General features: G+C 49.7%; 1 protein-coding gene across 1 annotated transcript; it reads right to left on the bottom strand.

Annotated features, from left to right (window-relative positions):
* Nucleotides 1–20,464: 20,464 nt before the first annotated feature.
* Nucleotides 20,465–63,430, bottom strand: LOC144732340 (voltage-gated potassium channel regulatory subunit KCNG2-like). The gene is made up of 5 exons (XM_078613818.1): nucleotides 62,651–63,430; nucleotides 47,168–48,552; nucleotides 44,149–44,562; nucleotides 35,386–35,586; nucleotides 20,465–21,614 (listed from the first exon to the last, which is right to left on the bottom strand). Exons 2-5 carry the CDS (start codon nucleotides 47,354–47,356, stop codon nucleotides 20,742–20,744), a joined length of 1,677 nt encoding a protein of 558 aa, XP_078469944.1. The 5' UTR covers nucleotides 47,357–48,552; nucleotides 62,651–63,430; the 3' UTR covers nucleotides 20,465–20,741.
* Between the last annotated feature and the right edge of the window lie 58,466 nt (nucleotides 63,431–121,896).

Below are 121,896 nucleotides of genomic sequence, written 5' to 3'. Positions count from 1 at the left end.
TTCATAGACTCAACACTGCCCATAAACTCAACACTGCCCATAGACTCAACACTTCCCATAGACTCAACACCACCCATAGACTCAGCACTGCCCATAGACTCAGCACTGCCCATATACTCAACACTACCCAATAGACTCAACACTGCACCATAGACTCAACACTGCCCATAGACTCAACACTGCCCATAGACTCAACACTGCCCATAGACTCAGCACTGCCCATAGACTCAACACTGCCCATAGACTCAGCACTGCCCATAGACTCAACACTACCCATAGACTCAACACTGCACCATAGACTCAACACTGTCCATAGACTCAACACTGCCCATAGACTCAACACTGCCCATAGACTCAGCACTGCCCATAGACTCAACACTACCCATAGACTCAGCACTCCCCATAGACTCAACACTGCCCATAGACTCAACACTGCTCATAGACTCAGCACTGCCCATAGACTCAACACTGCCCATAGACTCAGCACTGCCCATAGACTCAACACTACCCATAGACTCAACACTGCACCATAGACTCAACACTGTCCATAGACTCAACACTGCCCATAGACTCAACACTGCCCATAGACTCAGCACTGCCCATAGACTCAACACTACCCATAGACTCAGCACTCCCCATAGACTCAACACTGCCCATAGACTCAACACTGCTCATAGACTCAACACTGCACATAGACGCAGCACTGCCCACAGACTCAACACCCACAGACTCAACACTGCCCATATGCAGATGTATTCATTCATTTTTTGTAGTTTACAATTTAAACTAACCATGTAATTATATGCACCCGCAAATTCCTCATGTGAGGGACAAAGCGAACCTCTGCACCCCCCCCCTCCCCCAAATATAGAAGTCAAACCCTGCCTATACCGCGGCCAGCGTCGAAACGTCGCCAGTGTCCCTCGATGGCTTCAAATGATGCTCGAGGCGTCACGTGGTGAGACGGATACACCGCCTGTGAATCTTGCAGAGCCGCGCGTCACCACGCGTTCGAGGAGGGCCTGCGGAAGAAGATATCGACAAACTACCACAGAGATCACTCCAAGTGACCTCTCATCCCACACCTTCCCACCCGCCGTGCTTCTTTTAGAGAATTTCGTCAAAGCGAAATATTTGAATTCTCACATCTCAGACTTCATCAAAAATGTTGTGAGAGAAACAAAAAACCTATTAGTTGTTGTTGTTGTTGTTGATGCAGTCATTGGTGACGAGGCTGAGATCCATTGCCTGGCTACACATGGAAGTTTGCTTTAATCACAGACGGCTGAAACCCAATATTTCAACCCAGGCTGTTGGCAGTGCCGACTCTTTGCTCTGACATGTTTGAACCACATGGCTACCTCCCTACGTGGGTTATCATAGCGAGCATCATCATCGCAAATGGAAATGAAGTTGTCGATAGTCAACACTTAAATGTAAAGATCTCCCTCCGTGCCGTGATGCGCACGTCCCAACCCTTCGTCAATTCACTGCTGAAGGCCGATGGGAATTGTTCGACCATACTTCACCACCCTGGTCAGTGCGGGTAAGAAACGAGGGGGGCCCGTTGAGATGCCACACTCCGTTGATGTGGGCCTTGGCCGTGAATCGAACTCAGGTTGCCGGGTTCTGAGTGCGGTGCGCGAAACACTCCACCACCGCTCTGCAGCGTTCAATGGAATTACAGTTCATGGTCAGCTGTTTGTCAATCCACTGCTGGATTAAGGCCTCCCCATGACATGCCGGTCATGGGGTTATTGGAAGATTTTTCACCACGCCACGTAAATACAAGGTGTATTCTCTCAACGAGACGGGCATAACAGTTAACGCGCGGAACACACGCCCTCATTGTGCCCAATCCTGAAACCGTGGGTCCCATCCAACCCTTACAATGTGGGTAAACGCCGGATGGGAATGGCTTTCATAATGGTCTAATTTGGACCAAAGCGTGGCGAAATATGGTCATTTACATAATCGGCTTCATTTAAATGCATTGTAAATTATTTAGAGTGAATGTATCTTTTACCCGCTATATAATGAGGCTCTGATGTATAATGTTACTTAACGCATTACCCATTCCGTGTGGCTGCTCCTTTAGTAACCAGCCGGCACGTGACCTCGTGCATATTAATCTCGCCACTGTGCTAAAGGGATAATCCGGTTGATGGAGACGATCATGATTCCGTACGCGAGAAACAAGCCACATTTCACAGCGTGACTTTTACGCTTTGATATGCAGCCTAGATCGTCAGAGATGCTGGCGTTGTATGAACGTTCCCGATCTATTCCCTGTCCCTCCCTGTGCCCAATCCCGTGTTCGATCTTTCTCCATCCCTCCTTGCACCTCTCCACTGGAAACAACTTCACCTGTACATTGAGTAGCACTGCACCATAGACGCAACACTGCCCATAGACTCATCACTGCCCATAGACTCAGCACTGCCCATAGACTCAGCACTGCCCATAGACTCAATACTCCGCACAGACTCAACACTGCCCATAGACTCAGCACTGTCCATAGATTCAACACTGTTCTTAGACTCAACACTGCCCATAGACTCAACACTGCACGATAGACTCAACACTGCCCATAGACTCAATACTGCCCATGGACTCAACACTGCCTATAGACTCAACACTGCCCATGGACTCAACACTGCCCATAGACTCAACACTGCACCATAGACTCAACACTGCCCATAGACTCGCACTGCCCATAGACTCAACACTGCCTGGTAGACTCAACACTGCGCCATAGACTCAACACTGCACCATAGACTCAACACTACCCATATACTCAATACTCTCCACAGACTCAACACTGCCCATAGACTCAGCACTGCACATAGACTCAACACTGCCCACAGACTCAGCACTACCCATAGACTCAACACTGCACATTGACACAGCACTGCCCATAGACTCAACACTGCACATAGACTCAACACTGCCCATAGACTCAACACTGCACATAGACTCAACACTGTCCACAGACTCAGCACTACCCATAGACTCAACACTGCCCATAGACTCAGCACTGCCCACAGACTCAGCACTACCCATAGACTCAACACTGCCCATAGACTCAACACTGCCCCATAGACCCAGCACTACCCATAGACTCAACACTGCACATTGACACAGCACTGCCCATAGACTCAACACTCCCCATAGACTCAACACTGCCCAAAGACTCAACACTGCCCATAGACTCAACACTGCCCATAGACTCAACACTCCCCACAGACTCAACACTGCCCGGTAGACTCAGCACTGCACATAGACTCAACACTGCCCATAGACTCAGCACTACCCATAGACTCAACACTGCACATAGACACAGCACTGCCCACAGACTCAGCACTACCCATAGACCCAGCACTGCCCATAGAGTCAACACTGCTCATAGACCCAGCACTGCCCATAGACTCAACACTGCCCATAGACACAGCACTCCCCACAGACTCAACATTTCCCCTGTACATTGAGCAGTTCCCCCACCTTCAATGCATTTCGTTCCTCTCTCAAAGCCTCGCCTCTTCTCCATCGCCAATTCCCTTCCTCCTCCCTCCCCTCGCCCGTCCACCCCTTCCCGTCCCTCCCCTCCACGGTCGTGACCCCCGTGTCCTCTCTGCTACGGTCACTCATTCATCGATCGATCCTTACACTGCCCCTGCCATCAACATCACTCTGTTTTTGTACCGCTTTTTTAAACTCTGTTAAAGAGTGCCTTGAGCTGAGGGACTCTATAAATAGGGCGAGATCAGGTTCGGGGCCGTCCCATAAATTACGTCACGCACCTGGGGGGGGGGGGGGGTCAGACATTTGTGACGATGGGAGGGGGGGGTTTAGAAATATGACGTCACATCAAAATGCGCAACTTTGATTAAATATAGACAACACGTTCTACTTAATTAAATATACTTTTTTTATAAATATTTTCTCCTACAACATCAGAGTGCAGCGGCACATTAAATACGCACTACAATGACAATAGTTTAAAGCGATTTGAAGCATGTTTTATTTTGGGGGGGGCAGAGCTTTGTGACGTCATATTTGAGGGGGGGGGGGTCTGACTTTTTCTGACACAGTGTGACGAAGGGGGGGGGGGGTCAAAAATCGTCAAAAATCGCGTGACGTCATTTATGGACGGCCCCTTAGCGCACGGGATTTTAATGGCCCCAGAGGTCGCCTGTTTGATTCGATCTCCCAAGCACAGTAGTGTAAACAATGGAAACGTTTATCAAACGAACCCCAGCGCATCTACCCATCGAGCAGTTGTGTAAATGGGTAACAACCCACAATTATTTGATCAGCAAATTCGCGCGTGGTGGGGTAAAGTGTGAGTACTCCTACCTCTTCCAAGATGTCTAACCAACGGGAAAGAGCGGCCTATGTAGCCTCTAGGACAGTGCTTCTTCTTAACCTGGGGTGCACCACCCGCATGGGGGTGCGAGGTGCCCTTTGTGGGGGTTCGAGACGAACAGTACAAAGGCAACGCGGACATCAGAGTAATCATAGCTGGGGTTGAGCAGTTATATCTGTGGGAACTTTTGGTGTTTGAACATCTTAACGCCTGTTTTATTCTAAGAGAGGTGGTGAAGCCTATTCCTATTTTTTCATCATTTTGATACTGGCAAAAAAAAGTGTCCCGTAAAATATAACTGCTGTTTCTTGTTTGGGTGAAGAGTGGGTTGGTGAGGAGTGGGGTGGTGAGGAGTGGGTGGTGAGGCGTGGAGTGGTGAGGCCTGGGGTGGTGAGGATTGGGGTGGTGAGGAGTGGGGTGGTGAGGCGTGGGGTGGTGAGGAGTGGGGTGGTGAGGCGTGGGGTGGTGAGGAGTGGGGTGGTGAGGCGTGGGGTGGTGAGGAGTGGGGTGGTGAGGAGTGGGGTGGTGAGGAGTGGGGTGGTGAGGAGTGGGGTGGTGAGGAGTGGGGTGGTGAGGCGTGGGGTGGTGAGGAGTGGGGTGGTGAGGAGTGGGGTGGTGAGGCGTGGGGTGGTGAGGAGTGGGGTGGTGAGGAGTGGGTTGGTGAGGAGTGGGGTGGTGAGGAGTGGGTCGGTGAGGAGTGGGGTGGTGAGGCGTGGGGTGGTGAGGAGTGGGGTGGTGAGGAGTGGGGTGGTGAGGAGTGGGGTGGTGAGGCGTGGGGTGGTGAGGAGTGGGGTGGTGAGGAGTGGGGTGGTGAGGCGTGGGGTGGTGAGGAGTGCGGTGGTGAGGCGTGGGGTGGTGAGGAGTGGGGTGGTGAGGAGTGGGGTGGTGAGGCGTGGGTTGGTGAGGAGTGGGGTGGTGAGGAGTGGGGTGGTGAGGCGTGGGTTGGTGAGGAGTGGGGTGGTGAGGAGTGGGGTGGTGAGGCGTGGGGTGGTGAGGAATGGGGTGGTGAGGCGTGTGTTGGTGAGGAGTGGGGTGGTGAGGAGTGGGGTGGTGAGGGGTGGGGTGGTGAGGAGTGGGGTGGTGAGGAGTGGGGTGGAGAGGGGTGGGGTGGTGAGGAGTGGGGTGGTGAGGAGTGGGTGGTGAGGGGTAGGTGGTGAGGAGTGGGGTGGTGAGGAATGGGGTGGTGAGGCGTGGGGTGGTGAGGCGTGGGGTGGTGAGGAGTGAGTTGGTGAGGAGTGGAGTGGTGAGGAGTGGGGTGGTGAGGGGTAGGTGGTGAGGAGTGGGGTGGTGAGGAATGGGGTGGTGAGGCGTGGGGTGGTGAGGCGTGGGGTGGTGAGGAGTGGGGTGGTGAGGGGTGGGTTGGTGAGGCGTGGGGTGGTGAGGAATGGGGTGGTGAGGGGTGGGGTGGTGAGGCGTGGGGTGGTGAGGGGTGGGGTGGTGAGGAGTGGGGTGGTGAGGAGTGGGGTGGTGAGGAGTGGGGTGGTGAGGAGTGGGTGGTGAGGGGTGGGGTGGTGAGGCGTGGGTTGGTGAGGAGTGGGGTGGTGAGGAGTGGGGTGGTGAGGAGTGGGGTGGTGAGGAGTGGGGTGGTGAGGAGTGGGGTGGTGAGGCGTGGGGTGGTGAGGAGTGGGGTGGTGAGGCGTGGGGTGGTGAGGAGTGGGGTGGTGAGGAGTGGGGTGGTGAGGCGTGGGTTGGTGAGGAGTGGGGTGGTGAGGAGTGGAGTGGTGAGGCGTGGGTTGGTGAGGAGTGGGGTGGTGAGGAGTGGGGTGGTGAGGCGTGGGGTGGTGAGGAATGGGGTGGTGAGGCGTGTGTTGGTGAGGAGTGGGGTGGTGAGGAGTGGGGTGGTGAGGGGTGGGGGGGTGAGGAGTGGGGTGGTGAGGAGTGGGGTGGTGAGGGGTGGGGTGGTGAGGAGTGGGGTGGTGAGGAGTGGGGTGGTGAGGAGTGGGGTGGTGAGGAGTGGGTGGTGAGGGGTAGGTGGTGAGGAGTGGGGTGGTGAGGAATGGGGTGCTGAGGCGTGGGGTGGTGAGGCGTGGGGTGGTGAGGAGTGAGTTGGTGAGGAGTGGAGTGGTGAGGAGTGGGGTGGTGAGGGGTAGGTGGTGAGGAGTGGGGTGGTGAGGAATGGGGTGGTGAGGCGTGGGGTGGTGAGGCGTGGGGTGGTGAGGAGTGGGGTGGTGAGGGGTGGGTTGGTGAGGCGTGGGGTGGTGAGGAATGGGGTGGTGAGGGGTGGGGTGGTGAGGCGTGGGGTGGTGAGGGGTGGGGTGGTGAGGAGTGGGGTGGTGAGGAGTGGGGTGGTGAGGAGTGGGGTGGTGAGGAGTGGGGTGGTGAGGAGTGGGTGGTGAGGAGTGGGGTGGTGAGGAGTGGGGTGGTGAGGAGTGGGGTGGTGAGGAGTGGGTGGTGAGGAGTGGGGTGGTGAGGAGTGGGGTGGTGAGGAGTGGGGTGGTGAGGAGTGGGGTGGTGAGGAGTGGGTGGTGAGGAGTGGGTTGGTGAGGGGTGGTGAGGAGTGGGTGGTGAGGAGTGGGTTGGTGAGGAGTGGGGTGGTGAGGAGTGGGGTGGTGAGGCGTGGGTTGGTGATGGGTGGGGTGGTGAGGAGTGGGGTGGTGAGGAGTGGGGTGGTGAGGGGTGGTGAGGGGTGGGGTGGTGAGGGGTGGGTTGGTGAGGCGTGGGGTGGTGAGGAATGGGGTGGTGAGGAGTGGGGTGGTGAGGAGTGGGGTGGTGAGGGGTGGGTGGTGAGGAGTGGGGTGGTGAGGGGTGGGGTGGTGAGGGGTGGGTTGGTGAGGCGTGGTGTGGTGAGGAATGGGGTGGTGAGGAGTGGGGTGGTGAGGAGTGGGGTGGTGAGGAGTGGGGTGGTGAGGAGTGGGGTGGTGAGGCGTGGGGTGGTGAGGCGTGGATTGGTGAGGAGTGGGTTGGTGAAGTGTACACCTGGGACCGGTTCTGATGTCACTCGCCAGGTTGTGCTTAAAAACACAAGCAAGTGTTTATTTGAACACCTCAGAGATGTGACACTGTTTCCTTAAAGTCGTGTTGTGCAATAACGTATTTATTAAAATTGCCCATGCCTGTAAAAGTAAGGGTTTCTTCCCGTCACTGGTTGTTTCCGGCGCCACCTCAAATTCATTTTCGCAAATTTTATTCGAAAAACAACTTCCAAGGAAAGTAATCGCCGGTTTCCGAAATGTGTCAGACTGAACTTGCAAGTTAAGATACGGTAATGGGTACCAGGTGCACCCCTGAAATTGTTTTTCTCACACCACTGCTGCCAGGAGGACCTCCAGCAAGTGGCAGCCGTAGAGATCCCCTTCTTGTGAATCTTGGGTCGACTTTCTCACACTGGCCAGACGCCTCGGAAGGAGTGGAAGCCCCCACACTTTACCCCACCACACACGCACACTGCCAATCGACGGACTGTAAGTCAGCCGGCAATGTCACAATTCACAATATAAACAGTGACTAAGTGCCATAAATCATGTACACTGCACAGCCCTTCGTGAATCCGCTGTTGTATGAAGGCCTTCCCATGCCGCTTTGACCACAGGGATGGTTTGACCATACTTCACCATGATAGCAACACATTTCCCAAGTACGTTAAGCAGTCGCCCTTCCTGAACCTCCTTTCGTTCCACGATCAAAGCCCCCACCACCTCTTCTCCATCCACTCCTTCCCGTTCCGTCCCTGTAGCCTGCCCCTGTCATCTAAGTCACTCTATATAGTACACATCTTGGCGTCCTCTGGTCTAACACCGTTTGAGACGAGACTAAAAGAAAACCTGTCTCTGGTGTGGAACAATCAGTTTAAAATACAATGCATATATTATCAGAGTATGATTTTTGTTTGCATTCTGACCGCAAGCATTGTGGTTAATGCAAACATGATTCCTTGTAAAAGGTTTCAGTTTGGTGTTTTAACATCTTAACACCTGTTTTGTTGCATTATCTTATGGAATAAGATAAAATAATATAAGATAGCCAGCGCAGGTTTGTGAAAGGGCAAACTCAGGTCCCAGGGTTAACTCAAGTCCCAAGAGGTGCCGTGGTGGTTAGATGTTAACTACCTCGCCTGGTATACAGGGGATCGTGGGTTCGATCCCGACCGTGACGCCTGCTGTATATTTGGAGTTTGCGTGTCTCTCTCTCTCTCATCATCATCATCACGGTGGCTAGGAGATGTTAACTACCTCGCCTGATATACATGAGATCGTGGGTTCGATCCCGACCCCGACACCGGCTGTATATTTGGAGTTTGCGTGTCTCTCTCTCTCTCATCATCATCATCACGGTGGCTAGGAGATGTTAACTACCTCGCCTGATATACATGAGATCGTGGGTTCGATCCCGACCCCGACACCTGCTGTATATTTGGAGTTTGCGTGTCTCTCTCTCTCTCATCATCATCATCACGGTGGCTAGTAGATGTTAACTACCTCGCCTGGTATACAGGGTATCGTGGGTTCGATCCCGACCCTGACGCAGTGTGCACACGTTGTTTTCAGCTTGCGCAATTTACCCGCCCCCTCCCCCGGCAGCATAACAAAAGGCTGCTTAATCTTAGCTTCCTTATCTACTTCCGCCCCCGGCATCACAAAGCTTCAGTTTGAACTCCGTACGTTGCGCCCACCCCGTTCTTCACATCGTTGCCCCCCAGTCCACAGCCCGCCCACACACTCACCATGCCTCCCCCTCCCTCCATCCCCCGCGACTATATAACTCCTCGTCACAGCCATCTCTGATACACACTTAAGCGTTTGCGCTTTCGCTACGTTGTCCCCACCTGAAGAAGGACGCTTGTGTTGCGCCTGAAACGTCGTGATTTAATTTAGTTGTTTTCATTTATTTTATTTTATTATTTTTTACCTACGTGACTTTACCGAAAAAAACAAAGAAAAAACCATCTGAGTGTTGCTATCGTGGCGGGGGTTAAAATAAATGTAATTTTAACTTTAGCGAGGTACCTGCTAAATTAATAAAGAGACGTGAGCGATGTAAACCAATAAGCTGAGGTTTGAAACTAACGTTCGCAGAGGAACAGTGGTAATGAAAACTCGGAGAGTATTCAAGTCAAACACTGCTCCGCGTATATCACATTTCAATGTGGCTTCCCCCAGAATCGACATAATAATTATGATGGTGCTTTCGTTGAAGAATTAAATATCGTGCCACGTCCATTAGCATAACCTTTGGCTGCGGTTTAAACTTCTCGCAGCCATCGTGAACGTGATGCGACTTTTGAGCCGATGCATCAGGCGCGTAATTTGATCAATTTACATTTGCCAGTTCTGACCTCATGAACTGCGGTGATACTTCGTAGGCCATTGGCAATTATTATATTTCGCACGCGATCGCAGGGCAGCAATTTGTTTCGCTGTCACATTAACGCAGTTGTGCTGCAGTGGCATAACAACGAATACAATAAACCCAATGCCCTTCAAATGCGACCACCCGTGTCCAATTTGTCGGGCCCCCAAGCTTGATGAACAATTATTCAAGTGCCACATTTGATTCAAATTTACACATTTGCTTTTACAAATGCGAGCCAGCTGCGTTGCACGTATTTACATTGGCTCCAAGTGCTGTGCATCGAACCAGACTTGCCCAATACAGTGCCTACATCGAGCCAAAGTACGTACCATAATATATACCGAGGCTGACAACACCACACAAAGCAGGGTGGTGGTATGGAGAGCACCACACCTGGCCGTCTTTGTCTTCCCAGTGTTGGCGTTGAGGCCGAGTGGACCGAGGGGGGGGGGGTCTAAGGCATCGTCTCGACACAAATTGCCGTTGGTGTTGATGTGCGCCGTGGTCAGGAATTGAACTCAAGTGGGTTTCCGAGATGACAACCCCAGCATGCCAACCGTGACACCACCATCATGCGCAATCACCATCTCACATTGTAAGGTGTACATTGTACAAACTGTCACAATGCATTCACGCACAGAGGGTACGGTACACAATTGTTACACAATAAGTGTAACAATTGTGTGCCGTACAATAAGTGTAACAATTCTTCCTTATTGTGATTTAATTAATCATCGCCATTCAGGGGACGTAACTCGATTCAAGAATCAATTCGATGTTGTTTAACATTGTGGTGAACGTGGCGGTCTTTCGTGGCTGCATGGGGTCACGTGAACCCAGCACATAACGCACACACACACGTGTAGAAAACATTGGTGATTACAAAGATCCCCGTGTAGCCTTTAACATGCTATTGTGGCAAGTGCCCTATAGCGAACACACCTATAAAGGCCAGCACACTCGGTCGCCTTTGTCTCCCCAAGGCTGATTGATGTTGACACACTGCATCAGGAACTAATTTAAGGCTGGGCCGACCTAGGGGACTCCCCGGAGCGTTCAGATATTCGTCACGTCTTATTGGCCGTGGGCGGAAATCGAACTAGGCTCGGCAGGTTCGTAGCGCAGTGCGCTAACCACTACACTACCGCGCGCGCCAAATTGATCGCTACAGACACACCCACGCGTGATTCAATATGTGCATCGTGAACCCAGGAATCGATATGAAACTATGAAGCCCCCGTTCCACCCACAATGCAGCAACACAATGCATCGCATACCCACTTCAATTCACACAGTCCGTGCGTGCATAATGTACAAACACCCAATTACATATTTAGACACGCAGGGCCAGATTGAGTTTGAGAGTAGCCCAGGGGCTGCTATCGTTTTGGAGGGTGGCGACTCTTTGTCCGTTTAATTCCCTCCCCAGCGGGCGCTTCACCACCACCCAATTGCCAATGCCAGGCGGCCCCTTCGCTTCTCCACCATCGTAATTATAAACAACAATGATTACGGTGCTGCGGCAGACGATGATGATGGATGAATGATGACGACGACGGCTGATTGATCACAGCTTCATTTATAAATGTCACAATTGTGAGGATAAAAGAAGAGTTCAAAATGAACGAAACTATACTCCTTGGTTCTTTCGGTAAAGTCACGTAGGTATAAAATCAAACAAATCACGACGTCAAGGGCGCAACACAAGCGTCCATCATCAGGTGGGAAAGCATGGTCTGCTGCTGCGTGTCTGTGCGTAACTTCTGGATGTTCCACGGTACCGTATGTCCATCGTTAAACACACGCTGTGTGTGTGTGTGATCTGGTGTGTGTGTGATCTGGTATGTGTGTGTGTGTGATCTGGTGTGTGTGTGTGTGTGTGTGATCTGGTATGTGTGTGTGTGTGTGATCTGGTGTGTGTGTGTGTGTGTGTGTGATCTGGTATGTGTGTGTGTGTGATCTGGTGTGTGTGTGTGTGATCTGGTGTGTGTGTGTGTGTGATCTGGTGTGTGTGTGTGTGATCTGGTATGTGTGTGTGTGATCTGGTGTGTGTGTGTGTGTGATCTGGTGTGTGTGTGTGTGTGTGATCTGGTATGTGTGTGTGTGTGTGATCTGGTGTGTGTGTGTGTGTGATCTGGTGTGTGTGTGTGTGTGTGTGTGATCTGGTGTGTGTGTGTGTGATCTGGTGTGTGTGTGTGTGATCTGGTATGTGTGTGTGTGTGATCTGGTATGTGTGTGTGTGTGTGTGATCTGGTGTGTGTGTGTGTGATCTGGTATGTGTGTGTGTGTGATCTGGTGTGTGTGTGTGATCTGGTATGTGTGTGTGTGTGATCTGGTGTGTGTGTGTGTGATCTGGTGTGTGTGTGTGATCTGGTATGTGTGTGTGTGTGATCTGGTGTGTGTGTGTGTGATCTGGTATGTGTGTGTGTGTGATCTGGTGTGTGTGTGTGTGTGTGATCTGGTGTGTGTGTGTGATCTGGTGTGTGTGTGTGTGATCTGGTATGTGTGTGTGTGTGTGTGATCTGGTGTGTGTGTGTGTGTGATCTGGTGTGTGTGTGTGTGTGATCTGGTGTGTGTGTGTGTGTGTGATCTGGTGTGTGTGTGTGTGATCTGGTGTGTGTGTGTGTGATCTGGTATGTGTGTGTGTGTGATCTGGTATGTGTGTGTGTGTGTGTGATCTGGTGTGTGTGTGTGTGATCTGGTATGTGTGTGTGTGTGATCTGGTGTGTGTGTGTGATCTGGTATGTGTGTGTGTGTGATCTGGTGTGTGTGTGTGTGATCTGGTGTGTGTGTGTGATCTGGTATGTGTGTGTGTGTGATCTGGTGTGTGTGTGTGTGATCTGGTATGTGTGTGTGTGTGATCTGGTGTGTGTGTGTGTGTGATCTGGTGTGTGTGTGTGATCTGGTATGTGTGTGTGTGTGATCTGGTATGTGTGTGTGTGTGTGTGTGATCTGGTGTGTGTGTGTGTGTGTGATCTGGTATGTGTGTGTGTGTGTGTGTGTGATCTGGTATGTGTGTGTGTGATCTGGTGTGTGTGTGTGTGTGATCTGGTGTGTGTGTGTGTGATCTGGTGTGTGTGTGTGTGTGTGATCTGGTATGTGTGTGTGTGTGTGTGATCTGGTGTGTGTGTGTGTGTGATCTGGTGTGTGTGTGTGTGATCTGGTGTGTGTGTGTGTGTGATCTGGTGTGTGTGTGTGTGTGATCTGGTGTGTGTGTGTGTGTGATCTGGTGTGTGTGTGTGTGATCTGGTGTGTGTGTGTGTGTGTGATCTGGTGTGTGTGTGTGTGTGTGTGATCTGGTATGTGTGTGTGTGTGATCTGGTATGTGTGTGTGTGTGATCTGGTGTGTGTGTGTGTGATCTGGTGTGTGTGTGTGTGATCTGGTGTGTGTGTGATCTGGTGTGTGTGTGTGTGTGATCTGGTGTGTGTGTGATCTGGTATGTGTGTGTGTGTGTGTGTGATCTGGTGTGTGTGTGTGTGTGTGATCTGGTGTGTGTGTGTGTGTGTGATCTGGTGTGTGTGTGTGTGTGTGATCTGGTGTGTGTGTGTGTGTGATCTGGTGTGTGTGTGTGTGTGATCTGGTGTGTGTGTGTGTGATCTGGTGTGTGTGTGTGTGATCTGGTGTGCGTGTGTGTGATCTGGTGTGTGTGTGTGTGATCTGGTGTGTGTGTGTGATCTGGTGTGTGTGTGTGTGATCTGGTGTGTGTGTGTGTGTGTGAAATCAAAAGCAAAAGTACATTCTCACCAGCGCGGCAAATATGAAATCGTATGGCACGTTATCTGTCAAAGCAGTCCACCATGGGGTGAGTGCTGGAGGGACAAGCACCTGGTGGTACAAAGTGTCGCAACAATTCTCTTGTCTGTCTTCCCAGCCCACTCTGTTCCCCCGGGTGTCATGTATGCATTATGTATTTATTTATATTTAGTGACTTGCTCATCTTTCTCTCGATGTTGCACTCCGATCGGATTTTTGTTTCGCGTGATGTTGCCGTGGTAACTCGCTGACCCTCGTGCCCATACTGGACATCTGTGAAAAAGAGCTTCATAGCTCATCGGATTCCCCCTGAAAGTCAAAATAAACATCGTGATTGTGTCATATCACAAGACGATGAAACTATGTGGAAATCTCACAGGGGCGAGGAATCACCCCCCCCCCCTGCACCCCATGCAACAGATAATCGCTACCGAAGATTTATTTTCGCAGCATGACACAAACACGTCCTCCTTCCAGTGGCCCTTTCATGCCTTCGAACTCAGGTTGAAAGCTGTCGGTCCGTTTGTACGACGAGGGGATACGATAACACTCGTAAAATATCATCCGATAGATATATGAACTTACATTTTGATAAAAAAAAAAATCTGGTTTGCTCTTCTGGACGTAGGCGACTTGCAAATTCTGTAAATGGCGTGAAAAATCCACGACAGCAGGGAAATTGTCATGAACACACAAGATGGTTGTTGGCATTAGCGAGGCTAACGGGCCGCATAGACTCCAAAGTGGACGGATGCCAGGGGCAGACTCTGCAGCAGTGAGCGTTGGTGACCGTACTGTACTGATGAGTCCTAGTGAGGACGAAACCAGTCCACAGTTGGACATCTCTGCCTGTGAACAAGTCGGTTCACCATTGGAACCTCATTTGCCAGTAAAAAATATGATAATTGTTTTTTTACCCTTTTATCTGGCAACAAAACTAATACCTTTTTTACAAGGAGTCATGTTTGCATAGACCACAATACCTGCAGTCATAATGCAAACAAAAAACATAACTCTGATAATGTGCGCCTTTTGGCGTCATATGGTCCAACACCATGTGAGACTAGGCTCTAAGAAAAGCTGTCTCGGGTGTGGACCAATCAACTTCAAGGACAGTGCATACATTATCAGAGTTATGTTTTTGTTTGCATTATGACTGCAGGTATTGTGGCCTATGCAAACATGACTCCTTGTAAAAAAGGTGTCAGTTTTGTTGCCAGATATAAGGGTAAAAAAACAATTATCAAGTCGGTTCACATTTGTTCCAATTCAGTTGGATGGCCACCTAACACAAGAGCACCACAATGCAGTCGGCCTTTGTGCCGAACGCACAAAGGCCGAGTGCGTTTCATTCATTTTTGTTGTGTGATAGCATCAACCAAAGGCTTCCCCGAATCGAACGATAATGGCCAAGCCTTTTCTGGAACACGTCGGTTTTCGTGACCGGCATCAAGATTCACATCTTTTTATTGGTTTCTTTTTGGGCCAGATGTCATACGTCGTCGTCAAACCCTCCTCCACCACCCGACACGACCAAATGAATAAAGTTGTTCACGCGATGAACATTGGCGACTGGGCTGAGACCATCAACTCACTGAGCTTGAGGACTCAGCTTAATCGCAACTTGGTCTGTGTGAGTGTAGGTCTCTATGCGTCGTTCACAGAGTGAGTGTATGGGTGAGTCTATGGGTCACTATGTGAGTCTGTAGTTCACAGAGTGAGTGTATGGGTGAGTCTAAGGATCACTATTTGAGTCTGTAGTTCACAGAGTGAGTGTATGGGTCTCTCTGTGAGTCTATGGGTCACTATGTGAGTCTGTAGTTTACTAAGCGAGAGTATTGGTCACTATATGATTATATGGGTCTCTATGTAAGTCTATAGGTATCTATGTGAGTCTATGGGTCACTATGTGAGTCTGTAGTTCACAAAGTGAGTGTATGTGGCCCTATCTGAGTCTGTAGTTCACAGAGTGAGTGTATGGGTCTCTATGTGAGTCTATGGGTCACTATGTGACTCTGTAGTTCACAAAGTGAGTGTATGTGGCTCTATCTGAGTCTGTAGTTCACTAAGCGAGAGTATGGGTTACTAGATTATTCTATGGGTCTCTATGTAAGTCTATAGGTATCTATGTGAGTCTATGGGTCTCCATGTCAAGTCAGCGGTTTAATCATGGGCGGCTGGAACCCGGATTCGAACCCAGGACTTCAGCGTTAATGGCTCAGAGTGCTCGATGTCAAAGCAAACTAAACTAAAGAAACGACAGAATGTGCGCACATAATGTAAATACACAATGTACGTACATAATGTGCATGCGTGATGTGCATAAATGTTTTATGTTAATTAACTGTGAATAACCAAAGCAATAACAAATATCCATTGCAATTTATATCAATACCTTAACCAACCCACAGGGCATCGCACCTTATTGGGTCACAAGTGACGACATCACCTTTATCTCCCTCCCCCCTCTGTTTAAGAAAAAAACAGGAGGAGGATATCTACTCAATTCTGGCTGTCGCCTGATGATGCTGGTTGTAATTACCGGCTGGACAGCACAGAACGCGAATAATAAGTGTCGTGGGTTTACTCTCCAACACGCCGGTGTGCTGAAGTAGTAACTCATTGGCGCGTTTTGTTTACGTGACAAATCCCTGACTAATTGTTTATGTCGGGTGGTGGTGGGTTTAACGACACATTTATATGTACATGATATAATCACAAAAAAATATTTTATGGAAACTAAACAAAACTGAATCTATTTTTCTTTTACCAGGTGAGGCCCACTGAGCTGTGCGTGTACATCTCTCTTTCAAAAGCGACCCGGCCACACATGATAGTGAGAGCTCAAGGAAGTGGTGTATCATCATGTGGACATTTACTGCAGCCAAAGACTCTCAACGCCTGACGTTGATTACAAATGTGGAGTGAAAAGCAGGAGGACCCGGAGAAAAATCTACGCGACCAAGGGGAGAGAGATACACACACACGTAAATTCCAAATATACAGCAGGGATCGTCAGGCTCGAGATCGAACCCACGACCTCCTGTATACCGGGCGAAGTAGTTGACATCTCCTAGCCACCGTGATGATGATGAGAGAGAGACACGCAAACTCCAAATATACAGCAGTGACCGTCGGGCTCGGGATCGAACCCACGACCTCCTGTATACCGGGCGAAGTAGTTGACATCTCCTAGCCACCGTGATGATGATGAGAGAGAGACACGCAAACTCCAAATATACAGCAGTGACCGTCGGGCTCGGGATCGAACCCACGACCTCCTCTATACCAGGCGAGGTAGTTGACATCTCCTAGCCACCGTGATGATGATGAGAGAGAGACACGCAACTCCAAATATACAGCAGTGACCGTCGGGCTCGGGATCGAACCCACGACCTCCTCTATACCAGGCGAGGTAGTTGAGATCTCCTAGCCACCGTGATGATGATGAGAGAGAGACACGCAAACTCCAAATATACAGCAGCAGGGATCGCCGGGCTCGGGATCGAACCCACGACCTCCTGTATACCGGGCGAGGGAGTCAACATCCCGCCGACGCGAGGTAATGTGTCGCGGCACCCTTCCACGCGTGTTTCTTTATTTGTTTGTCCCCTCTCCCGCGAGCGTCTGGGAGGTTCGCACGAGACATCTCACCGACCCACGCTGCACGCCTGCCTCTGCATCTGTATATATATACAGTCCGCGAGCGTGTACATTGTGTAAGTATATACAGGGCACAAAGCGAAGGCAAAGGTTTCCCCGTTCAGCCTTTAAGGGGACAGATTATCATCAGGTCAAATGCCTTAAATTTCGATTTAAAGCTTTCGTGACTGCAGGGATTCATCTTCTTTGTTTTTTCGGTAAAGTCACGTAGAAGGGAAATAATAAAATAATAAAAATAAAACATAATAAAATTCCTCTTGATATGCAAATTATGTTGTCAAGGCGCTCTTCTCCCCCCCTCCAACCCAGCTTAAATAAACGCTCCAAGCTTGGTGGTGTTTCATTCTTCACCTGAGGACGGCTGCTTGCGTTGTGGCCGAAACGTCGTGAGAATTATTTTATTATGTTTTATTTTTATTATTTTATTACTTCCCTTCTACGTGACTTTACCGAAATAACCAAGAAGGTCAAATGCCTTGTTAGCGAGCACCTATTAAGGCCCGCACGGCACACGAGGGGGCGGTGTGTCCATGAACGCCACATTCAGCCGCCCCGGCCTCGACCGGCACTGATGTTGTTGTTTAACGCACCATACTAAGCGCCCATTTAAGGCTGAGTCGACCTAGGGGAGGCCAGGAAACTGGTTCTAGTATCGGCGATGTTGGCCGTGATCGCGAGTGGAGCCCAAGTCGCCGGTTTCGCCGAGTAGCGCGCTGACCGCTGCACCGCCACTCCCGCGCCCCTATGTACACACCGAGATGTCTGTACAAACACGCGCAAAACCACTTTCCCACATACGTGCAGCGTATTTACAATATGTGCAATGATTTGCGTATAAAACAAAGTCATGGCCTCACAAAAAGTACAGGAATGCCTCGATATGCGTAAATTCGATAAACGGAGTCTCGGTATTACGCACATTGGATGTATTACTTTGAACAGAAAGCTGAAAAGAAGTAAAATAATAAACGCGTACACTAAAATGAATAAATAATACATTTATCGATCTACAGCATTATGTAAGTAAAAATACAATTATTATAAGATATAGATTGTTGAGCTTTCTGCATTGCGAAGTTTGTCAATGTTTGTTAAATACTGTACAGTATAAAATATGATATTATTTTCAATATAAATAGTCTTTGTTTACAATATGAATGGTAAGTTATGAAGCGTTTACATGATCTAAAACAGTGATTCATGAAGGCAGGGAACGCATCCTCACAGTACTGATGTGAAAAGCGATTCCATATACGAAGTTTCAATATACGATAGAAAGCCCCGGGAACGCGCCTAATTCGTATATCGAGGTATTCCTGTATTTGTTATTTTAAGAGTCTGCACGCTTTATGAGACGTTACAATCGGCCCTCTTGCAGAGAACCGTCGCCATGCGGCACGGAAGGTCAAAGGTTATCTAATCGCTCGTGCCAGGACATGAACTCGTGGGCCAGATCGAGACTCACTGTCACAAAATCCATAAGATCCACGGATTTTGTGTGTTTGTTTTGTTCTTAGTCGACGGATGTCCAGGGCAAAGTCTCGTCTCCGGAGTCTCATTGTACGTACGTGTGTTGCATTTCTTCCGCACCCTACGTAACCAACCGTGCTGATTGGAGGTGCGGAGGAAGGGCAGCAAACTAAACACACAACGCGGTTGGTGTTTAATGTTCTCATCATTGGAGTCCATGCAATGGCAGGTGCCAAACAGCTATTTAATCCAGTGACCACAATTTTTCAAAATAAGTTTTATAGCTTGCCAACACGCCAAAATTGTTGTTTTACACAGAAATAAAGTTCTGTTTTTTCAGCGTATAATTTCTCGTGAATTTTCCTGAATGTTTCGTGTCACAATGGCTGTAGGTATTTCGCCTCTGCGCCGACAAGAGGTGTCGTGGCCAGAAACATCGGGCAACATCACGCAGACGTCTCAAACTGTAAGGCGCAGTCTGTTTACAACGGCGACTATGGCGCAAAGTACTTTCATTGAAAGTGAAAACCTGGTACTTCTCTTGAAGGGCTTTCCGAGGTTGCCACAGTCAAAGACGTGCTATCAGTCACCTCCAAACTACACTCGAACATCCCAGAGCATTAGCAGCAGCTGCGGCTGTTCTTCATGATCATCATCATCATCAGAAGCAACATCAACAGCAGAGGTTCATCATCACGGAAGTTTAATTTCTCACCGGATATTTCCCAGGATCGCCGGTAGACTGGAGTGTCGGCACGTGACGAGTGGCCACGAAAAGTGTACTGGGTGTGGTGTGCTGGGCTAACCCATCTAGACAAACCCCGGATGAATTTAAACCACGCTTATATGCGTATCGCGCGGTCCCTCGAAACTCGTATATCTTTCTAGATGTGAAGCTTTCGTGACTGCAAGGATTAATATTCTTAGGTTTTTTCGGTAAAGTCACGTAGGTAAAACATTAAAATTAATAAAAGTAAAATAAAATAAAAATTACGACGTTTCGGAGGCAACACAAGCTTCCGTCTTCAGGTGGAACCGTCACAGCCACGACAGCTGTATCAATGACGGTTCCACCTGAAGACGGAAGCTTGTGTTGCCTCCGAAACGTCGTGATTTTTATCTTCGTATATCATGAATACGTCGTGATAATAAGTGAATACGTCGTGATAATAATTCTAGATTTATCTTCGTATATCATGAATACGTCGTGATAATAAGTGAATACGTCGTGATAATAATTCTAGATTTGAAGTTTTCATGACTGCAAGGATCCATACTCTTTGGTTCTTTCGGTAAAGTCACGGAGGTGAAAAAAATAATAATAACTACATTAAATCACGACGTTTCGAGGCAACACAAGCTTCCGTCATCAGGCGGGACAGCCACAGCAAAAAACTGAATTACTGTAGTGGGCAGAGAGAGCTATTTGTGACAAGCGATTATATAGGGTAAGGGGGGGGAGGAGCCAGGGAGGAGGGATGCAGGGGGGGGGGTAAAGTCACGTGACTTTACCGAAAGAACCAAAGTGATAGCCTCTTTGCGAATCCACTCCTACATGAAGACTTTCCTACGCCGTGTCGGTTGTGAAATTATTTGACCGTAATTAGCCACCCTGGTCATTGCAGATTATTGCAAAGGGAGCCTGGGACTGGTTGAGAAGTCACCAATGTTTGCCATGGCCGGGATTCAAACCCAGGTCACCGGGTTCATCGTGCAATGCAGTGTGATAACCACGACACCACCGTCCCACTCCACCAGACGTCACATTTCCTGCATGTGAGAACATGCCCCTATGTCCTCTAAGGTTACACGGGGGATCTGTGTCTTGCATATCTTTGCGTATTGATGGGCATGCCAGATCAAAATTAATCTCTAATAATCACCATCATCATTCATCATCATCGGTCGCAGAATCATCATCATCAGCAGCTGTTATTCATTATCAAGAACAGCAGCAACACGTTTTAATGATCATAATCAACATCATACAGCAGTTGCGCAGCATCAGCAATAGCAAATGTTCATAATTGACAACATCATTAATCATCAGCTGCAGCTGGAGCGTCTTTGTCATCATTATTAGCAAGGACCGTTCATCGCCACCGTCGTCATCAATCACCACCATCATCAGCAGCAGCATCATCATCAACAGCAGCAGCAAACTGTTCACCATCGCTGTCGTCAGCGGCGTGATGCCGCTCATCCGCTGGGGATGAGGCCGCCGCGCTGTCCGAGGGGCTCCGAGTACTGGGAGCTGTCGAGCGACGGCGACGTCGCCTGCGCCTTGAGCAGCGCCACGCGGTGCTTCAGGTGGAGGTTGCGCAATTGGCCCTCCTTGAGCTCCACGTAGGAGCGCGAGAAGGTGTGGAAGATGGAGGTGACGGGGAACGCCATGAGTAAGATTCCGCTCAGGATGCTGCTGAGGGCCACGACCTGGCCTGCGACGCTGCGCGGCACCATGTCCCCGTAGCCCACCGTGGTCATGGAGATGATGGCCCACCAGTAGCAGGCGGGGATGCTCGTGAATTCGTGGGCGCGGCTGCCTCCTCCTCCGATGCCGGAATCCTCGCTGGGTGGCGCTTCGGATGCTCGAGACGCACCGCCGCCACCGCCGCCACCGCCGCCGCTCCCCATGACCAGCTCGTTCTCCGCCAAGTAGACCATGGGGGCGAAGAGCGCCATGGCGACGCACAGGAAGAGGAGGAGGAGGCCAAGCTCCCGCGTGCACCGCCGGATCGTGAGCCCCAGCGTCTGCAGGCCGAGCGAGTGCCGCGCGAGACGCATCACGTAGAGGATGCGCAGCGCGCGCAGCACGCGAAGCACGAGCCCCACCTTCTCCAGGTAGATGTTGGTGCTGCCCATGGAGGGCGGGCGGCCGTCGGACACCGAGTCGACGACGAGCGTCACGTAGTAGGGCAGGATGGCCGCCACGTCGATTAAGTTGAGCGGGTCTCGCAGGAAGCGCCACTTGCTGCGAGACTGGATGAGCCGCAGGAGGAACTCGAAGGAGAACCAGCCGACGCACACCGTCTCCACCACGAAGATGTCGTGGCACTTTTGCGAGCACTCGCCCTGCGTGTCGCCCCCCCCACGCACGCCCCGCCAGCATCACCACGAGAGAGGTGCACGCGCACACACACGTACACACGTACACGTTAACGTACACACACACGTACACACACACACGTACACACGTACAAACACGTACACACACACGTGCACACACATACACACACGTACACGTTAACGTACACACACACGTACACACACACACGCACACACGTACACACACACATACGCGTACGTACACACACACGTACACACACGTACACACACACGTACACGCACGTACACACACACACACGTGCACACACACATACACGTACGTACACACACAGAGATACACAGCAGCAGCGGCGGTGGAGGGTCAGGTGTTCGTCAAGGTCAAGTCGACCAATGGAATGGCCCGGAAAGAACTCGCAACGCGCGCGGACACAATGCCAAACAATATACTTTTTGTGTCTGTGTGTGTGTGTTGAACTTCTTTCGCGCCGTACTTAATCAACCGTGCTAATCAGAAGAAGGACAACAAACTGAACGCAACAAAAGTCGCTCTAAAGAAATGCGTTTTCAGTGTAGGTTTGGCCTCGGACGGTTCGGGAATTGGCATCTGGTACCGGTGTCGCTGTGATGTTATTACAGGGACACTGCCCCAAGGTGTTAACCATAGTAACTCAATTGAATCAGTTGTATTTTATTTAACCGGGTAAGGCCCACTGAGCTATACAGCTCTCTTATAGAAGCGACCTGCTCACAAGTGATGGCTCGATCAAGTGGCTTATCACGTGGACATCTAGAGCAGCCAGATATTCTAAACGCGTGGTGATGTTGACTCGAAATGCGGAGGGAAAAACCGGAGGACCCGCAGGAAAATCCACACGACCACGGGGAGAGAGAGAGACACGCAAACTCCAAATATACAGGCGGGCGTCAGGGTCGGGATTGAATCCACGACCTCCTGTATACCAGGCGAATTTGCTAACATCTACTAGCCACCGTGCAACTGGTGGCTACGTTGAGCAACCCACCCATCGGGTGGAGAGGCGACAAGGAACTCTGCTCTGCACCCCCCTCCCCACACACAACCCCCCACGCACCACCCCATGCACCCATGGCCCCGCCCCCACACAACACCCTCACGCCCCCATGACCCCGCTCCCATGACCCCGCCCCCGCGGTTTGATGAATTGTCACGATTTGGAGTTGTGATTCAATTCAAGAATCAATCTTTTCGCCGTGCATTGTGCCAAAAGCAGCACGCTCTCGTGGATGCAAAGGTCACTGAACCCACGACATGCAATTCCTTTACATAGCGTACATAACACAAAGCAATCATGGGCGTCGTTGTGCAGAACATAATCAACAAAATAAAAACTAAATCAAACAATGCACCCCTTCCCATGTTTGTCTCTCCAGATAATTCTAGATTTGAAACTTTCGTGACTGCAAGGATTCATATTCTCTTATTTGATACAGCAGTCGTGCTGTGACGGTTCCACCTGAAGACGGAAGCTTGTGTTGCCTCCGAAACGTCGTGATTTTTATTTTATTTGTATTTTACTTTTATTAATTAAAAATTGTAATTTTTTTACCTACGTGACTTTACCAAAAGAACCTAAGAATATGTCTCCAGATAATGTTTCTATTTTTTTAACACATCACGTCAGGCACACAGTGCCTTCTGGGAGTGATCTTTGTGGTTGTTTTCTCAGCGGCATTGGTTTCGCACCACAAGTTAACAGGCACGATTCACGAGCACACGATGCGATTACACGTAAATGCGCAATGCGATTAAACATTTATAATATCAACGTGTAACGGGCCGCCGGCGGGCCGTGTCCGCTCGTAGCTCTCGGAGAGAGAGAGAGAGAACGACTCGGAGCCGCGAGGAGGAACCGCAGAAGGACGGCAAGTCAGCAGCCACCCGATGAGCTGAAGCCAAATCCGCCACCGCCAAGCTCTGCTGTTCTCTAGGTATGCTAAGATGTTTTCAGCCAGTGAATGAGTGTTCATTTGTTTCACGTGGGAGAAAACCGGAGCAAGACCGGAGATAAAACTCACACGCGCAAGGGGGAAACGCTGTATCCCGTGACATCAGTGCACACTCTACCCGTACTGGATTTGTGCTGGCGAGCCAGCGGCAAGGCTCCTCCTTGATGCCCACAAGAAAGGAGTGATTTTTGTCATTTGTGCGGTGATCAACCAAACCCACCGCTGCTGGACTGTAGTCCAGCAGCGTGCTAAGCTAAACTATAAACTAAACTAAACTTTTTATTTTATTTTACCAGGCAAGACCCACTGAGCTATTCAGAAGTGACCTGGCCACAAACGGTCGCTCAACGAAGTGGCTTATCAAGTGGAAATGTAAAGCAGCCAAATACTCTAAACGCGTGTAGATTCTAAATATGGAGGGGAAAAAAACCTCCGGGAGGACGCGGAGAAAATTCCACGCAATCACGGGGAGAGAGACACCGCAAACTCCAAATACACAGCAGCAGGCGTCAGGGTCGGGATCGAACCCACGACCTCCTGCATACCAGGCGAGGTAGTTAACATCTCCTAGCCACCGTGACAATGATGATGAGAGAGAGACACCGCAAATTCCAAATATACGGCAGGCGTCAGGGTCGGGATCGAACCCACGACCTCCTGCATATCAGGCGAGACAGTTAACATCTCCTAGCCACCTTGGCACCTCTCACACGCAGGGAGCTCCGAGCAGATTATATCGGGGAGGGGTAGGCAATGACGAGGCCGCATTTGACAACGGAGTGGCCACGTGCCAACAGGTGCGCTACCTAAACCAGAGCAATGAATTATTCTCATGTCCTCTCGTCAATGTGGCGTGTCGTGATTGAGCACCACCCAGGGCTGCTGTCCTAGCTGCTGCTGAGACCGGGGGGGGGAGGGGGGCCGGGGGGACGTCAGCTTCGGCACTCAGACACTGCTCGTTCGCGCCCCTTCCTTCGCAAGCGCTGCGTCGCTCCACAAATGTCGTGCCCGAGTTTGCGTGGCGGGCGCGAGAACGGCCGCGTCGGCCGCCAGCCGGGTCGATTCACTGCCGCGACGGACGTCGCCTTTCGGCGAAGCAAAACAAAGTAAAAGAAACGATGAACGTCAAGTGACACGGCACTTCACGCCGGGCGGCCGTGCTGGCTGAGCACGTGGCTGCCTGTCACCGGGCACCGTGGAGGGAGCGACAGCGATGGGTTTTGTGGATCACAGCACAAATGACAAAAAACTAAAATATTTCGTCCGGGGGTGGGGGGGGCATCGAGGAAGAGGTGGCCTACCCCTGGCTCGCCGGCAGAAATGGAGTAGAACAAGGCGTGGACCGACAAAGCCTGTCCCGTTCCGTATGGGATAGAGCGTTGCCCCCTCGCACACGCGTAGGGTTTCCAACGGCTGCTCCGGTTTCCTCCCACCTGTATAAACACTCACGAACTGGCTAAAAACATCGTCATATTTAGAGCACTGCAGAGCAATTGTCGGCGCACGATTGCCGCCTGGCAGCCTTCCAGGTCGTCTGTGGTTCCGCAGTGATTGCGAGCTGCAATTTGCATGAACGATGACGCTGTATAGCACTGATGAGTAAGATCTGTTTGTTTGTTTCTTTCCTTTCAGTTACTCAATTGAGCATCCTTTCCTCGGCTTCTCACTTCCCCCGTAAACTCCGGATGACGGTGAATCATCGCGACGCTGATGATCTCACGGCCGGTGCGCTCATCTCCTGCACAGGTGGAGGATAGACACGGATCCGGCCGCTCGGACTGCGGAGGAGAATCAATGACGGAGCGCGTGGCTAAACCTACATCGAAATCTTACTTCTCTAAAAGCACTGCTTTTTTGTGTTTAGTTTGTTGTCCTTCCCCCGTCACCTCCGATTAGCACGGTTTGGTTACGTACGCTGCGGAAGAAGTTCAACATACATAGATACGACAGCTGCCATTGTCGATGATGATGATGATGAAACGTGCTGTCTAAAGAAAACACCTTTTTTTTTACGTAAAAATACCGCAGTTTAAACTTGGTTCATTTGGCATGAATATTTCACGTGCAAGACTATCAATTAAAATGTCCGCCCCTTCGCAATAATGTTAAACTTTGTTTTATTAAAATAGAGATAATTGCTACCTAGATAACTACATGCAAATATCATTTGAGTTGTTTTAGGCATCGGAAGTAATTTGTTTGTTTAAAGTTCGTTAATTTATTTTTAGATGTTACGTCTTGTATTCAGCACATTAAATAATAAAATGCAAATTTAGTTTCTAACGCGTTGGATTTGCAATCCAGTCAGCGTCATCATTATCCGACAATAGCGAGCTCCGGGATGAAACATCTTACAATGAAAATAAAATCTCACAGTGCTCAACAATGAATACGTCTTCTTGGTTCTTTCGGTAAAGTCACGTAGAAGGGAAATAATACAATAATAAAAATTAAACATAATAAAATAATTCTCACGACGTTTCGGCCACAACGCAAGCAGCCATCCTCAGGTGAAGAACAGGTCTGTCGGAACGACAGTGTCTGAATGAACAGACCTGTTCTTCACCTGAGGACGGCTGCTTGCGTTGTGGCCGAAACGTCGTGAGAATTATTTTATTATGTTTAATTTTTATTATTGTATTATTTCCCTTCTACGTGACTGTACCGAAAGAACCAAGAAGATGAATCCCTGCAGTCACGAAAGCTTTAAATCGAAATAAAAATGAATACGTCCTTATGATTAGCACGGTGTTTCGTTGATGCGATTCTCTGCACAGGTGTCCATCGACAGGCGTACCGGGCAGGCAACCAAAATGCCACAGTCAGCACGCGTGCCTTGCAATCCGGAGATTCGCCAGTTCGATTCTATTTCCCGGTGCGGTGGTTCAAACAGCAACGGTGCAATTGTCCGAATGCTTACCTGATGTTGTTTCTGTGTATTTACAAAGCGTTTTAAAGCACAGTTTTAAAATTAAGTTTCAAACTTAGAGTGTTTTAGATACGAGGCTGCACCTACACTTCATAATCACGTGAATATGCGAAGAGCATTCGTGGCAATATGCATTGTCACACGGTCACGGTGCATCCGTTCATCCAATCGTCGGTGTGATGCGAATCAGATGCTCGTGTTACATTTTGGCGGATAGTAAGAAACAAAAATAATGCAAATGAGACGGAAAACAATGACACAGGGTGCACATGTGGTGACACAACATTAGACGCAATAAAATAGTTTGACGCTTGACTTCAATTACAATCCCGAATTGTGTCACCCTGTTGAATTGTGTGACTGTTTTAATTGTGTCACTGTTTTGTGTCAATTATTTGAATTGTGCCACTGTGTTGAATTGTGTCAATGTGTCCAATTGTGCATTTGTGTAAACTTGTGTCACTGTGTAAAATTGTGGAAATGCGTTGAATTGTGTCACTGTGAAAAATTGTGTTACTGTGAAAAATTGTGTCAATGTGTTGCATTTTATTAATGCGTTGGGAGTGACACATTATAACCCGAATTTTTGGAGATATTAAGACGAGCTCAGCTCTCCGGCGTTGGTCGGCAACGATGTCCGACGCTTCAGTCCACGTGTCGGGAACTTTCTTCAGGAGCAGTTCAGAATAACTTCTGATCAATCCCCCCAGGGCGAAACGGCGGCCATCGTTTTGCCGAACCATGCAGCAGAACAGCTGTGAACATTTAAATCCTACCGGGGGTTGGGGAGTGGGGGGGTATGTATCTAGTTTGTGGATTCAGAAGTTAAAGCAAGCATTGACCCATGCCCGTAAAAAAAGTTGGAAGGCAGCTGGGTTTGTTTGAGCCGTGAGAGAATTAGTGTTTCCTAAGAGGTCAACGCCGGATTATCTCAAAGGGCTCTCAATCTCTCTCCGTTTTCGATGCTGGACGAACGTAAATGTCATTTATTTATATCCGGCGAAACATCGCCCGCTGAAGATCAACGCTCGTTCACAGCGGGGTAGTGCTGCCTGCACCGCGGTTTTTCGGCCAAACTCGGTGAGCGAGCGTCTGGCTTCGTGCGGGAGGGAGACTGGGGAGCCAGGAGAAAACGCCACCGCACATTCCACTCAGGGACAACACTCAGAGCTCCAGACGCAACTCGCCGGTCGAAATGACCTCCTGCTCGATCGAGCATCGAAGCGGTGCTCACCTACCGTGTACAGCCAGTGCTGGAAATTCCACATTCCTATGGCCGGGGAGAGTTTTTACATCAGACTTTTTTTGTTCCTTTACAGTACTTTTGTTCGTAAAGAAAGTGGTCATGATTTTCAGATATATTTACGTTTTACACCGGTTCCCTCCTGCTGTAACGTATGAAGCACCCTTCCGATAATCGCCGTTTGTATCGTGACCTACGCAACCACAATTGCAACCAAGACCTGTACACCGCACAACATCAGGACCATCGCAGCCCGCCCACCCCATACACCCCATAGCACAGTGGTTCTTCGCCAATGTTCGGAGGGGGGCCCACTTTCGCTGATAAGACATCGTCAGTGTCCGCCACACATTTGAAACCATTGTTGGGTTTGACAGCAGCACGACGATGATGGGCGGTGTTGTCATTTTCTGTATTGTCCTGGGACGCACGTCAGGGCCGCACTCAAGGCCACCAGGGGCCGTCAGGGGCCTCGCAACAAAAGAACACCGCTCCGACAGCAGCTAATTGGGCCCTTCCTGCTGCTATAAATGCAATCTTCTTTTCTTAATCTATCGAACAAAAGTCTCACCACTCTTGATTTCGTCACAAAGCGTGTTGCTCATTGCATCGACTCCGATGGGTTAGGGCTTCATGGTCAACCCCCCCCCACCCAACGGGGATTTAAACTCGGCGCTGCCACTCTACTGTCGACGGCGAAGCGGCGAGCCATCGCCGGCGCGGGAGGGAAGCCTCACGGAAATTCGCACTCCAATTCAAGTAGCAGCGGGGAGGGCACTCTGATTTATTACTCCAAAGGTTTTTTTGAGCCGTGCGTCAAAATCAAAGGCCTCCTCTCGAGGTGGCAAGGCTTGAAAGCACGACGAGGGAGGAAATGAGAGCAAGATGTGCCGGGACATTTATTTAGTTATTTACGTGTTCGCCTGCGTGGAGAAATTATGATGGGAAAAAAAAATGAAATAAAAATAAAAAGGCAACGCGGAATGTTAATGTAGTTTAAAGTGTTCCCTCCAGACGGAAGTGAAGGTCAGAGCGGTCGTGACTTGAAACATTGATTTTTTTGTTTGTTTGTACAAAATGACCTGTGGGTGAGAGACTGCCGAATGAGAATGCTGCCAAGAAAAGGTCAACGGGGCCTCAAATGGGATGGGGAGAGGTTGGGGGGTGAATAAAGCAAGACAAATAAATTAATGAATACCAAAATGAATCACTCGCAATTATTCAAACGATTGTCTCTCATTGAGCTCATTCGATTGTTAAATCCCGACGAGAATGTAGCCCGCGAGTCCATATTCTGTTGAGGAGAGCAATGGGGTTTTTTTTGCGGGTTTTTTTTCACTGTTGGAGAAATCCCACGAGGTCATTTGGGATAAAGAATCCCGCTAATGTCGCTGAGGAACGAACGTTGATTATTTGTTCATGGCGCCTAAGAGGGCTTGCTATGTGAACGGTGGCCACAACAGTTTTCTACAGTTTTTTATTTCTCCACTATGGGCTCTAAAGTAACTTACGAGCGACAGAACACTTTAACAGCAATAATAAATTGTTTTTACAAGCGCTTTTCTAGCAGCTACTTAAGGCACCGTACATCACACGAAATGAAAAAAAACCTTAAACAGAGACCAACGTGACTTCAACGAAAGAAACAAGAATATAAAAATGACTAAGCAGACATGGAGGAGTCAATTTGTGAGAACCGAAGGAATAAACCACGTGGCGATCGCCTCCGAATCACCAACAACACTGGGCAGGGAGCTGGCTCCATAGCCAGGCAGCAGCACAACACTGGGCAGGGAGCTGACTCCATAGCCAGGGTGCAGCACAACACTGGGCAGGGAGCTGACTCCATAGCCAGGGTGCAGCACAACACTGGGCAGGGAGCTGGCTCCATAGCCAGGGTGCAGCACAACACTGGGCAGGGAGCTGACTCCATAGCCAGGGAGCAGCACAACACTGGGCAGGGAGCTGACTCCATAGCCAGGCAGCAGCACAACACTGGGCAGGGAGCTGACTCCATAGCCAGGGAGCAGCACAACACTGGGCAGGGAGCTGACTCCATATCCAGGGAGCAGCACAACACTGGGCAGGGAGCTGACTCCATATCCAGGGAGCAGCACAACACTGGGCAGGGAGCTGACTCCATATCCAGGGAGCAGCACAACACTGGGCAGGGAGCTGACTCCATATCCAGGGTGCAGCACAACACTGGGCAGGGAGCTGACTCCATATCCAGGGAGCAGCACAACACTGGGCAGGGAGCTGACTTCATAGCCAGGGAGCAGCACAACACTGGGCAGGGAGCTGACTTCATAGCCAGGGAGCAGCACAACACTGGGCAGGGCGCTGACTTCATATCCAGGGTGCAGCACAACACTGGGCAGGGAGCTGACTTCATAGCCAGGGAGCAGCACACCACTGGGCAGGGAGCTGACTTCATAGCCAGGGAGCAGCACAACACTGGGCAGGGCGCTGACTTCATATCCAGGGTGCAGCACAACACTGGGCAGGGAGCTGACTTCATAGCCAGGCAGCAGCACACCACTGGGCAGGGAGCTGACTCCATAGCCAGGCAGCAGCACAACACTGGGCAGGGAGCTGACTTCATAGCCAGGGAGCAGCACAACACTGGGCAGGGCGCTGACTTCATATCCAGGGTGCAGCACAACACTGGGCAGGGAGCTGACTCCATAGCCAGGGTGCAGCACAACACTGGGCAGGGAGCTGACTTCATATCCAGGGTGCAGTACAACACTGGGCAGGGAGCTGACTCCATAGCCAGGGTGCAGCACAACACTGGGCAGGGCGCTGACTTCATATCCAGGGTGCAGCACAACACAGGGCAGGGAGCTGACTCCATAGCCAGGGTGCAGCACAACACTGGGCAGGGAGCTGACTTCATAGCCAGGGTGCAGCACAACACTGGGCAGGGAGCTGACTCCATAGCCAGGCAGCAGCACAACATTGGGCAGGGCGCCCACTCCATTGGCAGGGTGCAGCACAACACTGGGCAGGGAGCAGACTTCATAGCCAGGCAGCAGCACAACACTGGGCAGGGAGCTGACTTCATAGCCAGGGAGCAGCACAACACTGGGCAGGGAGCTGACTCCATAGCCAGGGTGCAGCACACCACTGGGCAGGGAGCTGACTCCATAGCCAGGCAGCAGCACAACACTGGGCAGGGAGCTGACTTCATAGCCAGGGAGCAGCACAACACTGGGCAGGGCGACCACTCCATTGGCAGGGAGCAGCACAACACTGGGCAGCATCACCCATTGTGCGGAGGAGTGACGCCCAGGGTATGCGCAGCACAACAGCCGCGGGAGAGCGCAGCCTTGGGTGAGGTGCACACATGGCCGGGGGTGGGGGGTCAATAAATCGGTGTAGATCATTTGCCCGTCCACTCTGGCGAGGGTCGTACGCCACGAGAACAATCCGAAAAGCCACGCAAAGCGTCATGGGAAGCTGGTGCGGCGAGGCCAGGAGTGATACGCTCGAACGCCGGTACTCCTGAAGTAAAAGGTGAAAGCTACAGGAAAAAAGTATGTATTGCATGCATTATCGTGGGCATAAGATGATCCATTTGAAATCCAAAATTTTGGGGGGTTGGGGGGGAATTGTTCGTTATGTTTAAAATGGATAAAATCTAACCTTTGAAAAGTCTGCTATCTTTGTAAAAGTTGTCTGGTCTCTTTCCCACGTGTACTGTGGGTGCAGAGAAATTGCAACCCTGGGTGTCTGAGAACAGCCGAGAATGTCACAGCCTCCGTCCATATTCTTTGGGTCTTTCGGTAAAGTCACGGAGATAAGTTAAAAGAAAATAACAAAAAACTACGACGTTTCGATCGCAATACAAGCCGTCGACCGCTTGTGTTGCGACTTTACCGAAAGACCCAAAGAATATGAATTCCTGCAGTCACGAAAGCTTTAAGTCAAGCCTCCTTCGACTTTCCCACGCACTCTACTATGAGATTGTTCATCCCATGGCAGCCAACGTCGTATTTAAATTCTCCAATTCTCTAAGAAATGTAGGCAAACTTAAGCGAACTGAAATGCAACTTCATTTAATCGGTGCTGTGTTTTTTTGTGGCCTAATTTGTGACCACGCTGGGACCATCAACTCAATACATTTGTGAAACCAGGCTTAGCACGGGCAGCTGATACCTGGATTCGAACCGGGGGATATCAGCGGTGTTGGTTCAACGCTCGGACACCCGAGACATTTCTCCCACGCGAATCGTTCGTCATTAAAAAAAAGCCGCGTCATTCCACAACATAATAAAAAAATAATAACGTCATCTATCTCAATGCAATGTGTGTGGGGTATTTCGGTAACTGATGGCTGAAATACACTTCAAAATAATAATCATTTCATAATATACTTCGTCTGCTTTCTAGGTTGCATGAAATAAGTTACAATCGACCGAGCTTTTTTGAATAAAAACGGTGATTGCTACTTCATGTAAAAAAAGTTCTTGTTTGCATTACAGTGCGGCTAATACAAGACAATTTAATATTCTTTGGGTCTTTCGGTAAAGCCGCCGCGGCTTTACCGAAAGACCCAAATAATATGAATTCCTGCAGTCGCGAAAGCTTTAAGTCAAGATTTAAGACAATTTAAGTCAAAAACTCAGAGTGATTTCCTGATGTAATGAGCATAGAAGCATCAGTGCTCACTTCTCAATTTTAGACCTGAGTCAGTAGTAGACATTCCACATTCCCCATCACGGGGGCAAGTCCACCTAGAGTACAACAACGGTTGATTTCCCAACAAAGTTGCCGAGATTGTTCATCATATGACAGGTGAACTGATATTTCTGATTCTCAGAGCCAAAATTGGCCAAATTAACCCTTTCCTGTTTAACACGTAAGCTTTCCCGACCGATATCATCCATAATAGATGTTTTTGGGTTAGATCAAGTGAATATATAAATGTGTCTTTAAAATCCGCCACCAACCGACACAGCCAACTAGTAAGGGTTGTCACGTAAACAGAACGTGCCAAATCTGGCTGCCGCCTGATGAAGCTAGTTGTAATTACTGGCGAAACGTCGTACTCAGTTTGTAAATGTTGTGGCTTGGCTCTCCAACACACCGGTGTGCTGTACTAGTGACGAATTGGCCACGTTCTGTTTACGTGACAACCCTTACTAGTTGGCTGTGTCGGGTGGTGGCGGGTTTTAACGACACATTTATATATGTACGCGATCTAACCCAAAAACCTCTATAATGGATAACCCTTTCCTATTCCGATGACGTTCGTCACCAATTTTTCTTCAGATTCCATTCCATACGTGTACATCATCAGAACGGAATCGTAAGAAAAAACAAAATAACTTCATCGGTACCGAGGCTCCCACAAGGCCATGCGGGAGGGCGTGTGGCACAGTCTGACTCCAGAGTGCTGCCGTGCCGCTACGGTTCTCTGCGGTGAGTGACAACGTCTTTAAAAACAACGGCGCAGCACCTCTCTCAATAAATGTAACGCCAAGCCGCTTGCGCGTTCTGAGATTCGGCGGTGAACGGGACCCAACCCTGCGTCTTGCGGACGTCTCTGATGGGAACGGGGCTAAGTGGCCAGTCGAATTTTGCCCGATCGACTCCGCGTGACGCGTCACAAGTTAATTTGCACGCGGACGGTAAACACTGGTTTGTCAAAATGAAAAGGCCACACCGCTGGAATGAAGTGCAAACAAAAATGATTGCAACATACCAAGTCCCCTGAAAACTAAATGTCAGATATTAGATGTGATTTACAAAAATGACTCTATTTCACCGTAATCTTAATTTGAATGCCCTTCGTCATTTCCCTTCAGGGTGATTTAATTTCACAGGTAGGCGTTTTTACGTGTCAGGTAATTTTATTCACTTTAATTGAGAGTGTGCTGTTAACGTGATAAGAGTAAACGCACACTCCGACGTGCTCATTCGCCAAACAATATTTCACTTCCCTTTCCTCAGCGCTAAATTATGATTACGCAACACATACAAGAGCTAAAGGTGCAGAGCTGTAATTGGTTACTCAAGCCACTGCTGGCGGAAGGGCCTCCAGGAAAGAGATTAGCGTGGTTGGCTACGTACGGTGAAAAAGGCCGCCCCTGTGCCGAGATGTTAACGACCTCGTCTGATATACAGGAGGTCGTGGGTTCGATCCCGACCCTGACGCCTGCTGTATATTTTGAGTTTGCGTGTCTCTCTCTCTCATCATCATCACGGTGGCTAGGAGATGTTAACTCCCTCGCCTGGTATACAGGAGTTCGTGGGTTCGATCCTGACCCCAACACCTGTATATTTGGAGTTTGCGTGTCTCTCTTTCCTGGTGGTCGCGCGGATTTTTCTCCGGGTCCTCGGGTTTTCCATCCACACGCGTTTAGAGTTTTTGGCTGCGATACATTTGCACGTGATAAGCCACGTCGATGAGCTATCATTTGCGGCCAGCTTGCTTCTAAAAAAGATCTGCATAGCTCAGTGGGCCTTATCTGGTAAAAAAAAAAAATCAGTTCACATATTTGGCCTGTTCTTCCACGCTGGTCAGACGTCTTCGAAGAGGTGGGAGTATTGACACTGTAGTAATAATAAAACAGTATTCGCTGGAGAAGATAAAGATCAAGACTATCCCAGGTGGTGGTCTGCTGCCCCATTCGCCCCAAGCTCTGCGTTCCGTATGGTATGAAGGTGTTATCAGCCATTTCATGAATGTTTACACGTGGGATCAAACCAGAGGACCCGGAGAAAACCCACATGTGCGAGGGGGAAACACTCTATCCCATACAGACGAAACAGGTGGAATCCACATCTTTTGCTGAGCCGCCTTCTCTTGGCGAGCCAGAGTAAGGGCTCCTCCTCAACGCACACTCTGACGGGAGTTTCCCAAACATTTGTGTGGTGATCCACCAATCCCCTCACCGCTTGCTGCCTCCACAATGCCGGATTACGGGCCACAAGCAATAGCCACCACCGCCGCCCCGAAATTGCTGTCGGACAACATGTATATTAACCCTTTCCCATTCCAATGACATTCGTGTACGTCATCAGTGTTTCTTTCGATTCCGTTCCAATAACTTTATCGGTACGTCTTCGGATGGGAAGACTGACCGTCCCGGGGGTGCCACGGTGGCGAGACGTTAACTCCCTCACCTGGTATGCAGGAGGTCGTGGGTTCGATCCCAACCCTGACACTTGTATTTTTGGAGTTTGCAAGTTCTCTCTCTCCCCGTGGTCGCGTGGATTTTTCCCTCCACATTTATAAACATGTGCTTAAGAGTATTTGTCTGCTGTACAATTCCACGTGAGCTGTCGTTTGTGATAGCCTGGCCTTACCTGGTAAGACAAACAAAAGAGAGCTTAACAATTATATCACTGCCAGAACTTGGCAGGACAGAGCCTCTGCCCGGGGTTAAACGAGGTGTGCTCGTTAGTTTTTTCGGTAAAGTCACGTAGGTAAAAAACTGAAATTAAAGTTAATAATTATTATTTTATTCTTATTAATTTTATTAATTTTTATTTCATTTTTTTACCTACGTGACTTCACCGAAAAAACTACGAGTATGAAACCTTGCGGTCACGAAAGCTTCAAATCTAGAATTAAACGAGGCGAGCGGGGGGGGGGCCTCTGCCGTCACCTTGTCCTCCTCTGCGCGCAAGTCGGGCATGGTGCTGATGCAGAGGCTGACGGCCGTGATGGCCACGAAGACCACCGAGAGGAAGGCGAAGATCTTCCCGGGGAGGCCCGAGCTGGGGTCCTCCACCATGTCGCGCAGGCGGCTCATGAGCCAGCTCAAGCGCCTGGCCGCCCGCGTCCTCGCTGGGCCGCTGCTGTCGTCCTGTGAGGGGGTCGCCGCGGAGAAACGAAAAGCAGCGACGACACAAACAACGTCACGCGGGTTTGCCCATCTGTCACGAACGATGATGCGTCAGCGAAGGTACGTTTGAAACGAAAAATTATCATGCGAACCGATGTTTTTTTTTTACCTAAGCGGCAATCTGGAGCGTAAGGAGCGTGTGGGCAGGGGGTGCCGGGCCCCCCTCTGTTTTTGTTTTGGTTTGGCCATGTTTGTTTGTTGTAGTACAGATTTAGACTGATGGCCTTAATCTAAGTTGTCTTGTGGTTGTTGTTGTTTGACTTGCATCCCACTGGGATTTTTGCACATTTTTGTGTACGGTGCTTTTTTTGCAATATTTTACTGTCATTTCTTGGATTTTCTGTTTGCACTCAGTCACATATTCACTTTAAGATGTTTTTTGTTCATGTTTTTGTTTTTTGTTTGTTGCGGTTGCACCCGATTCAAGAGCCGAATGGCTCACAGGGCTATACCTAATAAATGAACTTGAACTTGAGTTGGGGCCCCCTTGACAACCACCATGCAGCATGTTTACAACAACAACAACAGCGTGAAATAACACGAAACATATTTTGCGACGACGGAGCGCCCCGACATCGTTAAATGTTCGTGACCGTGAACGTAGCGACGATGTCATGAAGCAAGAGGAGCCGCGATATATAAATGGCCTTTGGTGCGACCGTGCGAAGACACAAATCAAATATTGGGGCCCCAGCTGACAAATTGCCGCACCCCATGAGCTGACACCACTGGCGGCAACAGATACATCGATGGGAGAATGGTAGGGTAGTGGTCCTCAACGTCCTTGGTATGTATGTATGTACGTGTGTGTGTATGTATGTGTGTGTGTATGTACGTGTGTATGTATGTACGTGTGTGTGTATGTACGTGTGTGTGTATGTACGTGTGTATGTATGTACGTGTGTATGTATGTACGTGTGTGTATGTACGTGTGTATGTATGTACGTGTGTATGTACGTGTGTATGTATGTACGTGTGTGTGTATGTACGTGTGTGTGTATGTACGTGTGTATGTATGTACGTGTGTATGTATGTGTGTATGTATGTACGTGTGTGTGTATGTACGTGTGTATGTATGTACGTGTGTGTGTATGTACGTGTGTATGTATGTACGTGTGTATGTACGTGTGTGTGTATGTACGTGTGTGTATGTACGTGTGTATGTATGTACGTGTGTATGTATGTGTGTATGTATGTACGTGTGTGTGTATGTACGTGTGTATGTATGTACGTGTGTATGTATGTACGTGTGTATGTATGTGTGTATGTATGTGTGTATGTATGTACGTGTGTGTGTATGTACGTGTGTATGTATGTACGTGTGTATGTATGTACGTGTGTATGTATGTACGTGTGTATGTACGTGTGTGTGTATGTACGTGTGTGTGTATGTACGTGTGTATGTGTAACGTAGTAACTCGGCGGGAGACGACTTCACGGGTAACACACTCTTTATTTTATCAAACTCGTTCACAGGTGACTAACACCTACTTTGTATCTCGGGTGACAAACACCCACTTAGTATCTCGGGTGACAAACACCCACTTAGTATCTCGGGTGACAACCACCCACTTAGCTACTTGGCGACTAACGCCCACTGAGCTACTCGGATGACCAACATCCACTTAGTATCTCGGGTGACAAACACCCACTTAGCTACTCGGCGACTAACGCCACTGAGCTACTCGGATGACCAACATCCACTTAGCTACTCGGCGACTAACGCCACTGAGCTACTCGGGACACTCCCTGCCGGGGTATCCGTCTCGACTGTGGGTCCCCAGCCCGACCCACGGGGGCGTCGAACCCCGGGTCCCACAGCCTCGCCTCCGAGCCACACAGGGCCCCGGTCCCCACAAGGACGGCGGGACTAGGGGTCTCGGGGCACTAGGTCTTCAGCTCCGTCTTCGGGTCTTCAACTGGGTAACTCTCCCCGAGTGCTCTCGCGCGTCCCCCTTTATACCCCACCTGCGGACGTCGCTGCGAGCACCCACTTATTCGACCAATCGCTGGGCGCTGGCTACGATCCTCTTTTCCCACATCTCATCGTGCCTCACCACCCACGCCGCGCCGCCCCGTCATCTGTCACTCCCGGCGCGCGCGTCCACACCACGCCCACAACGCGTGCCCAACCCCGCACCCCGCGCCGCCCCGTGATCCATCACTGTCACAGTCGGCGCACGTCAATACCACCACTACATCACCCCCTACCACATAGCTCGCAGCCGACCCGGCTGCTATAAAAATATACAAACCGCCCTGTGTGCCCCGTAACACAACACAACAACAAGAACAACAACTAACGTAACAACACAACACGACGCGAACACTACCATCCGCAACCATCAACCAATGCCACCGCGACAATAGAACAATATATACAAACCGGCGAGTGACAATAGCAATGTGTATGCAAAAAGGAAAATAAATGGAAAATTTTTTTTTTTCTTTCGACTCGTGCAGTGTCCCCTTCTTTTTCCGAGCGTCCCTACAACGGGACATTACCCCGGCAGAAGGGAACACCGGGCGAGCTCGGTGTAGAGAAAAAAACGTCTTCATAAAAATTGTTGAGCCCTAGCCCGAGTCCGCCTTGCCGGTCCGTCGTACGGTACCAGACGCGGTTGAACGTCCGGTGGTGCCGGCGGTTCAGGAAGACATCGGCCAGGCATCGAGGACCCGTGCGTGCCCCGGGGTTCAGGCTCTCGACGGTCAGCAGCCGTCAAGCCCGAGGCACCGGGTTTTGTTGGGATGACTTGTGGCCCTGGTCGTCGTCCCGACGTGGTCCTGTGGCGCGCTGACGCGGGGCCCGGCACCCGGCTGCGACGTGACCCCGAAGGCCGCAGTTGTAGCAGACGACGGACGTCGTAGGTTTCGGTTGCTCCAGCTTGCGGGGCGAACGTGTGGGCGAACGACCTCCCGTTCTCCACTCCCCCGGACGCGATGCAGCGAAGGCCTGCTCCTGCACCGCAGCTGGCTGAGGTTCGGCGATCGTGGCGGCCAGTGCCGCGTTCCCCGCCCATTTGCAGACGACCCCCGGCTTGCGTTTGAGGACCTCGTACGCGTGAATGCTCGTGGCGATCGCCAGGGAGCAGATATCCATCTCGTCCGCCACGTTGATGGGGACCCCCAACTCGTGGGCCAACACCAGCAGCTGCTCCGTCACCATGGCGTCCTTCCCCTCCTTATCCATGCGGGGAAAAGCTGCGTCCGCCAAGGCGAGTAGTGCCGTGCGATAGGCGAGCGTCGTTTCTCCAGCCACCTTCCGCCGATCGTAGAACTGGTGGCGACACGTGGAGGGCGGCCCGAACACCTTCGCCATCAGGTGTAGTGCGGCCTGGAGCGTAGAGCGGGACGACCTTGCAGCAGATGTGAAGGCTGCAAGCGCGTCGTCGTCAAGCATCGCTGGCAACGCACGCAGGGCAGTGGTGTCGGACCACCCCGACATCTCCTGATGAGCGAGGAACCTTCGTTGGAAGGCTCCCCAGTCGCCCCCATCCGCCTTGAACGCCGACAGCGCGGGCAATCTTTGCTGGAGGACCCGATCGTCGTCGACGTCGGAGAGATTTTCCCGCGCTCCGCTGTAGTTGTGTAAAATGTCGGCTCGGGTGTCAGGCGCAAAATGGAGGGCTCCGGCGCGCGCTGATGACGTGGGCTGCGCTGCGCGGAGGTGTCCGGCCATGTGGCGTCCGTCTTTCCCGCCAATCGGTGGCGGCCCCCCAAAAACGGCGGCAACTTCCAGACTTTTGGCGCGAAGCGCCTTTTGGCGGGAATCCTCCAACGTCGCTTCCTCCACGACCCCCGCAGCCGTTTTTCCGCTCGCCGGAACGGAGATGTCGGCCAAGACAGCGGCGGCGGCGAGTAGCAACTCCGCCAACCGGGAGTGCGCGTCCTGGAGGCTGGTGTCGGAGGCAAGCGGAGCGTCGGCCATCACCGCGAAGTGCTGCATCGGCGGCAATTCCTCGTCCTCTACTCCCGAGGTCGGTGTCCCCGGTACGCCGTCGTCGTCCCGACCTCGCTCGTGGGTACGGGTAGTCTTCCTTGTGTCCATACTTCTTGAAGACAGGTTTACTTCTGACGCCAGTTGTAATGTAGTAACTCGGCGACTAACGCCACTGAGCTACTCGGGACACTCCCTGCCGGGGTATCCGTCTCGACTGTGGGTCCCCAGCCCGACCCACGGGGGCGTCGGACCCCGGGTCCCACAGCCTCGCCTCCGAGCCACACAGGGCCCCGGTCCCCACAAGGACGGCGGGACTAGGGGTCTCGGGGCACTAGGTCTTCAGCTCCGTCTTCGGGTCTTCAACTGGGTAACTCTCCCCGAGTGCTCTCGCGCGTCCCCCTTTATACCCCACCTGCGGACGTCGCTGCGAGCACCCACTTATTCGACCAATCGCTGGGCGCTGGCTACGATCCTCTTTTCCCACATCTCATCGTGCCTCACCACCCACGCCGCGCCGCCCCGTCATCTGTCACTCCCGGCGCGCGCGTCCACACCACGCCCACAACGCGTGCCCAACCCCGCACCCCACGCCGCCCCGTGATCCATCACTGTCACAGTCGGCGCACGTCAATACCACCACTACATCTGTATGTACGTGTGTATGTATGTGTGTATGTATGTACGTGTGTGTGTATGTACGTGTGTATGTATGTACGTGTGTGTGTATGTACGTGTGTATGTATGTACGTGTGTATGTATGTGTGTATGTATGTACGTGTGTGTGTATGTACGTGTGTGTATGTACGTGTGTATGTATGTACGTGTGTATGTATGTGTGTATGTATGTACGTGTGTGTGTATGTACGTGTGTATGTATGTACGTGTGTGTGTATGTACGTGTGTATGTATGTACGTGTGTATGTACGTGTGTGTGTATGTACGTGTATGTGTATGTACGTGTGTGTGTATGTACGTGTGTGTGTATGTACGTGTGTGTGTATGTACGTGTGTGTGTATGTACGTGTGTGTGTATGTACGTGTGTATGTATGTACGTGTGTGTATGTACGTGTGTATGTATGTACGTGTGTATGTATGTACGTGTGTGTGTATGTACGTGTGTGTGTATGTACGTGTGGGTGTATGTACGTGTGTATGTATGTACGTGTGTGTGTATGTACGTGTGTATGTATGTACGTGTGTATGTATGAACGTGTGTATGTACGTACATATTTGGGGAGCAGCAGTGTAGCGGTTAGCGCGCTGCGCTACGAACCCGGCGATCCGGGTTAGATTCCCGCTCACGGCCAACACCAGTGACGATTATCTGAACCGGTCCGGGACCTCTCCTAGGTCGACTCAGCCTCAAATGAGTACCTGGTGCGGTGTGTAAACATCGCCACTTGGGAGACGAAGGCGTGGTGTTGGCCACCCACCTCCTCGTGTACCGTTCCGGCCTTCATAGGTGCTCGCTAACAGCACTTGCCCCTACAGTCTGTTAAGGCAATATGGGGAATCGTTGTCTTTTTGTGTGTGTATGTACGTCGAACTTTTTTGGCACCGTACGTAGCCAATCGTGCTAACTGGAGGTGCGGGGAGTGTAACCCCCCCCCACCCCCCCAGTCAAGACGACCGGGCCACGTGCGTAACCCCCACAACGCACAGAGAGGTCACCTGTCCACACCTCCAGTCACTGCCGTGTTGGTGAGGCATCTGCTTCACATTGCGTGCAGGATCGGACGTGTGTCTCCTGTTGGGGCGGCGTTTGGTTCACGTTTTGCGCATCAGCGTGCTGCGCAAAATTAGCTACGACTGGCCAAGACTAATTAGAGAATCTATCGAACATAATACAGGTTTTTTTTTTTAGGTTAGATCGCGTAAATATATAAATGTGTCGTTAAACCCGCCACCACCCGACACAACCGATTCGGAAGGTTACATTGTAAATGTTATTGTAGGTTTTTACCCTTTTCAACTGGTAAAAGGATAAAGACCTACTATTATATTTTGCCACTGGTAAAAGAGATCTCATATTGTAAATGGCTCTCCGACACACCGGTGCACTGTACTGGTAACCAATTGGCACGTTCTGTTTACGTGACAAACCTTACTAATTGGCCGTGTCGGGTGTTGGCGGGTTTAACGACACATTTATATTTTGATTTGAAGCTTCAGTCTAGATTTGAAGTTTTCGTGACTGCAAGGATCCATACTCTTGGTTCTTTCGGTAAAGTCACGTAGGTAAAGAAAAAGAAAAAAAAAAGTAATTAATTAAATCACGACGTTTCGATTACAACACAAGCAATCATCATCAGGTGTGACAACCACAGCAATAATTTTGACTGAAGTGGGAGAGAATCCGGAGTCAAGGATTTTATACTGGGCATAGTGTGGGGGGGGGGAGTGGGCGGGGCTTATTTTTTTTACCTACGTGACTTTACCGAAAGAACCAATAGTATTGATTTGAATCTTTCCTGACTGCAGGAATCCAAAGAGTATGGACACGTTCGTATATTTGCGCAATGTAACCCAAAACACCTGTATCATGGAAGAAACGTCTCCCGCACGGTATCCATGCCGCTGCCTGCACGACCTCTCCCCCCGCACCTCTCCCCCTCCACGAGGGCTCTGAGCGGTGAGGGTGCAACGACGAAACGTGCATTTAGAATATTTGGCCGCTATATATTTCCACGCGATGATGAGCCACTTCGTTGAGCTATACATTGTAGCCAGGTCGCTTCTGACAACAACAACTAAATAGTAATAGGTTTTTAACCTTTTATCTGGTACAAAACTGACACCTTTATACAAAGGATCATGTTTGCAATAACCACAACACAAGCAGTCAAAAATGCAAACAAAAAGAAACAACTTCTTGGTTCTTTCGGTAAAGTCACGTAGAAGGGAAGTAATAAAATAAAAATAATAAAATCATTCTCCCTTCTACGTGACTTTACCGAAAGAACCAAGAAGATGAATCCCTGCAGTCACGAAAGCTTTAAATCGAAAAAGAAACAACTCTGATGATGATAATGATATGCACTGTCCTTGAAGTTGATTGGTCCACATCCGAGACAGCTTTTCTTAGAGCCTAGTCTCACGACGTTTCGGGCGCAACACAAGCGTCCGTCATGCTTTCCCACCTGATGACGGACGCTTGCGTTGCGCCCGAAACGTCGTGATTTATTTTATTTAATACCTACGTGACGTTACCGAAACAACTAAAGAGTGTGTTCAGGCTACACGAGATATTTTGCCTTCCAGGAGGAAAACGACAAACGCTGAATATATTGTTTTTCTTATGTCGTATTCACTTGCACGGTTCTCCGTACAGTCACGTGATTCTTGCATTAATACATTAATAGATCTGTGGGCCGTTGGGTTCACGCGTTAAACCATTCTGCGTGCGCGTCGGGGATGTAGTGGGCGGTGAAGCGCATTAAAGATATTAAATGCCGATGCTGATTATGATTACGGTGACCACATTTGGACAACACTCCAGATTTGGGAAAGCAATGTTGTTGGGGTTGTTTTTGCACTCTAAAAGATTAAGGATTAGGCCTTTTTATCGGTTCACCTAAAGCAACCGGCCGGTTGGCTCAACGGTAAAGCGAGCGGCTCTCAATGAGAAGGTTGCGAGTTCACATCCTGGCTGAGGATAGGGGAGGGAGAGGAGAGGAAAGAGGGGAGGGGTAGGGAGATTAACTCTGCCCATCATCCCTCCGAGGTCATGAAAACGATATGGACTTAAGCCAAGAGTGGTGGTAGCGCAGGGGAAGTTGACTCCAGCAACTAGGGACGCGGAATCCCCACCGTTGGCTCGGTGCTGGAGACAGGCAATGAGCACTGCCTGAATGCTCGTTGGAGCAGGAAATCACTTTTGACGTTTAACTTCTTTTTCCTTAAATAAACTAAAACAATGAACTACTTTTTTTTTGCAGGTAAGGCCCACTGAGCAATGCTCTTTATCGGAAGCGAACCGGCCACGAAAGAAAGCTCAACGAAGTGTGGAAATTTGTAGCAGCCAAATACTCTGAACGCGCACGATGTTCATTCTAAGCACGGAGGGAAAAACCGGAGGACCCGAAGAAAAAGAAATCCACGCGACCACGGGGAGAGAGAGAGAGACACGCAAACTCCAAATTCACAGGCACTGTCAGGGTCGGAGTCGAATCCACGACCTCCTGCATACCAGGCGAGGTAGTTAACATCTCACCACTTGAAGCCCAATGCACCCACGGGGAAATTTTTTTTGCGTTAGCACCACGATGCCTACATTGCTGCTTCCAGTGACAAGTTTCCCTCCCGTGGCCTCCCGCGACCTCCAGGGGCCTCGGCTAACAGGGTCCAGCCTGGGTGTCCCGACCTCTCCCAATCACGTGCGGCGGTGGGGAAACGGTCGCCCCTCCCCCCACCCTCGCGGTAAACTCTCCCAAGATCCTCCCTAGCGGTGGCCCTCCGGTCAACGGTGGCGCGAGTGAGCAACTGCGCCTTTACCCGCCCCTCGTCCCCGGCGGAGTTGCGGCCGGCCACGGTCAACTTGGCCTGCCGCGGCCGGCTACGTCGCAGCGTCCGCCAGACTCACCATCTCGTCGAACTTGTCCGCCCCTTGCTGCCCCTGCTCCGTCTCCATCTCCTCGAGGTGCCTCATGGCCTCCGCCTCCTCCTCCTGCTTCTGGTAGAGGCGGCGGCGGCAGCACCACTCGAGGCGCGCCTCGTCCACGCCCCAGTAGGCGAGCTCCTCGCGGAAGGCGAGGGCGCAAGTGCCCCGCGACACGCGCAGCTTGCCGGCGCGCAGGCACGCTGCGATGGCGCCGAACGCGGCCGGGTGGCGGTCGAAGAAGAACTCGTTGCAGGCGACGTCGTAGTCGTCGCAGAGCGCCATCAGGTCGTCGTGGCTGCTGCAGGAGCGCAGACGCCCCAGGCGCTCCGAGGGGCAGCCCTCGTCCAGCGTCGTCCACGGCATGGAGAACCGCAGGCCGCCCACGTTGATGATCACCTTCGGTGGCGGGGAAAGGCCGTAGCCGTAGAGGGTTATCGTTCGGTCGTCGTCGTTTGTTTGTTTGTTGGTGTTAGTTAGGCAGGAGAGGCTCGAGGCCGCTTTGTGTTTTTTAGTTTGTTTTCCTTCTCCTCCACGTACCTCCAATTAGGACGGTTGGCTATGTACGGTGCGAAAGAAGTTCAACATACATGCGTTCAAGCTCGCAGCGGTGGCTTTTGGCTAGCCCCCGAACAAAGGCGGTGGTCACCGCATCGAACGGCGCTTTCAGATGCGCTTCTGCGGCTGTCTGGAGCGCTCTTCCGGTATGAGGAAGCCACTGGAGCCATGCACGTTTAAATCGTCTATATTGACAAACTCATTTCTTTAGAACTGCTTTTTTGTGTTTCGTTTGTTTCCCTTCTCCCGCACCTCTTATTGGCACAGTTGGCTACGTACGGCGCGAAAGAAGTTCAGCATGCATCCAGTACATACGTACTCAATGAGATGGCTGTACATTCCCCATTGAACTTGGTGCATTTGTTGTTGTCGAGCCGAGTCGGGAATTGGTCCTGGCCTGATCGCAGTGAGATTTGCTGTTGTTATTATTGTTGCGGTTGTGAACCCAGAAAAGCCTCACTGGATCTCAAGATTATTTGGGATTAGAATCCTGCCAAGTTGCTTTTTTTTGCAGTCGGGGGTAATGTTGCTGCTAATCCCGAATGAGTCTTTTGCAGGTAATTTGTCGGCACGGGGATGTGTTTCGCCCACACGAGCTACGTTGTTGTTGTTTTATCTGTGGGATATTCATATTGCTTTTCGACGTCATTGAAGTTGCAATGCTTAGCTCTGGGAGGAAAACGGAGAACTCGGAGAAAACCTATGCATAACAGGGGGAGAACATGAAACACTCCACACAGTTTAAGGCTTTCGCGACCAATATTATCCACGAGAGATGTTTTTCTTGGGTTCGAACGCATAAATATAAACTCCGCAGGGTAATGCGCCCTTGCGGGCAATCCAATCTAGGAGCTTCTTGCTAAACTTTGTTTTATTTCACCATGTAAGGCCAATTGAGCTCGATATTTTTTTTTTACAGAAGCTACTTGGATTAACCTCTGCCTCCACGCTGCCCATCAATACATTTGTTGAGCGCTGGTAGTGCTGGGATAATACCAATTAAATATAAACGACACTTCTCAGCTGCACCAAAATGCCTGTTGGACTTCCCCCGCACTTCCAAATGTCACGGTTGGCTTACGCACGGTATGCGAAAGAAGTTCAACGTAGAACACACATACAACATACGTACATGCAACACACATTCAAAATACATACAACGTAGATACATTCACACATACATACAACATACATACAGCATACATAGAACATAATAAAACGTGCATTCATACAACATACATAGAACATAATAAAACATACATTCATACAACATACATACAACATACAGTCATACAACATACATACAACATACAGTCATACAACACGCATACATCTTCAACATTCGAGGGGCAGCCCCTAGTGGTATCCAGTGATGGATCCAAGGGGGGAGGTGGATGAGAGAAATTGCGCCCCCCCCCTCAACACCAGCGCCCTTTACCCCCTCCGAGACCTGCCAAATGTTTATCAGAGAGGAAAAAAAATCAAACGTCGGACGTTTTTATTTACCTCCTCATGCAGGAAGTAAATAAAGCCTGTTCGCTTCTGATAAGGAGCATAGCGGTGACTTCGGGACGTTTCTGTGGGAAGATCGGCCCACGATTGGGGGCACGGTGTCCATCAAGTATTCAGTTGGTGCCAAGCGAAGGGGTAAAGGCGCAGCCCTGCAATTGCTAGCTCGCGCCACTGCTGGCAGAAGGGCCTCCACTAGAGGCAGCTCTCGAGGGTGTGTGACCTACTATTCTGTGCAGGCCAGATGTCTTACTAAACTATTTTTTTTATTTTACCAGGTAAGGCCCACTGAGCCATGTCGCTCTTTTTCAGAAGCGACCTGGCTATCACAAATGGAAGCTCAACGACGAAGTGGCTTATCGTCACGTGGAGGGAAGAACCGGAGAAAAGCCACGTGACCACGGGGAAAACACGCAAACTCAAAATATACGGTGGGAATCGAACCCACGACCTCCTGTATACCAGGCACTGGAGATAACATCTCACCACCGTGGCACCACCTTTGACACCGTGGCGTCTCGGGAGCCGTGAGAGTACCCACTCTTTACCCCGTCACGTGCCAACCCGCCAGTTGACCGTGGTGCAACCCAGCTCTACACGCTGCTGCGGAGACAGAGGTGGGCTGCTGGGGAGCGATCTAAGAAACTTGCTTCTGATGTTTTCAAACAGCCGCGCCAGGAGGTGGAATCGAACCGTCGCGCTCCGGGTCGCACGCCCGGTGTGCGAACCGTTACACCACCACTCGGGCAGCTACCTTTTCCAAATAAAAACCAAGCTCATCAGCCCTCTCTGTCAATCCACTGCTGGTTTAAGCCCCCCCCCTCCCCATCTCAAGCCATCGTGGCTGCTCTGACAATACTTCACCATGCTGGTCCGCGTGGGTTGGTGACGCTTGCGGAAAGAAAACAAACAAATAAATATCGGAGGACCCGCTCACCTGCCGGGGTGGTCCGGGCTGCTGGCGCAAGGGAGCCTCTCCGGTCCGCAGCTGGCGGCCCATGCGGTAGTGCAGCCCCTTGGCAGGTGGCTCCTCCACCGGCCCCAGCTGGCGGATGATCGCTGGCACGGCCGTGAAGCTGCCCACATCGCTCAGGTCCGGCTCATTGCTGTTCGTCAGGATCGGCATCTTGCCTCGCCGACGGCCGGGTGGCCGGCGAGTCGGTCAACCGGCTGGACTTAAAAAAAAACAAATTCTACGTTGCCGCGAGGCTTTGAGTCATTGAACCGTTCGGAGAAAGAAAAAAAACCCACCTACTCTCCGTTGGGAGTATGATCGTGAAAGTTTGTTCCGTTGTTTGTCACCCCAATGCAATGGTGCCTTGCCTCGTGTGGTGACTTGGTCCTGCCATCGGAATATGGAATTACGTTCACTTTTTTAATTGCTGATGATTTTATTTTATAATGCACCCAAAAATATTGCCACCGATCACCAGACAGTCAAAAAAGGTAACAGTGGTGAAACTCGTTGGGTTGATAGGCCCCTATGCTCGCGACGCGTCCGACGACTCACCAAGCCGACGGCCGGCATGGACGGCCGCGACGCGCGAGGTCACCGCGCCACTTGTTGACCAAACTGGTGTGGGGGGGAGGAGGTCGGTCGGTGCGCCCCTTCATTGTCGTTGAGAAGCGCATGGGGGTGGGGGTGGAGCGGTCCAACGACGTCCCACGAGATCAACGCGAACAGCGATCGACCGGTGGCCCGCCCCAAAAGCGACCGTCTAGCGAGCAAGTTTTACAAGGGACGTTACAGGGGAACTGCCACACGTCGGATCGATCCGGCCGCAGCGATACAACGCAAATAACTCGTTATCGGCGGAGCGGGATCGAAGGCGCCTGCATGTAGCGTACCGTCCGTCGGACGATCTTGCCAGGGTCATGCATCTTTTTCGCACACGCGAACGCACGCAACACGCGTGCGTGTTCGAAGGCACGCGCGCACGCACGCATGCGCGCTCCTCAACGCACGAACGACCGCAATCTGCCTCTGTTCCCCGTGACCGCCGACAAGTCGAAGCCGTTCACCCTGACGCTAAGTCGCTGGAATGCGGCGGGGGGCATCTTCCAGACGGGACGCGGCGTCGACGTCCGCCGCGTACCGACTTGGGCCGCCGACCGTCACTCCCCCGTCTCCTCGCGGCAGCGGAGAGCGCGGCACGCCATAGCGCCTCCGACGGGAGGCGCTCTATCAGTCCGTGCGTGTGTCCATCTGTGCGTCCGTGCGTGCGTCCGTCGGCCGCGGGCGGCTCGTCTTGAGCCTTCCGTCGACTTCCGGACGGACGAGCGAGCTAATATCCTCGGGGAGGCATCACCCCCCTTCCAGGCCTGGGCAATCGTACGATTGGATCGGGAGAGGGGGGCAGAGGAATTGGAATGGAGACGGCAACAGCAACAACAAATCCCATTAGCACGGTTGGCTGCGTACGGTGCGAAAGAAGTTCAACATACATGCAAGGCAGCGTTTTGTGTTTAGTTTGTTGTCCTTCCCCCGCGCCTCTGATGAGCACGGTTGACTACGTACGGTGCGAAAGAAGTCCAACACACACGCACACATACAAAACGAGCCACGTTGCCACCATGGTATGCGCCAGATGCCAAAAGACCCGCAAGAGAAGGGCCGAGTGGACATGGGGAGAACGTTGATATTAAATATTTAAAACCTGTGAGCTACAAGTTCAATCTGTGACTGCAGGAATTATTTGGGTCTTTCGGTAAAGTCACGTAGATAGGCTAAAAAAATAACAACAAAAAACTACGACGGTTCGATCACAACATAAGCAATCGTCATCTGGAAAGGGGGTAAGTTTCTAAAGGCAAACTGTTTATAAAGGTTTAAAATGGGCGTAGCCCAAATGTCAGCAGCATGGGCGGGGCAGCTAACGTTAAAGTGAGTGATGGTGGTGCGTTTCCACCAATTAAAGGACTGCCAGGTAAAAATTATCATGTTAATGTAAGAAGATCGGTGAGCGGCCTCCACGGCGAGCGTGCTGATGTGGCTATGTTAATGTGAGAGATTAGCATGTTAATGTAAGAGATTAGCATGTTAATGTGAGAGATTAGTATGCTAATGTAAGATCGCAGAACCGCCACCACGAGGTCGGCACACGAAGGTGACTGTGTTGGTGTGAGAAGTTTAACCTGTTAATGTATAATCGGAGAGCCTAAAATAGCAACTAACATCAGAAGGTGGCAGGATGAGACCATCACAGCCAGTTATGACTTAAACTGGTTGATAACGTCCTTCCAATGATTGTTAAGTCTTTTCGGTTGAAATTGTGTTTGTTTCTGTATATATGGATGGCTTCATAAACGAATCTTCGTTGATAGCCATTGGAATCAATTTCGTGTGAGCCCACCACATTAAAACAATGATCAGCCACGGCCGAGGAATTTGTTCTACATTGTTTAAATCTGCCTTATGTTCACGAACACAGTCCAAGACATGTCACTTAGTTTCCCCAATGTAATTACTGCCGCACACACAGCTTAGTTTGTAGACGCCGGGGTATTGCATGTCAGGGATCACATTTTTCACAGATGGGATCAGATCACGAATTTTACGTACTGTTTGAAACCGAACCTGGATCTTGTGTTTGCTCATGATTTTGTAAATATTTTTGGTGAGCCCTGCTATGTATGGCAAGGTGATGGTTTTGATTGGGTCCTCAGATGGTTCTTTCCCAGAGAATTGATTGAAAAGAGACCAGATGGCTCAATGGGATACAGTCTACAGAAAAGCCACCCCTAACTAAAACCTGACTACCACCACCATCCATCCGAGAAGAATTCCCTCATCAAAACTCTACAACATAGAGCTCGATGTAATTCCGACCATCATCACCTAGCCAGTGAACTGGAACACGTACACCAAGCTCTCAAAATGAATTGCTATTCAGACTACACAATCCGTAAAGATATCACCCCACGACGACTATGGACCACACTGAACCACGCTCGAACACAACACGTCAGATGCGCGTTCACATTCCATAAATGGAAGATCAAAGAATCGCCCAACTGCGACTGTGGAGAAGTCCAAACCATCAAGCACATCACTGATGAATGCTCCATCCATGCACATCCTGGCGAAATCCACACTGCGTCAACCACATCATTAGACTGGATGAGGAACCTTTGCATTTATTTATGACGATCATTACATGACGACCGCTTGTGTTGCGATCGAAACGTCGTAGTTTTTTGTTGTTTTTTTTGAACCTATCGACGTGACTTTACTGAAAGACCCAAAGAATATGGCCACAAGTTTATACTGGTAGGAACCTCCTGGTTACACCAGCCCACAGGAGAGTATTGTGTCCGTCCGTCCGTCGTGCAGGGAGGGGCTGGGTGGGGAGGGAGGGGCTGGGTGGGGAGGGTGGGGAGGGGCTGGGTGGTGAGGGTGGGGAGGGGCTGGGTGGAGAGGGGCTGGGTGGGGACGGTGGGGCTGGGTGGGGGGTGGGAGGGGTGGGGCTGGGTGGGGAAGGGAGGGGCTGGTCACCCCGTGGTGCCCTTATAAAACTCAACGTTTAACCTTCTCACGCCGGCTTGTGCCCGCCCTCACAGTCGGCCATATTTGCGGAATACACCACGCCGCCGTTAACGCTGGCCATTGACAGAGCAACCCAACGTTCCTACCAGCTCCCTCCGCAGGAATGTGTTTTAAGAGCTACTGGTGGCAGCGCGCGGCTGAGCCCCGGCGCTTTGAAGGCGACGGTTGGGGGTTGGTGAACGCCGCTGTAGCCATTAGGCTGCGAGGTGATCGGCAGGGGGGTACAACAAGTGGGTTCCGGGGGGGAGGGGGGGTACAGCAAGTTGGTTCCGGAACAGCTGTGTGGGTTCTCTCTCCCGCGCAAAGTACTCGTTCAGTTTAAAGTCGTGCAATTAATTAATTTTAGTATCTATGGGGAACTTTCTGACAGTATAAAACATAAGAATAGGTTTTACACTTTCTGGCAATTAAACAGGTGTTAATGGTGCCTATTTGTTGTTTGAACATCTTAGCACCTGTTTTATTTCCAGAAAGGGTAAAACCTATTCTTAATTAATTTGAATATTTCGATCAATGTATTTATTATAGTGTTGTGATTACTTTTACATTCTTATCAAATATTTATTACAATTGTTCGGCGAATCTGGGTCATTATTAAATTGTGTCTGGAGTCTACTTCATTAGCTCGTTTCAGTTCGATCGACACTACGTGCCACCAATACGTCCAGGGGCTAAGTGCCACCAATATGTTCAGGAGCTAACTCCCACCAATATGTTCAGGAGCAAAGTGCCAATGTCGAGGTCTGGTAGCCAAGAGAGGCTTCCGGAGAGGGCGTTTGTGTCGTGTTGCTATTCCTCCTCCATTGCAGGTGCCCAGCTATATTTAAGTCTGCTTTGAAAACACATCTCTTTGAAGTGGCCTTCCCTCTTCAGTTTGGTCGGTTGCCCCTGGTTCTGTTTTTGTTTCCTGCTTTTCATGCATTGCGCATTTTTGATCCGAGGATGGAATTCGGATTACAAATTTCAATTATTATTATTTTTGCAGCGGTTTACAAAGTGGCCCTACATCGCAAGGGGATTATTTCGGGGTTACCTTTTTTCTACTTACCAGGTAAGGCCCACTGAGCTATATAGCTTTTCATCAGAAGCAATCTGGCCTCAAATGAAAGCTCAACTAAGTGGCTTAATACGTGGTAATGTATAGCAGCCAAATACTCTAAACGCATGTTTCTAAATGTGCAGGGAAAACCCACAGGACCCGGAGAAAAATCCACACGACCACGGGGAGAGGGACACGGAAAGTCCAAGTATAAAATAGGCATCATGGTCGGGATGTAACCCACGACCTCCTGCACACCAGGCGAGGTAGTTAACATCTCACCAGCGAGGCACTCTGCAGGAACCAAGCTAACACGCTTAATGCATGGCGGTCACCCATCCAAGCATCATCCAGGCTCATCGGTGCTTAGCTTGCTAGATCTGATGATATGGGGTGCACCGCATCTCCCATTAGCACGGTTGACTACGTACGGTGCTAAAGAAGTTCAACATACGAGCATACATCTCGTATGTTGAACTGGTCACGGGCAGTTTTACAATTTGTGGCCGAAGTAAGATTCGGCTCTGCAGCCAGCGGCTCACGCGGCTCGCTCTCACTCCTCGCTGACCTTCGCGTACAAGGCGAGCATGCCATGTACTGAAATTAACATATTCCAAAAGCACAAGAAAACATTAATTAGCGCCATTTGCAATGCAGTAAGTCAAGCAAGAGGCAAATTAGAATGCTGTAAGGTCTTGGGCCAGCTTGCAGACACGCTAGCATTGTTTACCCGGTTATTGAGGCAATTTGCTGCGATCTTGGTCTGCATCGGCTAACTGCATAGCACGCAGATCTTGAGTGTTGGTGTAATTTTCAACACAAGATAAGTTTTAATGAAGCTGTTAGGCTGCAGCATAACTACAGCAGGTGCATGTTGGCCGTACCCTCTGGATTATGACGCACCTATTTTTATTTTTAACTGCACGGTATTTTAAATAAAAAGTTTGTGGGTGCAACCTTTTTTTTTATTTACATTTATTTTTATTGAGGAAATGTGTGTTGCTTTGTGTGAGCCAGTTAATTCTAGATTTTAAACTTTCGTGACTGCAAGGATTCATGCTCTTAGGTTTTTTCGGTAAAGTCACGTAAGATTTTAGCTGTGACGGTCCCACCTGATGACGGAGACTTGTGTTGCCTCCGAAACGTCGTGATTTATTATTGTATTTCTATCATTACTTCTATTAATTTTTATTTTATTTTTTACCTACGTGACTTTACCGAAAAAACCTTTGAGTGTGAGCCAGTTAGTTCAGCCTCTTCGTCCCCCGTGGGACATGAGGGCACAATGAGTCATCTGCGCTTCTTCCCACCCTTAGCAACTTGTTGAGCCTCGACCCAAGAGAGGTTGATCGCTGCTGCCAGCTCGGCCTTCGCGATCTTGCACCACGTGGTCTCGGGCCTCCCAGGTTTCCTGTTGCCCGGCGGTGTCCATCTTAGGGACATTGTATTTCATGTACGGTCCTGACAGCTCAACAAAGTGGCCCATCATTTGGACATTTCTAGCAACCAACTATTTCGATTTAAAGATTTCGTGACTGCAGGGATTCATATTCTTGGTTCTTTCGGTAAAGTCACGTAGAAGGGAAATAATACAATCTTACACATAAAACATAATAAAAATTCTCACGACGTTTCGGCCACAACGCATTAGGACACTGTCTTTCCAACAGCTCTGTTCTTCACCTGAGGACGGCTGCTTGCGTTGTGGCCGAAACGTCGTGAGCATTTTTATCGTGTTTTATTTGTATTATTTTATTATTTCCCTTCTACGTGACTTTACCGAAAGAACCAAGAATAGCGAACCAAATACTGTAAATAATCTCAATGCACGTTTCTAAATTTGGAGGGAAATCCCGGAGGATGATTGACGCTGCAGCACGAGTCTGGGCTGCGTCTTCACCAGAGGTTCATTTATCACTCGGTATTTCCCAGACCGCCGCTACTCGTCTGGCTTGGAGTTAGGATGCATTAGCGTAAGTCACTACCACTAGGGTACAAGCTATGCCTTATTCGTAAACACATTCCTGCGGAGGGAGCTGGTAGGAACGTTGGGTTGCTCGGTCAATGGCCAGGGTCAACGGCGGCGTGGTGTATTCCGCAAATATGCCCAACTGTGAGGGCGGGCACAAGCCGGCGTGAGTAGGTTAAACGTTGAGTTTTATAAGGGCACTACGGGGTGACCAGCCCCTCCCCACCCAGCCCCACCACTCCCACCCCTCACCCAGCCCCACCCTCCCCACCCAGCCCCTCCCCAACCTCCTCACCCAGCCCCTCCCCACCCAGCCCCTCCCCACCCAGCCCTACCCCGCCCAACCCTCACACAGCCCCACCCTCCCCACCCAGCCCCTCCCCAACCTCCCCACCCAGCCCCTCCCCACCCAGCCCCTCCCCACCCTCCCCTCCCCACCCAGCACCACCCTCCCCACCCAGCCCCTCCCTGCACGGCGGACACAATAATCCCCTGCTGGCTGGTGTAACCAGGAGGTTCCTACCAGTATAATCCTATGCTAGCGTACCCTACATTTCGTAAATCCTGTCATGAACATGTTTATTCCGAAACAAGACAAATATAGACGGGAAAAATAAGGGTAAGGTGGTTATGGCGTGCTCACAATACATTTTCCGGAACACACGCACCGGACCGTTCCGGCTCTCATTCACCGTTCTTAATTTCCCGAGTGCCTTATATTCTAGATTTGAAGCTTTCGTGACTGCAAGGATTCATACTCTTCGTTTTTTCGGTAAAGTCACGTAGGTAAAAAATGAAATTAAAATTAATAAAAAATAAAATAATAATAAAAATCACGACGTTTCGGAGGCAACACAGTCTCCGTCTTCTTGGTTCTTTCGGTAAAGTCACGTAGAAGGGAAGCAATAAAATAATAAAAACAAAACATAATAAAATAGTCCTCAGGACGGCTGCTTGCGTTTTGGCCGAAACTTCGTGAGAATTATTTTATTAGGTTTTGTTTTTATTATGTTATTGCTTCCCTTCTACGTGACTTTACCGAAAGAACCAAGAAGATGAATCCCTGCAGTCACGAAAGCTTTAAATCGAAACAGTCTCCGTCATCAGGTGGGACCGTCACAGCCAGATTTGCTGTATCAAGTGAGGCAGGGATGCCGTATATTGTCGGAGGGAAACAAAAGTGTGTGCTACTGTCCGTCTGAGGACACTCCTCACTGCTTTCACAAAGTACCTTCAAAGCCCCTACAAAGCACCTACAAAGCCCCTACAAAGCCGAGTGCGATGAAAACTCGGCACACTTCACAGCTTAAAACCAGCGACCAGAACCTTTACAGTGTTTGGCCAAGGAAACGCTCTTACACAAGTTTTAGTTTTTTTTAAACCGGCAGCGCCATTGCTACTCCTGTGCCATGGAGCGGCGCAGTGCGGTTGAGCTTGCCGTCCGCGCGCATGCGCATTACGTGCGCCCACACCGCCAAATTCAATGTGCCGCCAGCTCGCTCGATCGCCTGGGCCATCCCGGCTTGTTTTTGTTTCACGTCGAAATGCGCGGTGAGTCAAACGATGAATAAAAACCGCGTTGCGAACTCACGCGCGCGAGTTTTAATGACGCAACGCTCGCCAGCGCGATGTGTTTATCCTGGAAAGTCTTTAATTAGCGGTGTGGGAAGACAAAGGCTGGCTTCTCTGGGCTAAACGCATTTGTTTATTCGCAGTTTTGTTGTTATTCTTTGTTATTTCGGTAAAGTCACGTAGAAGGGAAATAATAATATAAATATAAAACAATAAAAATTCTCACGACGTTTCGACTGCAACACAAGCAATCGTCATCAGGTGTGGATTTCACACCTGATGACGATTTCTTGTGTTGCAGTCGAAACGTCGTGAGAATTTGTATTGTGTTATATTTATATTATTTTATTATTTCCCTTCTACGTGACTTTACCGAAAGAACCAAGAATATGAATCCCTGCAGTCACGAAAGCTTTAAATCACAGTTTTGTTTTTATTATCTGCTTTGTATCTCCAAGTTGTCTTACAAACCTGTCAAACCCTGATCAGCGCCCTACATTCTTAAATACCAATTTAGACCGTATGGGTCACCCCGTGCCCTCTTATAAATCTCGACGTGCATCTTACAAAGTCCCATCACAAGGGAAGAACACAAACAAATAAACTAAAAAATGTTGGCCGTATTGAAACGGATGTACGCCGTGTGGACCTGAAAACTCAGTTTCCCTGTAAACGAAAACGGGTAAATAGTATGGTTTAACAGCTATGCTACTATACACTACACTATACACTACACTTAACACTACACTACTATAGACTGCACTACTACATACCTGTTAACCCCTTAGCAGTGCCCTACATTCTTAGAGATCAATTCAGACCGTATTGGTCACCCCGTGCCCCCTTATAAATCTCGACGTTCACCCTACAACGTCCCGTCACAAGGGAGAAACACAAACAAATAGACAACCAAAAACGTTCACGCAATTCCCCTGTACAAGAATACGGGTAAACTGTATGGGTTGGTATGTGTGGTCTTATTGCATTCACACTCTCAAATCGACTTGGAGAGCGTTGAAAACCAAAATCTCTCCCAATGCTCAAATGAGCATAACGCAGGCGCAGATCTCATAACTAGTGGTTGGAAATTCCACATTGCCACGGCGGGACCAAGTCACATTATTAGTTAACACGAAGCCTTTCGCGTCCAATGTTATCCATAATGAAGGTTTTTTGGGGGGGGGGGTTAGATTTCACAAATATAAATGTGTCGTTAAACCCTCTACCACCTGTCAGAGCGACTTAGCAAAAGTTTGTCACGGAAACAAAACGTACTAATTAGTTACTACAAACGGTGTGTTGGAGAGTAAACCCACAAAATATACGACTAAGGGTACGACGTTTCGCCGGTGATGGCAGCAAACAAGCGTCATCAGGCGATTGGCCATACATTGTGAAGAACGTCCATCATTCCGTGACAGCCGCGTGTCAGCCTCCTACATTGCCGGGGGCAAGTTTCGCCTGCCCCGGACGCTCGCTGCTTGTGTATGAAGGCCGTCACGTTGATCGTCAACGGAGACGTTATCGCGGTGTCAAATATCGGGTGCCAATAACCCGTTTTTTTGTGCGCATGCTGCACCTGGGCAAACATTTCACGCAATTCGCCGGCTCTGTCAAAACAGCTGAGGTGTGCACGTGCACGCATCGACTGAGAGATGAAGTGTTATCACCACCCGCCCCCACGTCCCCCGTATAGAGACTTAACAGACTGTTGGGGGTCAAGTGCTGTCCGCGAGCACCAGTTAAATATACCCTGACGATGTCTGTGTATTTGGAGTTTGCGGTGTGTGTGTCTTTCTGTCTCTCTCCCCGTGGTCGCGTGGATGTTTTCTTCGGGTCGTCCGGTTTTTGTTTTTCCCTCCACGCCAAGAATCAACATCACCACGCGCTCAGAGTATTTGACTGCGATAAATTCCCACGTGACGACGAGCCACTTCGTGTGGCTATCATTTGTGGCCAGGTCGCTTCGGGAAAAGAGCGATATAGCTCAGTGGGCATTACCTGGTTAAAATAAAAAAAATATATAAATACTGTTTGTTTGTTTATTTAAATAAGGAACGAACGAAGAACTGGGTAGTGTGACCAACACCACGCCCGGCCGCCTTTGTCTCCCCAATGCGTATGTTTACACGCCACACCAGGTACTAATTTAAAACTGAGCTCACATTAGGGAGGGCCCAAGAGATGGTTCAAATATTCGTCACTGATATTGGCCGTGATCGGAATTCGAACTCGGTTTGTTTTGTATGCATGTGGAACTTCTTTCGCACCAGAGCCAACTGTGCTCTGCGGAGGTGCGGCGGAAGGACAGCAAATGAAACACAAAAGTATTTCTAAATACATGAGTTTCCAATTTATATTTAAACGTGCACACGTCCATTTACGTCCTAATATCGGAAGGAAGAGCGTTCCAGACGGCCGCAGAAGCGCCGTCTTTGCTCGATGGCTCGCAGCCAAAAGACGCCGCTGAGAGGACGAGCGAAGTTTGCGTGATGGTGGTTTATGCTCCTTGAGATCAGCAAGGTATTGTGGTTCATCTGTGTCAAGCGCTTTTTGTGTAATGAGCGCGTCCTTATACGGTGTTCGTTCGGCAACCGCAAGCCAATGGCAGCTCGGCGAACACTGGACGGACAAGGTCGGATCTTGTCGTATAATAGAGGGTGTTTCAAAAAAATGTGAACACTTCCAAAAAATTTGCAACGATACCACAAGAAATGTGCCTTCGGGCTCTGGAAACCACCTGTAGAAGATTCCAGGCAATGTGGTGACAATGGTGGCTAACAAGTGGAGACTCTTTGACTTTTTGAAGCTATTAACATAAATTTGTCATCATGTTACAGCGTATTATCCGTTCTTTTTCCGTTAAAAACGATAGACCCATATAAGTGTTTAAAACATTTTGAAGCACCCTGTTGTATATTGGCCGTGAGCGAGATTTGAACTGCAGTCGCTAACCACTGCGCCACCGCTCCCCCGCACATGCGCGCACGCATGTACGCATACATCATCACCAGCAGCAGCACCTAATTATCACCAAGCCTTCACGTGCTCTCAATACCAACGAGCAATCAGAATTAGCGACCGCGGATCGTGTTGCTTCTCACACTGTGGAATCTTCCGAGGTAGTAATTGCGGGCCACTCATTATGATTCTGATATACATTTTTTTGCAAACAATGCCACTGATTGCTAATGCAATTATTAAATCATGTCCCGATAGTTCTGTAATAACATCACGCTCCATGTTATTACACTTCGCAACAACTTTCAAAAAAAATTCCAATAATTATAATTTTTGCATAAAACTCAACGGTGGTGAGATGTTAACCACCACGCCTGGTATACAGGAGGTCGTGAGTTCGATCCCGACCCTGAAGTCTGTATATTTGGAGTTCGCGGTGTGTCTCTCTCCCCGTGGTAGCGTGGATTTTTCTCTGGCTCCTCCGTTTTTTTCCCTCCACATTTAGAAAGGTGCGTTTAGAGCAGGGGTAGAGAACGTCCAGCCCGCGGGCCGTATAAGGCCCGCGAAATCATTTGGTCTGGCCCTGCCAAGGCAACCACAGGCGGGACTCGATATTCAATACATTTAGGAGCAAACCTGGAAAAGCAGTTGCGAGTAGCAACATCATCAATACCAGCTAACGTCACACGCCTCACCAAAGAGAAGCAGTTCCAGCCATCACATTATTGGTGAGTTAATTAAATGTTTGACCAAATATAACAGTTGCTAATTTTAAGCTGATAATTTTGTATGGCCCGCGAATGATGTTATAAATATCCAAATGGCCCTTGGCATAAAAAAGGTTCCCCACCCCTGGTTTAGAGCATTGGTTCTTAACCTGGGGGTGCGAGATGCCCTTTCTGAGAACCAAAGGGGCGCCGGTAACAGTCAGGGTTAAGCGCCACTGGTAAAGTCACGTAGAAGGAAAATAATAAAATAATAAAAATAAAACATAATAAAATATAATTCTCATGACGTTTCGGCCACAACGCCAGCAGCCGTTCTCAGGTGAAGAACAGGTCTGTCGGAAAGACAGCGTCTGAATGAGCACCACCATGCTTGGCAGCGTATATTTAAGCTGGGTTGGAGGGGGAAGGGCGCCTTGACAAAGGAAGAACCAAGAAGATGAATCCCTGCAGTCACGAAAGCGCCACTGGTTTAGAGTATTTGGCTGCTATAAATCTCCACGGAATGAGCCACTTCGTTGAGATATCATTTGTGGCCAGGTCGTCGTTGAGCAATAATTTGTGGCCACGTCGCTTCTGAAAAAAATCGATTTTCAGCTCCGTGGGGCCTCACCTGGTCAAAATAAAATACGTAGTTTAGTTAAAAAATAAAAATAATACCCAGCACAAAAAAATTCCAACAGGTGGTGTATTCGCACGGATGAACACGGCACCAACATATCAATCATCCAAGTCACATTGATCTGTATATTACTTCCGGTGAAGTGTCCCTCCCCAATATGCCACGTGCAGTCAATTCCCCACGTGCCGCATTGTTGAAGGACGGACAGATGCGTATGAAGCTTTCGTGACTGCAGGAATTCATACTCTTTGGTTCTTTCGGTAAAGTCACGTAGGTAGAAAAATAATAGAAAAATACTGCTACTTCAGCAGTTTGTTCTTTCCGTGGTTGTCCCACCTGATGACGATTGCTTGTGTTGCGATCGAAACGTCATGATCTTTTATTTTTCTACCTACGTGACTTTACCGAAAGAACCAAAGAGTATACAAAGATAAATATTCCCCGTATAACTTTGTAACAGACGGACAAAGTGCTGTTAGCGAGCACATTTGAAAGCCGGCACGGCACACGAAGGGGTGGGTGGCCAACACCACGCCCGGCCGCCTTTGTCTCCCCAGTGGCGACGTTCACACACCGCACCAAGTACTAATTTGAGGCTGCGTCGACCTAGAGGAGGCCCAGACCCGATTCAGATAATCGTCACCGGTGCTGATCGTGAGCGCGAATCGAACTCGGCTCGCCGGGTTCTTCTGTATATTTGCCCGCGTGCATGGTGTACAGCACCTTGTGTTTATCCACTGCTGGATGATGACCGCCCTCAAACGCCGCGGGAGTAGAGAAGGGTTCTTTGACCATACTTCACCACGCCGGTCAACGTTGATTGACGACGGTGAGCGTCACTCACGTGGCCGCACTGCCCTCTGCTGCCCACTAAATATATGTACGTTGCATCCTATAGCACCCGTGGGGTTTGTTAGCGTTGCATTGTGGTCGCTAATCCCATAACTATTTAGGGCTCAAAATCCTGCTCGGATTTCCGAAATCGGAGATGATCGTGCGCATTCCGGCTCGCGCATCTGCAGAGCGATTACATCAATTAAATTCCGCTGTCGTTTTCGTAAACAGTTGGTGCCGAGTGAGTGATCGTAGTCTCATCTGTGTGTGTGTGTGGTGTAAACATGGGGAGCCGGTAGTGTAGCGGTTAGCGCGCTGCACAACGAACAGGGCCTTTCCCGAGTTTGATTCCAGCTCACGGCCAACACCGGTGACGATTATCTGAACCGGTCGTGGGCCTCCCCTAGGTCGACACAGCCTCAAATAAGTGCCTGGGTCGGTTGCGTAAACATCGCCACTGGGGAGACAAAGGCGGTCGGGCGTGGTGTTGGCCACCCACCACCCTCGTGAGCCGTGCCGACCTTAATAGGTGCTCGCTAACACCACTTGCCCCACACGTCTGTTAATGATCTGCGGGGGATCTTTGTCATTGTAAAAATGTCAGTGCGCTTCATACCTCGGCACGCTTTTAAGTGTGACGTGCACCCGTAAATGAACACGCCATGAGCGGCGTTCACGTTCGCTTGAACCATTCATCCGTTCACACGCCAGAATTCGGATCGTTCGGCCGCCCACGTTACATTGAGTTTGAACTACCCACGAAAGACGGCACGTTTGGGCAATACGTTTCCGATCAGATTCCAACGTTGGATCAACGTTTACTGGGTGGGTATGCATGCAGCCAAATACACAATACATATTTGCAGGTAGTGTATACATACAGACACAAACACGCATTGCGTACGTACATATATCACACGCATTGACATATGCATGTTGAACTTCTTTCACACCGTACGTAGCCAACCGTTCCAATCGGAAGTACATACAGACGCACAAAATGCATGTACATTAGTACTGAGACAAACACAGTATTGTCCAGCATAAAGAAATCATATATCGTACATTTCTAAGCATAGTACACAGACACATACGATACATATACAGCAGTACTATACAAAGATAAAGATCTCCCGTATAGCTTTAACTGACTGTTGGGACAAGTGGTGCTAGCGAGTAGAACCCATGAAGGCCGGAGCGACACACGAGGGGGTGGGTGGCCACCACCACGCCCGGCCGCCTTTGTCTCCCCAGCGACGATGATTACACACCGCACCAGGTACTCATTTGGGGCTGAGTCTACCTAGGGGAAGCCTACGACCGGTTCAGAAAATCGTCACTGGGGTCTTCCCGCTGTCCACGTCTGAATCTAGAACCATACAGACATCGACAAAGTCCTTATAAGGAAAGCAGGTGAACTAATTATAGTACATAGCATGCACAAATATAGCACATGCATACACACAATACACACGCATAATGCTTTCAGTACATAGCTACACATTACCTATGCGACAGACACAATATAATACGTACAACAAATGAACACACAATACTTATTGTACGTTTGTTGTGTGTATTGTATTGTGCACACACGGTAGATGTGGTACTGACACAATGTATAATACATACACAGTGCGTTAGACATACACCACACACGGTGCACATCTACACACTGCATACACAACAGATACGATACATACCTTTAAGCATACACACCGCGTTTAGCACATACACACGGCGTAACACACACACACACATCCCCCATTTAGCCTTAAGAGACTGTAGGGGCAAGTGCTGTTAGCGAGCACCTATGAAGGCCGGCACGGCACACGAGGGGGTGGGTGGCCAACACCACGCCCGGCCGTCTTTGTCTCCCTAGTGACGGTGTTTACACACCGCACCAGGTACTCATTTGAGGCTGAGTCGACCTAGAGGATGCCCTGGACCGGTTCAGATAATCGTCACTGGGTGTTGGCCGTGAGCGGGAATCGAACCCGGGTCGCCAGGTTCATAGCGCAGCGCGCTAACCGCTACACACACGCAAACACATCCCCCGATTAACCTTCAAGGGCGGCACTGGGGTGTGGGGTGGCCAGCACCACGCCGAACGATGTTTACCGCACACAGCACGTGCCGCGCACATTCTTACCTTCAGCAGCCTTGAACGATTGATACATTCCGAGGCGCAAGCCTCTCCACAAACTCTTCAGCTCAGAAGTCGCGGCAGCAGCAGCAGCAGAGTTCAGTCCAACCAAACTCAACCATTGAAGAATCCGTGCAACTGCGCTCCCCGACAACCCATCCCATCCACCTACCACCACGGCGCCTCTGTCCGCTCTCTCTCTCTTCTGCTCTCTCGCTCTCTGTATCAAAGACTCTCCAGCCCCCCCCCCCGAGTGAGCGAGCCCACACGCACAGCAGCAACAGCGGAAGAAAAGAAGAAGAAAAAAAACCCCAACACGTTCCCCGAATCTCGGCACTTCGCATGCGAGAGGGGAGCGAGGGGAGGAGAGCGATGGAGGAGAGAGAGAGCGCACGAACGCCCGGCGCCTGACCCAGTAAGAAGAGTGGCGAGTGTGCGCTCGTGCTCATGCACTCTTCTTATAACGTTACAAAAACACACACAGATACAAAGATCCCCCGTATAGCCTCAACCGACTGTTGGGGCAAGTGCCGTTAGTGAGCACCTATGAAGGACGGGACGGTTACACGAGGGGGTGGGTGGCCAAACACCACGCCCGACCGCCTTTGTTTCCCCAGTGGCAATGTTTTTACACACCGCACCAGGTACTCATTTGAGGCTGAGTCGACCTAGGCGAGGCCCAGGACCGGTTCAGATAATCATCAATGGTGTTCATCCTGAGCAGGAATCGATCTCGGGTCGCCGGGTTCGTAGCGCAGCGTAGCGCTAACCACTACACCACCGCTCCCCCACTTATAACGTTACACACACACGCGCGCGCGTGCGCCAACCACATCCAAGGGATGCATGATCACTCACACTGGGGTGAACGAGAGACTGACTGGTCACGTTTCCGCGATCGCTCTGAGTGTGTGTGTGGGTGCTAGCTAATCGCACTTAACCCCAGCAGTGTGTCTAGGTTACATGGGGGATCTTTGTCTGTGTACTCTTGAACGTGCTCACACGCGCGCGCGCGGTGTGTGAAACTGAATGCTGACGCTGGGTGGACGAGTAAGTGATCACGTCCAAGCTACCACTGTGTGTGTACATGGTGTGTGTGTGTGCGTGGTGTGTGTGTACGTGGTGTGTGTACATGGTGTGTGTGTACGTGGTGTGTGTGTGTACATGGTGTGTGTGTGTACATGCTGTGTGTGTGCATTGTATGTGTACATGATGTGTGTACTTGCTGTGTGTGTACATGCTGTGTGTGTGTATATAGTGTGTTTACATTCTGTGTGTGTACATGGTGTGTACATGCTGTGTGTGTACATAGTGTGTGTACATTCTGTGTGTGTACATGGTGTGTACATGGTGTGTGTGTGTGTGCATGGTGTGTGTGTGTACGTGGTGTGTGTGTGTACATGGTGTGTGTGTGTATTTGGTGTGTGTGTACATGGTGTGTGTGTGGTGTGTGTGGTGTGTGTTTGTACATGGTGTGTGTGTTTGTACATGGTGTGTGTGTACATGGTGTGTGTGTGTACTTGGTGTGTGTACGTGGTGCGTGTATTTTGGTGTGCATGGTGTGTGTACATAGTGCGCGCGCATTGTGTACGTGGTATGTGTGTGTGTTTTGTACATGGTGTGGGTGCATTGTGTGTGTGTACATGGTGTGTGTACATGGTATGTGTACATGGTATGCGTTTATGGTGTGTGTATTTTTGTGTACATGGTGTGTGTACATGGTATATGTACATGGTGTGTGTGTGTACATGCTGTGTGTGTACATGCTATGTGTGTGTACATAGTGTGTGTACATGCTGTGTGTGTGTACATATTGTGTGTGCATGGTATATGTACATGGTGTGTGTACATGGTGTGTGTGCATGGTGCGTGTGCACATGCTGTGTGTGTACATGGTGTGTACATGATGTGTGTGTGCACATGCTGTGTGTGTACATGGTGTGTATGTACATGCTGTGTGTGTACATAGTGTGTGTGTGTGTACATGCTGCGTGTTTGTACATGCTGTGTGTGTACATGCTGTGTGTGTACATGGTGTGTACATGATGTGTGTGTGTACATAGTGTGTGTACATGCTGTGTGTGTGTACATAGTGTGTTTACATGCTGTGTGTGTGTACATAGTGTGTGTACATGCTGTGTGTGTACATAGTGTGTGTGTACATGCTGTGTGTGTACATGCTGTGTGTGTACATGCATTGTAGTTATAGACAGCGGAGTCTTTGTATGCTTGACTGTGGTAGCAGCGGAGGCGTGGTGGTTAGCGCGCTGCACTACAAACCCGGACCCAGCCAGAGTTCAATTCCCGCCCGTGGTTAACATCAGCTGCGATTAACTGACCTGTCCTCCTATGTCGGCTTTAAACGATGGCCCGGCCTGCTGAATAAACATCAGCGCTGGGCAGACAAAAGTGATGGGGCGTCATTGTTGGTTCACACGACGGCCCCCCATCCACCCTCCCTCGTGCGCTGTGACTACCTCGCTTGATTCCTAACAACACTTGCCCTAATTAGTCTATGTAGGCTACACGGGGGATATTTGTCTTGTCGCTTGTGGTACGTACTGCATCTCTCTCTCTCTCTCTTGGGTACGACAGTGATGTTATGGTTAGAGCACTCGAAATTACAGCTTCCGTTTTCGATTTCCCGGTGCGGCAGTGGAAACAATGGGCAACATTGTTTAAATCCCGACCCGACTCTCAGTTAATTCATTGGCACCACAGTTCGAGTCTGGCGGGGTGAAACACGCGTTCTCTCGCCTCTTGCAAGACGTCTTAGAGGGTTTCCTCCACCAGAGCTCCCTCCAGTGGAGGCAAATCCGCCAACAGTGGTTGAAAGCAAAGCAATTGCAGGGCTGCGCCTTTGCTGATGTACTCGAGCAAACAGTTTAACGCGTAATCATCCGCACGTCAGAATCTGCTTCTGACATTTCGCCGGGAGGCCCGTCGTTCTGTTTGCTCGATAATGGAGGTGGGTTTTTTGGGGGGGGTTAGATCGCGTAGATATAAATGTGTCGTTAAACCCGCCACCACCCGACACAGCCAACTAGTAAGGTTTGTCACGTAAACAGAACGTGGCAATTCGTCACTAGTACAGCACACCGGTGTGTTGGAGAGTAAAAGCCACAACATTTGCAATTCGAGTACTCGAATCGGTGTGCTGAACTAGTAACGAATTAAATTTCGATGTAAAGCTTTCGTGACTGCAGGGATTCATCTTCTTGGTTCTTTCTGGAAAGTCACGTAGAAGGGAAATAATAAAAATAAAACATAATAAAATACAATTCTCACGACGTTTCGGCCATAGCTTCACCTGAAGACGGCTGCTTGCGTTGTGGCCAAACGTCGTGAGAATTGTATTTTATTATGTTTTTATTTTTATTATTTTATTATTTCCCTTCTACGTGACTTTACCGAAAGAACCAAGAAGATAGTAACGAATTGGCCTGCTGTGTTTACGCGACGAACCTTACTGATTGGCTGTGACGGCTGGTGGCGGGTTTAACGACACATTTATATCTACACGATCTCACCCCCCCCCAAAAAACCCACCTCCATTATCGAGCAAACAGAACGACGGGCCTCCCGGCGAAATGTCAGAATCAGATTCTGACGTGCGGATGGAGCACGCGGACAGACACCGTGTAGTATGATTTAATATACAAAATAAATTATACACATGCGGGTGTTTTGCGAATAATGCCACGTGTGGTGTAAATAGTTAAACATGTTTAAACAACGGCTAGGTTTCGCGTGAGCTGCTGCTCGTAGAATGACCGAACCACGTCGAGAATTTTTCATTTAACAGAACAACAAAGGACGACAAAAAAATAAGCGAGGCGACCTGTCGGGTTCTCGTCTTTCTCGCGAGCACGTAGACAGGCCAGCAGGCTAGGATTGTATTCACGAATGCGTTTTGGTTTATTGTTGTACGTTGTCAGTCAATCGTTTGGCGAAACGATGGAATCGAGGTGACCAACCGCTGCACCACCGCTCCGTACGCACGCACACAAGCACACACGAGGGTGGAAAAAAAAATCTAGAAGGGAAGTCGAGGGATACGACGACTCGATCAGACAGGGCACAATATTCCAGTGAGCATGCTGCATGCCGGCGAGATGTCCCATCTCGGTCCACATTCCCATGAATCCACCCCGCCTCTGTCCACCCACCCAGCAGTAGAGACGAGCACAACCACAGCTAAGTTAGTCGATAATCATGCCTCGTGTGGTGGGTGAATTGTGAGTACTTCTATGACGTCTGGCCAGCGTAGAAGAGTAGGCCAAAAGAGCCACTTGAGTGTCTCTCTCTCTCTCGAGCTTCCCCCTAGTTGAGGCCCTTCCGCCAGCAGGGGCATCGGCAAGCAACTTGCAGGGCTGCGCCCTTGCCATCTAAGACGACGGCACTAGTGTTACTGCTGGAGGAGGGTTACAGCTACACAGAGCTCTGAGCCGTATATGAGAGACAATGCCAGGGACCACTGTTGTGGCAGCTACTGCGAGTCCACGTTGAATGCAATCACTCGGAGCCGTGCGCAACAATGGCAGATCGCTCCGTTCTTTGTTGACGCTTCAGCGATTTCACGCGGCCCAACGATGGACGCTGAAAAGTAAATCATAAAATTAAAAAATCCGAAATTCATAAAATCATAAAATCAAGCGTCGCCCTGCCATCAAAACTCTTGACGCAGGAGAGCGACCGCACGACTGGACATCTGTAAAAAAGAGCTTGATAGCCCATCGGATTCCTCGAGCATTTATAACAATTCTGATTCTGGACGGCAACTTAGGACCGCGTGCTGCAACGGGGCCCAGGCTTAAAGAGCGGAGCTGCAGAATTCCGCGGCGGCGGCGGCGTCGGCGGCACGGAGACTTTTGAAGACGACGACCGCCAGGTCACGGCGGCTTCGCAGATCAAGGGCACGTCAAAGGCTTCGACGGTTGGAGGCCGCCGTGTGGCTGAGGCCACGGGCCGCTGTCAGCGTGGGCATCGACGTGGGGTGGAGTGGAGGGTCCCGGCAGGACGCTGATCACGTGGGAGCGAACGCGGCACGGGCGCGGTGCCCGCTAAAGCCGACACGTAACATCGAGTGCAGAGCCCTCCCATCGGTGGCTTCTCGCGACAGTGTTTTACTTTTTAACCTCTCTTCTCGCACCCAAATTGTATTCATAGATGCTTGGAGGTGAAACAGTGTTACGATAACAAAAGGGGTTCCATAGGGTTCCATCCTCGGCCCCCTCTTGGTCTCTCTTTATGTCAATGACTTGGGCACTGACCTGGATCATTCCAGGGTAAATCTGTGTTCAGATGACACGATACTGATTACTGCTGGCCGCTCTCCGGATGACATGGTTGCTAGGCTCCAGGGTGATTTCAACATACTACAACATCAGCTAGTTGCTCTTAAACTAGTCCTGAATACCTCCAAAACCAAGGTGCTATGCTTCTCACCAGGACTAAAGCAGGAAGTTATTTTTCCCCAATTATATTCTTTAAATAATCATCAAATATAGCAAGTCAAGATCTATAAGTATCTTGGGGTCATCTTTGATTCAAAATTGAATTTTCAAGATCACATTGATTATATTGGTAAAAAGACAAAATTAAAAATTGGTTTTCTGTATCGACACAAGCACTGCTTCCCCCCTATGTTCCGCTTGTAATTGATAAAAGCTACCGTACTGCCTCTACTTGATTATTGTGACATCGTATATAAATCCGCCCCAAGTACTATACTGAAGAGGCTTGACTCAATTTATCACTCGGCTTTAAGATTTGCATTGAACTGCCCATATAGGACCCACCACTGCGATCTCTACATTGCGTCAAACTTAACTTCTCTTAATGATCGACGGCTTGTGCATCAGATCTTATTTATTCACGATGTACTTACAAAAAAATCAGCAGACTACTTGGTGGATATCCTCACTGTTTTGAAGAACAAATGTGACCTAAGGTCTTTGCACATTTACCAGCTTCACATTCCTTATTGCCGGACAAATACTGGAGGAAGGGCCTTTTCTATTGATGCCCCCAGGATCTGGAATGCGATCGCCAATAAACTGCAACTTGGATCACTACCTGTGAGATCTTCGCTCAAAACTGCTCTAGAGGAGTTGTACAACCCTAGCTGTCACTGCTATTCAGAATGGCCTGAAATCAAATGTATCGTTCCGGATGACCGCTGCAAAGTATAATCTTGAATTTTATTATAGTGTGCTGATCTTTGCCACTGATACTCCTGCTGTTTTGGAGTGACTCATGCAGCCAGCTATGGCTGCAAAGTTTAGTCGTACATGTTATATGTATATCGTTTATTGTTTAATTTGAATCACAGTTCCTATGATCACTGTTACATTGTTTTTTATAGATTTATTTTGGTGATTGCGAAAACGTTTTGGTTTAGCCATATTTGTTTGTTGTAGTACATAGTTAGACTGATAACTTTAATCTAAATTGTCTTATGGTTGTTATTGTTTGACTTGCATCCCACTGTGATTTTTGCACAAAAAATTGATATGCGGTGTTTTTTCTGGAAGACTTTGCTGTTTTTTCCTGGATTTTTCTGTTGCGTGTAGTCACTTTGAGATGTTTCTTGTTCGTGTTTTTGTTTGTTGCGGTTGCACCCGAGTCAAGAGCCGCATGGCTCACAGGGTTATATACCTAATACAATTAATGACAAATGAAATGAAAACTGACAGCGTTGCCCCCGCTGGAGTTGGACTGCGCCACCCGAGATTAACTAGGCGGCCGCTCACAGTGGGCAGCGTAGGTGGGTACACGGGAGTCGATCGGCAAGGTTACGGCTGTGGTGGAGGCAAAATGTGGGTACTCACACCTCCTCCAAGACAGGCCGTCTCGCTGGTACGCAGCATGCTCACTTTGTACAAACAAAGACAAAGATACCCCTGTATCCTTAATAGACTGTTGGGGCAAGTGCTTTTAGTGAGCACCTATGAAGGCCGGCACGGCACACGACGGGGTGGGTGGCCAACACCACGCCCAGCCGCCTTTGTCTCCCCAGTGGTGATGTTTTTACACACCGCACCAGGTACTCATTTGAGGCTGAGTCGACCTAGGCGAGGCCCAGGACCGGTTCAATTAATCGACACTGGTTTTTGGCTTTGAGCAGGAATCCAACTCGGGTCGCCAGGTTCATAGCGCCAAGCGCTAACCATTACGCTACTTTGTACACAAACACAAAAGGGTTTTTTTTTTGCGATCTTGACCAAAAACGTGACAGATCTGGGAAATGGCAATGCCTGACCTAGGTGGTGAGTTTCACAGCAATGGCCTTTTGCAGTTTTCATAAAAACACGTGAAGTGGTCTCGGTTGGATAGACACAACGGACGTGCCGTTTTGCTGACACTGCAGTAAGTATAATATCGGCTCGCCCTTTTGCTGTAATCTGAAAAACAACCCCGTTTTGGAGCTAAGCAGAGGCTGGGTGACATTAGAAAATCTCACATCCAATTATCAGATTTGCTATTTGGAATCAGACCCAGTCATCAGGCGATTTTAACGTTTCAGCAAATGCCATGCAGACCTCTGGCGTCAGATTCCAGAGACAAATCGTGCTTCACTTGACCCCACGACCTTTGCCATTGTGAGGTGGCCGGGTGGGTCAGAGGTCACAGCGCTGCGTCGGCACCACTGAGGTCCCTGGATTTGAATCCGGGTTTCTGCCACTGTCCGTGATTGAAGCCGGTTCTCCAAAGCAAATTCGGAGAACGTGATATTCGCAGTGACAAAGAGCAAAATAGGCTTGGGCTGGACACTTCATGGCTAGAAGCGACGATGGAAGAGGCCGGTTACTGAATGGCAGAACAAGGAGAGAAGGCAACCCCAAAAAGGATGGCCACGGGGATGGAGTGAGCCAGCAGTGGATAGAAAATATCTGACGGTGATGACGGTGGTGATGATGATGATGATAAAAATCTTATTGAGACCAGGCCATAAACAGGACATTTCCATGGGTTGGAATCGAACACGCGAAAACATATCTTAAACAATTCAACCGCAAGAAACAATAACACACGTGTTAAGAAGAGAACCTCCGATAAGTGTGCATTCATTTAATATTTGCCCAATATCGTTCCTAATGGCATACTGAAATCTGATTGAGGTGAAATGGATGTTAAATGTAGCGTAGATGCAATTTCGTTATACGCGAGAAGGTCGGCGTCTATATACGAAGGAACGTTTTCCAAACATTTCGCATTAACCTTTGGGAACACGTGTCTCTGCCCGAATCTCATGCATTATTGATGCAACCCGTTTTCTCATTTACAAATGCAAAGATGTGTGCAAAACTGACCACTTTGCATGATTCTGTTGAGATTAAAACATTGCTTCTCATTTCGAACGCGCGCGTGTCTGCGCACTATTTCCACCCTCGCTCGCGACTATGCTGCTGCTTCCCGTGATCGGCGATTTCCGCATTGCTACTATGCTCCATTGTTACTAAGCTGCATTGTTACTATGCTGCATTGTTACTATGTTCCATTGTTACTAAGCTCCATTGTTACTAATCTCCATTGTTACTAAGCTCCATTGTTTATATGCTCCATTGTTACTAAGCTCCATTGTTACTAAGCTACATTGTTACTAAGCTCCATTGTTACTAAGCTCCATTGTTACTAAGCTCCATTGTTACTAAGCTCCCTTGTCTGCACGTGTCCCCCCACGTTAATTAACTCGCACTGGCCAGCATGGTAAAGTATGGTGAAATAATCCCCAATCACAAGCAGGGTTGGGTGGGGGGGGCTCATCCAGTGACAGAATGGACTGCGCATGCACGTGATCCTCTGGATGTAATTATATTTTCAAACGTTCATCTGCATCAGCTATTAGCCGAGCTAGCGCGAGTAATAAATGCATGTAAGGGCTAAATCGATATTAAAGTTGGAATAATTGCGGTTGTCTGTGTTCTGTTCGTTGTGGTAGCGTTAGGGGGATGCCACTCAATATGCAAAAGAGGGAAAGGGTGAAGTTTGAGCTTTCATGGATCGCATCATCCTCCCAGTGTGTTACTTTAGGTGCAAACATCAACGGATGTCAATCTCATATTCTGTTTAACGCGTTGGCTCACGCGACCATTCTATCCTGCTCACATTTCAAGTCCGCTCCTAACCACCACCCTCTTCTGTACTCCAATACCGGGATTCCGTTGCCCTGTGCGGTAGTGGTAGTAGTGGTAGTAGTAGATGCGTTCCAAAAAAAATTGCACGCAAAGTGAACCGCACGGGGAGACAGCTGGTTGCTAGGTAGCACCCAACGTACACACAGTATACGCACACAGTGTTATATCTCTGTGTATGCACCTGTGTGTATGTACCTGTGTGTATGTATCTGTGTGTATCTTTGTGTATGTACCTGTGTGTGTATCTCTGTATGTACCTGTGTGTTTAGGACAACTGCCTGCACAGTACACACACAGTACACACACACAGTACACACACACAGTATACACAGTACACACACAGTACACATACACAGTACTCACACACAGTATACACAGTACACACACAGTACACACACGCAGTACACACAGTACACACACGGTATACACACACGCAGTACACACAGTACACACACAGTACACACACAGTACACACAGTACACACACAGTACACACAGTACACACACGGTATACACACACGACATTGTCCCACGTCCGACCGCATCGCCGCATGTCGTCAATTTTGTCTAGAAATCGGTAGCCGCTTAGAGAGCACAAAATCGCACAAAGCAAACATGCACAGAGCAATGGAGACCTGTCACGTGACTATATGTGAGTGGCAACAGACTACTCACCTACATACCCACTCACATACTGACTCACCTACTCACCTACCCACTCACTCACCTACCCACTCACTCACCTACCCACTCACCTATTCACCGAGGACAACCCCCCCCCACCCCGTCTCCTCTTCTCTGCGTCTATATCGACTCACTCACCTATTCGGGCACATACTCACATACCCACTCACTCACCTACCCACTCACCTATTTACTGATGATCCCCTCTCTTCTTCTCTCTATGCCTCTCACTGCGACTGGATGTGGATTGACTGTAATGCATTTTTAAACTCCCGTTGAGCAACCCGTCAATATTTAAGGATCGTCTCTAAGCTCGCAGTGGCTTCGGTTGAACAGCAAATTAATAAAAACCAGGAGGCGTGACCTTGAAAATAACAAACTTGAATGTTGAGTGGCACCCCAAGTGTTTCACGGTAATCATGCAGCAGGCAGATTTATGCTTCTAAAATGTCATCTTTGGGTGTCAATCTTATGCAAATGCCAGAAGGGCATAACATATTTTAAAAATGTGACATTATCTGTATATCTAAGTCAGCAAAAGCCTCGCATAAATCACGTCCCCTCTCTGTGGCCACCCCCACTCTGAAGCTCTCCCCTCCCCCCGCCCACTGTGGGAACAGACGCCGCTCTTGCGTACAAACCCATTCTGCTGCCATCCTTCTCTCTGCTGCCTCTCTTCCCTCCCCACCCATCATCATCATCACCATCCACGTCCTCCTCATCACACTTTTCCTCCCCTATCTGCACCGCCGCTCTTCTCCTTTTCCTGCTGCGCATCTTGATCCCTTCTCCTCTGTGTCTGTCTCGGGGGGTGGGTGGGGGGAAGACTTCCATCTCGGCCTCCCCCCCCCCTCCTCTCTCCCGCTCCTCCTTAATCCATTCATTACATCCCCTTGACTCCTCTCTCCTTCCCGTGGTGGTCGTGCTGGTGGTGATGATGGTGGTGATGGCGGTGGTGATCACCAGTTTCAGTTTTTATTTATTTGGTATAGCCCTGTGAGCCATTCGGCTCTTGAATCGGGTGCAACCGCAACAAAAAAAAAGACAAAAACATGAACAAGAAAACATCTCAAAGTGACTATGTGACTATGTGCAAACAGAAAATCCAGGAAAAAAACAGCAAAATATTCCAGAAAAGGCGCCGTACACCAACGTTATGTGCAAAAATCCCAGTGAGATGCAAGTCAAACAACTATGATGATGATGGTGGTGATGGTGGTGGTGATGATGGTGGTGGTGATGATGGGCTAGGTCATGTAGCCCGCATGCTCAGCCACCGCATTCCCAAGAAGCTGCTGTTTGGCCACATGGAGCGGGTTAAATGGGCAGGACGTGGCCTGGAGAAGAGATGGAGCTGATTCGGTACGGGGGGATGTGGAGATGAGTGGACTTGCCAAAAACTGGTACCAGCGGTGTCAAGATCGGCCTCTGGAGGAGGCTCGTGAAGGACGCTGCTACTGGGCAGTTGGAGGCAGTCGCCCTCCAGCAACAACGGAGAGCAGAGGAGCGACGCTCGCAACAACGAGCGAATCGCCGGGCGGCTAAAGTACAGCAACTTGGCACAGTAGGGGTACAGCTCATGTTTCTACCGGTCATCTCAGTCAGCCAACCCATGGCACCTGCTGGGTCTGTCCCGTGTTCTCCTCCTGTCAGCGAGACGTGGCCTCAAAGTGCACCTAGCCTGGCACAGGCGCCGTGGTGACGTCACAATCACTTAGTGGCGAATGGCAGGCATTGGTGGTGGTAGTGCCACATGTAAAACATTTAACAGATTTACTTTGCAAGGTGGAAAATAAATTGGTCAATTAGTGTTGCATATTTGTTTATTGTTTAATCAATGTGATACGTGATTGCAACAGTGTAATACAATCATTCTCCTCTTGTATTGTTTTCAGACGGTGTTGTAATATTTAATCAATGTGCCATATACGGTTTTGTTTACTCGGGGCAATGCTGCACCAATAACAACACGAACAATGCCAAAGTCGATTTGCTCCAATTTATCTCGAGACTAACTTATTTTTTCGGCCTCTTTTTATATTCGCCTCCGCACATAATTTCCCGTCGTGATTCATTTCCATCGGCTGCGAAGAGAACGAATGCCATCAGAAAGTCACGCACAACGAGCGTGATAAGGTATCTGTCGAGACAGCTCAATCGGCCAATTTATATCTTAGGCAGGTATTGAATGCGGACCAGGATCAGATCAAATAAAGGCGGACAAGAGCAAATCGAAGCACTTTTGTCGCCGTTGTTGTTGTTGTAAAACTCAACTTAATAATGAAAATCACCACCTCCAAACGTGCCTGGAGTAGAAGGCTATTAATCAGCTTGTATGTATTGCCCCGCGGCAACGCGTGATGGATCACAATTACGGGCGTCCACACGGACAACGGAACGAGGGGTCAAAGGTTCACGTTGGAAGCGCGGAGAGGCGCACGTCTGCGACGACACCGAGACACGGAAAGAGGAGCACGCGGAACAGAGGATGGCACGTGCTGGAGACATCGCCTCGACTGCTAAGAGGAGTGAGTGGGCGTGGGACGGAGACGAAGACGGCATGGACAGAGGTTGGGGGGGGGTGTCGGCGATGATTGCCGGTGGTCAAAACTAAATTATAGAGCTGCTGCTGCTGCTAAAAGAGAGAACGTTGCTGAGAGGGCGTTTGCTGTGCAGATTGGAGCCATCGGATGGGTCCTTGTGCATAGGGGGCAGGTCGGAATTCATCGTGGAGGAATCCGATGAGCCGCGAGGCTCTTTGTGTCGCAGGCGTCCAATAAAAAAGGCGACGGTTTGGGAATCATCTTCTTGGTTCTTTCGGTAAAGTCACGTAGAAGGGAAACAATGAAATAATAAAAATAAAACATGATAAAATATAAATTCTCACGACGTTTCAGCCACAACGCAAGCAGCCGTCAACAGGTGTGTTGTGTTTCGATTTAAAGCTTTCGTAACTGCAGGAATTCATCTTCTTGGTTCTTTCGGTAAAGTCACGTAGAATGGAAATAATAAAATAATAAAAATAAAAGATAATAAAATAATTCTCACGACGTTTCGGCCACAACGCAAGCAGCCGTCCTCAGGTGGAGAGCAGGTCTGTCATTCAGACTCTGTCTTCTCGACAGACCTGCTCTCCACCTGAGGACGGCTGCTTGCGTTGTGGCCGAAACGTCATGAGAATTATTTTATGATGTTTTATTTGTATTCTTTTTATTATTATTTTATTATTTCCCTTCTACGTGGCTTTACCGAAAGAACCAAGAAGATGAATCCCTGCAGTCACGAAAGCTTTAAATTGAGGTTTGGGAATCTTTCAAAGCAGCGGTTGACAGACCGCGCCCGCCGCTGCTGTTGATGATGGCAACGATGCAGGCCAATTATTCGTCCAGGTAAAGCCTCGCCGAGTCTCTGGACTCTGTTTTCCAGAGGGCCCTGGCTACGTGCGTTGAACTTCTTCCGCGCCGTACGTAGTCAACTGCGGTTGCCACATCGGGACGTTCGGCCAATTCCGTGCACCGGCGTTTGGCTTCGTGTGTGGGAGAGGAAGACTGAGTCACCCCGGTATCGGCGGGCTCCACCTCCTGGCCACGTCGCAGACCCACACCTACAACACGTGGCAAGCCCCGGTGGTCAGCGGTCACCCGTCCGCGTGCTGACCAGGCTCACAACCCCTGCTCAGTTTCACTTCCGAGATCCGACGCGACCGGGCTCACGGTCGGCGGCATTGAATGTTGGAATCGTGGATCTGACTCTATTACACCGCACTCTCTGCTTTTGTCGGTAAAGTCACGTAGGTAGAAGAAATAATATTTAGAACACGACGTTTTGGTCGCAACACAAGCGTCCAAGAATCAGAGAGTATGTTTTCGTGAGGTCACGAAAGCTTCAAATTAAGATTATATTATACCGCTTGCTTCCTCGTTGTAAGTAATTGTGCCTTTCACCCTCGGCAATGTTGCCGGCTGTGTGAAGTCAAAGTGACAGCGGACACCCCTCTCTCTCCGCGTGCCATTGGAATTTCGCTGCTTCGTTGTTCATTCTCGTGCCGAACCCAGCGCCCTGGCCTCATACTGTCATCTACAAAGTACAGCCGCACTCTCTAAAGTCGTGGCCGTAAGGCAAACGGCAAAGGCGCGGCCCTGCAACCGCTCGCCAGCAAACCGGCGCTCGTGGAAGGAGCCTTCGCTCGCCGGAGCCCTTGGCCTACTCGTCCACGCTGGCCAGACCGTCACGGGAAGACGTGGGAGTACCCTCACTTTACCCCAACGCAGGCGACACGCCGATTGAACACCTGTGGCTGTACTCGCTGACACCGCCGGGCGGATAGAGGCACGAGGTGGGAGCTGGGGGGGTTATCGTACTTTGCACTGGGAGGTCGAATAACCACCGGACCAATGCAGCGTCCCATGATAAATTGATCATCCTGCGTATGGCCACAGTGCCACAAAGCCCCCAGCGCTCACGTGCCACTACTTCTCCCACACACCGCAGTGTTTAACAGTATATTGAAATCAAATGTATCGCTCCGGATGACCGCTGCAAAGTATGATCTTGAGTTTTGATTATAGTGTGCTGATCTTTAAAGGTGCATTGTAAATTTTCGATACTCCTACTGATACTCCTGCTGTTATGGAGTGACTCATGCTGCCAGCTATGGCTGCAAAGTTTGGTCGTACATGTTATGTATGTCGTGTATTGTTAAATTTGAATCACAGTTCCTATGATCGCTGTTACATTGTTTTTATAGATTTATTTCGGTGATTTCGAAAACGTTTTGGTTTAGCCGTATTTGTTTGTTGTAGTACAGAGTTAGACTGATAACTTTAATCTAAATTGTCTTATGGTTGTTATTGTTTGACTTGCATCCCACTGAGATTTTTGCACACAACATTGATATGCGGTGCATTTTCTGGAAGACTTTGCTGTTTTTTCCTGGATTTTTCTGGTGCGCCTAGTCACTTTAAGATGTTTCTTGTTCATGTTTTTCCTTTTTGCGGTTGCACCCGATTCAAGAGCCGAATGGCTCACAGGGCTACACCTAATAAATGAACTGAACTGAACAAAGCCAACAGCATCGGTGGCAGTGACGTCACCACAGCGCCGGTGCCAGTCCAGGTGCACATTGAGGCTATCGCGTGAAGTGATCGAAGGCTCGCTGGCAAGGCGATCACGGGGATCAGACCCGAGGTCTTTAATGGCTTGACTCAATCAGATGACTGACAGATACACAAAACCTATGCTCCCTACTGCGCCATACGCACAGCTCAAGGGGTTCAAAGGCAGCCGGTCTTTGGTCACAGTGTCACAAATCCGTCAGCACTCCGGGCGTGGGAGCGTTGATCCGCGAGCCGAACCGCGGCGTGCTGGATGGAGGCCACCACCCGCAGCTGCCCCCTCCCGTTCCAGGGCGAACCGCAGCTCCCAGGACGCCAACGGGGGCAGGGGGGAGGGGGGATGGGCAGCTCCACGCTGGCAAGGAGGGGCACACAAAAAGAGACGAAGATCCTCCGTATAGCCTGAACATACGTTTGGGGCAAGTGCTGTTAGCGAGCACCTATGTAGGACGGCACGGCACACGATGGGGTGGGTGAACATCACCACGCACAGACCGCCTTTGTCTCCCTATCGGCCATGATTACACATCACACCAGGTACCCATTTGAGGCTGAGTCGACCTATGAGGAGGCCCAGGACCGGTTCAAATAATCGACACTGGTGTTGGCCGCGAGCGGGAATCGAACTTGTGGAGCCGGGTCCGTTGGGAAGAGCGCGCTAACCACTACACTACCACGCCACGCTTTGACACACACACTGACGCACACACACACGCACACCGAGTCTCGAGGTCTCTACCAATGCTAACCTTTACATTTTCGAGCAAATTGCCTTCTGTGTGTGTGTGTGCAGGTCAACGCACAGCGATTTTCCCTTCGTCAAACAGAGACCGTTGCCGTGGTGTCGTGGTTATCACACGGACCACCTCTGCATTCACAGAGGTGGTCGATTTCTGCTCGGTAGCTGAAACAATGGGGCCAGTTCCTTAAATCCCAGCTGCCTCAGTGAACCCCGCAGGATGATGAAATGATTGCATCAAGGGATTACATTCTCACTCGATATTTTCCGCAAGTAGGCTGGCTCGGAGCAGGGATTATTGGCATTAGTCACTACTTACTACTGGAGTACCAGCTACGCTAAAACAATGTAAGTGATTTGTTTACTTTTCCCATGCCTCGAACTTCTACCGTGTTATTGTGGTGTTTGTTGTTGTAAGGTTCTGATTTGCCCCCACCGGACATCTGCGATAAAAAAAAAGCTTTATCGCTCATTGTATTCCTCCAGTATAAATACATATTCTGATTCTGATCTCGCCAGCGAGGGAGAGCCGGACATTTACCCTCTCTATCTCATCTTTATGAGTATTTGACCCGGTGGCTCTTTGAGTGGCAGAGTTGTGCCAGAAAGGCCCCACGTGTTTAATAAAAAAATAAAGTTCACTTGATATGGAGGCCCTTCCGCCAGCAGTGGCTTGAGCAAGCAATGACACATTTACCTTTATAACGTCACCAACCATACCTGCCCTGCCACGGTACCCAAAACGTGGGGGGAGAGGTGGGGGAGGAGTGGTAGGGGGCGGCGAGTGTTGGTGGCGAGGTGGGGGGTGGGGGGAGAGGGTGGGGGAGGAGTGGTGGGGGGGGCAGCGTGTCCAGGTACACGCCGAGTCTCAGCATCTCTACCACAGCCACTGACCTCGACACTTTCTGCCAAATTACCTTCTGTGTGTGTGTGCGTGTGCGTGCGTGTGTGTGTGCGTGTGTGTGTGTGTGTGTGCATGTGTGTGTGTGTGCATGTGTGTGCGTGTGTGTGTGCGTGTGTGTGCATGTGTGCGTGTGTGTGTGCGTGTGCATGTGTGCGTGTGTGTGTGTGTGTGCGTGTGCATGTGTGCGTGTGTGTGTGTGCGTGTGTGTGCGTGTGTGCATGTGCATGTGTGTGTGTGTAGTGGGGAGCGGTAGTGTAGCGGTTAGCGCGCTGCACTACGAACCTGGCGACCCGGGTTCGATTCCCGCTCACGGCAAACACCAGTGACGATTATCTGAACCGGTCCTGGGCCTCCCCTAGGTCGACTCAGCCTCAAATGAATACCTGGTGCGATGTGTAAACATCGCCGCTAGGGAGACAAAGGCGGTCGGGCGTGGTGCTGGTCGCCCACCCCCTCGTGTACTGTTCCAGCCTTCATAGGTGCTCGCTAACAGCACTTGCCCCTACAGTCTGTTAAGGCTATACGGGGGATCTTTGTCTTTGTCTTTATCTTTGTGTGCGTGTGTGCGTGCGCGCGCAGGTCCGGGAGCAGTGGCACAGTGGTTAGCGCACTGCGCTATGAACCCGGCGACCCAAGTTCAGTAACGATTACCTGAACCGGTCAAAGGCCTCCCCTAGGTCGACTTATCCCCAAATGAGTACCTGGTGTGATTTCTGAAGCACCGGCCGTGGTGCTGGTCACCCCCTCCCCCACCCCTTTGTGCTGCGCCGGCCTTCACAGGTGCTCGCTAACGGCGCTTGCCCCAAAAGTCTATTAAGGCTACGTAAGGAATCTTTGCCCCTTTTTGTGTGTCTCTCCCTGCCAGCGCGTGGCTGCCCACCGCCCTTGGCGTCTTGGGAGCTGCGGTTCGCCCTGGGACGCGAAGCCAGCTGCGGGTGGTGGCCTTCATCCGGTGCGGCTCGCGGTGCGGCTCGCGGATCAACGCTCTCACGCCCGGAGTGCTGACGGAAAATGTGGCCATTTTCCGGCTGCCTTTGAACCCCTTGTGCTGTGCGTATGGCGCGTGCCCCAACAGCCCGTCGAGGCTACAAGGGGGATCTCTGTCATTGCAGGTGAACACACGCAGCGATTTGGCCTTCGATCAACAGACGCCGCACGTGGACCTCGTGCACGCGCGGATGTGCTGCGGGCAAAGACGTTGTTGAGGTTTGACGGCTAACAATCAGCCAATTCTTCTCTCTCGCTCTTTTCTGTCACAGGCGTTAATATTGTCTCGGCCAGTCCACGTCTCAGTGGACATCGACGTGATGAGCCCCATAGGAGACGTCATGGGTCCCACTTTCGTCCAATTTGTCGCCGCTGAAGCCAACTTCCCGGCTCAATTGGCGAGCCCCGAATGAAGGCCCTTCGCTGCGAAAATTGGGATTTGTTTCGTGCGTTTTAAATAAACCCAACGCCGCCAGTGCAACCAATTTAAGTTGCAACGGTGATTATGAGGGACATTGGGGGGGGGGGGGACGCGCATGCTTTGAGTATAATTATGGCCATTGCCACGCCATATAGAATTGTACATCCGGTACCTTTATCAATACACTGCCGAATGATGGCCTCCGAACATCATCTCGGTCATCGGGATTGTTTGACCATACTTCACCGCGCTGGTCAGTGCGGGGTGGTGAAAGAGCCTCGGACGGGTTTAGATATGGTTCGCCAGATGTTCACCATTCCCAGGAGTTGAACTCGGGTGCGGGATTTGAAGTGGATTACCGCTAACTAAAACAGTCACACAAATGCTGCTGCTGGGTAACTTTGTCGTGTTGAAAAGAGTTTTTTTTCTCCAATCCACACTTAGAAACACGCGTTTAAGAGTCGTTGGCTGCTATGTATTTCCACGTGACGACAGGCCACTTCGGTGAGGTATCATTTGTGGCCAAGTCGCTTCTGAAAAAGAGCCATTGAGCAGCTCAGTGAGTTGAGTTTCAACAACAACCGCTATATTCTTAGGGTTTTTTTCGGTAAAGTCACGTAGGTAAAACATCAAAATTAATGAAAATAAAATAAAAAAAAATAAAAAAAATCACGACGTTTCGGAGGCAACACAAGTCTCCGTCATCAGGTGGGACCTCCGAAACGTCGTGATTTTTTTTTTTCATTAATTTTGATGTTTTACCTACGTGACTTTACCGAAAAAACCTAAGAATATGATTCCTTGCAGTCACGAAAGCTTCAAATCTAGAACAACCGCTATTTGTGGTAAAGTGGTGGTGACGTCACCACATAGATTGTGCCAGGCTAGATGCACCTTGAGACCAATGTGCATCTAGGATGTACCGGGACAGACCCACGTGTTATGGTTTGACACCCCAACCCGCAGTGACAGACGCAATCTTACAGATGACAAGCTGATGGCCAGCGGGCAAATCAGCTAAGCGGCAGGCCCTGCTGTGAAAGGACATGTTCCCGCATTCACTCTTCCGTTCTTGCTTGGACCAGGCGCCTATCCAGCGATGTTGTGTGGATGAGCCGATGCCGAACCGCGAACTCTCTGTGTGGCAAACGGCAACACGCGTTACCGCTCGCATTGACACGTGTAGTTGCGGGAGAAGGACAACAAACTAAACACAACAACAAGCAGTTCTTCATCGCAGAGGTTTTCTCAGTTAGATCGCGTAAGTATAAATGCGTCGTAGCCCTCCATTACCCAGTAAGGTTTGCAACGTTAACAAAACGTGCCAATTAGTTGCTACGTCAGGTGTTGGAGAGTAAATCTACAACATTTACAATTGCTCAAATTGTAAATGTTGTGGATTACTCAAATTGTGAATGTTGTGGATTCACTCTCCAACACGGCAGTGGGCTGAAATAGTAACGAATTGGCGCGGTGTTTATTAGACAACCCGTGTAGCCTGTGTCGGATAGTGGAGGGTTACGACACATTTATACTTACACGATTTAACCCAAAATAAACCTCTACCATGAATAACGTTGGTGGCGAAAGCCTGCTCCGTGTTACTCTAACAAGCTGTTCTAAAGAAATTCTCGGCCGTGTCCCCGCCCGTACGAATTCCTCCTCCTCCCTCCTCGGTCGGTCAGGCGGCACGCACTTGCGGATGAACAAGGAACGGGTCGTCGTCTCGCGCAGCCATCGCCCCGCTTGCCAAGTTAGAGTGGAGCCCATTGTAGAAAGTTGACGCTGTTCCATCACTCACTCGCTCACCCCCCCTCCTTCTCTCTGCGGCTTCGCTTCAACTCGGCATAGATAGAAAAAGAACAACAACAAACCACGGAGCCTCGCTACAGATCTCGTGTGGCACGAACTGCTGGCCAAAAAAAAAAGGCTCTTGATGTGCACTCCACAGTGAATTACTCTCTGCTCCAGGAAATGAATATCGCTCTCGCACTAGACGGTGTACAACGGCGTAATAGTATGGAGGAACCTATGATTGTCGTTTCACAAAGAAGGCATCGCGAATGGGCTCCCACTGCCAGATGACGGACATTACGGTGCTCGGGAGAGATAGCGGGGCGCTGGGGCTATTGACGGGGACGCGATGAACCCGGCCCACCTGAGTTTGAATCCCTGCCACGGTTAACGTAAGTGGCGAGAGATGATTATCTAAATCGGGCATGCACAACGCCCTTTTATCACCACCACCACCTTCACCAACCCAAACTTACCAGGGTGGTGAAGTATTGTCAAGCAACCCGCATGACCGAAGTGGCGTGTGGAGGAGGACTTTAACCAGCAGTGGACTGACAAGGGGATGTTTCGGTTTTTTGTTATTGATTTTCTCAATCCGCTGCTGGATGAAGGCCTCCCCAGGGCGCGTCGGCTATGGAGTATGTTTAACCATACTTCGCCTGTTAAGTGTGAGCTTGTGCAAGTGAGGTTGGGAGACTGAGTGACGGTGGCTGTGAACCAGTTCCGATGTTACTCGCCACTGATGCGAGCCGTGGCTGGGAACCGAACTCATGGCGCCGGGTTCATAGCGCAGTGCGCCAGCTCCACGTTGCAGGCGCCATAACGCAGCAATTACTCTAAAGAATTCGCGTGGAACGGCAATCACATTCCTTTAAAATCAACAACAGTGGCAAATGTTTTACATTGTTTGAGCCAAATCCCACGCAGCGCCGATGTTCAAATTGAACGCGCCGCTGCATTCGTCTGACAATTTACTCCGTCCTTGCGTAAACATTTACCGATTTGTTCCGAGTCTCTTTAATGCGCGCGTTTAAGTATCTCCCATCCCCTCACTGCACCACTGCATTCAAATTGTTGCCAGTGCTTTGCATTGCCGTTCATCCGCATGAATATTTAACGACACAAGTGGTGCATGCGTTTCCACGTTGGTTATTAAAATCGTTGGCACCAGGCTGCACGGTTTCAATGGAATGTTCCGCATGTACGGAGAGTCGGCTTGATAACCCGATAATCACAACACGCAACGAGCGTAATTTGAATGATCAATGGTTGACCCCATACTTGGCCACTCTGGGTCAGCGCGAGTTTCCATCGTGCTCAGTGAACCGCAAATCTTAGCGTGGACCGCCTCCAGCCGTTCGCCACCAGCTGACGGTGACGGCAGGAGCCTTCTTGTCGAAGAGTATTGACATCCACTGCTGGGCAATTGCGGATAAATAAATAACGTAATTTTATATGTAGCTTTGGTGGTCTGTGCCTAACGCCATACACTGTATGCTGCCTGTAACGCTGCTGGGTCGGCTACGTGGATTTTCATGCAATGAATAAAAAAACAATTTCATGAAAGACTTATCGTTAAAATTGCAACTAATTATTCGTTCGTTTCAAGAATATCAAATTTTCTCCGAAAAAATAGCAGTGCCGCTTTCGATAAAAGCCAAATTCGCCCCTGTTGTTGTATTTAATCTTTTCGTTTTGCACACCGTTACGGAATGATAACAAATAATTATCTACCCATCAATTTACACCGTAATGTGATATATGGAAACATTTTTTTTATTAAATAAACTCAATACGATCTTTACATTTTAGCCTTGTTCATTAAATGCGAATTTGAATGGACCGGTCGTGTGACGGGCAAGCCACGCTTGTTATCAACGTGAAAAATGTGTCCTGTATTTGCCATGGCAGGTTGAGTTTGCATCACGCTCGACAGCGGACGTGCAAGCTGGTGGCGGTGTCGTAACGCGCAATGGATGCGCAGGGCGCTTTCCAAATTGACATTTAATGCCACCATATAAAGCTCACCATGAAACGGGGTTTGCGTTTCCCTAATCCTCTGCGGAATTCAGAGCAAAAGAAAGAGGAGGGGGTTGGAGAAATCGTTCGTCAGCATTGATGCATTTGTGCATCAATGCTGGCGGGTGACGCGAGTGCTGAAGGGACGTCATCATCTGAAGCCGGCGCAAGACGTCACAGCTTTTTGATGTTGTGTGTGTGTCTGTGTTTGTGTCTAGGCGACTGGACGGGTTCCGCAGGATTGGAAGGATGCCCTGGTGGTCCCCCTCTTTAAGAAGAGGGACCGCACAGACTGTAACAACTACAGGGGCATCTCACTCCTCAGTGTGCCGGGAAAGGTCCTGGCAAGGATTATTCAACATCGCCTTGCTAGGCACGCTGAGGAGAGGCTTGCGGAGCCCCAATGCGGTTTCAGGAAAGGGCGGTCCTGCACAGATGCCATATTTTCTGTCCGTCTGCTACAGCAGAGGTGTAGGGAATTCCAACAAGACCTACATCTCTGCTTTATTGACCTGGTCAAGGCCTATGATACCATCAGTAGGCCTGGGCTCTGGGCTGTTCTTCATGCTTTCGGAGTCCCTGCCCCTCTGCTCACGCTCATTAAGGACTTCATGATGGTGAGCAGGCCCGGGTAAAACTACGTGGTAGGGAGTCAGAGCCATTCCCTGTACACCTTGGGGTGCGATAGGGATGTCCTCTGGCTCCAACATTATTTAACATCTATTTCGACCACGTAGTTCGTGAAGCCTTCAGTACCTGTACCGGAGGAATTTCTATCTGGTACAGATACAATTGGAGGCTGATCGATGCCCGGGTGCGGTCAAGGGATAGCTCCCTATTGGTCAACCACGTTATACATGCTGACGACCTGGTAATTGCGGCTCACTCAGAGGAGGAGTTGGAGGCACTGCTGCTGAAACTGGAGTGTGCCACTAAGAGGTGGGGCATTACCATCAGCCCCAACACAACGAAGCACCTGCCTGGGTATTTTGTACCATCGGGTACTCCACCCCCCAACTCCCAATCGGTGATGGGGCAGTTGCGGAGAGAGTGGAGAGTTTCCCATACCTGGGCATTGTGCTCATGACCGGCTCCTGTTTAACAGCAGAGGTCTCACTCCGAATCAGTCGAGCGGCATTATCTTTTCATCGGTTGCGTAACGCTGTGTGGAAGCTACCTGGTCTGTCGCTCCGCACGAAGCTTCGGGTCTTCTTGGCCAAAGTCATTCCCGCCCTTCTCCATGCTTGCGAAACGTGGACCCCCCTAATAGAACATCTCCGCCGGTTAGAAACATTTAGGCTGGCTTGACGACGATCAATCCTGGGTTTAACCAGGCTGGATTGTGTGAGGAGCTCACAAATCCTCGAAAGATCTGGGCAAAGTCCCAGCGGTGAGCTCCGCCGCATGCCCAGCCACCGCATGCCTAAACAGCTTTGTTTGGCCGGATCGAGGGGGCTAAACGGGCGCGGCACGGGCTAGAGAAGAAATGAAGTAATGTGGTACAGGAGGATGTGGAGCTGAGTGGACTTGCCGATGACTGGTACCAAAGGTGTCAAGATCGGCCTCTGTGGAGGAGGCTCATGAAGGACGCTACTGGGCAGTTGGAGGCAGTCGCCCTCCAACAACAACGAAGGGCGGAGGAGCGACGCTCACAACAACGAGCAGAGCGCTGGGTGGATAAAGCACAGCAAGTTGGCACAGTAGGGGGCACAGGTGATGCATCAGCCAGCCGTCTCAGTCAGTCGACCCGTGGCATCTGGGTCTGCCCCGTGACCTCCTGCCAGCGGGTGTTCGACACTTCACGTGGCCTCAAAGTGCACATAGCCTGGCACAAGCATCGTGGTGACGTCACCGCCACTTAGTGGCGAATGGCGGTTGTTGTCTGTTGTGTGGGGAGCGGTAGTGGAGTGGTTAGCGTGCTTCGCTATGAACCTGCGGCACGATTCCCACTCACGGCCACCACCAGTGACGATTATCAGAACCGGTCCTTGGTCTACCCTAGGTCGACTCAGCCTCAAATGAGTACCTGGTGCAGTGTGTAAAAACATCGCCACTGGGGAGACAAAGGCGGCCGGGCGTGGTGTTGGCCACCCACCCCCTCGTGTGTCGCTCCGGCCTTCATAGGTTTTCGCTAACATCAACTGCCCCAACAGTCTGTTAAGGCTACACGGGAGATCTTTGTGTGTGTTGTGTGTGTGTGTTGTGTGTGCATCATTACTCGCCAACACCCCACCCGCAAACACATTTTCCGGGTCACTGGACTCTAACGGAGATCACAAACTTCCGCCTCGTGTCTACCCAGCGGAATAAGTGGGGCACCACCACCACCACCACGGTCAGTCCATTGGCAGGTCGGCGTGTGGTGGGTGTGGGTAACTCCCATCTCTTCCAGGACGTCTGGTCATTGTGGAGGGACGGGGGGGCGCTCGCTAGAACTGTCTGGACAACTGTGAAAAGAGATTTAAAGCTTTCGTGACTGCAGGGATTCATCTTATTGGTTCTTTCGGTAAAGTCACGTGGAATGGAAATAATAAAATAATAAAAATAAACATAATAAAAAAATTCTCACGACGTTTCGGCCACAACGCAAGCAGCCGTCCTCAGGTGAACAGCCGGTCCGTCGATAAGATAGAGTCTGAATATGTCTTATCGACAGACCTGTTCTTCACCTGAGGACGGCTGCTTGCGTTGTGGCCGAAACGTCGTGAGAATTATTTTATTATGTTTTATTTTTATTATTTTATTATTTCCATTCTACGTGACTTTACCGAAAGAACCAAGAAGAAGAGCTTCATTGTTCATCGGATTCCTTCCGTGTAAATGAACATTCAGATTCCGTCTAAGTGGAGGCGTCTCCAGCCAGTAGTGGGTTCCTCCGCCGGCCTTCCTCTCGAGAGATGTACACGGGTTCCTCGCCTTAGGGGCCGTCCATAAATGACGTCACGCGATTTTTGACGATTTTTGACCCTCCCCCCTTGTCACACGTCGTCACAAAAAGTCAGACCCCCCCTTAAATATGACGTCACAAAGCTCTGCCCCCCCCCCCCAAAACCACATTTCCATTTTTAAAATAAAACATGCTTCAAATCGCTTTAAACTATTGTCATTGTAGTAGAACGTGTTGTCTATATTTATTTAAAGTTGCGCATTTTGATGTGACGTCATATTTCTCAAACCCCCCCCCCCCTCGTCACACATCGTCACAAATATCTGACCCCCCCCCCGCAGGTGCGTGACGTCATTTATGGACGGCCCCTTATGACGCGGCACCAATAGCATAATGGGGGTCACTAATATCTTATCTAGCACTGAAAGATATCACCTCCAAGCTTACAGATTAATGATGCAAAGCTGCGATGCATTGTGGGTAACAAAAGCAACTATATCAGCATACTTCCTCCAATCTGTCTCCGCATACACGTTTCAAGCTATTGGCATCAATGAACAAATTTTGTCCGGCAGCGTATGTTTAAGAAAGAAAACTCTGGATTGGTTTTGACCTCCCGTGGTTCATCAGCAGTCACACAAATGCTACCATCTCGGGCAACTGTGGTGCGTCGAACAGAGTCGTTCGCTCCACTAATGCTCATAATGGGTAACTTTGTTGTGTTGAAAATCATTCTTTTTTCACTCCACATTTAGAAACACGCGTTTAAGAGTATTCGGCCGCTATATATTTCCACGTGATGATAAGCCACTTCGTTGAGGTATCATTTGTGGCCAGGTCGCTTCTGAAAAAGAGCGGTATACCTCTGTGGTTCCTGACCTGGTAAAATAAAAACATGTTTAGTTTATTATTGTTGTTTATCATCCATATTTACCAGGGTTTAATTGGTACACATGCACAACAACACTTGAGAAAAACAAAAGCTCCAGGCTAGGCCACGTCGGAAACCGGACCGCCTCTGTTCAACTGTGCTCAGGATTTGCGTCGCGAGATGCGTCGTAAATCGAAGTTCTGTGTCGCAAGTCGATCCACGGTGTCATCATATACGCGTCGTAAATTCGGGTCGTCGTAAAACCGGAGACCTCCCGCATATCCTAATAGGGTCTTGCCTCTTGGCCTCATGTAAATGCGGCTGCCCCGTTCATATGCAAATGAGAGGCAGCGTGCCCCTGCGTGGGCCCCGCGGCGGATGAACTCCCCCTGCGCTCCGCTTGATGTCGAGGGCCGGAGATGAGAGGCAACACTGGACCCGTGCCATTGGCGTCCGCGCACAGCTCAGAATAGAATGGGCAAAATGAATAAACACACGGACATGCATCATTGTTAATCATTATGCTACCGGGTGAAAGGGAGAGGTGGTCGAGCTGAAGGCGCTGCCCTGCAATCGCTTGCTCGTTGACGTTGCTGGTGGAAGGCAGTCTCCGCTGAACGGAGCTCTGGCTAGCTATTCCAGAAGGACGGTATGTAATGTTGAACTGCTTTCACACCGTACGTATCCAACCGTGCTAATCGGACGTGCAGGGGAAGGACCACAAACTAAACGCAAAAATCAATTCTTAAGAAATGAGATTTCAATCTCGATGATTTAAGCGACGTGCATCGCTCCAGTGGCTTCCTAACGTCGGAAGGAAGAGCGTTCCAGACGGCCGCAGAAGCGCATCTGAAAGCGCCACGGCGATGCGGTGACCACCGCCTTTGTTCGACGGCTAGCAGCCAAAAGCCACTGCGAGGATGACCGGAGTTTGCTGTGCGATGGTTTAAGCTCCTTGATAATATTAGTGAGGTATCTTTCGATTTAAAGCTTTCGTGACCGCAGGGATTCATCTTCTTGGTTCTTTCGGTAAAGTCACGTAGAAGCGAAATAATAAAATAATAAAAATAAAACATTATAAAATAATTCTCACGATATTTCGGCCACAACGCAAACAGCCGTCCTCTTCACCTGAGGACGACTGCTTGCGTTGTGGCCGAAACGTCGTGAGAATTATTTTATTATGTTTTATTTTGATTATTTTATTATTTCCCTTCTACGTGACTTTACCGAAAGAACCAAGAAGATAGCGAAGTATCGTTTGTTCAGTTTGCATTTCCCAGCTTTTGTGCCATTCTCGTCCATGCACGCTCCTGGCGTGGCGGAGTAACGCGCGGGTTGCATCCTGCGCGAGCCCTCGTCGAGCAAGCGAACTGAAACCGAAACGCGGATGTCACAGCGGCGTCCAAAGAAAAACGCCGCGACCCGCATTAGCATGTGAGTCGAGCGACGGGGTCATCCGCGCGCTGGTGCCGCTCTGTATTTAATTCGTGCGATAATGAGACATCAATACGGTCCCTTCGTTCGGGACATCAGATGCTGTTCAGTGTTCTACGTTTCGACGGTCGCACGCAATGCTCACAAAAGGAACTCTCCTACCCCCACCCTCCCACTGCCTCCTCTCTACGGCAGCACAAAGGGAAAGGGGGTGGGGGGGGGCTGCAATTATCCCGCACCTCCGATTAGTACGGCTGGCTACGTAGGTTGCTGCAACGTTCCACGTACGGTACGGTACATACGTACACGCACGATCGTTCACCCAATGGGAATGTTTTTTCTTTTCTTTTGAAGATGGATTTAAGAATAAGAAGAAAAAGAATAAGAAGAAAAATAAAAAAATAAAAAGAATGATAAGACGAATAATAATAAGAATAATAAGAAGAATAATGAGAATATTAAGAAGAATAAGAAAAAGAATTTAAAAAAAAATAAGAAAAAACGAGAATTCAAATATTCTTGGGTGTTTTCGGTAAAGTCACGTAGGGAAAAAAATAACATTAAAATGTATTTAACTTTTATTAATTGTAATTTGAAGTTTTTTTACCTACGTGACTTTACCGAAAAAACCTAAGAATATGAATCCTTGCAGTCACGAAAGCTTCAAATCTAGAAATAATAAAAAAAATAATAATAAGAAGAAGAAGAAGAATAAAAATAATAATAAGAAGAAGAAGAAACTCTGCTTAACTTTCTCCCGTCACGGCCAGCCGCGCTCGAGTCGTGGGTGGTGCAATCGAAGTCACCGTCACGCGTCGTGATTTGCTCGTCCACTTATTGTGCGGAGGAGGGAGAGGGGGGCGCTAGAGTGGGGGCATAAAAATACCCCACGGGAAATGAAGACCCCGGTAATTATCAATGCCTGCAGAAAAAAAAACAAGACATTGCAAGATGATAAACAATTAATTGACGGAATACGTTCATATCGCCACGTTTGTAAACACACCGAGAACACTGAGCCTATCACGCTTTCGCTATTCATTGTATTTGTCGAGTCCTTTCGGGAAAAAGAAGACGCCGCGGCTCTGATGTCCACTCGCAGGGACGTTTGGTTCGTGTGTGGGAAGCGCCTTTCAGCGACTGTGGAATTCTGACACAAGGGAGAGAGCGGAGCTGCGAAGCGATTGTGGAATCTGTCACGCGCACGCATACACACGCACACACAAAGATCAAAGCTCCCCCATATAGCCTTAACAGACTGGGCAAGTGCTGTTAGCGAGCACCTATGAAGGCCGCAACGGTGCACGAGGGGGTGGGTGGCCAGCACCACGCCCGACCGCCTTTGTCTCCCCAGTGGTGATGTTTACACACCGCACCAGGTAGTCATTTGAGGCTGAGTCGACCTAGGGGAGGCCCAGGACTGGCTCAGATAATCGTCACTGGTGTTGGCCGTGAGCGGGAAACGAACCCGTGTCGCCGGGTCCGTAGCGCAGCGCGCTAACCGCTGCACTACCACTCCCCATACACGCACACACACGCACGCACACACGCACACGCGCGCGCACACACATGCACACGCGCGCGCACACACATGCACACGCGCGCGCACACACACGCACGCACACACATACACACACATACACACACGCACACACACGCACAAGCGCGCCGTTCCTCGAATATAAACATTTACATCGATCGGTTGATAATTTGCTGGGTCAGCATCGGGCCTGCACTTCATAACCACCCAAGAGTCCAGATTTCATCTATAATTAGCTGACACGATCAAAGTGAATGCGCCTGATCTCGAATAACCGGACGTTGAACTTGGTTTAAAACAAAACAACAACACGACAAATATATTGAGAACTGAAAATTGGAAAGTGTGCAAAGAAGAATGTGGAGATGTATGCTTTTTAATTACATTGATAGCGAGAAAGTGGAATGTCATGGATTACAGATAACATACCGAGTTGGCTTCCTTAACGTCTATACCCTGCTTTTTATAACTGATGTAGTTTGTGTTGACTCTGTGTGCGTTCGTCACAAAACGACACATCGGGCCCACGCATTGCCTCAATAAAAAAAGAGAACATATACGCAGATTAATGGCATAATTCAAACTTGTGTGTTAAGTGGGGTGTCTACAGCAGTCTGCCATACACTGCCTGATGGACACGTGTGTGTCAGCATCCAACCTTCTAACCACTCCCAAACTCATCCACTCATCTACCCATCCCCCCATCCATCCATCCACTCACCCACCCATCCACTCACTCACCCATTCACTCACCCAACCATCCACCCACCCACCCATTCACTCACCCACCCACCCACTCACCCATCCACTCACTCACCCACCCATCCACTCACCCACCCACTCACCCACCCACCCACTCACCCATCCACTCACCCATCCACCCATCCACTTACCCACCCACCCATCCACTCACCCACCCACCCATCCACTCACCCACCCACCTATCCACATTGAAACAGTTCAATAGAACATGCAAGGCGGAAGTGTTTCATAGAGATTAGATTACAATGCATGGAAAGTGTGCGCTCGCGATAACGAAAGTTGTAAGAGTTGCGCGTTTATAAATGTGCTCACTTACTCGAGCAGGTCACGTGGCTATAAGGGATAACGGCCGATGGTCAGTTCAGGAGTGGATGTCCGCCGAGTAGATGGAGCGATGCAATCAGCTTCGTGCAGGTGCCTCTTGAAACGTTACAATTGAGAGTTGTGAAAGGCAGCGTCAGCGTGCTTCATTCAGCAGTGTATTGATCGAAGCTGACTATGGAGCCTAGTGCAGCCTGCTTAGTACTTTGATGGGAGACTGCAATTCAACACAATGCGATGTATGTCTGTATAACATCCTCACCCAGCAGCTGTTGACTGTCTCTAAGGAATATCTTTGTTTTACAGGTAGGAACAACAGTTCCACACAGCTCACCAGGGATTATTTGTCTGTCGTGCATAGCCCCTCCCAAACATGTAGTACGCTCCCGGATTGGTTGAAGCGCGTCACGTGACCGCGAGCTTTCTGTCGTGCACGAATGCGCTGTCCAACCAAGTTCCTACCTGCCCACTCCGAAATGACTCGGATCAGTGCTCGAATGGAATTCTACCAATAGGAATATCAGGTTTTTAAGTGACCAGGAGTAATGGATTCTTGAATCAATTTGTGTGGAAATGTGCGTGTTTACGTGTGGTTTTCTCCAGGTTCCCCAATTTCCTTCCACGTGTCAAGCACGCGGTACAGCAATGGAATTGGGCAAACCTCCGCAAGCATTACTCTCAAGACACACAAATATTTGTCGTCGGAAGATATACGTATGTGCAGCATGCTGAACTTCCTTCGCACCGCACGTAGCCAAACGTGCTAATCGGAGGTTCGGGGGAAGGACAACAAACAGTCGACGCGCACAAAAAAAATATAAATATAGTTAGCGGTACAGAAGCCGGTGGGTAGCTGTTCAAGCAAATTGCGTTATAACACTCTCGTAAATCTGCAGGGGCATGTTTACGTACAGGCTCTGCGCAACCGTCTAATCTATTTGCGTGGCTTCCCATTGGTTGACTCCCAAATGGCAACACATCTTTAGAGTAACGTTTTCACTCCGATTGGCTCGTCGTCACGAGTCATCGTGACCTGACCTCTCCCCGCCGCCCCACGACGTGTTCCAGGACAAACGGACAGACGGACCCAGCTGATGCATTATATTATTAACCTTCGTTGGAACAGTGGCAACAAAAAGCGATTGGACACCGTGCCACGGGGGGGGGGGGGATTGGGAAACGCTTGAGATGAGGCCTGGAACCCTGAACGGCACGCGCGGCTCGAACGGGGCGGCATTCCATCACCCGGGCCGTGCGAGTCGCCTTCTATAAAGCGGCGATTAATCAACGGATTAAAGTCCTCACGAGGGCCTCTCCCATGCAGACATTAGCAGCCACCTGTTATCTTTCACCAGGTGGTTGTTGTTGTTTTGTTTACATCAGAGTCGTAGTGGCGGCGACGGCGCTTGTGCCAGGCTAGGTGCACTTTGCGGCCGCGTGAAAGGTGTCGCTACGTCATCGCGGCGCTTGTGCCAGACTAGGTACACTTTGCGGCCGTGTGAAAGGTGTCGCTACGTCATCGCGGCGCTTGTGCCAGGCTAGGTGCACTTTGCGGCCGCGTGAAAGGTGTCGCTACGTCATCGCGGCGCTTGTGCCAGACTAGGTACACTTTGCGGCCGCGTGAAAGGTGTCGCTACGTCATCGCGGCGCTAGTGCCAGGCTAGGTACACTTTGCGGCCGCGTGAAAGGTGTCGCTACGTCATCGCGGCACTTGTGCCAGGCTAGGTGCATGTCGCTACGTCATCGCGGCGCTTGTGCCAGGCTAGGTACACTTTGCGGCCGCGTGAAAGGTGTCGCTACGTCATCGCGGCGCTAGTGCCAGGCTAGGTACACTTTACGGCCGCGTGTATAACGGTGTCACGGAGCAGAAGTTCTTTAACGAGCTCCGCGAAGAGGACGACCACGCGTTCACTCAATACGCGCACACGTAACCACTGAAGATGAATCCAGATCGAGTGAATGTTTTTTCTATCTCTCTCTCTTGTATCGAGTCTTCACACGGTCACCAATGGAAATCAGCCCACGCAATTTGTTGTATCGATAAATAATTACGGAACCCGCGCGAACATTCCCCCTGCCTGCATTAGTAGAACAAGGCACCGGTATGAGCACTGGGTTTACAATGTTATCATTAACGCAAGTGCCCTTTACTTTAATTCAAATCGTTCACTTTGCAAGTAACATTTTTAAACAAGAATTGTCCTCACAAAAATCGTATTTTAAACAATTTTTTTGAGAGGGGCGCCACGGTGGCTAGGAGATGTTTACTACCTCGCCTGGTATACAGGACGTCGTGGGTTCGATCCCGACCCTGACGCCTGCTGCTGTATATTTGCAGTCTGCGTCTCTCTCTCATCATCATCATCACGGTGGCTAGGAGATGTTAACTACCTCGCCTGGTACACAGGAGGTCGTGGGTTCGATCCCGACCCAGACGCCTGCATTTTTGGAGTTTGTGTGTCTCTCTCCTCGTGGTCGCGTGGATTTGTCTCCGGGTGTTTAGAATAAACTGTGCGTTTAAAGTTGTCTCCTTTATATTTCCACGTGATAAGTCATTCGATTGGGCTATCATTTGTGATAGCCATGTCGCTTATGAAAAATACCCGGAAAAAGAAAAAGAGTTCAGTTTAAATAGTTTATATTATCTGCCGAGCGGGCGGGTGGGATGCGGATTTAAGAAACTCGTCTCGTTTTTGTTCACCTCGCCGCGCGCCGCGAGATAAACCCGAGGCGTGCGAATCTTGGCACCGACCCCTCCACGGCTCCCCAACCGCATGCCTTGCCGTGTTGCCGTCCATCGCGGACGATCACGGCGTGTGGCGGAGTGTGTGTCCGCCAGTCGCGGCGACAGGCAGCCCAAGGTGGCTAACGCCGTGTGGGTGGAGTCCGCGTGCGTCGTGAACACAAAAAAAATAACTCGAATTGCCGCTCGTTCGAGAGCCAAAGCATCGGCAAAACTGCGTCGGCGGCGTTTGGAGGGGGCAGGGATTCGCTTTGTCCCTCACATTAGGAATCTCTGGTGCATATAACTAATTGTTTTATATTAATTGTAGACTCATGAAAATGAATTCGTAAAGGTGTCCAGTTTGGGCGGGGAGTTGCCCCCCCCCCCGTGCCGCCCCCCCCCGCAAACTCCGCCCATGGGTGAAAGAAAGAGGTCATCCATCCGTTCCTGTAATGTTCCGTTCTGTGTTCTATTGCAAGCGAAAGATGGAATCGTTCACATGCGTCACCACACAGCACGTTCTGGCCCTTGAAATGCCGCGTTTGATTACTGAATTCGAATACAAAGGTTCTTCTTGTTATTCTGGTTTCCGAGCGCCTGATCATGACCATCACCGTCAGCTTTTATCATTCCACTGCTGGATGAAGGCCAATCCAAGCTGCCGCCGCCGTCTCTCTCACGGTTCCGCGACGTAGCAAATCCACGCATCGCCTTACATGCACACGAGCCGATTTCATCACCGGACATCCTCCACCGCACGCGACCTGCCGATCGGCTTAGCCTGCGGTGTTGTCCATGCATACGACTGAGTGGACAGACACGTCGTACTCCTTACTGTCGAAACGTCGAACTCAGATTGCAAATGTTGTGGATTTGCTCTCCAGCACACCGGTGTGCTGTACTAGTAACGAATTGGCCACGTTCTGTTCACGTGACAAACCTTACTAATTGGCTGTGTCGGGTGGTGGCGGGTTTAACGACACATTTATATTTACGCGATCTAACCCCAAAAAAACCTTATATTATGGGTGGACACAGTTGGCAGCGAGAGAGGGGCGAGTGGGGGGTGGAACGTAAGAAACTTGTCCCCATTGTTTCAACCGTTAGCGATGCGAAAGACGTCATCGTACCGACAACCCTCTGGGTTTCAGAGGTCGCCCGTCGTGTGTGCTTGCCATAGCACACCGCCGCACGGCATCTCGCTGCGTAGGCTAGTGGCGATGGGAAACGTAGCGCGGACTCGAGATCATTCCCATGGGGAGTCAGAGCTAAAAGATGCGCGGGGCACGCTTCGTGCCTTTGTCTTTTTGCACGCGGGCACGGCGCAGCGCGCGCGCCTGCTCCGTCAACGTTGTTCATTAATCAGCCATTCGCTCGTTTCGTTCCGCGGCGCGTTCATTAATCCCCGTTCGTCCGTGCGTTCCGGATTCATTTGTTTTCGCCCGCGCGAGATGTTTCGCAGTGGGGGGGGGGGGGGGCGCGGGGCGCAAGCCAGAAGATGAAAACGCGGCATTCCGCAGAACGGTTTCGGATGATGACATCGGGGCAATGTCCCGTGCCGTGTCGCGCGCATTAAGGTGCCCTGCATCCGAGGGACGCAGCGCGGACAAGCAGGACGCGCGTGACCGCTGACGACGATGAGGCTCTGGTCCCACTCGTGGCGTGGGTGAACCGAACTACCCCCCCCCCACTCAGTGGCTGGTGCTGGTCCACTGAGGGCCCTAAGCAGAACATGAATCCGATCTCCCCCCCACCCACCTCTCTTAACCCACTCATTCAACTGAGGCAGTCCTAATGAGGAGATAGAAGAATTTCGATTTAAAGCTTTCGTGACTGCAGGGATTCATCTTCTTGGTTCTTTCGGTAAAGTCTTTCCGACAGACCTGTTCTTCACCTGAGGACGGCTGCTTGCGTTGTGGCCGAAACGTCGTGAGAATTATTTTATTATGTTTTATTTGTATTATTTTATTATGTTGTATTTTCATTATTTTGTAATGCGGGCGAAAGCGACCTTCCGGATGTGACGTCACGAGGAGGCGGAGCCAGGTGACGTGGGTGAAAGGTAGGGGGTCCTTAAGCGCGTAAACCGGAAGGAGGAGTCAGTCGGGGTGTGAATGGAAAGGTGTGGGGCCACGCGGGCGTACGAGCCGAGGGGGCACCGTCAGAAGCGGGAGCCAACCCTGGGAACAGTAGGGAGCTACTGGGAGGTGTAAAGCTGCAGACAGAGATAGGCAGTAAGGCTGTGTGTGAGGGGCAGCGAGGTGGCTGCCAAGAGTCGCAGGAGCAACGAGAAGGCGAGACAGCACGAGGCTGTCAGAGCTGCAGCAGGAACAGCCAAGGGAGCTGTGTGAGAGTACAGCAGCGGAGCTGCTGTGGGGCTGCAAGAGCGACAAGAACAGCAGCGGGGCTGCTGATGTGGACTGGAGTGACATCGGAACCAGCACAGAGAGAATAAGAGAGACAGCCGTGTGGGAACGCAGTACGGACCGAATAAAGGACACTGAGCCAGAGATCGTGGTCAAGTCTTTTATTACACTGGGGTCAGAAGTGAAACGGCATGTCTAAGCAAGTAAGGAAGAAAATTCCCCCGGCGCCAGCATCGGCTTCTTCGTCCGACGACGACGAATTCCCTCCGACCACGGATTCTGCTGGGGTGGTGGAGGAGAGCCCTGCTGAGGGGAGCACGGGGACGGGCGTGGAAGATGTCGGCGCGATGGCGGGTCCGTCAACAACATCGGACGCTGACCAAAGATGGCAACAGGTGGCAGAACAACTGAAGACACTCAAGGACGTCCTGGCGCATCTATGTCACCTCGTTACGCCAAGGACGACGATGGAACGAGAAGGTGCTCCACGGGCCGCCACGTTGCCTGCCCTGCCGCCGCCATTGGCCACGCGGCAAGAAGACGCCATCTTGCGCGCTCCGCGGCACCAAACCGCCATCTTGGCCACGCCGCGGGCCGACGCCATTTTGAATTTGCCTCCCGAACAACCATCATTGGAAGACGGCGTAAAGAGGAGTCGGAGTCGCCACCTTACTACAGTTAAGGAATTCTCTATCGGGGGCGATTGGAGCGCTTTCGCCTGCCGATTTTTGGCGGCGGTTCGTTCAGCAAGATGGACCGATGCGGAGGCCTTGGAAGTGTTGCCGACTCTACTGGACGACGAATCTGTTCGATTTTTCCGTTCCATAACGGCCGATAAGAAGAAGACTTTATGTGGAGTTTTTGAGGAAATGGCCGACGCCTATGAGCCACCTGACGACGCGCATCGGCGATTCGCTCAACGACAACGAGCACCCGAAGAATCGCCCGTGGCGTTCAGGGGTGCGGTGTTGGAGCTGGCCATGGCAGCATATCCTGACACGCCACAGGATCTGCTCGAGCCTCTCATATTGGGGAAAATGCTGGAGCTGTCTCGGGATCTGGGGATCCCCATGCCTGTGTGTGGGCATGAGAAGCTCACGTCCCGGGCGGCAGCAAAGTGTCTGGATGCGCAGTTTAATCTCCGTCGCTGGAAGCAAGTGGCGGCATGGACGGGTGGGCCCGTCAAGGAAGGAGGCGCGATGGGGTGGGACCCCACAAGGGCGATCTATGTGCCGGATGAGCGGGGTCCACAGGAGCTGACGGCTGCCTCCTCTCCATGGCCGGGGCCGCGCGCTACGCCATCGGGACGGGGCCGCCGGGATGCAAGACCTGCGCTTCGGCGCAACGAGGCCGATTGCTTTCGCTGCGGCCGTAGGGGCCATTACGCCAAAGATTGCTGGGCCCGCTTCCCGGGTCCGCCGCAGCAGGAGCCCACAACACCGGACAAGCCGACCAAGGAACCTCCGAAACAGGCATGTCGGCACGCACCAGACACTCGGCAAGGCTTTACACCTCACCCACCACCTTTGTTGCGCGATCCTATTGTTGTTGTTAAAGAAAGGCCATCGACGGGGCCTTGTCATTCAGTTACGCAGTGGCGCAAATTGGCACGGAGAGTTGTCGCGGCCGCTACGGGTTCGTCCACTGTACCGGGGTCCATACAAGGTGTGGACGTGCGCATTTTGGTCGACTCGGGAGCGTCTGCGACTATTATATCGGATGTCATTTTCCATCTGTTGGGCATTCCGCCGGGGGCTGTGCGTCCGGTTTATGGGTCTTGCGTCGCTGCGAACGGGGGTAGTATGGGTATTGTGGGCCAGGTGGATGCTAAGATATCTATAGGGGATGTGTCGGCTTCGGGCGTTGTGTTAATATCGAGATCTTTGGCGGTTCCTTGCTTACTAGGCACGGATTTTTTGGCTAAGATGCCCATTTTGATTAAAATCAATGAGAATTGTATTGAATTGCCGGGGGGCCGTCGAATCTCGTTTCTGCCGTCGCCCTGGGGGCGACCTGCTTCGGCCGTACAGGTGCAGGCGCTGTCCGTCGCATCTGTGGACATCCCACCTGGTTCACAGATGCTTATACCCTTGCGGTATCGGAAGCCCCTGCCCAATCGGCTAGGAGCACAAGGGGTCTTGTTGTCACCATCCGCCACGATAACAACGGGATTGGCGTTAGTTGGGGCACAGACCATCGTCCGGCCGGATCAATTACCGGTTTTACAGGTGCTTAATGCGGGGGTGGAAAACATCCGTGTTCCGGCCGGTACGGTTGTGGCACATGCCACTACGGCGTTTGCGACGCACGATTGTCCGCATCGCCGGGGAGTGGTCGCTGGTGTTTCCGAGCCAAGGGGTTCGGATAATCGTTGGATCGCTACCTTATGTGACGAAAATTCTTCCCTGTCCGTGGGGCAACGTGATGCGCTGCGTAAATTGTTGCTGATGTATTCGGATGTGTTCAGCTCCGACGATTTGGATTTGGGACGCACATCGTTGCTTTCCCATCACATTGAGACGGGCGACGCTGCCCCTATTCGGTTAAATTCGCATCGGATGAGTCCAGCGGAGCGAGAACACGTTCGGGGGGCGGTGGAAGACATGTTGGCTGCGGACATTATATCGCCATCTAACAGCCCATGGGGCGCTCCTGTGGTCTTGGTTAAGAAAAAGGATGGCAACTTGCGATTTTGTGTCGATTTCCGGAAATTGAATAAGATATCGGTGGCAGATGCGTACCCCCTGCCGCGTATGGACGACTCCCTTGACGCATTGTCGGGGGCTAAGTTCTTTTCCACACTGGACCTCTCTTCGGGATTTTGGCAGCTTCCCCTTGACGAGTCCTCACGGGAGAAAACCGCATTCCGTACGCCGCAGGGGTTATTTCAATTCAACTGCCTCCCGATGGGATTGAATGCAGCCCCTGCTACATTTCAAAGATTGATGGAGCTCGTTTTGATGGGGTTGCAGTGGGAGACGTGTCTTATATATTTGGACGATATTATTGTGTTCAGCCGCACATTTGAGGAACATTTAACGCGGCTGGAGACAGTGTTCACGAGGATGCGCTCTGCCAATTTGAAATTCAAACCAAAGAAATGCCACCTACTGCAACGGTCCGTCCGTTATTTGGGGCACATTGTGAGTGCAGAGGGGGTCTCCACGGACCCGGAAAAGACGGCGTGTGTCCGGGATTGGCCGACTCCGGCCTCTGTAGGGGATGTTCGGCGGTTTTTGGGATTTGCCTCGTATTACTGAAGATTTGTGCCGGGGTTTGCGACGATTGCGAGGCCCTTGCATCTCCTTACGGGTAAAGGACGGAAATTTGTTTGGGGAGAGCCGGAAGAGGGGGCCTTTCGGAGTCTGCGTGATCTATTGGCTACGGCCCCGACATTGGATTATCCCGATTTTGATCGCCCTTTCATTCTTGATACGGACGCGAGTGACACAGGTATTGGGGCGGTATTATCACAGTCTAAAGGGGGCGTAGAGCGCGTCGTGGCGTATGGTAGCCGAGTCTTGTCGCCTGCGGAAACACGCTACTGTGTCACTCGTAGAGAACTTTTGGCGGTTGTTTTTTTCCTACGGCAATTTCGACCGTACCTTTACGGTCGTTCTTTTATTGTGCGTACGGATCATGCGGCCTTGCAATATGCACTTAAAATGGACCAGCCATCGGGACAGTGGGCACGTTGGTTGGACACGCTGCAGGAATTTTCCTTCCAAATTCAACATCGGAAGGGAGTGCGCCATGCGAACGCTGACGCACTTTCTAGATTACCAGGGCGCGCCCCTTGTAAATGTGCGTCGGGGACGCATAGGTGTTCGCCGATTCTGAACCCCCCTCAGCCGCTTACGTTGGCCGTCGGGAAGTCGGATACTCCGATGGAACCGGGACCGACTGATGGGGTTTTGAATCTGCCGCGGTCTGTCTGGATTCGGGAACAGATGATGGACGAGTCGTTGTTGTCCATGCGGAAGCGGTCTATGAGGGACAATGGGAGTCCGAGTTCGGCTGTGGGGCCGCGAACCGCTCTCCGAGATGGTCTGCTTATGTGGCAGGAAAGGTTCCAGGAAAGCTGGCGTGTGGTGGTACCAACGTCCTTGCGATTTGAGTTGATTAGAACTCTCCATTGTGACACACTATTGCATTTAGGGGTGCAGAAGACCTTGTTGACATTACAACGTCATTATTTTTGGCACGGCATGACGACAGATGTCGTAGGGCACGTGCGCGCGTGCCCTGAATGCGCCCGGCGTAAGCCGCCTAAACATCCTTACGTGCCGCCTCTTCAGTCGATTCAGGTGTCTCGAGTCAATGAATTGGTGGCACTGGACATATTGGGACCCTTCCCACCATCGGCGAGGGGAAATAAATATTTGCTGGTAGGGGTTGAGTATCTCTCCCGTTGGCCGATGGCCTGGCCGTTGCCCGATCAGTCGGCCGCGGCCATCACCGACGCCTTTTTGTTTGGGTACATTATGGACAAGGGGGCGCCGGAGAGACTCCTCACGGACCAGGGCCGAAATTTCTCTTCTAAATTATTGGCTGAAGTGTGTGCAGGCCTTGGGACTAAGAAGATACGGACATCTCCATACCATCCGCAGACGGATGGTATGGTTGAGCGGCTGAACAGGACATTGTCTGCCATGCTTTGCCATACTGTGAGTGAACAGCAATCGGATTGGGATCTGCACATCCCCGGAGTGCTTTCGGCGTACAGGATGACGCCCCATGCGGCTACAGGGTATTCGCCGTTTTACCTTATGTATGGTCGGGAAAACGTGCCTCCGGTGGATGTGCAATTGGGTACTGGCGTGAAGGGACCTCGTAAACCACTCCCTGAATACATTCAGGACACGGTTCGCCGGGTTACGGAGGCGCGGGAAAACGCCCGCGTGGCTACGGCCAAAGCCCAGGCCCGGAACGAGCGGTATGCTCGGCGGTCTGAGGGGGAGTGCCCCTGGAAGGTGGGAGACCTGGCCTGGCTCCATTGCCCGCAGGTGCGGCCGGGGACCTCTCCTAAATTGCACAAACCTTGGCATGGTCCTGTGCGCCTCATTGAGGTTCCCAATCCACAGTCGGCGCGCGTTCAGTTTGGTTCTCGCCGTTGGTTTGTTCATACGTCGCGGTTGAAACCATATGTTGCTCCCCTACGTGATGCGTCATCTCCCAATGTTGCCTTGCCGGGGTCTGTTGCTGCTGACTCTGACTCTTCCCCGCCTGCGTCCATTGATCTTGCTGGAGCGCCTGTCGTACCTGTTCCAGACAGGCCGACCGTGACACCGCGGGGGAGGAGTGGGCCTGTTCGGAGGGCGCCTGCCAGGGCTGCGGTACCTTCAAGCCCGGCGACCCTTCCGACCCCGCTGCAGGCGCATTCGCGGAATACGACCAAGACTGATTCGTCAGGGACACGAGATGTCGGTGGACTTCCAATCGCAGCAGGGGAATTACCCCCTGTCATTTCTCGTGTTCCATCGCGTCCCCGTTCTACAAGTGGGCCGCCGACCGTCCGGGACGGGCCGGCGACCCGCACTCGTTCCAAATCGCTTACGTTTCGTTGATTGTATGTTGTTATTGTTCTTGTTCTTGCCGTCGTATTTATCGCATGCTTTCGTACGTTCGTCGATGTTACTTGTGTGTTGTTCTTGTTGTTATATTGCATGCTTAGGGTCCTTTAAGGGGGAAGGTCGGTTCACCGCATTACGCTTTGGTGTTGTTCAGCCGAGGTCGGCTGGGTTTTTTCTATGGGGGAGGGTGGTGTAATGCGGGCGAAAGCGACCTTCCGGATGTGACGTCACGAGGAGGCGGAGCCAGGTGACGTGGGTGAAAGGTAGGGGGTCCTTAAGCGCGTAAACCGGAAGGAGGAGTCAGTCGGGGTGTGAATGGAAAGGTGTGGGGCCACGCGGGCGTACGAGCCGAGGGGGCACCGTCAGAAGCGGGAGCCAACCCTGGGAACAGTAGGGAGCTACTGGGAGGTGTAAAGCTGCAGACAGAGATAGGCAGTAAGGCTGTGTGTGAGGGGCAGCGAGGTGGCTGCCAAGAGTCGCAGGAGCAACGAGAAGGCGAGACAGCACGAGGCTGTCAGAGCTGCAGCAGGAACAGCCAAGGGAGCTGTGTGAGAGTACAGCAGCGGAGCTGCTGTGGGGCTGCAAGAGCGACAAGAACAGCAGCGGGGCTGCTGATGTGGACTGGAGTGACATCGGAACCAGCACAGAGAGAATAAGAGAGACAGCCGTGTGGGAACGCAGTACGGACCGAATAAAGGACACTGAGCCAGAGATCGTGGTCAAGTCTTTTATTACAATTTTATTATTTCCCTTCTACGTGACTTTACCGAAATAACCAAGCAGAGATAGAAGATGGTAAGAGATGCAGCGAGGCAAGAAAAATGCAGATAAATTGGAGATGCGCTGAGATGAGAGAGAGGAGAGAGAGAGGGTCAACCACGACGGAGATTTTAGAGATAAGTTGGCGGTAAATGTTGCAGTATTTAGCCTGTTGCCTTCACTATGATTTGGATCTCAGTTGATATTTGATGCACCCGTTTATTTATTTTAGCAATCGGGGGAGGGGGGGGGGATTGAGCTGCTTTGGCCAAGCGACATTCGGCTTTGTTTGTTCATTGCGAGGCGAAGCTGCCGGTGCTGTGCGCCAAATCATCTCGCGTGGATTTACGTCTCGTTTTCAAGACGCTGCACGGAAACACTGGGGCGGATTTATTTCGCAGAGGGAGGTGACAGTTCATCCATCAGTCGCAGGCAGAGAAGCAAATGACTGAGCGTGGACTTGAACAGGGGCAAGACTGATCGCCTTGTCATATAGGACCCACAGACTTACATAGGATGAATTGCATAAAATAAGACGCATAGACGTCGACAGGACAAGAATATTAGCATAATAATCCATGACGACAAGGTTCAGCCTGCAATGATCAAACTTCCCCGTGCTCCCCCACCAGAGCACAATCCACGAGCGCGTGAGACATCTGTGAAACCAGCGGACGTCTGTGACAAAAAGCTTCGAAGCTCATCGGATTCCTCCAGTCTGTATAAGTTTAAATAGTCTCATGTTCTTGGTTCTTTCGGTAAGTCACGTAGAAGGGAAATAATAAAATAATACAAATACAAAACAATAAAAAATAAATATTCCTTTATTAAAAAAATTATTGTTGTGGATTTCACACCTGATGACGATTGCTTGTGTTGCAGTCGAAACGTCGTGAGAATGTTTTATTGTTTTATACAGTAAAACCTTGGATTGCGAGCATAATTCGTTCCGGAAACGTGTTTGTAAACCAAAGCACTCGCATATCAAAGCACTCGTATATCAGTTGTGATCACGTGACGCTCGGCAGACAAAGCGTATACGTACTACTCGTATTGCAAGACCTCGCTCGTTCATAAAATTAATATTTATTTTAAAAAATGTCTCGTCTTGAAAAACACTCGCAGACCAAGTTACTCGCAATCCAAGGTTTTACTGTATTGGTATTACTTTATTATTTCCCTTCTACGTGACTTTACCGAAAGAACCAATAATATGAATCCATGCAGTCACGAAAGCTTTCAATCAAAATTTAAATTGTCTCGTTGTGAGGATGTGTAGCGCCGTGGCAGCAGGCAGCCGCATCCACATCGGGGCGATGCAGCCGAGGGGACGCTGCAGGCAACGGATCCCCCAAAGACACCACGGCTCCCAGCTCTCGACGACAGATGTCGAACTGCCCGAGCCAGGGCTCCTGGGATCGATGTTCGTCTACTAATCTCGTGTCTTTGTATTCGTCCGATGTGCAATGTAAGTCGATGTATGGGTCCCGTGTGTGTCCATGCGTCCTGTGCAAATATACACATCTTAAATGACACGATTCTATTAATCATATATAAGTCTAAGGGTCATATGATAAGGCTATGAGTCTCGTCTTAGACTGTTGTTCCGATTGGTCCCATGTAATCTATTGGTCCCATGTCATTCTATGGGTTCCTTCGATGAGGCTATGAGTCTTGTACTGTGAGTCTATTGTTCCTATGGAAATATATGGGCCCTACGTAAGTCTACTGTTCATCTGTAGGTCTGTGGATTCAATCTAAGTCAGTGAGACTCATGTAAGCCTATGGTTCCTTCTTTATGAGTTGCGTTTCAAGTATTGCAAAGCAGTGTATGCGTTATTTTTGTTTTTTGGTGGTGGGGTGGGAATTTAAAACCCAAGGTTGTGGGGCTGTGGCTCCAAAAAAAACGCACGTGCCGTGGCTGCTACCACTGATGCAGGCGACACTACTCCTGGCAGGGCACCATGGTGGCAAGATGTTAACTACCTCGCCAGGTATGCAGGAGGTCGTGAGTTCGATCCCGAACCTGACGCCTGTTGTTTTTATGGAGTTTGAGTGTTCTATCTCCCCCGTGGTCGCGTGGATTATTCTCCGGGTCCTCCCGGTTTTCTCCTCCACATTAAGAATCAACAAGACGCGTTTAGAGTCTTTGTCTGCTGTATATTTCCACATCAAACATTTGTTCATGAAGCCATCCAGATATGTAAACACAGACACAACTTCAACCGAGAAGATGGGTACAAATTGAGCAATCATTGGGAGGACGTCATTAACCAGGCTGGATGTCCCACTCACTCAGTCACCGATGCTGCGACATGCTAAGCTCGTAGATTGACATGCTAATCTCTATTTAAAACTTTCGTGACTGCAGGGATTCATCTTCTTGGTTCTTTCGGTAAAGTCACGTAGAAGGGAAATGATAAAATAATAAAAATAAAACATAATAAAATAATTCAATTTCTATTTAAAGCTTTCGTGACTGCAGGGATTCATCTTCTTGGTTCTTTCGGTAAAGTCACGTAGAAGGGAAATAATAAAATAATAAAAATAAAACATAACAAAATAAAATTCTCAAGACGTTTCGGCCACAACACACTTCTGTTGATATGTAAACTCAGCTTATTGGAGAGTATATTGATGATATTAATGTAGTTTCTATTTTGGGTTTTTTTCGGTTTATTGTATGATTGTTGGTTAGTTGCAGTTCTTTAGCGTCAATATACTAAATTCCTCTGTTGATATGTAAACTCTGACTTTAACATAGCCTCTTCCGTGACCAGTTACATGCTAATTCCTCACATTAACATCATGCTAATCTCCCAGTTGCATGATAATTTCTCACTTTAACATCATACTAATAACTCACATTATCATAGCTACTTCTTTGCAAATTCCTCTGTTGATATGTAAACTCCTTTCTCAAAGCTTTCTCCTCCTCCCACCCAGCTTAAATACGCTGCCAAGCTTAGCAGTGTTCATTGGAGCGCTGTCTTTCCGACAGCTGTTTCTTCACCTGAGGGACAGCTGCTTGTGTTGTGGCCGAAACATCGTGAGAATTTTATTTTATATTTTATTTTTGTAATTTTATTATTTTCCTTCTACGTGACTTTACCGAAAGAACCAAGAAGATGCCAATCTCTCCCAATTACAATGGCCACTTCCAGAGCCTCAGGCAGACCATCTCTAGCCCCACCCTCTTACCCTGAGGCTGCACCCATCTCAGGCCTACATAAGACCTCGTTTCAACGGCTTTCTCTCTCACACCTGAAGACGGTTGCTTGTGTTGCGATCGAAACGTCGTGATCTATTAATTTTCGATCTACGTGACTTTACCGAAAGAGCCAAAGAGTATATATTTCCACGTGATGATGAGCCACTTCGTTGGGCCTTAGTTTAGTAGTTTTAGTTTACTTCCCTTGCGAAATGCGCACGCGCACGACACACTCCGAATCAGGATTCGTATTTGTACTGGAGGAGAAATCCGATGAGCTATGAAGCTCTTTTTCCGGAGCATGGGGGACCGAGCATTGCAACAACAGCAAACAATGAGAAAACACGATCGGAGTGCAAAGTATAGGAGAGGTTAGCTCCTTCATGTCACCACTCTAAGGTGAACCTCTCCACACGGGTAAAGCTTCCCACATTATAACGTAACTCAATAGATTTTAAAAAAAACAGACAGGGTCTTGGCATTACCCTTGTCAATATTAGAGCCCTTAGAGCTAAATTTAAACAATTCAAATTTTAATTCAATAATCTCTGCCCGGACATCGTCTGTCTGTCTGAAACATGGCTTACCTCGCATACAAATCCTAGCCTAATAGAAATTGAAGGTTTATTTTTTATATTCCGATTAGACGAACAAGCAAGGAGAGGAAGTGTGGCAGTAAATGTTAAGAATTACCGACCTTGCATACAGCTCACTCCTGTATTCGACCCGGGTTTCTTTTAAATGTAGCGTGCTCATCATTTCTTATCCATGTAAACCAAACTTTTTACTCTGATGTGTTGCTAACAGACAACCAAACTGATAAGGAACAAACTGATCTCTACGTAAAATTACGTCACCATTTCAAAAGGTGAACTACTGATCATAGGGGACCTAAATTGGAATTGGTCAAACATACTCCATGACGCATTACACTTTTACAAACCAGTGCAATATAAATCAACTTATTATTTCAACCACTAAACCAAATATGCATGCAACTCGGAGTAATCGTCTATACTCGATGTCCTGTTCAAAATTCACCCAGTGCATTTTCAAAAGTGAGAGTCTTGGGTAATCATCGCAGTGACCATGCCATTATCTTTGGCATTCGTCATGCAAAAAAGAACTAAGACACCTCATGAAATGATTACCAAACGGTAATTTAAAAATGTTAACCTTCAAGCATTTTTACGGGACTCTCTCTATGTTGACTGGAAAAAGGTGAGCACAATTCCGCGGCCTCCGAAAAAAGACCCAAATAATTAGAGACCAATCTCTATTCTTTCACCGGCTACTAAAATGTTCGATAAACAATACTTACATCACATTGCTACATCATAACTCACAATCTCATGCACGGCAAACGGTCTGGTTTTCTAGATAATTACTTCACCACCAAAGCAATTGTGGATGTGTTACATTTTCTCTTCAGTAACCTGGAAAAAGGACACTAGTGCCGTGCACCATTCCTCAACTTGTAAAACGCCTTTGATTATATTGCCCATGACATTCTAGTCACAAGACTTAGTCAACGACAACTCTCAGACAGTACAATAACATGGTTTAAGAGTGAGCTCTCGAACCGGTCTCACATGGTAAATAGTGATATCATATCGTCCACAAATATTGACATCACAAAGGGTATTCCGCAATGTTCTCTGTTGGGTCCAATTCTGTTCAACTTATATATGTGTAGAGGAGTAGTATGCGGTCGACGCGTCATGCACGCCCTTCCAGTGCGATGACGCCATGGGAAGTGACGTCATGCGCGCTTTCCGGTGCGATGACGTCATGTCTCCTCTAGGTACTTAAGGGTGACCCCAGGACGAAGACAGGGTCACTGTGGAAGCCCGGAATGGTGAACGGTTGAAGAAGGAACCAGGGGTAGAGCTGGGAGAGCGAGTCTGGAGAGAAGCCAGCGGTAGCGATAGAGTGGCTTGCTCTCCCCGGTCGGTCGGTGTTGGCTGATCTCCCGGTCCGACTTAGTGGAGAGAGCCCTGGAGCGAGCCGGGCTGTGGACAGACAGAGTGTATGGTCGTGTGGAAGGACCCAGTATAGTACCCCTATACCCCTGGGGAAGTGTCTGCACCCTTAATAAACCCTAATAAACCTTCGGCGCAAGCCCTTACCTGAAGACTGACTCAACGTCGTCCTTCACGCCTCAACATATGTAAAAAAAAATTGGAATAAAATGAAAGCACTTAGAATTAAATGTCTTTGCTGATAAGACGGTCATGCAAGTATCGGGCAAATCTTCAAACGAAGTCAAACAGAATCTCCAAAATAATGTCGACTTCATTCAATATCAATTACCCTCACTAAAATTGCTAAATCACCGAAAACGCAGATCATGCTCCTTCAAATAAAAATGCTGTTTCATTCCCTTCGACTATTACGGATATCAGAAACAACAACATTGAACAAACGTGGTGCTTCCAATACTTGGGTTTACTAATTGATTCAAAACTGACATCCCAACCCCATATTGATCACATCTCCAAAAAAATCTAATAAAAACGGGTTGCAGACAAAAACAAACATTGTTTTCCCATTTGATTGCACCTGCAAATTGTTAAAGCTATCATTCTACCAATGTTTGACTTCTGTGACACTGCTTACAGATCAGGAAGTAATGAATCACTAAACAGACTAAACCCGCTTCATCATTCTGCTCTTTGATTTGCACTGGATGTACCATACGAGACTCACCATGGTGACCTCTCCTTAAAATCCAATCTCACATCGCTTGATGCAAGAATAAATCTACGCTGGGCCCTGTTCATCCATAAAATCCTCGTTGGCAAATCTGCACTCTGCTTAGCTCATTCATTAACCTCATTTTCAAACCAAATAAACCTAAGACGTCCATCTCGTGGCCTTTTGACTTTCTCAAGAACAAGAATTGGAATAGGTGACAAAGCCTTCGCCGTTGCAGCACCAACATTTTGGCACAACCTTGTTTCCTCCCTGAACATCGTAAATCTTCCTTGAAAAAAAAATCCTCAAGCAAGAGATTAGTGCCGGATACAACCACATTAGCCACCGTGATTTTTTACTTTGATCCTTACCCATGTATCGATAGTTCAGTTTTAATGTGTATTGAGGGACTGATGTGTGTTGTTTTGCTGTGGTCTGAGACTGTTGATGTTGTTTAGCTGCCTTGCCCAGGCTGGCTTTTAGTGTAGAAAAATCAGCAGGAATGTCTGTACTTATATACTTTATGTCTATATGTATGTATGTGTATTGATTCATTGTGGCTTGCCTACCCTTTCCAATACTTTGCACTGCTGTAATGTTTTGGTATTGTTTGTTGTTTTTTTGACCCACCCCTTATGGGACATCTTTGAAAAGAGCTGTATAGATTATCGGATTCCTAAAGGATAAATGCAAGATTCTGATAAAAAAAATATTTTAAGAGTGGCAGTCAATCACGGAATGATTGAGTGGCTCCGAGTTATCCCTCCGGTAAGATGCGTAAATGCAGCAACATTTTAAGAAGAAGAGAGAGAAAAAAACGAGCATTCCACTCGCGTTCACATTCAGCAGAGGTCCAATTAGCGCCCTGCGTTCTCGTGATGCCTCGAGCAACATTTGTGGAATTCCCCCCATTACAGGAACGTGTTCTTACCCCCCCCCCCACCCCCCTTACTGGCTATGCTCCCACCCCAGTATGAAAGATGCCTTGTCATCCGATTATGCACGACCCTACCAAGTCACCCCCTTGCCCCCCCCCCCCCTTGCACCCCAGTAGCTAGAACATTGCTCTCTGGACAGAAGTTCTCTTTTTCTTCACTCTGCTGCCCGGATATGGAGCTCTGCCTCCTTGATGAATGCATTGTCAGCGAGACCACCGATTCTGGTCTTCAGGCCTTCAAATGCCCCGAGCACCACATGGGAAATCTCCTAACTTCACCGCATGCCAAGTAGGGACTGAGTCTTTGAGCTGCAGTGAACCGATGGTTATACCGATTAGATGTACTAATGCCTGATATGGCTATTGTTCACAATTACACTCAATAGAAAAGTGCTGTATAGCTTTTTCGATTTAAAGCTTTCGTGACTGCAGGGATTCATCTTCTTGGTTCTTTCGGTAAAGTCACGTAGAAGGGAAATAATAAAATAATAAAAATAAAACATAATAAAATTATTATCACGACGTTTCGGCCACAACGCAAGCAGCCGTGCTCAGGTGAAACCAGGTCTGTCGCCTCGACAGACATGGTTTCACCTGAGGACGGCTGATGAAACGTGAGAATTATTTTATTATGTTTTATTTTTATTACTTCCCTTCTACGTGACTTTACCGAAAGAACCAAGAAGATGCTGTATAGCTCATCGGATTCCTCCAGTAAAAATACATATTTTCATTCTGATTCTGGTACGAGCCTTTATTCTGATTGCGCGCCATAATAATCTTTCTAATGCTATTTTTTACTGTTAAAGCCCTCCTATTAATGCACTGCACAGGACCAAAGCGTCCCCTATGCTGCATCAGTCATGCCGGTTGATTGGCTATGCTTCACCACACGTCGCATGGTGCGGATTGATTACCAGAATCAGACTCTGTATTTATTCTGGAGGAAGCCGATGAACTATAAATCTTTTTTTTTTCACAGATGTCCATTAGGGGCGGGTCAGAACGTTACAGCAACAAACAATACCAACAACACGATAGGGGTGCAACGTATAGGAAAGATAAACAAATCACGTTAATATATATACAGATAATTCTAGTTAAAGGGGCAACTCAGGCCAATTCAGATGTTAGCCCTGGCTGAGGATTGAACCCAGGTTTACTGGGTTCATCTGCATCTCCTTAGCCGCATCTGAACAAGTCATGGGTGTCCAGAGACCTATAACACATGTGGTGTCTGCCACGCATTAACGCGTGTGATTATCATCGATGAGGCATGCATTTCGTCCAAAGGATTTCTCTAACTTAAAGTTCAGCTCGGCTATGAGACCTCCTTTACCAGTGGCAAAATATAGTAATAGGTTTTTACCCTTTCAACTGGTACAAAAACTAACACCTTTATACAAGGCATCATGTTTGCAATAACCACAACACAAGCAGTCAAAATGCTAACAAAAAGAAACAACTCTGATGATGATAATGATATGCACTGTCCTTGAAGTTGGCGCCATCTGGTCCAACACCAATGGAGACTAGGCTCTAAGAAAAGCTGTCTCGGGTGTGGACCAATCAACTTCAAGGACAGTGTATATCATTATCATCATCAGAGTTGTTTCTTTTTGTTTGCATTTTGACTGATTGTGTTGTGGTTATTGCAAACATGATGCCTTGTATAAAGGTGTCAGTTTTTGTGCCAGTTGAAAGGGTAAAAACCTACTACTATATTCAGCTCGGCTGTTTTGTCAGCCATCAGATAGCTGCGACGGGTAGCGGCTGCATCTGCATACGAATGGGTGAAGATCGACGCGCGTGTGAAAAGTTAAAGCGTGATGAAATACGACGCATTGGAGTGTTCGGCAGCCCTCCCGTCAATAAATCAGACCTTTATTAACAAACATCGCGTCTGTCGCCAGATAGTCAATTGCGTACGGAGAGTTATGACAGAGCGGTGCAGAGCAGACATCGTTATTATTATTAGTTCCATGGTATATTTATTATATTTACTTCATATGCGTTATTGTGACATGCAGGGCAGCTACGTAGAAGTGCATCAAGTGACACTACAGTGTACATAAGCCAGACAGGGCAATTATCGTGCCATTGATTAATCTCGGAAAGCCTCACTCTGTCTATGAGGATGTTTGTTTGAATTCTCTTTAACAGCGGTTTGCTTTAAGCTGATTCAACCTCTTTCACGATTAAAAAACATTTTTTTCTCGATTGCGTTCTTGGCATCACGTTGTGCCGACGACGATTCCATGAGGACTCATTCTGGCAGAGCAGCGCAGCCCTTGTTGTTCTAAAACATCCCGTGAAAGTGGATATGGCAGAGCTACCTCTGATCCCATCAAGCGACCTCTGGGGCACATGGTATGGGGGCAGCACTTTCAGACCCACGCTGCCGCTAAGAGAAATGTTCCGCGCACGGCAGAAAAAAACAATTTTTTTTAATCCAACAGCTGAATTTTTGGCAAATTAAGTACGGAACATTTTTGTTTTATTTAATGGGGTTTTGTTATTGGTAATTTTTGAGCGGGCTGAGACCATTAACTTACTATAGTTGAGAGCTCAGCTTAATCACATGCGGATGAAACCTGGATTCGAACCAAGGATATCAGCGGTGCCGGCCCAGTGCTCTAATCTCGGTGTCTTAGGCCATCTGAGGATTATACCTCGGTGTCAGACTAAGTGACCTTTTAGAAAACTTGCCGTTTTACAAATCATCCGAGAAATTGCGTACGCATGGCCTGATATGCGGTTTGGCAGAGGCACGATGGATTGTAAACGACCGGTCTTCGCTGATGTGTAGGAAATGCAAAATGAAAAATTAAAAATAATGCATTCAACATTGTGCGAAAAGCTATTGTGCTTTCACTTTTGAAGCGGAAAAGTAAGGCCCTTGGCCTCCGCTCACCTGCCCTCATGCTGCTAATTGCCGCAAAACCGACAGAAACAAGTAGCCGTAGCTGAGTAATTGAAAAGAAAAAACAATTATATAATTCACGCAAAGATAACAACTGCCGAGGCTAATTAAGACACTGGATGAATTGTGCATTGTTTTTTTTCCGGAAAAAAAAAGTGAAGGAAAGAAGTGCAGTCCTGCAACTGCTTGCTCATGCTACTGCTTTACGGAAGAATCCTTCACTCGAGGGAGTGCTAGATACAGTAACTCCTCCAGAGGATTTCGATTTAAAGCTTTCGTGACTGCAGGGATTCATCTTCTTGGTTCTTTCGGTAAAGTCACGTAGGTATGAAATAAAATAAATCACGACGTTTCGGGCGCAACACAAGCGTCCGTCATCATGCTTTCCCACCTGATGACGGATGCTTGTGTTGCACCTGAAACGTCGTGATTTATTGCATTTCATACCTACGTGACTTTACCGCAAGAACCAAAGAGTATACTTTTGATATATTTAATTTATTAATTTAAATTTAACGCAACTGACTTGCGTAGCTCTTTTTCAGAACCGACATGGCCACGAATGGCAGCAAACGAAGTGAGCTTATCACGTGGAAATGTACAGCAGTCAAATACTATGAACGCATGATGTTGATTGCAAATTTGGAGTGAAAAACCGGAGGACTCGGTGAAAAATCCACGTGACCACGGGGGGACAAAGACGCAAACTCCAAATAAACAGCAGCAGGCGTCAGCGTCAGTCTCAAACCCATGACCTCATGTACACCAGGCGAGGGATTGACATCTCGCCACCGTGGCGACGAGATGTTGAGATGGTGAGCACCGCCGATAACGCATTGGGCCCTCCCGTTATCTCAGCTCCCCTCACCCTTTCATCGGATTACAGCCTTAACCCCCCGCCACCCCCACTGCCCCCCCCCCCCCCCCCGCAAGGTCGCTTGTGGCTGCAGCGTTGATCCGGCGGCGTAACGAGCCACGAATGTTTTTTTTGTTTCATTTCCCCCGAGCTCCACGGCGACTCGGGGAAGAAAATTGGGACAGCGTACCGGCACGGCGGCGGCGCATTAGCGACATCCGTTCCGGTCACGCAGCGCGCTCGCCGACTTTAAACACGGAATTCCTGCACCACCCCCTGACCTGTTTACGACGGAATAAATAAATCACCGTCTGCGGAACATTCTGCCCCGTCGCTCGCATCGTTTCACAGAGTTAACGTGTCCACCGGGAAATGTGGGTGCACTTCTTAACTCGGCTACGAATACGCTTTAGCGGGCCTATTTTTTCGTGTCAATCCACTACTGGATGTGGACCTCGCCAACGGCCTTAAGGGGCTCGTGGCAGGGCGTTGGTCAGGGTCCTGGTGAGGGTGCTGGTGAGGGCGTTGGTCAGGGCGTTGGTCAGGGTCCTGGTGAGGGTGCTGGTGAGGGCGTTGGTCAGGGCTCTGATCCTGGTGACGGAAGGGAGGGGGGGGGGGCTTAGATGCGGGAGTGTAGAAAGCAAACCGCAGCGCTGGGATTGTGCTGCACTGCTCTGCACTCCGGCAACCTCAAGTAGATGTGGTGGTGCCTGTGGCACCTGCTTGGCAGAGTGGTCAACCCATCTCATCGCACTGTGAAGGCTCAACCCCGTTTGGTTTCAGACGTGTGGGGAATCCAGGACGCACATTCTCGAGGTGATTTCGTCTTGAGTTTGAGTATTGGCCGTGATCAATGTAGTCGTCCCAATGTAGTTGTCTCGGTATAGTCGTCCCGGTGTTGTCGTCCTGGTCGGTAGAGTCATCCCAGTGTATTTGTCCCAACAGGAAAGACGTTCATCTTGTAGCCCAGGGTTCACTGACGTCTCACGGAAACAAGTGCCAGACAGTGAAATTTCGATTTAAATCTTTCGTGACTGCAGGGATTCATCTTCTTGGTTATTTCGGTAAAGTCACGTAGAATGGAAATAATAAAATAATAAAAAATAAAACATAATAAACGTCATGAGAATTATTTTATTATGTTAAATTTTTATTATTTTATTATTTCCATCCTACGTGACTTTACCGAAAGAACCAAGAAGATGCCAGACAGTGCTTTGTCTTTCAAACATCCCGAGACATGCCGGTGTACACGTGTGGCACGGTAGCGAGATGTTAACCACCTCGCCCGGTGTACAAGAGGTTGGTGTTTCGATCCCCACCCTGACGATGCCTGCTGTAAATTTGGAGTTTGCGTTGACTCTCTCTCTCTCTCCCCGTGGTCGCGTGGATTTCATTTTACACTCGGAATCAACATCACGCGTTATGAGTATTTGGCTGCTATAAATTTCCACACGCTGAGTCACTTCGCTGAGCATTCGTTTGCGGCCAGGTCGCTTCTGAAAAAGAGCCGCATCGCTCAGTGGGCCTTACCTGCTCAAAAAAAAGTTTCAGTTTAAAATACAGTCGGCAAGTATCCCGGCCCGTTTCGACCGATGGTCATAATTCAGTGGCCCACATTTGAAAATCCATTTTACAACTTCAGCGGGATAATCGCTGGATGTTTCTCACGCCAAGCCTCTCGTTGCGGTGGCGAGTTTACGACGCGTCCCACTGATTTGCGGCGTCGCATCGGCATCGACCTGCCGCGGAATCTTTCCCGTTGCCCAGTTATTTGCGGCGCGGACGATCCGAGGGCCAATTGGCGTGCGATTTCCCGTGGACGATTGGGTGCTGGAAACGCGAGGCCCCGCGGTGTTTGTTGAGTCAGTGAGGTTTTTGGTTCGAGTGGAATTTTTACCGTAACTGCAGCCATAGCGAGGGGTTCTACTGGACGTGGTGTGCTGTGTGTGGACATTCTAACCGGGTTACTGGCAGACTGGAGCAGGTTGGCAACGTGACTAGCAATGACAGACATCGCGATCGGTGTACCGCACGTGGTGTGCCGGGCTGAATGCTGGCGGCTTTCTCGATGTTTCTCGATGTTTCTCCCGATGTGTATCGATGTTCCTCCCGTGTTCCTCAAGGCCGAGGAGCCTGGATGTGCGCCCGAGAGCTGTGTTGGTTGCCCAGCACGGATTCATCTCTGCTAAGCAATTGGCGTTATAATCGACTGGAGAAGGATGACTGGTGACTTAATAGGATTTAAAAGAATGACGTAAAAAATTTTGTACATATGTACAAAACAAATCGCAATTTTCCAATTGTGCGGACCGATTTTGTTTTTTTGCCGAAGCTCCGGAAAAACGCCTCCGACTAAAAGTGGAACCCCGCCCGCGTAATCGTCCACCGCGGCGAGATCACGCCCGGTACAACGCGAACCGAGGCAATAATTACCGAACGCTCCCCAAGCGCTCCGTTTTTTAAAACATTTTCTCCCGGATGCGTCGCTTTGTTATTCTCCGGCGCTCCGTCTCGTAAACTTTGGCCGCGCAACGTGAGCCGGATACAAATGAACCCTGCGCTCAAAGCCCGGCGCGCGCAACTGCTACTTTTGTCCAGGGGTTCAGAGTTCGACCGCCTCTCCGTCTCATTCTTATTCCAGGTGGGAATAACGGCAGCTCGCAATCTCTTCCACGATCACCGCATCATTAAGCCCTTGGCAATTCCACCTCCCCCCCGCCCCCCAAACTCACCCAACTCCACCCCCTGGTGCTACCTCCATCTCCCCTATCATCTTCGCGCGACTCCAGTGCGCGTGCCCTTCGCTCCGGCAATTAAGCCCTCCCCTGTCGAGGCGCCCAGTTCGCTTTTGCTCAGTGGGAAGGCGCTCAATCTCTCCTTCTGGGCCCCCCCACCCACCCAACCACCCACCCCCTCTTCGCCCAGCCGCGCTTGCTGCTCACTTCTCGCTGCCTGTGTTAAGAGTCCCCGAAATCGGCAAAGGCATTCGCAACTCTCCCCTGGCCTTGAACGCGGCAGTCCGTGCATCGCGTTGCCCGTGTACAACACCTGCGTGAGTCAACGTCAGGACGACGTTCTCCCTACTCCGTGTTGGTCTTCAGCGTTACCGCGGTGGTGAGATGGTAACTACCTCGACCTGGTATAGAGGGGGTCGTGGGTTCGATCCCGACCCTGACGCCTGCTACATATTTGGAGTTTGCGGTGTGTCTCTCTCACCGTGGTCGCGTGGATTACAATCGACGTGTGTTGAGTAATTTGGCTTGCCATACATGTCCACGTGATGATAGGCCACTTAGTTGAGCTATAATTTGTGGTCAAGGTCGCTTCTGAAATATAGCTATATATAACTCAGTGGGCCGTACCTGGTTAAACATTAAAATGCTGTTCATAGTTGCTTGACAATACTTCACTGCAATGGTCAAGGGGGAGACCCAGATCCCGTTCACACACAGTACACACACAGTACACAACGTTGCCCCATCCGACCGCATAGCCGCGTGTAGAGTGAATTGAAACCGCACAGAGATCATGTTTGGGTCCGAATCGGTTCCCCGCATACACGGCGCGAAATCGCACCAACCGAACCCACGCAGAGCGAGGGGAAACCTGAACTTCTTTCGCACCGTAAATAGCCAACCGTGCTCAATCGGAGGTGCGGGGTAAAAAACAACAAACATCTAAAAACACGACCGCAGACTGCTCGAGACAATGGGCTTGCAAGGTGGCCGACCAGCAGAAAGCATCGCTGCGTTCCCACTCACGTAATGCGTGCAGGGGAACACGGCGGGGAGATGTTAACTACTCGCCTGGTATGCAGGAGGTCGTGTGTTCAATCTCGACCCTGACGCTCGATATTTGGAGTTTGCATCTCTCTCTCTCTGTCCGTGGCCGTGTGGATTTTTTCTCTGGGTCCTCCGGTTTCCCTCAACATTTAACTACCTCGCCAGGTATACAGGAAATGTTAACTACCTCGCCAGTTATGCAGGAGATGTTAACTACCTCGCCAGATATACAGGAGATGTTAACTACCTCGCCAGGTATACAGGAGATGTTAACTACCTCGCCTGGTATACAGGAAATGTTAACTACCTCGCCAGGTATACAGGAGATGCTAACTACCTCGCCAGGTATACAGGAGATGTTAACTACCTCGCCTGGTATACAGGAGATGTTAACTACCTCGCCAGGTATACAGGAGATGTTAACTACCTCGCCTGGTATACAGGAGATGTTAACTACCTCGCCAGGAGATGTTGACTACCTCGCCAGGAGATGTTAACTACCTCGCCAGGTATGCAGGAGATGTTAACTACCTCGCCTGGTATACAGGAGATGTTAACTACCTCACCAGGTATACAGGAGATGTTAACTACCTCGCCTGGTATACAGGAGATGTTAACTACCTCGCCAGGAGATGTTGACTACCTCGCCAGGAGATGTTAACTACCTCGCCTGGTATACAGGAGATGTTAACTACCTCGCCTGGTATACAGAATATGTTAACTACCTCGCCAGGTATACAGGAGATGTTTACTACCTCACGAAGTATGCAGGAGATGTTAACTACCTCGCCAGGTATACATTAGATGTTAACTACCTCGCTAGGTATACAGGAGATGTTAACTACCTCGCCAGGTATACAGGATATGTTAACTGCCTCGCCAGGTATGCAGGAGATGTTAACTACCTCGTCAGGTATACAGGAGATGCTAACTACCTCGCCAGGTATACAGGTGATGTTAACTACCTCGCCAGGAGATGTTAACTACCTCGCCAGGTAGACAGGAGATGTTTACTACCTCGCCAGGTATACAGGAGATGCTAACTACCTCGCCAGGTATACAGGAGATGTTAACTACCTCGCCAGGAGATGTTAACTACCTCGCCAGGTAGACAGGAGATGTTTACTACCTCGCCAGGTATACAGGAGATGTTAACTACCTCGCCAGGTATACAGGAGATGTTAACTACCTCGCCAGGAGATGTTAACTACCTCGCCAGGTAGACAGGAGATGTTTACTACCTCGCCAGGTATACAGGAGATGCTAACTACCTCGCCAGGTATACAGGAGATGTTAACTACCTCGCCAGGAGATGTTAACTACCTCGCCAGATATACAGGATATGTTAACTACCTCGTCAGGTATACAGGAGTGCGTGAGTTCGATCCCGACCTCCACGCCTGTATTATTTAGAGTCTCCATGTCTATCTCTCCCTGGTCGCGTGGATTTTTCTCCGGGTCCTCCGGTTTGTTTTTAATCCTCCACATTTATAATGAACGTGCATTTAGAGTGTTTGGCTGCTGTTATAAATTTACACATGATCAAAAGCCACTTTATTGAGCTATAATTTGTGGCCAGGTCGTTTCTGAAAAACGAGCTTTCTAGCTCAGTGGGCGTTAACTGGATAAATATATTTTTTTAAAGTTTCATAGAATATCGAAAGGACGTAAATCTAAGCGAGTTGCAGGGTAGGTGGTGGAGGCGAAGGCTGAGAGGTGACGGATTCGAGAGAGAATGGACGATGCTGTCAGCAACGTAAGCGTGGGGTTTGAGGTGACGCAAATCAGGCGGCGGCGGTGGTGGTGGTGGTGGCGGTGTTATTAATAAAGTGACGACTTTATTTTCACGTGATTGTTACCTTGAATTCCGTGTCGTGACGGTCACCGTGTGCCTGACGAACGTCAAATGTTGTTGGATTACTTTCCAACAGATCGGTGGTGCTGAACGAGTAACTAATTAGCGTGTTTTGTTTACATGAAAACCTTACGAATTGGCTGTGCCGGGTTTAACCACACGTGCATATTCATGCAATCTAACCCCCCCAAAAAAAACCTCTATTATGGATAATTTGGCAGTGTTTACACTAATTGTTTTTTATGTATTTTGACAGCAATAGATCATTTCATTATTTGCGTGGGTTTTCTCGAGAAGCTCGGGTTTCCTCCCACACCCCAGCACCTGTTTATACACAGCAGACACTCATTTATGGCTGAGTCAACCTAGTGGAAGGCCATGGTCAGAAATCGCCGAGGTCACATTGCGAGAGAGCGAAAGGCTCGCAATTGGAAGGTCACGGAGTTCAATCCATTTTAGGGCTTGACCCATCATCTCATCATCCCGCCTCATGGGGTCGATAAAATTGTGAGTACAACCGTGGAGAAGTCAACGGCGGTTGTTCTATGGATGGACTCACCCCACCCCTCCCCTACCTCCTGCTACGGAAATGTGGAATTTCCATCACCGGCTCAGGGTTGTAAACACGAGGTGAGCGCCAACTCTGCGGTCATTTGAGCAGAAAATCACTTTGAATCAGGATAATCGATAGCGCGCACACACAAGAGACAAAAATTACCCCCCCCCCGCCGCGGTAAATCGTATCGACTGTTGGGAGAAAAGTGCTGCTAGCGAACAAACGGACACACACACACACGAACACACACGAACACAAAGACAATGATGTCTCGTATAGCCTTGACAGACTGTTGGGGCAAGTGCTGTTAGCGAGTACCTATGAAGGCCAGAACGGCACACGAGGGGGTGGGTGGCCAGCGCCACGCCCGACCGCCTTTGTCTCCCCGGTGGCGATGTTTACACACCGCACCAGGTACTCATTGGAGGCTGAGTCGATCTAGGGGATGTCCAGGACCGATTAAAATAATTGTCACTGGGGTTGGCCGTGAGCGGGAATCGAACTCGGGTCACCGGGTTCGTAGCATAGAGCGCTAACCGCCTCCCACACATGCACACACGCACACTGACACACACACACACGTGCGCACACACTGACACACACACACACGTGCGCGCACACGGCCACTCTCGCAATCATTCACTCCTCGACGAGACAGTCGGAATTAGGTGAACAGATGGCTGCAGTGACAGGCACAAAGCACTGCACGTGATGAGACATAACAAGGGAATTAACTAAGGGCATGAACATTTCATCAGGGGTGGTATTTTTTCCCACCCCTAATTTTATCCTGATTGCGCTGTCACGGCCACGTCACCAGACGAAGCGTCCGCTCGGATATCTTCGTTACCCTTTCGTGTTGTAAAATGACCCGCGGAAGCGAATATCGCCGAGTTACCTCTGAGATTCCATGCGAGTTACCGGGCTGACTACGCTTGAGAACCCAATTTCATCACAACGCAGTCCATAGCAGTCCGTGATATGCTAAGATAGTTCAGATTCCGATGCATTTGAATAGCCAATACGAGTGCAAATCTGAACAACTCCACTCATTTCAAATGGGTATCATGCAAAATCCACTCTGATTAGCCACAAGAACAACATTGGAACCACGAAGGTCATGCGGCCTCAAGTGGTAACCAAACAAGCAAAATATCTGGTCTGGACTCCTGGACTATCTTGTTGTTGCTAACGTGAGTCTGTGGGTTTCGACCTACGCCTGTTGGTCGCTACGTAAGGTTGCGGGGCCGCTATCTAGATCCCAGTGCAAGTGCATGGGTCCTCTAAAGTGCACGAGGCATGGGTGCCCGGACAGAGACCACGAACTCACTACACCGAGAACCCGTTTTAATAACAGGCAGGGACTTACATTCGAACTGAGATCCTCAGC

Source organism: Lampetra planeri, chromosome 42 (assembly GCF_965212315.1).
Source record: "Lampetra planeri chromosome 42, kcLamPlan1.2.h2, whole genome shotgun sequence".
Lineage (NCBI taxonomy): Eukaryota > Metazoa > Chordata > Hyperoartia > Petromyzontiformes > Petromyzontidae > Lampetra > Lampetra planeri.
Note: the sequence above shows the minus strand (reverse complement) of the source record. Positions and strands in the feature narration are given on the sequence as shown.

Bases quoted from the DNA above. Each gene is read 5' to 3' on its own strand.
- LOC144732340 (XM_078613818.1), bottom strand. From the start codon at position 47,356: ATGCCGATCCTGACGAACAGCAATGAGCCGGACCTGAGCGATGTGGGC. The intron at 35,587-44,148 runs GTGAGTCTGGCG...ACCCCCTCACAG, and splicing joins CGGACAAGTTCGACGAGATG to GACGACAGCAGCGGCCCAGC. The intron at 21,615-35,385 runs GTGACGGCAGAG...GGCGACACGCAG, and splicing joins TGCGCGCAGAGGAGGACAAG to GGCGAGTGCTCGCAAAAGTG.